Below are 123808 nucleotides of genomic sequence, written 5' to 3'. Positions count from 1 at the left end.
GAACAAGTCCTGCTTGTTCGATTTTTTTTCTAATTGTACTGTCTCTGGATCTCCGTTGGTCTCGGGCATCCAGTTACTGGAAGGTTGAGGAGCGTGAGGTTTCCCCTCATGATGATTAATCTGCTTTGCTGCAGAGTGATGGATTTCGATACATTTGGAAATAGCTTTAGAGCCCCAAGATTTATGATGAGCAACAATTGCTTCTGAAAAATCCTTTGCTGACGTATTTCCTTCTTGGCATTGTGTTAGCATATATTAAAGGGTCTGCAACCTGAGGCTCTGGAATTGCAAGTGGCTCTTTATAACTTTGACAGAAAATGTTAAAGAACAGCCTAATGTCTTAAAGGGGACTTATCATACTTTTAAATCCTTGTTTTTCACATTTAAATAATTCAGTTTCGGTCCATATAAAGTGGAACTGCAATGCTTTGGTCTGAATTCCTCATTAATTTACCCCCACAAGCCACCATTTTTACCCCTGTTCTAAGGCGTGCCTGAGAACAACTCGTTTTGGCGCTGTCTCTTTAAATCTAAAGGAGGCACTTCAGACCCCGCCCCCCTCTTTAGGTCGTAGGGCACTCCACTCCACCTCGTTTGGCCATTTTTGAAGAATGCTGGTGGGTGGTGTAATGAACAACAAATGTCTTATCCACTTTAGCACTAGCTTTGCCATCTTTCAGCTTGGAGTACAAAATTGTTGAGAGAAATAAAAAGACTGGTAAGCTGGAAGCCCACGAAGTTGTTTAGCAGCTCCGCAACAAACACTGTGACATAATTGTTACAAAAAAAGTCAAAGAAAACAGAGAAAAATGTCCCAAACAGAATATAAAGATAGCTATGCATTACCTGGACAGTCCACATTAAACTTTTCTAAACAAGTGGAGACTCCAACTACACCACAAAATGCATTTAAGGGCTGAAAAAGGGGAGTTTTGCATGATGTATCCCCTTTGAATAAAGATATATCAATAAATGCAGGTTTTTATCTTCACCTATTTTAACTATAAAGCACTATGGCTCAGTACTGGTTGTATCAAAGTGCTTTTATAAATAAATATTGATTAGATTAAGCTTGCAAACCTAGAGCATAGTACTTCCTGACTGCCAGGGAATAAAATTGCTTGCAGCTCTGCAGGTTTTTCTCTTGCTGAAAGTTGAGCATTAAAGTATAACTCCGGCCAAAAAACAAAGCACTGCACAGCAGAAAAAGTGACTAATGCCGCTCCAAAGCTACTACATCCACCGAAAACGGACCACAGTCAGTACTTTTGATGAAAGATGAACCATGCAGCGCAAGAAGCATTTAGGCAAAGCTGCTATATATATTGATGGCCGCCTCTTCAATCACTCCTCAGACCACCATTTTACTGCATTTTGGGATGAATAGCGATTGAAGTCTTTGCAACACCTTGAGAAGACCCTGCTGTCTGCACAGCTCAGTCCCTCATCACTCACCGCTGACAGCACCCCGGCAGCGGTCCTGGAGGTGTTGTAGATGGCGTAGGTTAGAGCGGCAAACAGGGAGAGTCAAATATGACTTGAGCGACTTTTGACATTTGCACTGAATGTCAATCCTGTCCAGCAAGACAAGCGATTTATTTTTCAGCAAAAAAATGGGTAGATGGGGGGGGTGTTCTGGCCTTTGCAAAATGCTGAGGGGAAAGAGAACGGCAGAGACCCACAAATCTGCGGTCGTTAAAAACTGCGAACTAGACCGGCATGAGTGCAGCTAAGGCTGCGCTCCGATCGGGTTATTGATATGTGGAGGCCCTTCAGGGTGCGCCTTCTGTCACACATCTGCTCCATCGGAGTTTTCGGACTTTGCACATATTTTAAGTTAGCTTGTTTGTTCCAGCTCTTCCCCCGTGCTGCCCTGAAATGCGTGCCTAGCCCCGGGTGCAGATATGTATGGCAGCGGTCTGAACACACGGCCCCGGAGCACTTGTTACAATCTGTGGCCCTTGTGCTAAATATAGACCGGAGCAGGCTGTGGTACAGGGCCTGCTTAGGGCAACTTCCTCCCTTTCCTTTGCAGCCTTCTCCCAAGCACCTCATCTGTCACCTTTCGCCGCAGTGTATTTGCATTTCTTGCGTTCTGCTCCATCTCTCTGTAACTATGGACCGCGGTGGCTCTGCCGCGTGTCGGTGACTCAGTCACACTTGTCTCTTCCTGCTAACATCATGAACAAATCTTTTCCTGTGGAATCTCCGGCGGCAGGCGAGCTCGGCGCGGCTAGGTTGCATGTAACCTAGCCGTGGTGAAAACACGGCCACAAATCATTGATAGATCTGAGGGTTTAGAGGAGACGATTAACGTTTAGTCATCTGACAAACACTGTTATGACTACGCCCACTGCGGAGGAATGGAAGGATTTACAGAGTCTGAAATGACCACAGCGCAAATTAAATGCAAGAACTGAGACGATTTTTAAGTTGGTTTGCTTTTCTTGCCACTTTTAAACCTGCTCCTTTGTGAAGCCTTCGGGTTCCTGGGTGCTGATTTCCCACAATTCAGTGCAAGAAGTGGCAGGAACAGTGCAGTGAAAAGAGAGTTTACATGCTTAAAGATTTCATGTTTGTTACGTTTCATATTGTCTCGGTCAGACATAAACTTCGTATCTCCATCTTTCTTACAAAAATCAACTCTCCTCTTTCTGGGGTTTCACGGATAAACGTTCTATTGGAGCGTATCAGAACCTTTGATTAAACAGTGTACATTTGATTTTTGAAGAAAGTTTTAGTTTCCTAAAAAGTTTTTTTTCTTTTCCTTATTAACAAAAGTTAATATCAAACATGACCTGAGTGAAAACAGAATGCAGTTCTTAAATGATGTTTTTATTTATTTAGGGGAACACTAAAGCCACCTGACCTTACATGAAAGAGTAATTGTCTCTCTTGATAAATAATGAATTCATTTTTGGTTCAATTTTACGAGCCAAACTCAGGCCTGATTCTTGACCAAAATATAGATTTGAGAAATCCCTTAAATGGGACCAGTCTGACAACAGGCACTTCAATTTGTTTAGACCAGACCATGATCTGAACACATGAACACCAACGACACTGACATCTATTAGTCTGGAAAGGCTTGCAGAGCTATTTCTAAACTTTAGGACTCCAACAGAGATCCATTATCCACAGAGTGGTGAACCTTTTTAGGAGTGGCCATATAGTCTTTTCTTGGAACACGTTTGGAGGCCATGAAAAAAACCCAGAACAACATCCAAAGTACTGCAGGCCTCACTTGCCTCAGTTAAGGCCAAAGTTCATGATTCAACAATAATGATAATAACAAATTGGGAAAAATGTGCATCCATGGTAGCTTTGCAAGGCCAAAAGTCCTGCTGAGTTCAAATCTGTCTCACATTTGCCATAAAACACAAGTTTTGGGAAAGAATTCTGTCAAGTGATGAGGCAGGAGTGGGAGTTGATGGACGTCTTGTTACATCTAGTGGAAACTAACACAGTATTTGGAGAAAAATGGCTAATGCTGCAGGACAGTGATCTGCAGCGTAGGAGCAAATCTGGCTCTGAACGGTTCGAAAAGAAATGAATAAATTAGTAAATTACTAAACAAAAATTTGGTTCTTGGATATCACAAATAGCTGATGGCAGCTGTTATCACCAGGGATGTTAAGCAGTGTTTAGGTTGCACTGCTTTTGGTATTTCCTTTGATTATCTTTTGAGTTTAAAAGTGACATTTAAACTTGACAAAAACCCAAGGGAAATCTGTAGGAGAGCATATGCAGTGGGTACGGAAAGTATTCAGACCCCTTTAAATTTTTCACTCTTTGTTTCATTGCAGCCATTTGCAGAAATCAAAAAGGTTCATTTTATTTCTCATTAATGTACACTCAGCACCCCATCTTGACAGAAAAAAACAGAAATATAGAACTTTTTGCAAATTTATTAAAAAAGAAAAACTGAAATATCACATAAGTAGGCGGACCCTTTGATGTGACACTCATATTTAACTCACATGCTGTCCATTTCTTCTGATCCTCCTTGAGATGGTTCTACTTCTTCATTGGAGTCCAGCTGTGTTCAATTACACTGACTGGATTTCATTAGGAAAGGCACACATCTGTCTATATAAGACCTAGACCTTACAGCTCACAGAGCATATCAGAGCAAATGAGAATCATGAGGTCGAAGGAACTGCCTGAAGATTGGACTTTTTGGCATTAATTCTAAGCGGTATGTGTGGAGAACACCAGGCACTGCTCATCACCTGCCCAATACAATCCCAACAGTGAAACATGGTGGTGGCAGCATCATGCTATGGGGTGTTTTTCAGCTGCAGGGACAGGACGACTGGTTGCAAATGAATGAATGATGAATTACAAGTACAGAGATATCCTGGAAGAAAACCTCGTCCAAAGTGCTCAGGACCTCAGACTGGGCTGAAGGTTCACTTTCCAACAAGACAATGGCCCTAAGCACACAGCTAAAGTAACAAAGGGGTGGCTTCGGAACAACTCTGTGACGATTATTGACTGGCCAAGCTAGATCCCTGACCTAAACCCAATTGTGCATCTCTGGAGAGACCTGAAAATGGCTGTTCACCAACATTCACCATCCAACCTGACGGAACCGGAGAGGATCTGCAAGGGGGAAAGGCAGAGGATCCCCAAATCCAGGTGTGGAAAAACTTGTTGTATCACTCCCAAGAAAACTCGTGGCTGTACTAGCTCAAAAGGGTGCTTCTACTCAATACTGAGCAAAGGGTCTGAACACTTATGACCATGTGATATTTCAGTTTTACTTTTTTAATAAATTTGCAAAAATTTCTACATATCTGTTTTTTTCTGTCAAGATGGGGTGCTGAGTGTACATTAATGAGAAATAAAATGAACTTTTTTGATTTCAGCAAATAGCTGCAATGAAACAAAGAGTGAAAAATGTAAAGGGGTCTGAATACTTTCCGTACCCACTGCATATATTCCCAATTATCTCTTTTGTGTGAACAAATGTTCATTTTGCACTAAAAGCTGTCTTTTGCCTTTTCACTGACACGGAACAAGTGCTGTAAAATGTTTCACGTGGTCCCAAAACTGCCTTTTGGAATCGTCCTTTAATCTTGACCCCGACCTGTACCCGGACCTTCCCTTAGTGCATCCTTGCGTTCTCAGACTAAATCCTTGCGTAACATTTTGCTATCTCCCTTCCAGAAGGTCTGTCGCAACTTGGGATCGGGCAAGGTCGAGGTTTGTGTGCAGCCAATTTCAGCTGCACACATGCTCACCAAGAAATTGCACAACCATATGACTCTGTGACTTTTTCCCACTTGGTCACCCGAAGGAACTGCAACACTGAATCATATCGTTTGCTATTATATAAGAGGACCCAGAATTAAGTTCTTCTCACAATGTAGCCTGGAAACTGAGTTAGGAATGTAGTGCAGGGGGATATGGGGGGGCGGGGGAGTCGGATGAACTTGTGCTTTAAAACGATCAAGCCGCAAACTCAAAACAACCAGCGGTTTCAATTTGCCAAATGAGCCATATGGGTCCCGCCGCTCGAGGCCTTCGATGTCAGCACATTTAGACCGTATGAAGGCCCTCGCTCAGACTGAGCTGCTTAAGCACCTTGGAATGATCTCAGTCCTTCAACTAGTTTCTCGGCAGGAGATGTTTTTGCTCGTTTCCTGAAGGTCCCCGCTTGCCTCAGGCGTCTAAGAAGAAGAAATCCTGTAATGGATCATTTTCTATCAAACATACCGAGTCAGTGCCTATGAAATGCACCCCACTGTGAGTCATGATTACAGAAATAACATTCAATTTAAAAGTCATTGCTAATGATACATTTCTGGAACATGGGAGACAAAAGTGAAAGTAACAGGCTTATAATCCATGTTTGTCGGCCTCAGCTAGCGATAGTTGGAGTCTATTCTCTGTCACTTATCAAATCGGCTCTCTATCCAGGTTCACCGTCCCCAAAAGCCCAAAAGGATGCATCTTTATAGAGGTCTTTGTGGAACAAACTAAATCAAATCATCATTGTGCTTTGGAGATTTACTTTATTTTTTTCCTGTTTAGACTTAAATTAGTATTTTTGGTCCTAGGTGTTGAAAAGGCTACTATAAGACCACAATAGTCTTGCTTTTGCTGCAGTTACTGCAGCAGGTCGTTTACGGGATGTCTCTACCAAATTTGCACTTGTAAAGATTGAAGTTCTTTGCTTATTCTTTTTTACAGACCTGCATAAGGTCAGGCAGGTTTGTGTTTGTGAACAGCCATTTTCAAGCATTGCCACAGACTCTCAGTTAAATTTAATTTTGAATGTTGCCTGGGCCGTTCTAACACATGGATTTGCTTTGGTCTAAAACCATGGGTGGTTGTCCTGCCTGGAACGTAAACCTCCAGCTCAGTCTCAAATTAGTTGTGACCTCTAACGTTCGTTGTGGCTCAATTCACACTCCCTAACCAGCTTCCCTGTCAGTGCTGATTAAAACCATCCTCACAGTATGATACTGCCAACACCCTGTTTCACAACTGGTACGAAGTGATATATTGGTATATTTCCCCCTCTCCTTGCAAATTGCATTTAGGTCAGACACTACAACCATGATCTTGGCTGGAGGCAAACTTTAAATGGGACTTGTGGATTTATTTCAACAAAGGCTTTCTTATTTAGACGTAATTGTGGGTTGTTCTGTCCACAGAATCTTCCACCTGAGCTGTGGATCTCCGGAGCTCCTCCAGTTAACAAGGGCCTCTTAGCTACTTCTCGGCTTAGTGCTCTGGTAAACAGACATTCCTTGGCAGGTTTGCTGTTGTGAAATATATTTTCCACATTCAGACGACTCGTTGAACACTGCTCAAGTGTTATTTTGTAACCAAACCCCGCACCAGTGGTGGTTTTTGATATGACTCACTGCCCATGGCCTAGGATTGAAATGGGAACGAGACTACATCAATTGCCAGTTGTGTTATCTATGTCTGTTTATATCTTTATTTTAGTTCTTAATGTTTTGTATAGGTTATATATATATATATATATATATATATATATGTGTATATATATATATATGTGTATATATATATATATATATATATATATAATATATATATATATATATATATATATATATATATATATATAGTGATCTTTACAGTATGGGTTAGTCTTGGGAGCTGGAGGAACCGAAGGAGGACCTGCCCAGGACCCCCATTTATGCCATAACCGCCACTTCCCAAATCATCCTGCCGTGTTTTTATTCTTTCTGATAATGTTAATTTACTAATATTCTCTTTAAAAAAAGCTCTCGCAGACCTTAACGGAATACTTGTACGTATAGTAAAGGATAAATTACAAACTGGGTTTAATTAAGAGGAATCAGAGCAGAGAGCGCTCACAACTAATGCCACACTTTTCAGATTTCCTTTTTTTTAACAAAAAAAATTAATTAAAAAAATCAATCGAAATTTGTAGTTTTAAAGTGAAGAAAGTGCAAACGTCCAGGCTACAGCTGCCAGGCGATTCAATTATAAATGCAATTACAGCCAATATGATTTTAATGGAGAAACGACTAAAGCGTCCTCGTGTAAAAAACACATTTTATTATGAAACAGTGTTAATGGGGCTGTTTGTGAAACACCCCGCAGGCTGCAGCTTTCTTTAACACTGGCCCCTATTGAAGCAGATGTTTATGGACCCGAGATGAGTGACCTGTCGGGTGCGCGCACTGCCGAACACGCGTGCGCGCAACATCTCCCCCCCCTTCTTTTTTCCCCACCGCTCCCTGCAAACCAAGGGTCGACGGGCTTCCACTGAGCGGATCCAGCTGTCACTCACGGCGCTCCCCGATCAGCCGTAAAAGGTTCGGGCGACGCGGAAGGTTGCTGTGCGGCCCGGATAAACGCGCTGGTTGCGGGCGGACCTTCCAGGTGATCAACAGATCCGCAACTGTTCGCCACTCCTGCGAGGGAAGAGCAAGATGAGGGACCCGAAAGGCAGCGCCGGAGCCAACAGGCATGGGAGCCACTGACATATTTATCGCCGAATTCCCGAGCAAGGCAGCCACAGAGATGTGAAGAGAGGGGCGCCCGAGATTCGCTTCCAAAATCGGCCGATTCAGCTGGAGGAGGTTCGATCCGTGGCGAAAATGACCAGACTATTGTCTCGCATCCTCGTAACGCAACGGGCCCGCAGGAATCTTGGCACCGCTTTTACGCAGCAGACCACATAGCTTCGTCGACGTTCAGCCCGACTGAAGAGCGACCACATGGACAAAGGCTGCCTGCGCACCTCTCGTAGTGATGCTGCGAAGTGAACGCTGAAAAGCCACCAGAGAAACGTCCTGCTGGTTCCTCCCGAGAGGGGAAAAAACACACACAGACACACACACACACATACGCGAGGAAAGAATCAACGGCGGGACCTCGGCAAGTCCAAAACGACCTTCCCTCCGTCCCCAAACAAAGAATCGTCTTGTACCTTAAGGCATCTTCACAGACTCGCATAGCGGTAAGAATCCATCTGTTTATCCACATTATCACTGAAACATCATTTCTATCCTAATTGGGTGCTAATCTAATCCGGTGGAGGATGAGGGGAAATGTCAGGGTCACAGGCGCGCCACATGGCACCGGTGCGCACGAACTACGGTCTCATTAAAACAAAACGAACGTTTCCTTTCTGTTTATTGATCTGTTTGAACAAGGTAAAGGCCAAACTGCTAAAAAAAAAATTACATCTCTGCTGATACATTTTTGGGAATATAAATACTCAAGGGAGCTTCTGGTTTACATGCATCTAACAGGAGGCAGTTGTCGTTCATCACCTTTGAGAGTCACTAAAAAAGACAAACTTCTCACCCATCTCAGAAGAAGAACCATGGAGTAGATGGATGCAGGGATTTAGTTCGCTCACATAGATGTCAAGCAGAATTCCTAGTGACTTTACATGTAAATTCATGCTCTTACTGAATCATTGATGCTCTAACAAGTAGGAAAAAAAGCGTACCCTGACAAAACACAGTAAGTCAGTCCTGGGCATTCTGGTGAGAATATTGATGAATATTGAATGAAACTTGTAGACCCCTCTTAAAATACATGTCCCCTGGGAATTAAGGAGCAATCATAAAACTGTCTGGCAACTTTTTAATCATACTTTTGTAATTTAACAAACCATTTGATCTAATGGTTGGATTTAGATGGAAAATACAGTTTTCTCTGACGTCTGACCTGCAAACTCCGGTTTAAACGTTTTGTTTGTGTTAAAGGAATTTGATCCATGGGAGAAACGACATATGCTGCAGGTTCTTTGACAGTGGTAGTGTTGGATCCAACCGATTACAAGACTGTGACCATTTTTGTGTCAAAGCATCCGTCCCTAACCTCTGTTTGACTTTTATTGAACAGTGCATCAAGACACATAGCTACTGTTCGTTAATGCTTATTTTAAATCCAAAAAATTGTGGAAATTTTTCTTTTTGAGCATTTAATGTGTAAGGGTCTTAAAAACAAGATTTTATTCACAATTTGATCTGCGAGTCAGGATTCCCAGCACTAGCCAATTGACCGGTGCATCTCCGAAGCTAGCCTTTATTTGTGGTCAAATTCGGCACATTTTAAAGATGGATTGAAGTTCTCTTAGTGGTAAACGTGCCTTGTCCATTTAAAATGAACAAATAAAGTAAAAGTAGATTGGGAAAAATACCAAATTGTGTTTTCATTGAAAAACGCGCCAACACGATGTATCTCCTTCCACTTGGTCTCATTAACAGGAAAATATTCACTTTTCACCGCTACGTAGCCGACACCCAGCTCTACCTCCCCACTAAGAGGGAGAACGCCACATTTCTGCCATTTTCCATGCTTCCCTTCTGACTGCCTCACTCAAATCAAAGCACAGTTTAGTTAAAACCTCCTTGAACGAACACCAAGAAAACTGTATGTCTTGTTGTTGGCACCGGTTCCACTTCAGTCAAATGACTCCCAGTTACATTCGATGGTCCTTCGGTTTCTCCTTCCTTCCCCTCAAGTCAAGCCTTTATCGTCATTTTTCGAATCAACATCAACCGGTCTGCTTAGTTCCACCTTGGAAACATCCACCGTCTCCATCCATCTGTTACACCCACCGGCGCAGCTGTCCTCGTCAACGCACCTGTCACTTCTCAATTAGATTACTGTCACTCCCTTCTTTCAGGTCTCCTTCACAAAATCCTTCACAAACCTGTACAGAACGCGGCTGCCTGGGTCACCACCAGAACCTCCTACTAATGGCATTCTAACACATCTTCACTGGCTACCCGGCAAATATGGCGTTGGTTTCAAGATGCTCCTTCTCACTTTCTCATCTCTCCATAGCTGGGTACCTCCTTATCTGATTTCTCTGCTTTGCTGCTGCCTTCCTTCTTGTCACACCTCTTTTGACATCCATGGGGTCCAGAGCTTTCCCGCGCATAGCTCTGGACCTCACTTCCACAACACGTCTGTGATTCTGACTTTCTGTCCTCGTTTAAATCTTAGCACGTGTTAACGTGCTTATTCTGTGTAATCTCTGGTATCATCATTGCTGTTGCTGGGTCAGTCCAGGATTTGGTTTTATTGTTTATAGTTCTACTGTTCTTATAATATTTTTTGTTAAGGGTCCATGAGGGACTTGAAAGGCACATTTAAAGAAAATCTATTATTATTATTATTATTATTATTATTATTATTATTATTATTATTATTATTATTATTATTATTATTATTAATTAAAACTTATTTATATAGTAGCAATTCACATCATCTCTAGGCACTTTACAAAGTGATTATTATTATTATTAATAGTAATAATAATAATTAAAATTTATTTATATAGTAGCAATTCACGCCATCTCTAGGCTCTTTGCAAAGTGATTATTATTATTATTATTATTATTATTATTATTATTATTAATAATAATAATAATAATAATAATAATAATAATAATAATAATAATAATAATAATAATAATAATAACATTTTATTTATGTAGTGCCAATTCACAACACGTCATCTCAAGGCACTTTACAAAGTGCTTATTATTATTATTATTATTATTATTATTATTATTATTATTATTATTATTATTATTATTAGTAGTAGTAGTAGTAGTAGTAGTAGTAGCACTAGTAGTAGTAGTAGTAGTTGTAGTAGTAGTAGTAGTATAACCAACATGTAAATAAGCATTTATGAAACAAAAAGACTATAAAGTGATTTATTCAGCCTAAATAGCTGCACCTTTAGGCTCATCTGTTATGTAATCTTTGCCGCCGACATCTTTACTGCACTGTGGCCCTTTTACTCCGTTTTGCTTCTCTGTTGCATTTACCAAATAAGGCTTTGGCCGTCCTTGGATCTGCACGCGTCTCCTGCTCCAGTCGTTGTCTCAGCGCATCGGCAGAGAGGCTCTCCGCCACTCGCAGCCTTTCCTGCTGAGGAGCAGCCAGCACCTGGAGACGTTCACCATAATGAGGAACGGCCTCTTTGAAATTTGCCACACCGGTTCCAGCGTGGAGCGATTTGTCAGTGCCACAGCGAGCAACAGCTCACCGTAATGAGTTTCTCCCTCTGCGCTTGAGAAAATCCCCGCTACATGTGAAGTCATTGTGATGGATTTTGGCGCCTTGCCGGCGAAAGCTCTTAGTGCTGCTGAGTGATTCTCACTTTAAACGTACCAAGCTTTGTGTTTAAATTTATTATTTTTTATGTATTTTTTGGTAAGCTGCCACCTCTGTTTGCCCTCTCTATTTTTGTTTCCATCAAGAGGAAACAGTGTTGGCATTTCATCGCCTCACGTTCCTCATTAACATTTTCAGTATTTAGCGAGGCTGTCCATTTCTCCGTTTCTCCTCCCTCCTTGTTATCCCGGCACCCTCGCCACAGACCATTATCTCTCTCCCTGCGATAGAAGACAAGAGGAGAAGTCAACCCCTTTGCTCTGCAGCACTCAGGGAGAGAGATGAGGAGCATATTCTGTTTGACAGCTGAGAAATGCCCCTAAACGTCTAACCATGGTCTTCTTCTCTTTTAATTTAACATATAGCACTTTTTTTTTTTTTTTGGTTGCTATTTTTTCCTCCCATCCCTTAAGCTGAAACTGTTAAATAGAAATCCTGACCTTGCAGATATGATTGATAAATTGTGCATGGATGTTTATTAAATGATCAAAGGATGTCCTAGAAAAGTCCAAGAAATGATACATAGCGTCTTGGCTGCCTGCTCTGCTGATTTATATCCAATGCTTCTGTGAAAAAGCGAGAATAATCTTTTTTTTTTTTTTTTTTGTGCTCTCCAGAAATTGAACTGCATAGATCAGTCGAAGGAACGATAACTGATAGAAAAGTGAAGGATTGCAGCGCGGACAGCGGTTCTTAACTTGCTGTTAGGGATTGGTGCATAACGTTCCAGATTGCGTACATGTGAGCAGGTAATTTACATATGAACATTTAACAAGAAGAAAATATTTAGATGAGCTGTACTTTTTTTATGAAAATGTGCTCCTGTCGTAAAGAATCAATAACTTGGGACTAAACTCTTAATTTTTGAAATTTATTATTATTTTTTTTTACTATGATTGCAAATATTGGGTTGGAAGGCGGTGCCAAATGTAAAAGTCAGTTGCTGCAAAACTCAATCTAGATCTTGAGACTATCTTAATTGCCTTACTCTGAAATCCCAACAACCGGTTTCATATGGGAAATCAATAATATAATATATATTGTACAGTACATTAGCCTGCTGCGCATTTAATTTGCAGTTAAAAGCTAGAATCACTGTGGGGGTTGTGATTAGTCACCGCCCATTAAACTGAAGATGCATTAGGTCTCCTTTAAGGACTTTTGAAAAAGCGCATCAGATAAAGAGCTTTGTAATTAAATTTAACACAAAGCAGCGTGGAGCATACTACCATGTACATGTCCGGCCAGAAGTTTACATCCAATCATCAGGACATGGACATGAATGTCATACTAATACGGGCCTCATGTTGACTTTGAGACATTCTTTTTTCAGTGTACACAGATAATGCAGCATGCAATTGCAATAGTAAAAAAAAAACATTTGCATACCCCTGCACTTTTATTTGGTTATGTAGCTTCCTTTTCTGGCAGAGTTAATAGACTTAATTTAAGCTGTTTGGAACTGTTTTTAAGCGTACTTGGTCAGACGTACATATTCAAAAGGGTTGATGTCAGAGCTTTGGGACGTCTGTTCCAAAAAGCTTATGGTTTCCCCTTCATCCATCCCAAAAACCAGTTCTGAGCTTTGCTTAAGGTCAGCTGAAGGAACGCCCAGTTGTGTCCAAGTTTCAAAAAATCAAACACTGATTTGAGGGGAGAAGAAATAGTTTAGAGGCGGTCCTACTTCTTCATAGTTCCATTCACTTTGTGCAAACCATCAACCCCACAGCATGATGCTGCCACCACCGTGCTCAACAGTCGGTTCATCGTTGGGGTGCTCAACTGCGCCTTGAGTCGCCCGACTATGCTTCCTGTCATCGTAACCAAGTAGCTCTATCTCGGGTGTCACTGGACTTTAAGCCGGAAACTGCAGTCTCAGTTGAGCGGGAGGGTTTTGATTTTGGAGCACGGGGGCTTCTTTCTTGCTCGGCACCGTCTCAGTCTCTTGCGGTGTAAAGCTAGCTTCTCTGTAGTGTCCAGGTCATGGCAGTGCTGATTCTCTCCATTGACTCTTTGAGCCTTTACATTGCCGGTCAGATGAGAGATACTCTGGCACAACGGGGAGACTTTTAACCAAATATTAGCTGGAAGCATGCACATAATTGAACTTATATATAACTTTGACCCTGCGTTGTTTCTAAGTTCAAGCTTGTGCACAAAATTTGTCATTTTTTAAAATCATTGCAGTTGATCTGTTTGCCGTATAATAATTTTGCCCTCCAAAATGTTGCTTGCATGAATAATTTAAAAGCCTAAAATATAAATGACCTTCATGCCTATTATGTCTGAGTCTAAACTTTGTCTAAATATAGTTTTAATGTGTCACATGTTGCAACATTTATTTTCTATCGCCAGAAAATCCTGAGAGCTTATAGTAAGATATAAAATGCAATTGATATGTTATTGAATCCTAGCAATAAAAGACACCATTACTCTCTAACAATCTATAGAATGTGTGCAATGATCTGCTTTTTTGCATTTATGGCAAGGCTTTGTGGAAATCACTCACAGTTATCTACAATTTTCCTACTTGCTGAAGAAAATGCCTGCAGGATGCATCTAAATCAATTTCATGCTCACAGGCAGCAAAATCTGATAAATGGAGTAATTTAGTTGCTGGTTTTTCCAGTTTGTCTCATACAATGTGGGATGTGGAGCCAGTTCTGGAAGAGGTGAGCGCTTTAGGCGATGAACGTAAAGAAACAGGGTATACAGAGTGAACAATCAGCTTGGTGGGAGGCCTGGATGCCAAAGGCAGAGAAATTAGGAAAAATTTAGGGACCTAGGCGATTTGGGAAGCATGTGGACTGGAAGCGAGATCCTCCTTTGCTCCTCAAACATCTCTTCGCTGGCTTTGCTTAACAGGAAACATCAAGGTATTATGCCTATATCTTGCTCAGCAGACGGGAGCACGAAGCCAGGCTTAATCCTCGGAGTGTCGCTTTCTGAGGGAAAACCGCGTATTTATCCCCGCCAACCAGTCTGGATTCCCTCCGCTTGCCGCCCAGCGCTTTGCTCTGCGTTTTTCTGCTTGCCAGTTCTTGTAAGCCACTTTAAAGCAGCAGCGGCAGCAGCAGAGGGAAGGTGCTTTGCTCTCTTTCCATGTAATTACCAAGTGATTAAGGTTGTTGGAGGTCATCGGCTGTAAATGGGAGTCGCAGCGGTGTGTGTGCGTCGGCGCGCACGCCGGTGTTGTGCAAAGTTTCAGCTGCACCGACAGAGCCACTTAAATGATGGATTCACGTGACGTTATTGAACTATTGCTTGAGTCAGCAAATGGCAATTTTCTGCTATTGTGATTAAATTAATAAAAATTTGTTCTGGATGGCTGATGTGAAAATAATTGGCTAGTGAGATGTCTGTGGGAAGAAAAAAAAAAAGCGGGGATTAAAACACTTAATCAATTTTGAATTTGTGAACTTTAAAAGTGTGAAGCGTAAACTTCGGCAAATTCTGACCTTCTCATGTTTCTCTAATTGCAGCTGAGTGTCTAATCCTCCTGATACTTTAGCGCCAACCAACTAAAAATATTAGGAGACGGCAAGACGAGGGACAGTGCTCTGTGAGTCAGGATGACTCCCCGGGAAAACGAGCCCCGCAGTCGACCCTGACCCTTCACAAACGTTGCTTTTGGTGTGTGGGCGCGCGTGTCGCCGCGACGCCACATCAGATCTCAGAGTCTTTCGCTGTAAAACATATAGAGGGGGGCAGAGTGTGATTTTATCGGACAAAGGGAATCCTGTGATTCATGGCGTCTGTGTGGTATTTCCGCAGCTCGTGGTGGTTGTGCAACAAACGTAAAAGCAAAGCAGCACTGCTTTATATATAAATTTTGCATGTACTCCCCCCCCTGTCATGTCCAGCTTCATGACAATAATTGTTGTGCTCTGGCTGCCGGAGTTATGCCAAACATATTTGCTTTACCATGGCAGACCTTATACGTATAAATCCAAACTTGATGCCCAACCCTTGATGATTTCTTTCATTGATGTTACGGTACCACGTACAAACTGATGCCAAACATGACAGGGGGTATTTTGCACACGCTTTAGAACTATCTAAGGTGAACTTTTGCATTTTGCATGAAAATCATCCACGAGAATTGTTGCATTAGCTTGAAAAAGCATGAAAATGTGCTTGATATATACAACTAATGTACAAAATAAAGCATAAATCCTGGCTGTAATTCTTGTCTAAATCGAAACACTTGTAAATATAAATATTTATATGCATCTGAACAGAAGGAAGCTGTAAACCGTTCCGTACAGACCGAGCGAGGAGAGAGGGCATACCTCCATGGAGTGTGGCTGAAGTCAGACCTTTCTGTCTCCTGGCTTGTGCTCATGAAGAGATACGGACAGTCTAACAAATGAAAACGGTCGTGAGACTCCTTCCCATCGGGAATGTCACTGTTACACGCCCAAATCGGCTCAGGCTGTGTGCATGGGAACACACGCGCACACATGCGCGGCGAGTCCAGCGTGCGCGCACAGACATGTTTACGCTGCAGCCAGTGCCTCACATGCATATTCAAACCGATATGTCAGGCTCATGAGTCTGCGTGCGCTGACACATTTACATATGAGCACGGCTGTCGTGGTCCGGGGCCTGATTTGGGGTGACAGGTCTTATGCCACCGCCCCTGGGTCAGCGTGGGGGGGCGGAGCCACAACGTGACAGAGATCAGGGCAGAGAGATGCCTTTCATTCACCGTCAACCTTCTGTGACATGGCCTTTTTCCCCTTGTCTCCGGTTTACTGGGGTCAGCAGCTATGAAGTAACATTTGACTTTATGCTCAGCTGACTAGTTCTCTTTTTGCTGGAACTTGTCTCTAGTTCTTCTGGCCACAAATACTGGCCTATCAACGTTTGTTAGGTGGTTAAGATTAATTATTAGGGTTCAAAATAGGAATTTTGTTAATCTTGGCAAAAAAAGAAGAAGATATTTACGCATCACCTCGAAAGGTCTACTTTCTACTTTAAAGCATATGTAAAACAAAAGTCTTTTTTCTGATCAAACACCTGCAGAGTCACAATTGAAAATATTCTGTTGGCATGTTTTAAAGCAACAAAAAAGAAGAGAGAGAAGAAAAAATCCCTTTCAGTTATGAACGTTCACTATAAATACCAACTTCTTTCTTTCTACAGTGACAACAATAAATGCAGCTTTAGATTTTCCCCCTCTTGCTTTAAAGCTGACTTGAAGTGAATTTAAGGATCACTCCTGGTTAATGAAGTGATGGAGCTGCATTTGATTTTCTCCTCCAACTGGATCAGCCCTCTTTATACTGCCAGTGTTAGCAACACTGCTACATCTAATGGAAATACACAGAGCCACTTAATGGCTGTGATGGGTGAATGAAAAACACATTCTGAAACAGTTTGTCGAACATGAATGAGCTGTAGGCTATGGGTTGCATTATAATGCCATTGAATAATAATAAAAAAAAGCTTTTTCTTGAAATAGACAAAATCATTTCTGGGGGTAAGCAACAGTGCACCATACGTTTCAGTTTGAACGTTGATTTTATAAACAGGAATAATCTGTATTTAATGATTTCAACAAGTAAATGTTGAAATCATGTAATGTAAACAAAATGTAAACATTTTCTGATTCCCGCTCGTGTTCTTCTCCCGGATCCGTAGCAATTCTCTCGTCTGTTGCCTCCGATTCCTCTCTCTCTTCCTCTCCTCCTTCATCACTAACTTTGAACTTAGATGTCTCACCTGACAATTTCACAAATTTCAGCCAATCGAGCATATTTGCCAGAATGATTGTAGTAGAGGCCACAGGTTAGGTGCGCATATACAGCACAATGCGTAGAAGAAGAAAACTTCTTCTATGTTTCATCTTAAAATGAAGTGTACTAGAAGACTGTGCGACTTTGGCTTGATGGGTTGAACAATTGTCTGGCAATCCAAAGACTGTGGGTTCAATTCCAGCTTCCCCTTGCCACATGTCGATGTGCCCCTGGGCAAGGCACTTATCCCTAAGTTTCCTACCGAGCTGCGTCTCAGTGTATAAATGTGTGCGTGTTATTGAGAGCGATTGGGTGAATGTGGCTTTAGTGTACAGCGCTTTGGGCGGTCAGCTGGAAAAGCGCTATGTAAGTTCAGTCCATTTTCTTGTTCTAAATAAATAAATTTTCGTGTGAATACATTTTTATTGAATTATTAAATTTACAGTTTTTGATTTCAGTTTTTTCAAAGGAAATGTTTATTTACACGTCTTTAAGGTTGTGGGGGGGGGGAAGTCAGGTTGCCGTTACATTTTTCCTCTCACACACCCCTAGCGGCAGCTCGCGCACACTTTGGCAATCCCTGCAGTTTTTTAAAAAAAAAACTGACAGGTATCCTTGAGTTGGTTTAGTGAAAGACTTATTCCACCATAATGCACCACTGATCACCTTGGGAACCATTCCTAGCTGTGGCCTTCAAACTCTACAACTCCTCCTTATTATCTCCACCCCAACTGTTGGAAAGGACTGAAGAGAGCTTAAATCATTTATTACTGTGTTGTAATGGCTTCTATCTCTTAATCTAATTGAAGCACCTATTACTTATTTTTTTTGTGTACGTCTGTGCTTATTCTTCACCGATTGGTTTGAATTTTGTATTCATGTTTTTCAGATGCACATCTAAACTGAGCAGCTATAAATCTACGTCCTTTCCCGAAGCCAAGGATGTATTAAGTATTCTGATTTTGATTTTATCCACCGATTGTCCATTTTCCTCGTTTATGAAGAGCACATGATGTACCTGCTGTCACAGTCAGGTACATGTACAACTGGACACTAAATGAGTGAAATATTAAAGGAACATTTTGACAGACTTACAGAAATTCTGGAGAACATTTGATCAAGACATCTTTAAATGATTAGAATAACGTTTTTCTTGCTCTTTGGAAGCAAAGCATCAATAAAGTTGTGGTAGTTTCAGTCATTTACAGGGTGTGAAAGCATTATTTTGGTTCTAATTTAATACATTAATGTCATCCTATTGTTACCACACATTTTGGTTATTTATTTGCATTGACAGCTTATTAGGAACTTAATAAAATAGCCTGACGATTAAACCGTAATTGCGGCAATATCATTGTTTTCCTTTCGCATCTCCTTGATAGCTTTTGTTTGAAATTGTTTCATTGCACATGTCTAATATCCTGTAGCGAATTAGGGGTTATACCTGCAGTTTTTGTGCAGACTACTTCAGATGTACATTTCACAAAAATAGCATTCCTTTTTTTTCCATTGAGCGCTTAAACAGAAACCCAAATGACTTGCAATTTGCCGCAGACGCTGTTGAGAGCAGATGAGTCTCCATAAGGAGATCTGTGCCACGGGGCTGCACATGGCGGAGCGCACGCGCCGACACGACCACGAGCGCTCACGCCTGATTGGTCCAGCTGGGGCGGCTACGGCCGGGTGATGTCCCTCTCGCTCTCTGTCACAGGCCGAGCCGAGCCGAGCAGCCAGGTTCACAGGCTGGGGCCGACACCCTGTCATCGCCTCACCCGGCGCACTCCGCCATGCACAAAAGGGCGAACACACACAGAAAGACACTCAGCGTGATATGAGATATGAAGAAAGCTCCGCTATCGAGGAGAATACATTTCAGGGAAGGTTGTTTTGTGCAGTGCTGTTGTCTGCATATAGTAATGACTTTAGGTCATGCCGTCTTTCAGCTCCACTCACAAAGGCCTCATCCTCCACTTCTGGGTTGCTTAGATCTTTGCTGTAGCTCACCATGCATGCTTGGTTATGTGACCAAATACTAGTGATTCAGCTCAACGTGGAAATCCCCTGCAGCACGAGCCTCTTTGCTTGAATGTGTAATGTTTTGAACCAAACAGAAAGCTCTTCTGCACTCTCAACAATCATTTTATCCATGTGAACAATTAAGAGAGCTACAAGATTCGGGGGTTTCCCGCAGGCGATAAAAACGTCAATTATGAAACCGCTGTTGAAAAAGAATGATCTTCTAGACAAGTTGCTTTTGCAAATCTACAGGCCCGTTTCAAATCTTCCATTTGTTAAACTACAGACCTGTTCTCGGTCCCCCCTGGTTCTTTTATCTGGTAATGTGGTGTTTCTATTGTAGACTTCTGTAGTAATAAAAAGACTCTTTGAACCGTAACTATATTTTACCAGATTTAATCTAAAAGACAGAGGAATGTTTACAGATTCAGTACTGGGTTATGATAACAACATAACACAACCCAACCGGTACCTGAGAACCCTGTTTTTCCTTTCACACAGATATTTTATAGGAAGCCTGTGTCCACCCATTCAGGGGCGAGCACAGTATATTATCAGCATTCCGTTCATCACATTGGTGGAGAAGATCATGCAGTAATGCAGACGTCCTTGTTGACACATAACACCCATAACAGTCATTCTGTCCGGTCTAAGTACGTCAGACACTTTGCCTTCAGAGTCTGTTTATTTGTAATTTCCATGGCAACCAACTTTGCAGTCCAGTTTCTGTAATTTCATAATCTCCAACACATTAAAAGCTGTTTCGACAGTTAAATAGCTCCTTAAGAATGACCAGCTGGCGTCATGTCGTCCAGTCAGGTTTCCAGGCTCACTACAGTACGGAGATTGGCATTGTCAGTGAGTTCTATGAGATCCGTATAAATGCAGACAGTGGAAGAACCACAGTGCTGGTATTGATGGACCTCAGCATTCAGCACTCTTGACCAAGGTATATTACTAGAGCGGCTGCAGAACTGGGTCAGCCTTCCAGGCACAGTACTTGACTGGTTTGAGTCTTACCTGAAGGATGGGGACTTCTTTGTGTCAACTGGTAACTTTACATCCGAGGTAACAAAAATCGTTTGTTGGGTTTCCCATCGTTCCATATTGAAGACCCTCCTTTTTAATATCTACGCCCCCTCCCCCACCTCAGATCATAATAAATAACAAATAAGTTACCACAACAACGCAGATGATACAGCTCTGCGTTATAACGTCACCAGGGGAATGTGGACCCATTTAAGCGTTGAATAGATGCATAGAGCAAATCAATGCGTGGATAAGCCATAATTGTCTTTAGTTGAATAAAAACAAAACTAAAGTTATTATTTTTGCACCAAAGGAGGAGCGATCAAGAGACGGCACAAATTACAGTTAGAAATGAGTGATCAGGTCTGAGATCTGGGTGTAGTGATGAACTCAGACCTGAACGCTCACATTCACATAAAATCAGCTACTAAATCGGCCCTCTGGCACCTGAAGAACATTTCCTGCTGGACTAATGTCCCAGCAGGATCTCGAAAAACTCATCAATACATTTGTCTTTAACTGAATTGATTACTGCGATGGTGTCTTCACAGGTTTTCTTAAAAAGTCTTTCAAGTACGTCTGTTAATTTGTAAATCCTTGCATTGCTTAGCACCAAAATACGTTAGAGATTTGTTGTCGTATCAGCTTCCCATCCGGTGTCCACTTTGAATTGCCCTGTTGCTGTAATGTGCTATACAAACTCGCCTTGCCTTGCTTTGCCTTACATTACAGCAAAGCAACAATGAGACAAGCCAACAGGGGTTATTTTTAGCCACTGTTCCATATACAACGTGTTCTCCAGACACAAAGATGCTCCAGGGTCAAGAATGGTGTTTACACAGCCTCTTATGGTGACTTCATATGACTTTCTACCACAGAATGCATTTCCTCAGAGCTTTCCTGGAACCTCAGAAATAACTGGGTTTATTTTTGGAAACGTTAGTCTGGATCAAGGTTAGATTCCCCAAATTCCACAAACGTTTCATGTTCGATGTTATTTTAAAGGGAGCACATCAACATTTTTACAACACTTTTCAGTGTGTTCAGGCTTGTTGATCAACTTTGTTTTAGTTTTATCAGTTTCCATGTTGGAAATCCATAACATATAACAGTAAAGGAATAAAAAGCTGTCTCAAGTCATCCTATGGAAGCATCTGAAAAGCTTACCATATAGTGATGGTGATGTTAGGTTTGGAAAGCTGGGCTTGAACATCAATGCATGAAACACGCACAACGTTCAACCAAAACAGAAGCAGTGAAAGTAAAGTCTCCAGCTGAAATTTGAGTTAATTGAATGAAGACTTATCCAGTGTGGAGGAGAAAGTCAGAAGCTTGAGATCATCAGGTTGGAGACCTAAGATCTAATGGGGGGATTTAAAAGCTCTTTGGTGAATGATCACATTGTGACAAGTATTGTAGATGGAAATTCTGGAATCAGGTAGCTGTCGCAATTTTTGCTCCAGTTCTGACCAGTATTATCACTGTATGACACTCATTTTGATGTCACTCCCAACAAAATGTAACAAAGATTTGTAACAGCCAGCCATACCATGATTTTTCCCCACTTTTGTCCTCATGATCAGCGTGAAGTCTGTCAGGCCACTCAAACAGCCGTTGCTTTCCCCACATCATTATGTTGTTTGGTGCTTAACACTCTCTTTAAACTAACTTTACACATGCGGGTGGTGGACTGAGGGCGGATTAACTTAGTTATAGAAAACCGTAAATCAGCTGCTGTCAACTGCTCTCTCCTGTTGGCACAGAGAAAGAAATCGTTGTAGGCTTAAGCTAACGATTGTAGCTAATTATGGCAGAAGAGAGGTTATTTATGATCTGAGGATATCAGCAGATGTTTTAACATGTAAATACATGTAAAATGTTGTCTTACCTGATAAAATGTATACTTGCAAACAACAGTTGTAGGCTGTGCTCTCTTTGCTCAGGTTTGTGTTGTTCCCTAAGATCCAAATCTGGGGATAATCATTAATAGTTTCCAATAGACAGACAGTTTTTTTTGTTGGTGAAGAGAAATCCATCCACTTTATTTGTTAATTTCCATCCTGCTCACCCATGTTTCCTGCCCTGATAATCTCTGTAGTAGTTCTTTCTACATATTTGTTCTGTGCTGCCGGTGAGCGTTCACACAGCCACCCGACACGTTCCCACTAAAAAGATTCTTGCTGAAATCAAGAAAACAGTTCATGTCTTATGTGCAACTGCTGCACATATACATACATATATGGTACACACTTCCTGTTTTTATAAGAGGTGTGGCTTTTAAAATGGCAGATTTTGATTTATAAACATTTCATACGTTTAATATCTATGGGTCTTATAGCTCTCAAACTGCATTTTAATGTTTCATATTGTTTTATAGGCTAAATCGACTGTTATTCAGACATTTTAAGGGGTTATATGAACACAGTTCATGCAAAAACAACCTTTTAGGAAGAAAAAAAGGAAAAAGTTACTACATTGTTGTGCCAGTGACCACATAGTGCTACATTACGACAGTCATATTCATTGTATTTAAATATCATTGAAAAGTTTATTTCTGTAACTCAACTCACTGAGTGAAACACATTTTGGAGATTAATTACAGCTAATGATAACACAATATTTAAGATTGTAATCTAACATCAGAGCACTAAAAAACCTTTTTGAATCAGAAATGTGAGCACAATAAATAGTATTTTTAATACCTGCTGGAAGGTTGTCCATTAACGGCACTTTTTATCTGACAAACTAGCATCCTCAGAAAGCAGATTCTAATTTATCAAGAATGGCTGCACCAGGCTGAGGAAAGCCCTAACTTTTGAGCTTCCTCTCGGCGCTGTAACATTCATACACCTAAACACGGAAAGGTCTGGTGCACTTTTTTCTTCCCTGGTACGTCACAGACACGTGACGTGTCTCCCAGGACAGCCCTGACCTGTACTGTCCTTCCCTCTCAGTCTCTGCTCCTGGAGTCGTGCTTAAGCCGAATAACATTCATACATGAGTGGGTTTCCATGACCACATGGCCTCGGGATGATCTGAGCCCCAGACCACCACGGCGCGATGGGCAGGAGAAGCCCAGAGGCGAGCACATATGCACTCCAGTTTAGCCCCGGATGATAGCCTCACGGGCTGACGTTCTGAGACTCTATGTCTGAAACAAAAAAAAAAAGAAAGAAAGAAAAGAACAGATTCACTTGACAGAAGCGCTTAAGGCCTAACTTTAAATAGCTCTGTGCTGTTTCTGTTTTTCCCCCCCTGTTCTGTGGGTTTTTTGGTTCGGGCTTCTGCCGCACGTAATTGTCTTGAATCAAACGAGGAGTCGGGGGAACGGAGCCTTCCTAAAAGCCTAAGGACAGACCGTTTACATAAAGATTTACTGAAATGAGCAGCGTGCTTGTTCAGAGAACGATAATGGTGACTGTATGTGGGGACCGCAGGGGGGGCGAAAACAGAACTTTGGGACAGATTGTCTTTTTTTTTTTTTACAGGATTTTCCTTCACCTTGATTTGAGCTTAATCCTTTAGCTTTGCATGCCAACACCTCTTTGTTCTCTAACTTTAATTTTAGGATTGTTTTAAGCGTTTCATATAAGTAAGAACATAAATGTTATAAATGCTTTATTTGTTAGCCTGACTTAAAAAAATAAAGCTGCATACGCTGTCATTAAGGCCTTTTTAAAGAGACTAAGATTGTAATATTTTAGAGCAGATATCACAAGGTTCTTATATTTGTCTTCTTATGCATTTCATTTATTTTACGTCATTTATATTTTATATTTACATTTTCTCTTTATATTTTTACATTTTATAATGTTAGGATACAATTTTATTCAGTGTTTATTGACTGTCTGTGAAAAGTGTTGCAGTTTGGTTCTTGCTAGCATAAAATCCAAGTACAACATTTTTAACAACCATGTTTCTACTATTTCCTCTCCTGCACAAAGACTTTTTTTTTTTGCTGTTTTCTGGCGATAGCTGGGACCTTGATGTCATTGAAAAAGAATGCGTGGACCTTACTCAGCTCACTGCTGGTTGAACATGTATTTTTAGGCTTTTTTCTGTCCTGTGCTGTGATGCAGCAGAAGTTATAAATAAACATTTGTGTTTGAAGAGTTAATGAGCAGATGACCAGCAGCATAATACTGCAGAAGGTGTGCTGTATATGAAAAACAAAAAAAAAAGGTTTTTGGTGATTGCAGTCATGCTGATTGGCCGTGTCCAACTAAAAGGTTTCCAGCTTTGACACGCTTAACCTGACTGAATGCGACTCAATAGCTCTGGGTTTGGTTTAAAACCTCACTCTGTTTGCATGTTGCTGGCAGATGTAAACATGCTGCTGTGTGGTCCCTGATGGGATGTAGAACTCAAAAGGTTGTTGTTGTATGCTGGATGCCGTGCCTCCGAGCCGGCGCGACAGATTCAACAGATTTGCCTCAAGGCAACAATATATTTTGGACCCAAAACTTGTCTCAACAAATCCTTTATGTAGGGTTTTCTTTTCAACATATAAATATACCCTAGATGATGCTACCGTTGCCTAAATGGGCTCCTTCTCTGTTTTTCCTGTTTTGTTTCTTCTCATTTTGCTCGTTTGCACGCTGTGGTTGGGCGGCATCCAGACTGCTCTGATGACTTAGTGATTTTGGTTTCTTTTCATCTTGGGGTTTAAATCCATCACAAGTACGAGCAGAAAATATTTCTGTGCAATCAGACCTGTCGGTGGACTTGGCAAGCCTGATTGGATGATTAAAGTTGCACAGGAACAAGCGTGACCGCAGGGAAGAACATATTGCAGCTTTACGGCTTTTCATGCGCATTCTTTCAGTCGCCCGGCCTCCTCCCTCCCTGCATCCTTAAAGAGTTTTGTTGGAAATGTGATGGCTCGCTTCCGTTTACATTCAATCACCATCTGCTGGATTTGGCTGCTGCTCGGAATCAATTCTTAATGTACTTGGCAGATTTGCATTCGTTTGCTCTCTCTCTCTCTCTCTCTCTCTCTCTCTCTCTCTCTCTCTCTGTCTCCATTTCCACTCTTTCTGTTTTGTCATATGTTTCACTCGACAACCAAACATAAACTTTGGTTCAGTTCAGCATTCTCTAAGAGAAACCGGATGTTTTCCAATGCGACATTATTAACTGTGTTTACAGGAGTAGTATTTTGTTTCAGTTAAATTATATGTCTGCTAAAACACATTAAGGTGATTAATTCATTATGTAATGTAAAGATAAAAGTTTGAATTTGTTTATAAAGCACCATTCTAAGATATAAATCACAATCTTAACCCTTGGGGTCCCTTCATTTTGTGCTCCACCTGTTTGCCTTGTACACAAAAACCTTTTCTATATTAACATCACAAACGAGGGTATGTGGAGTCTGCTTAACCGCTCTGAGATTTCATCTGGAACTGATTGTTTTAGTCAGATTAAAGTAAGTTTGAGCCTTTTGGTTAAACGACAGCAGATTGGTACTCCATAAAAAAGGGATGAATATGTGAAAATGAATGTCCTGTGTGAAGAATGGTAGACGAACGGTGATGCTGTGGGCTTGTTTCTCTTCTTAAGAAGCTTTTTAGAGCTCCAGGCATCACAGACCCCTTTAAAATACCAGCACATTTAAGATTAAAACTTCATGGCCTCTGCCAGAAAACGGAAAATGGATCATCATGGGGTCGTTCAGCAGGATAATGATCCAAAGCATATGGCCAAATCAGAGCCACAATGGCTCCTCAGACAAAATTTCAAATTCAACCTTTTTGGTTAAAAAAAGGTTGGGGCATTACATGAAAAATTCAGGAAAATATAATGATATGATAATTTAGCTTTCTTAATTTTGAAGCATCTCTTATTTTGTATAAAAAGTTCACTGCAACAGTTTGTAAGGAGACACAGAATTGTTTCTTAAAGAGGACATATGATGAAAAATCCATTTTTTTAGACCTTGAACGCACTGTGTTGGGTACTTGGAGTTTCTTGCAATCCAGAAAATCTGAATGTAGGTGATGTCTGCCCAGGGGCTGCGTAGATATATTTATTTTCTTTTTGTGTCATATTTTTCAATCCGTTCAGTTTTCTCTATTTTCTATTACATGTTTTGAACAATGACTTCACAGTATTTGCTGCAGAGCTGCTAAACAAGATCACATGGACTTCAGACTGACCAATTTCTCGAATCTGCCATTCTTATTTCTCCGAGCGATATGTTAGTTCAAGCTCAAGGCTGCTGAAGCTACAGGGGGATAAGTAAATCTTACAAAAATGGCCGAATGGGGTGGAGTGGAACATCCTGGTGTAAAATGCCTCCTTTAGATTTAAAGAGACAGCACAAAAACGAGTTGCTCTCAGACAAACCTCAGAACAGGAGTAAAATAGGGAGAACGTGGTAAATTAACGAAGAATTCAGACAAAAACATTGCAGTTTCACTTTATATAGACCACAACCGAATGGTTTCAATGTAAAAAGGAAAAACTGAAAAGCATGATATGTCCCCTTTAAAGTAACTTAACGGCTGACAAGTTTTCACATTATCTAAGGGATCGTGCTCTTCTTTTTGGACTTCAACTGATGGTAGTTTTTCTCATAAACCACCTCCTCTCAGAAACTGAACATTTCTTTCAAATGTACAAATTGTTACAACCGGGACTCACATATAAGCCATAGTGAGGATGTTAAATTAAAACGGATCTTTTGAGTAATTTATGAATATTTCTTGTAAATTGTTCACCAATCAATCCAAGGAGGTTCTGGAAATAGTACAGTCCTTGACAACATGACTGTCATCCCTTGACAAAAATGAAAGTTAGATTTATGTCCACCTGCTGTCATCCCTTTATCTAGTCGCTGTCACCTGTAAACCTGATATTTATAGCAAACTGAAGCAACATGAGGCCCATTTTTTTTCCCAAACTGAGCTCTGTTTCAGCTTTGCTGCCTGTGACAAAGCTTGGCCTCTCTTCCAGTCAGGACGTTCACTCAGCCCGCTTTGCTCCTTTAAGGCAGAAACAGCCACAGTGAAGGGGATGGTGTCCATGGGGCTGTCAGATGAAAGTGAACCATCGCTGATGGATGGGGTGTGCTGACACAGATCTATTACCCAGATATTAAACTATAATTGCTTGGGAGATCCTTGTCCCGTGGCTTTAATGTCATGGCTCTCATATAAATATGAACAATGTACCGTGGATTTGTCAGAAGAAGAGGGTCAGGGTCTCTGTCTGCCATCACATTTATGTGTTTTTGAGCTTGAGAGTCACTCAAATAGAAGGATCCTTTGAGTTATCCTTAAGCAAGTTATTTAACCTCTGATGTTTTTATGCAAGGTGAATTTTCTCCTCAAGTCAACCCTGAAATTTGCTTTTAAAGGAAGGAAACAGAAAACTCAGAGGACTTGTGCGTTTTGGTTTACATATAAAAACACTCTAGAACTAAGGATCACTAATCATGGTCCAATCAAGGATTTAAGTGGTCAAATTTAACAGACCAGCATCAACTCCCTCTGTTTGAGTCGTAGTTAATGCGTTAACAACATAAGAGACACTTCGCCGCATCCACACCTCTAATAGCCAGCTCACCCATGTAGCTTAATTTGTCTTATTCTTGGACCCCACCCTCCACTTCTCATCCATTTACCTACATTTTCAGCCCAGTCCTCCCTCTTTACATCACCCTTTCATTCTCTTTATCCCTCCTCACAAATTCTTCTCATCACACTCACCTCATTTCATCTCCTCTTTCACCCTTAAAAGTCCCTTTCATGCCTCTCGTTCCTCTTACCAACCCATTATTAAACACTCATCCCTTTTCAACATCCGTCCATCCATCTATCCTTGCGTCCGTCTGTCCAAATGTGTTTCGCCCCTCTCCCCTTGTCCTTTGCAACTCCTTTTCATCCCCACTTATTCCTCTGTAGGGCCTGTTTTCTACCTCCTTAGCTCTCTTTGTGACTTCTTTTCATGCCTCTTTTTCTCTTCAGCAATTTTCATAATTAGAAAAAAAAAAAAATCCCGTCACCACTTATCTGCAGCAAGTGACCTAAACTGTGTCTGGCAGCGGCCTTGGCCTATGCGTGTGCTCCCTTTTCGAAGCCGCGTGTGTTCACGCGGACCAACAGAAGATGCTGGAGTTCGCACTCGCTCCTCTGACATGTCTGGTTTTAAACCGCAGCGCGCCGCAGGCCCGAAAGACACATTTCATTATGTAATGCTAATTAATTTCTGCAGTAAGTCACGCTTGTTTTTAAGTGATTGACTCATAGTCACGCCCTGGATAGATAAAGCGGTGTGACTTGACGAATCGTGATGTCCTAAGTGCCAATTTCACGCTAGCTGCGGCTTAATGGGAAATATCAGGTGTCGAGAAGGAGGCGGCTTTAACGGGACAGCTGTTAATCAATAGGTCATTAGTGTTGTTGCATTCTATTACATCCTCAGGGACCTGTTTGTGATTTATGTCGGATTGAAACCGAACGCAGCATCTGTCGGCCGCGACTGTGGTAGGTGTTAGTCCCAGCAATGCAGAGAGGCTGGATCCAGTTGAGTCCAGACAATAGGTTTTCATGATGAATCCAGGCTTCTGCACAGAAGCAGTTCAATTCCCTCTCATGTTTGCTTTCATCTCCCACTTTTCCCTCCTTAACCCACTCATCTTACTGGCGTGCATCCCCCAGTGTCTCTTCTCTGAGGTCAGTCCAGCTGGACTCTTCCCATCCATGGTTTGTCATGAATCACAACTATAATCAGCTCCTCTTCGCATCAGCCGGCAGGGAATTTCCCCCGAGCAAAACAAATCAGTCTCATCGATATGTGAAAGAACCGTGCGTTCCTGCGATCACGCGTCGCCACGGACCCTTAAGTTGAAGTCAGTTAATCTTTTTTTGCTCTGTGGAGGGTTTGTTCCCGCCTTCTGCTGCTTGTTAGCGGCTTGTTTCACATCAGCGCCGTGACTCACTGAAAGCATGACAAAATGCCGGGTTTAGACCACGCCGCTGGAGTTCATCAACTACAGCGCCAAAGATAAAAAAAACAAAACATTGTACATGACTGTGAAGATGACCATTTCAGCTTATTTCAGAAGAGGAGGGTTTTGTTCCAGAGAAACTTAAAACCACCCCATGGTTTTAAGTTTGTTTTTAACATCGACTTGAGAAAAAGGTTGAATCCTATCCTCTTGATTTGGGGTTTGTTTGGGTGTCATTCGGAGGTCTTTGCGTATCTTGGTGCCTCGTTTACGAGGAGTGGCAGCTTCATAAGCACAAATAGGTCAGCATTTCATCAGAAGTAATAAGGGTGGTCCCTGAAGTATGACGTGAGCCCAAAAAATTAAGTTTTCAGTTTCCTGGTCCCATTCCAGCCCAGACTTTATTAATGCTCTTTGCGCCTTGACTGAAACAAATGAGATGCTGACTACAAGCAGATGAAAGCAGCTTCTTTCAGGCTTATTTGTGACGATAGGACAAGGAGCTCGGACAAGAGATGGTGCTTTTTTTGCGTTGAAGACAGTATGTTGAGGAGGTTCTGGAAGTTGTTCAACATGCTGACTGGACTGGAGGTTTTCTGAGCATGTAGCAAGAGGAGGAGACTTCTTGGCAGATACAGAACTTACTGACTGACTCGTTGATATGACTCCAATTTCATCTGGGAAAATAATGCAGAAGGATCTGGAGAGAATCACAGGGGGAGGGGGATGTCTGTGTTTTCTTGTTGGACCTCCTATCATCATTATCCAACTTTAGGTAAGTTGATAGGAAATGGGCACAAGGGTTGATTGGTATTATTTGTGGCTTATTTTGAAATCTGTAAGGAACCAAGGGCTTTGTTATGTCTGCAGGAATGACAAAGGTAATATTGGAGAAGCACTGATGCATTAAACACCTTTGAGCAAAAGATGCTGATTGAGATTTAGTATTATTGTGGGTTTACTTTCTAAAGTTTTTTTTTTTTTTTTTTTTTAGCACTTTTTGACAATTAGTTTTGCATGGGTTTTTTCTCTCTGGGTCCCTGGCTATGATCAGTTCAACAGGAAATTTAGAGGGCCACCTTCGTCATTTCCTTGGCATGGTTGGGCTGAAGCTACCATGTTCTTTGGACTCCTGCTGGTGGAGGGATTAGCTCTCAACAACAGTTTCTGGTGTTCACTTTTTATGACCTTATTTGATTTTTATTATCTTCGTCACATGCACTGAGAAAAGATCTATTCCAAGTCTGGAGGATTTCCCTTTGGATCATCTTCATCTTTTCCTTTAGCCGATGATGTGGACTTATTGGTTTGATCTACTGAAGACTTCATGCTCTGAAGCTGTTTACAGTCAAGTAGGCAGGATAAATGACAATTAGATGAATGTTGGCTCTTTTTGAATTAATGGAGAAAGGAGAGGAACTTAACTCAGAGTAGAGTCATAGTAACCCAAACTAAAACAGCACGTAGTAAAGCTTAAAATCCCAGGTTATGCGTTTTGACATTGACCCACAGGAGCAATAATATCCAAAGACTGTCTTCAGAGCTGTATCTGTGTCCTGATTCTGTGTGCAGTTTCAGATAAGAGCAATAAGATTGATAAGTATTCTGTTCTTTCTAGCGATGAGGTGCGTCAGTCTCAGGTGAATGAGGCTGGAATTTGATAATGCTACTTTCCCCTCTGACAGCTAAAGCAAAATAACACAAAAAAACAGGTTCTCACATTTTATCTGCGCCCAAAGATCTGGTTCCCTTCTTAACTTAAACATTATGTCACAAGTCAAACAATCTGAGCTGTTCAGTCTTGGGTTACCTTTCTATTTTTTTCGACGGCTGTTTATCTGCTTTCTGTTTATGCCCATATGGTTTTCCACGGACATCTATTACACAATCAGGTAGGTTAGCTAAGCTGCATTGCAAAGTTGCACCTTCCAGTCAGAGACACAATGCAAAAAGGCCCTTAAGTCTGGGGTGGGCAATGCGGGTCCTTGAGGGTTGCAGCATGGTCATTAGCAGGCTCCTGCAGAACTTGGCAACAGGGTGAGGAGATACACAAAACAAGGACTTTAGGTATGAGTACACACAGCTTCAGGGGTCATCTGGATCTAACTCATATGGTCTTAAGACTTTATAGCAAATTTCCTAAAAGTAAAGAAACAAAACAATCATTTAATCAATCAGTCAGAGCTTATTTGTCTGGTGTCTTTTATGTAGCTTCAGAAGATTAGTAACAGATACGTCTTATAACAGTTACAAACAACAAAGAGGTTAAACGGCCCAAACAATGTTTTATTGTGTCAATGTAGACCAGACATTAGCTGGATCGTTGCGACAGAAACCACAGTAAACTGTTTAACAACTAAATATTATTTAAAATTAATACAAAAAATACATAAAAATGATCCATCCATTTTCTGACTCGCTTATCCTTCATGGGGTCACGAGGGGTGCTGGTGCCTATCTCCAGTATTACATAAAAATTATATATTAACTATATATAACTAATAAAAGAAACATCAGTGAAAACAGATACTGATACACAGTATCAGTATTTGTACGTTTGGAAAGCAGACAAAAAGCAGAAGGGAAATTCTAAAGTCAAGCCATGAATGTTTTTACGGCTTTACAATTTTCAGGAAATTGTAATGTGTCCCCCCTAGTGATGTGTGCGATGTAAGCAGAGCAAGAAAATATTGCTGTTAGCCAACTTGCTAACACAGTTGGTGTATGATTTGAAGCTTATAATTCTGTTTAGAGGGCCTAGAGGGTCTCTATTTGATAATCTTCAGCACGAAATCCATCCATCCATCTATCTGTCTATCGGTAGCAATTAATAACTGATAAATGATTCTGATAAGGTATATTTTTCTTTTTCTTCTGCAGTTTTTTAGGGAACTGTGTTTAGTGCTGCCTGTGCCTGAGGTGGTGGTAGGAAGAACTCGCCCAGGGCGCCAATCATGCGAGAGCTGCCACTGCTCATAAAAATGCTGAGAGGAAAAAAAAAAAGGTGTCTTCAATTTGTTTGTTGATTAAAACATTTAATGGGACCCTCTTATTAATGTTGAGAACAAAATGGCCGCAGTAGTTACTGGAAAACATTTAAACTGAGATGTTTATTTAAAGAAGAAATCTGTTAATTTTTTCCCCCCCTCTGAATTGCAGTCATAAGCCAAATTAGCCCGCAGCTCCATGGTGAGTCTGCCTTTTTCACTGAGCGAAGGAGTGTGTAGTGCTGAGAGTGATGGGTGTGTGTTACTCCGTTTCACCTTGTCGGATCACAGTGAGACATTGTAGAGAACCCCCCAGGGGGTAATCCTGACTAGACTTTGGCATATTCCCTCGCTGTTCAATTAACAGACTACACAGTTTTATTTGGTTATTTGTACAGAGCAGGAGAAAAAAAAAATCCTTGTGGTTGTTGATGGCGAAGAGGAAGTGGAGGTTTTCGGAGCGGGGGATGGGAGAGGAGAACAGTGGTGGCAGCAGACAGGGGGAAGGGTAGGAGTGTGTGGGGATTTGAGGGACCGTCAGGGATAAAGATGGGAGGAGGGGGGGTGGGGGGGGGGGGGGGGGGGGTGAAGGATGGGGTCTCCTCCCTGATATTATAACACTGTTATGTTGTGTTCTGGCTTCATGAATCTGGCCTCATGTTCCCAGTCTATGAATGGGAAGTTGCATGAGTGCTTTGTCTCCGCTCGGTTCCACGGGCGGAAACAGCGAGCTTCATTCATGCACTCTCTAATATTGCCACATTACTCTGTGGGTGTCATGCTGAACTCTCTTTCTGTTTTTATCCTCGCTGTTTACTTTTTAAATTATTAATTCCTCACAGCTCTGCTGGCAGGACTCTCCTCTGCGACTAATGTGTGCATTATCAGCATACCTAAATGATGTTTATTGTGCGATGCATATTTATTTTTTTCATTTAGCTTGTTCTTTTGTTGTTGTCCTTTTGTGTTGCTGTGTGGAAGCGCGAGGGTTGCGGCTAATCAAAGAAGAAAAGAACAGTGTACTTTCTTTTCAAATTTGGTCAGGAAGTTTTCTTCCCTCCGGTCAGGAGTTGTAAAACTCCGGCACACTTTCATGAATGCACTACCCTGGTGATCTCTTCATCCCGCTCAGGCCTTTAGGGTTCTTACTTTAGAGGCCGGTCCCAATCCTTGACCCAGAAGCGTGGCTTTTGTTTTCCCTTCTTTACTAATGCTGAAGCGCAACAGAAGAAGAACAAGTGAGTTTAAAAGATACCAAACGAGCTGTCCTCTCAGTCGTCTCGCATCCCGTTTCTGCTTTTTCTGTCCGTCATTCTTTCAGAAAGCAGAATGGCCCCTACAGTGTGGACGGAGGCTGCAAGCTGCAGCTGCTGCGCACACTGAGCATAAGCATGGAGCATCACTCCCTGTGTTACCACACACACACACACACACACACACACACACACACACACACACACACACACACACACACACACACACACACACAGAAAGGGAGCGTGCCGCTTCTCCCTGTTTTGTCTGACGTTTTTGCTTTGCTTTAATACCAGGACTGATGCCATTTAAATCTTTCGCATCGATGCACTCAATGCAAATCCAGCTGCATAAGTGGGCTACAGAAGTCCTGTACTGACACACAGCCGAGGAGAGTAAATGCAGTGGGACCTACACATTTCAGCTCAGCCTCATTTATCCTCATGTCAACATTTCTAACAGATAAATTAAAGCAGCTGTCAGGAATGCAGCCACATGAAGACTGCTGTTATTGTATTTTCCTTTTTTTTTTTTGCATGCAACCACTGATTATCATATCAATATGCATGCGCCTCCATAATTCTCCCATGGTGTGTACCTCATGAAAAAGTCTGCCTTAAAGTGGACACCAATTTGTGCTTTTACTGATACATTTCACATTGAGTTTAACATGTTATGCATTCATCAATTATCTAGTTGCATTTGATATATAACAATATGAATTGTATTGATCTAATGAAGGCAATGGTATGCTTGAGTTTGACAGAATGACATGAATCACATAATGTTACCTGGACGCAATTAGCGAGGCACCTCTTCTGGATACCTGTGGTTAGGAGTTTACTGGCTATTGCAAAACGTCTCTGATATAATAAGGGACAAGGCTCTATTTCAAAGGGTAGAATAAAGATTTTAGAGTAACTTCACTAAAAAATGTAAACAGAGAGCCGTTGCATTGAGATTAACACAGGAATCCGTAGTTGACAAAAATGTGAGCGTAAAAGAAAGAACTGGACAATATCTTTAACTTTAGGCATTGAAATTATTTTTTTGAATAAAATTTGTCTGTGAGAAACTATTACTAGATGGATTGTATAGACAGAGTAAAATAAGACTGCTAATTTACCAGAAAGAAAAGAATGACATCCTAGTCATCATTGGTAAGCTTAAACACATTCTTGCCCATCAAAGTCCTGATGTCAAAAAGATAAACCTCAAGAGTGGAAACTCTCCTTGAATCCATGGGTTTTATAGGATGAGATTTATCTATTTAGAAATTGTAATGCATTTTCAAGTTGCTGTATGAGCTGTCCAGGTTAAAACATTTGATTTAAGAATAGATTGGGGACTGAAGACTAATCCCTGGGGTACACCACAGTTTAGCCATTAATACCTGAAAATGTTCTGTTTGAAATGTAAGCTGAGCCCTAACTTGTCACTTGAGAGTTTAACGACGAAAAAGGTCAGTTTGTCTATTAATTTGTGTCTAAAGAAAGTGTCTAAACAAGTTTCAAATTTCCAGATGAAGAAACATGTATTTAAAACCTGCCAAGTAAAGACAGGTAGCTGAATTGCTGTAAAGATTTGGATAACAGTAATGACTTTACAGAAAAAAATCATTAAGCTAGTTCATAGGATAAAGACATTCCACACCTTATTTTTAAGGGAAGGTTTATATTTTAATGGTCTACAAAAAATAGTGTAAAAATACACAGACAAGAGAGAGATGATATTTTTTCATTTTTAAATCCAGAAACAAATGCATGCCATTTAACGTACCTCATGATCCATCTTTCATCTAATAGCTTTGGAGTGAGCTAGGTCACTTGGAGGTTCCCCAAACAGGCATCCTTCTACTGATAATGTTTGTCTATAACTTTTCAGAATAAGCTTTATTGTCAATGATTGTGTGCTTAATCAAGGAATTTGACTTTGGTTACAAGTGTTTTAATGGTGGTTGAAAATCTCAAGAATGATCAAGAGGCTAAGCTTTTAATGTAAATGAAAAATGGCTCTTACCTCATGCCTGTAGCTCTTGTTTGAGACTGCTTAGATTCTAAAGAAACACTTTCCACTGGGTTTTAAGCATTTAAACATACGTTCAAATACAAGTATCACCAGAGCTGTCTTGCATGCTGCCTTAACCTTTTAGCCTCTTTAGGTATTTCTCTAAGAACTGTAAACCATGCAGGACCTGCAGATTGACCCTCCTGGTGGGTAAGAGCTACTTTTTGACCAAGTCCTCTGAAATCACCAAGTGGTTCATAACATAATTGCTTTGTATTTTGGGCTGGGATGACAAGTTTTAGGATGCAATGAGACCTAAGCAGGCAGTGAATAAAATGATCTCTCTGAGGAGGAAACAGCAGGGCATAAATTAATGAAATAAACACATTTGTGTGTGGGTTTAGCATCTCTACAGCCTTTTTGTGTGTCCCTCTGTTGTTTGCGTGAATATGAGATTTTTTTCTGCGGTATGTTTTGGTTTTACGTAATTTTAAAAATTCTATCTCCTCTTGTGTTCGTTATGTTGTTTTATTTTCCCACATTAAAAGGACTTAATGTGTCTAAATTCTCCAAGCAACAGAAACAAATTTGCTTCATTTTTACATTTTTAGTAATTGTTTCTTCATTTCTTTTTTAATTGTTTTACATGTTATTTTACTTAATGCTAGTTTTCCCATTTGTTTGCTTTTGTAATCTAATGACAGATTTTGCATATCCTGGTTATTTAATTTCACCCCTTTATGCAATAAAGGTATTCATTTTTTAAAATAATTTTCACAATGAAATTTTTATTTTATTTTAAAATATGCTTCAGCAATAATAATCAGAATGGAAAGAAACAAAAATGCTGCACTGGTCACGGAGCGATATTCATGAATAAGTACTTAGTTTAAATATTTCCCAATGAATAAATAAATAAATAAATAAATATTTTCATCATCCAACTTCTTTGATTGAAGAGATTTGGATGTTTTTTTGCTGATGTAAATAAATGATTGTCTTACAGGTTTTTATACCAAAAAATACTTTTTCTTTTCAAAATAGCTTTGGGCCTCATCATTAATTTCTGAGCGGAATTAAGACAGAAATGCACACAGAATTCATTCTTTCTTATTCATACAAACAAACATAATAAAAACCCAACCAATCTCATTTTATGTCCAATTTCTCAGAAAAAAAAAGTTTTTTGCAAGCCACCCTTGTCACTCTGTAACATACTTGGAGCGTGATTTAAAGAGGCAACACAATCCTTCATCCGGCGTCCTTATACGCAGCTTTTCTGCTCCTGATGCGTTAAGCGTGTGCTGCAGTAAACGCAGTCGTCCCCAATCCAGCCACTGCGACGAAGGCTCATCAAGGTGCAAGTGTTGTATGATTTGTTGGATATTATTAGCGAGGTAATGGGGTCTCGGAAGACGGCGGATGAGAGACAGGCGGCGGGCGTTGCTCATCCAGGTGTGTGATATTTAGCAGCAGCCGTCGCCTCAGGAACAGATCCGTCAAACAGGGGAACACGCGCTGTAATGAAAGACTGGCCACTTCCCTGGAGAATGTGAATAAGTGGAGGAGAAAAACACACATGTACAGTAGTCTGAGCGCATTCAGGGGGCTGCACACGCACACACACACATGCATTCCCTCAGCTTTCTAAACCTGTCACCAACAGCAAAGGTGCTCAGCAGACACACACACACACATACACACTATGCCTGAGGAAACAAGAAGAAACATCTAATTCTGACTCACTTAGTCTGACTCACACAAAGGCACGCACAGATATGCAAATACGCGCACATTTACAGCACAACAATAAAGTTATGTTCGCTGGCAGCTTTAGGTTCAACTCGGTTAACGGGACGTGAATTGTATTTCCTGCTAATTTGATAGATCAGACATACTCGTCTTCATTCGTGCAGAACGTTCCTTTTGTTTTACCTCTTCATCCTTCGGCTCCTTCGCCCTCCTCTTCTCCCTCCATCCTGCTCTAATGAGTCTGAGCTTGCAGGTGAGAGACAGCCTGAGGAGATTTCTTTCACGTGTGTGTGTGTGTTTCCATGTGTGAGCTCAGACACATGCCCCGCGCAGGGAGTTGCGCGCGTCTCCTTCGTACTAATTGCAGATGAGAATCTAATCTAAAGCTTAAATGAGACCTTTTTTATGGGAAAATGTGGCAGGAAGCGTGCCTCATAATGATCATATGTGATGGAGAGGCAAAAAATGAAAACCCATCCGGCGAGCCGCAAGCTTTATCTATAATGTGACCCAAACAGATTGCCTGAGTGATGAAAGCAACCTTCCTCTGAACCACAAATATTTAACAGCCCAAATGTTTGCTCACTCATGAGCCTCTGCATGCCCACGCCACATGTTTGAGTATGATAATGAACATGTGAATGTAGTATCCACTCACCCGCTGTTTATTAAATGGCTCCATGCTGCAAACAAACATCATCAAGGACTGCCTACTTCCAGTTTCTTTGGAAATAAAGGATTTAATCATTTCCACATGCGTGGCATGGGAATATTTTCATCAGCCACTGAACTCTCATAAAACGGGCATTATTTTTCATCTAATTAAAGTCCCAAAGCTAATATATAAACTGAGTAACAGCAAATATTTAATCATCGGACTCACTATAGGTTTTAGGGTAATAAAGACAGAAATTAAACCTGATAAGTGACATAAACAGATTTGAGAAATACTCTCATGAGGTACTTTCTTTAGCCTCTATTTCCATTTTTCAAACAAGCTCCAATTTATTTACTCAGCTGTTTATCTCAAAGGGATAATCATGTGACAAAACTGGATCTGCTTTTTTGAAATCAACAAATCGTTTTATCTGTGGAACAGAGACAGAATAGCAGAAGGCCATTCAGTGATTTCAATGAAAACAGTAACTTATAGCGGTAAACATTTGGCCATTGGCCGTTTAATTAAGTGTGCTGTGCTAGTACCAGCCTGCCCTGATTATTTATGGCATAGATTTAACAAGATGTCAGAAACATTCCTCAGAGATTTTGGTCCATATTGACATGATCGCATTGCGCAGTTGCTGCAAATTTCTTGGCTGCACATCCACAATGCGAACAGTCCTTTCCATCACATCCTAAAACGCTCTAATGGATTCAGATCTGGTGACTGTGGAGACCATTGGAGTACAGTGAACCCATTGTCAAGAAACCAGTGTGAGATGATTCCAGCTTTGTGACAAGTTGCATTATCATGCTGGAAGCAGCCATTAGAGGATGGGTACACTGCGGTCATAAAAAGAGATGAACATGGTCATTGACAGTGCTGAGGTAGCTTGTTCGGTTTGACTGATAATCAGCTAGTACTAATGGGGCTAACGTATGCCAAAAATATCCCCCTCGCCATTACACCACCAGCAGCTAGCCTGAAGCGTTGATACAAGGCAGGATGGATAACTGGTTCCGTGGTGTTTATACCAAATTCTGATCCAGCCATCTGAATGTCACCGCTGAAATTAAGACTCATTGGAGTCTCTGCAGCGTTTTGCTAATCTCTTATTGCCCTAATTGGGTGACCTATGTGGAGCGCAGCCTCCGTTTTTCTCTGCTGGCAGGACCGGCACCAGGTGTGGCCTTTTGCTTCGGTAGCTCCTCTGCTTCAGGGTTAGACATGTTCACAGATCGTATTCTGCATATTTTGGTTGTGGTTTTTAGCTACTGTTACCTTTCTATCGTGGCCAATCACTTTGCCCATTTTTCTTAGGCATTAACAAGGAATTTCGGTCCACACAACAACCCCTGAATAGATATTTTCCTTTGTTGGGATCATTTTCTGTAAACCTCACTGATGGAAGAACATCCCAGCAGCTCTGCATTTTCTCAAATACTCAGACCAGCCTGTATAGCACCAGAGACACTGGCATGGTCAAAGTCATTTAAATCCCCTTTAGTGCCCATTCTGATGCTTGATTTGATTTCAGGATGGGATTTTCTTCACTGTCACACAAAATTCCCTCAGCTGCCGCCTTGTGATCGGCTAATTTACTTTGTTTGCAAGCAATTTTTATTTTTATTTTATTTCCCCCCCCCCCCCCCCCCCCCCCGTTAATGGGTGGTTTTTCTTCCCACTGTCGCTTCATGCTTGCTCAGTATGAGGGATTGCAGCAAAGCCATGTACAATGCAGATGACTCTTCCTGTGGCTCTACGGTTCCCCAGGAGTGAATGCTGCTTGTCGGGACTTTGATGCAATCAACTGGTTTCCTTATATAGGACATTTTTGACCAATCTGTATAATCTGACCCAATCTGTATAATATGATTGAACTTGACTTTGTAAAGTGCCTTGAGATGACATGTTTCATGATTTGGCGCTATATAAATAAAATTGAATTGAATTGAATTGAATTGAATTGAAAATTAATCAGGTATACCTAATAAAGTGGCCAGCGGGTGTGTTCACACAGTTTAAAGGTTGAGTTTGTGTTGATTGCGCATGTTAGGATTTGTGGCTTGTGGTTGATTTTTGTTATCCGCTAAATGGAATAAAATGACCTATAGTTATGGAGTCTCCTACATTTGCAGTTTCTGTTCCTTTTCAGAGCCATGTGGCTCCTCATATAAAAGCAGTTCAGAGCTTAGGAAGTTTTGAGGCTCTTTAAAAGATTAACTTTCACTCTAGGTTTTGACTCAAGTGGAGCTTGATATCTTGATTTTTTGAAAAAACATTTTTTGAAAAAACATCAAGACATTTCTTAAAAAAACAAACATTTTAAATCTTGATTATTATCCAATTATATTTCCAACACTCAGCAAACACCTGAAACATGAGCAGCCTTCAAAAAAACATTCTAACAATATTTTCATGATTTTGTGTCAAACATTTCCGTTATATAGGGAAAATGAAAAAGTGAAAACCATACAGAGCGTTAAGCATCTGCACATCAAAAACTTGACCATAAAGCATGAAAATTGTGTTGGCAGCGATGTGAAAATACAGGGCCCCCTACTGCTCTTGTTGAAGTGCGCTTCTCTTTTCAAGCAATTCTTAAATGCAAACAATAAAGATCCTTTTTTACTTGCAGTAAATAAATCAAACTAATCCAAAGTGCTGGATTTAGGAACCAGTTTTGATAGAAGAGGACCAGACCTTGGCTCGAGTAAATGTTCTGGGGCTAATAACTCACTGGTAGAGCAGTTTATTGCAGATTGAGAGGAGTTTAAATGCAGGTGCCCTCTGTTTTTATGTTTCTTTCACCAGAACTCTAGATGATGGCGCTTTTCAGTCCAAATGTCCTGAACAAAAGGTCTCATCTTAAACACAGAGATTTGGATAAAACACTTTAAAATAGCGAACATCTGGAAACATTTCAGTTACAAGTGGGTATGAATCACTGCTGGTTTCTAATTGCAGAAATTCAAGGCAACTGGGCTTCTCCGTTGTGTTGAAGACACCTGGGTGGGCAGTATCATTTGTGAATTTAACAGGGCCATTAAGTTCAGCAATAAGGCTGTTTAGGTCACACAAGTCTGCGGTTCTACCCACTAATTGGTTCGACAATTGGCTCCGGGTCATGCAGCATGTCAAAAACGAGCAAAACAAATAAAATGTCATTTATGTGGGAAACTCAGTTCTAAAATGTGTCCCTACACATTGTGCAGATTCATATATAATCACATTCAGTCATATTCAATACATCTGAATATGACTCAAACACGTTATACAAGTTAATTACAAACATACTAATGTTTTCAAGCCTTAATTTCTTATAATTATGAGGATATTCCATTGTAGCAAATGAAAACCTGACATATAAAATTATAATATTATATTACATCAGATCAATTAAATTTTTTTTTTTTTATAGAAACATGGGCTTAATGCAAAGTATGTTTAATACTTGCTTAAAGGTTGTTATTTTCAAAAGTTACTTTCAAAAGTGTGAAAGGAAAATAAATGCACAAACACCAGAGAAGGAAGAGAAGACAGGCTGAGTTGTTGCTCAGTTGTCTGAAGTGATGCTTTCAGATGAAAGTTATCTCAACATTTCATTTTGGATTCAAGCTTCCAGAGTTTTTGTGGAGAGTAGAGACACACAGAATCCAAGTTGCTTGAGGTCCAGTGTGAGATTCCCTCACTCAGGGATGATTTGGAGAGCCATGTCATCTGCTGGTGCTGGTCCACCGGGTTTTATTAAATCAAACATCACCACCAGTCTATCAGGAAGTTTAGAGCACTTCAGGTGCTGATTTTAGTTTTCAGCAGAATTTATCACCTGTCAATGCTCCGAAAGTAGGAATAGCTGCTTTAAAGGCTGTGGTGTACCCGGGCTTGATTGGGCGGCCAGCTGACCTGACCTGAACCCCAAACAGAAACCATGGAGGGTTGTAAGGAGGAAGATGAGAGACACCAGAGGCAACAATAGAGACGAGCTGAATGGCACTATTAAAGCAGCAACTCGGTCGAGCCGCAGGCTGATCACCTCTAATTTAATATCATATTAAGTTTAAATAAAGCATTTTTAGTTATGTTTAATAGCATTTTATAAAATGTAGCAGGAGATTGACAGGCGGATTGGTGCAGCGTCTGCTGTGAAGCGGGCGCTGTACCGATCCGTTGTGGTGAAGAGAGAGCTGAGCCAAAAGGCGAAGCTCTCGATTTACCGGTCGATCTACGTTCCTACCCTCATCTATGGTCACGAGCTTTGGGTCGTGACCGAAAGAAGGAGATCCCGGATACAAGCAGCTGAAATGAGTTTTCTCCGTAGTGTGTCTGGGCTCTCCCTTAGAGATAGGGTGAGGAGCTCAGTCATCCGGGGAGGACTCAGAGTAGAGCCGCTGCTCCTCCACGTCGAGAGGAGCCAGTTGAGGTGGCTCGGGCATCTGGTCAGGATGCCTCCTGGACGCCTCCCTGGTGAGGTGTTCCGGGCACGTCCCACCGGGAGGAGACCCAGGGGAAGACCCAGGACACGCTGGAGGGACTATGTCTCCCGGCTGGCCTGGTAACGCCTTGGGATTCCTCCTGAGGAGCTGGCCCAAGTGGCCGGGGAGAGGGACGTCTGGGCCTCCCTACTGAAGCTGCTACCCCCGCGACCCGACCCCGGATAAGCGGAAGTGGATGGATGGATGGCATTTTTAGTTATATTCTAATATATTCCAAATTATTAAGATGCATCTGTGTGTTATTTCTCTAAGATGCTTTAGATATTTACCAGGTCTTCCTGTCAGAGGACAGATGGCATTTCAATGGGACATTCCTGATTAAACAAAATAAAGGAACAAACTGGGTTTTTTGTTTTTAGTAAACTTTTGTGCTATTAAAATGTATTCATGGCTGTAAAGCATGAAATGATTTCTGACTACGAAGATATAATTAAAAATTTCCAGCTAAAGGAATCTTAATTACCCTCCATAGCTATAGAGCCTCATTTAATTAATGATGTGTAGAATGTGTCCATTATGTTTAATTAGCTCACGGATAAAGCATAGTTTTACTTATGCCTGAGATAATATTTAAAGTAGAGCTTCTAATCTTTTGAATAAACAGGCATTGAAGTCGCTCTGTGTTATTTCCCCGATCTGCTCTCAAAAAACACAGACAAATCTGTCATATGCTGGTATTTTATGGTAAAACTGAAGATTTTAAAGACTGTCTCACTGTAAAAAACTTGATGTCGAGTTGGGATTAATTTGTTTAGGAGTTAAAATCTTGCATCAGACTAACGATTGATTGTTCCACTTAGTGAGAGTTTCTTTCTTCTAAGATTTTGTCAAATAAATTCAGATTTCACACGCTGACAAGCCCAAAAAATCACACTGTCATCTCCCTAAAAGATGCACTTTGTCCCAGTAAATTAGCCCTCAGCTGTCTCAGGCCGAGTTCAAATCAATAGCCACTTGTCAGTCTAAAACTCTGTCATACAGCAATTTATTTAATGGCCTGAGCTGAAGCATTTTGGATGACTAATTTGTCACTCCAGCCTCCATTTTAAGTGCTTTGATGTTTACATGGACAATGCTGTGTGAAACAAGTTTGGCTTCCCAGGCAGACTGCAAAGGATTAGGAGAGTTTAGCAGTGTCAGTCTTCCCAATTCATCTATCTGCTGTCAGTTATAGCTTACTCATAAACACCAAACATATTTTTTTCTGAAGGCTTATTAAATGAGCTGAGGATTTAAAATGCAGGAACTCCGCTGCTTTCAGCACCAAGCGCTCGTGCTGTTGCGCCGCTGCTGTGGATAAAACAACATTTTCAACAGAAAAATCCTTTACATGTCATCATATTGTTGCTGCACCGTTAGCAGGACAAATGTGGCTCAGATTTAACCACTAGTTGGTACGTGAGTTATTTAAATTTCAGGTTGCTATTCGGTTAGAAGATCTTCCTTTGTTGAAGATATTGATGACATTACTAATTGTTCCCTCTTCTGTTTATGATTTCATTCTATGGTTGGCATAATGCACTGCTAAAAAAATAATTAAAGGAATACATTTTAGGTTGTAAAATGTTGGTATCAAGTCAGTTAGACTTCTGGAGTATTGACCTGATCAGTTCTGAACAGCAGTCAGCTGTTCTGGTGTTTATGAAAATAACAACAGGTGCATTAACGGGACACATGTTGGGTCCATCTGAATACCCTTATTGAGTAAAGACTCTTTAGCCAATGCGGAACTGCGTCAGCGGCCGCCATGATTAGTTTTGTCCGAATAGTGCAGTCAGTAAGGAAGGAGGTAGGAAAAGGGTTCTGTATGATTCCTCCTGCAGCTAATTTAGCATAGGAGCCTCTCAATGTCCCTTATTGGCGCTAAGGAGCTATTAAGAATCCCACCATCCTTTGCACAAAATGACGTATAAGCACAGCCTACCTGATGGAAATGAACAAAAATGACTGGAGAGCAGAGAGCATGTACTTTGTAGTTCGGTTTCGGAATGCTGTAGGCTTGCATCATCGGAGTTAAACATCATCATGTCGGAGTTAAAGGAGCTATAAGTAATACTGACACCTTGTGGCTTAAATCGGTACAACAGCTTGCCAATCACAACAATCTAGTATGCCGTTTTTAAACTGTGTGTTGCTGTTGTGAATTTTCCCTTACATTGGACAGGTATATGATGTTGTATTCTGTTCTGTTTCTGGTCCGCTTCTCTTGCTGGCTTCCATGTTTGCAGGCTGCTGCTCTATTGCCAAGATAAAATACCAAACGATGCGCTCTGTGTTGGGAACCCTGGGAACTCTCATATAATTGGCTCAGGAATCAGGAAGTAAACACTGGCTACACACTGGACCGAAGTTGTTCCAGAGAGTACTTCTAGGTTTGAAAGGACAAAATCGTGACTTGGACATTGTTCATGGAGAAGACCGATTGTTTATAGGGAATGTTACTTCCATCCCAGGTGAAAAAAGGAGAATAACTTAGGTTGATTTTACAGTAAATGTCTTACTTATAGCTTCTTTAAAGGCTGTCCAAAATTGGCACAGCAGTCCAAAGCTCATTTCCTCCCCAGAATAGTGTTCTCACTGTTGACCCCATGAAAGGTTAAGGAGCAGTAGCTAGGAGCTATTACTGAAGGTGTTCGAATCAAGCTGTTTTTTTGCCAGAACAAATTCTGTGTCTCAGCACAGTCTGAAGAGTATGGAGGAGATTCCTGGAGACAGGCAGTTACTCTAGGAGAACTGGACAGGACGAATTCTGCCAGAGCCCTACATAGTGACCTCTGGCAGGCCACCGGCATGAAACCAACCTCATGAGGGAGGCCTAAGGAACACCAGAACTAAATCCATAGGACACACTGTGTCCCACACAAGCACAACGAGCTGTTACTGCTCCTGAAAATGTAATATCAAACAGGTTGCTTTCATGAGTTAGTGAAAGAAATTAGATTCCTACTCCAAGGCCACCAAGTGCTGATGTTGTACAATAACCCTCTCTTTTGAGCATCTTCTAAACTGGTCGCACATATTTAAAGTAAGACCCCTTTGATCAGCCGCTAAGTCCTCTGCTATAACCTTACATACGTCTAGGTAAGGAGAAGTGACAGTAACAGGAGCCTCTCTCACATTATGTCAGCAAAAGATTAAGGAAATAAATCATCTCTCCCACTTTGCTGGCTGAGTCTGCAAAGACATCACCGCCTGCCATGATTTATAGTTTATTACTTGCAAGTAAATTTGAGTATTGGAAATACCATGAAGTGGGACGTCAGACACCCTGAGTCACATAAAGCAGCACTTAGTCCTGCAGAGGCATCACAAAGTTCACCAACGTGCAGCCGGTGATTTGGGAGCTAATTAATATCCTCTCTGCCAACACTAAGAACAGAACTCATTTGAGAAATCTTTGTCAAACTGTTTGTGAAATAGAATTGGAGGGTGTCAAATTTCTTCACAGTGGAAGACATAATTCATGACTTCTGCGCTTCACATTAATGCCGCTGCAAAATGAAAACTACATATATTTAAAAGAAGCCATGGACCTTATGTGGCACGGTGTGACTCTCAAAAGTTTTTACATTGGCTGAATTATTGCCGTTCACTCCTCTCAGGGGAGAAAGAATGGAGGCTGAGATAAGGAGCTGTCCTAATTTGGATCTGGTGAGTGTATTTGGCCAACGATGGACATCTTTTACTGTTGGTAGCTTTGTATAATTATTACTCTGTACTGTGAGACGTTGCAAGGAGAGGAGAGGGCAATGGGAAGCTGAAAGTCATGGACTAAGTGGTTCTTTTGTTGCAGGCACATTCTACTAAATTTGACTGGAAGTGGTATTTTATTTGTAATTAACATTTTCTCGTAGTTGTTGGTGTTAGCACCTGGTGTGTTTTTCTAATTCTCTTTTTATTTTGAATATTAATTATGTAAATGAATAAATATACAGCATTTATGGTTTATTTCGATTAGATTTAAACATTACTTAATTAACAGTGCAGTCATAAACAATTCGACAAACAAAGCAATATTTTAAAAAAAAACCATACACAATAGATTGAATTTACATATTTGAAAATGGTTGGAATGAAGTGTAGACTTACTGTATCTATCCCCACACTGTCTACAAAGCTATTTGTATACATAAATATTTTAGTTACAAAAATATATCAAAAAGCCTTAGCCCAGTGCATTGTAAATATTTATTTCAAATATTAGTTTTGAACTTTATGTTCTTTTTTTTTTATCTCTGTTGTGCTGTGCGGCTAAATTGCTAGACGCCTTACTCCACATACAGTTGTGCAAACACTTGAATCATTGAAGCACTAATACAAACCCCTCTTTTCTTTTTCTTTTTATTGACAACAGCGTTGGAATATTTTCTGGTTGAAGGTTGTTTTTGGCATCAGTTTATTTATTTATTTAGTTTTTTTTGCTTCCTAAAATCCAATGAGATCTTTAAGTTTTAGTCATTTTGGTTGTATACAAGTGAGGGTGGGATTTCTATTACTTGTCTTGGGAATTAACTGGATCACTTATTTTGCTAAATGAAAAAGTGAACACTGCAGAAAACCCCTTTCCATTACAGTATAATCTTGAAGCAAAAAATAGAAAATTGACTTTACAACACTCCAAAACATGCAGTATATTGGGAACAAACGTACTGACAATCCAACCAAATGCATTTCAAACTATTATGAAATTCAGCTTTTGGCTATGTTTAGTACCAACATACATAGATAAAAAATATAAAGCCTTTGCAAAGTGTCATATATATGTTTATTTTTAATATCAGTGAAACAGTAAATAGGGAATATACAAAAAAGTTTCAATTAGCAAAGCTCCAGATTTACAGCTAAGATTGACTGTTTACAGGTCAGAAATATGATTGGACATACAAACATTCAAAAGCAGCACAGGAAACAGAAATCAGTGGAAATTCCTCTCTAACAGAATAAATACATTTATTAGGTGACATTATGAAACATTTCTGGTATAAATATCATTTAAAAAGCATTATTTACAACACATTTTGCCAGTAAAACATTGTACATTGCTGAATTAAAAGTGAGCAATTACGTGCCAAGATTTTCAGACCCTGAGGTAAAACAGCTGAAAAATAAAAAATATTTTGTCTTGTAAATCTAAGCAAGGGCCTAAATGAAATACATCGTTAATGGTATTTCATACTACTGCCAAACAAAGGCCTTGTAATGGCTTAGATAACATGCAAACACAACAGAAACAGGTTCACAGTAGTAGTATAAAGCTTGTTACTCCACATTACTCCAGACTTTTTGAATTGAGAAAGCTTACTGGAGAGGAAGCGAAACGTCTTCAACTACGGAAAACAAGTCCAGTTGCTTTGTTTTTTACTTTTTTTGAAAAGTCTTCAGAGATAAAGCAACTAGTCTGCTCTGAAAAATATGGCTAGAAGAAGAGATGACGCAACATAGATGTAAGCATCTTAATTTTTCCGTCGTTTTTGGGACATCTTGCTCACACTGTTCAGTTTAAGATCCTATTTTTTACAGAACAGTTAATAATTTGGTAGCTGTACAGTTTCATGAGTGTTAAATGATTTCCACAGTGTTTAGTCATTGTGTACTTTTTGCACCAGATCTCACTCCTAAAATACATACAAAAGTTCTTGTCTTCTTTCTATCTCCCTTTTCAGTGATCATGGCTATAGTTACAGCTCTGACTTTATGCTGTTTTATTTTCACAAGTCTTCTCTGCAATGGCCTTGCTTTACAAACACAACCGAGCTCCTTTTCTCCGAGTTTCTTTTTAAGTAGAAAAGCTTCCCTAAGGCACCTTTTGCGGCCGGCATCTGAGATCTGCTCAAGTAGTGATTTTAAAAGTACAAACTTCTAATTACATCCCGACCCGTCCTGAAATCTTTGTCCCTTGTTTTGGCCTCGGGTAGCCCCGGGGTCTCACAGAGTGTGAGCTGAGTCGTATTTACCTTCAGATGAAACGGATCCTTCCTCTCCCGTGTTCCCGCTGTCTGTTATTCCCGGGCTCTCCCCCGCTTTACCCCTCCGAGGGGGTCTTAAAAACCCCACCACCTCCTCTTCATCCCCATCACCACCCCCAACCATGACCCAGTTTGCCGGGGATGAGGGGTGTAAGTGAGGACCATTGTGAGTACCACAGGGAGGGAGGCAAGACGCTCTGCCTCCCTCACTCCTCTCCCTTTCAAAAGAAAAAAAGCTCACACTTGGATAAGCACACACTGAGGCTTTCCGTAAGAGAATCCACGCTGAGCTGGGAGCATTTTGTTGTGAGTTTTTCCTTTGACATCAAGATGCAGATGTTGGTTTTAGGTCAGAGCTAATAGATGTCAGCCGAGGTTACAAGTATGTAAGAAGGACCGAGTGAGCCGAGGAGACAGAGATGGGGGGGGTCTCGCGCTGAGGAAGGATACAGGCTCTGGCACCTGGGAGACAGGACAATAGTGAGTACGCTGCTTTGTGACTTTTTACTTCGTCTTTCTTCATCCAACAGCAGGCTTTTGGATATAAACAGTGCAATTTCTTCCCGAACGTGCAATCGTTAGGCTATCTCACGCCGATCGTTACCAAGATAATTCTGAGGTACTTTTTCTTTGCATGAAACTGAATCAAAAGACTCCTCCGGTGACATATGGAACCTGTTTACAGTTGTAATTCTTCCCTTCGGACACCATTAATGAGGGATTCTTTTTTTTTCTGTTTCCTCGTGAATACAGAGAAAGGACACGGTCATCTAGAACGAGACAAAATTTCTTTGTGAAGATTTACTCTCTGTCAAGCTTTATGTGTTTTGCGTGACTTCTTTTATATTTTCTGCAGCATGTTTCACGGGTTAGAGGCTCAGCCCTCTCAGCGCTTTGGAATTTATTTACATCTACAAATCTAAACTCTACGTTTCAGTGTCCAGCAAAAATGAACATCTTTGATAACCTTTTTTGTGGTGCAAAGCTCCTCTTTTGGCGTGCGTGGTTTTAATCACTTCAAGAACTCTTGTGAACAAAGTCGCTCCTCAGCAAGAAAAGAGACAACCAGAAATAGCCGATAAGAATCCCATTTTTAGATAAGCTGGGAGTTTTTCCGCTTTTGATGATTTGAATATCTCTGCATGCCGAACAAAAGAGCTTATGCAGTCCCTCTGTTGTAACAGAGGACTCCTCTTTGCTTCCTAAACCGGGGATCGGTGCACAGCGCTGTTATAACAGCTATGTCTGCACACATCCATTTCTAAGCACCAAAATCGTTGGATTTAACCCACTAATTGTGATCCAGGGGCTTATATTGGACAGATGTTTGGTCAGCTCCTGTGTGAGCACATTAGTTTGGTGTGTGCAGTCTGCAGAAAACAAGGTGGGAGCTCAGAGAGGCGCCACTGGAGCCTGAGGAAGCCGGCGGCAGAACCGAGGGACAGGGCGCTGTGGCAGTGACCCTCAAACAGTCCCAGTTATCGCTTCTGCAACTTTTGGCTGAACTTTTATTCAGTGAAGGGGAACACACTGAGTTATTGTTTCTTAATTATTTGAAAAGTTATTGTTTCTTTATTATTTAAGAAGCTGCTTTTTTCCTTTTTTCCATTTTGCTAAAACCGTTTTTCCACACTCAGTTACTCAGCATCAAAATGATATCTTACTCCTATCGGTTCAGTTCATTCATTTATTTTTATCTTCCTACTCATCATTCTTAGGCTGATTTTACTAGATTTCTGCTGAATATCATTGCTTTAGTGAATCCTTTCACTGCTCTTATGCGAGAAGTTTGTTCACTGAACGGGAGAAACACAACCAGCTTGGCTCCATCAAGCCCGACGCTCCTTGCTTTGAAGTGCAGAGCTGCATTTTTCCTCTTGACTGTAATTTTCTAATCTCAGACAACAATTACTGTATGCAAGGTTTTCTCTCCTTTGCAGATTTGCTGACACAAACCACAACAACAAACAACAGGAGATTGCTACATCGGCTCCTTGGATCACAATTTATGTCCTTTTTTTTTAAAGGGTTCAGAGCGTCGTTAATTTTTTTTGGCAACGGGACGTAGTTTAATGACCGCTATCCATAACTGTTTGTTGTGGTGAAGTTATTAAAAGTTAGTTAAAAGTTTTGATTAAACAAAGGAAACATTCAGTTGAACTCTGCACTTTTGTATAATCTGCTGCTGGGAATAAGATCCCCTCTATAGTTGGGCCTCAACATTTCTGTGGTGCCACCGGCTCACTTTAAAGCTATTTTGTCCAGAATTGTGATTATTTATTCGAAACAAAACAAAACATGACGTTATAACACATTTTCTCGTTTGTGACATAGCGAAACTAAAAAAAAAAAGGCTGCTAACTAAAACAGTCAGTGCAATAAAACTGTTCAAAGAAAATGAGAAGAGTTTTAAAAGGTAGCAGTCTGACAGCAAATCGCTGGAAGGAGACAAATGGATCCTGGCTGAAGACGGGATTGACCGGCTCTTTTACCGGATCCATTGTACGATCCTGCGGCCACTTTCAAAATGCTAAGAGAGATTTAACTGGTAATTGTCCGGACGGTGAAGCTGATTACAGAGTCGTTCACCCAAAGATTTTCCGATTTTATCTTAAAAAGGAAACAGCGAAGGAAAACAAAACGACAAGTGTTTGTAGTTAAACATATTTATAGGAAAAAATAATAGTTTCAATTAATCTAAAAATAGTTCTTGGAGTCGCATACAATAACATCGATGTAGGGTACTTAAATCTGATTAGTACAACACTAAATATACAAATACAAATTAGCATGGTTGGCTTAGTTACAGTCAAAGCAGAGGCTAATCAACCCATTAGCCGTATCGACAGTCATTAGAGCTATTTTCCTGACATTCCAGCGCATTTAGTCTCCAAATTGCCCTTGACCTCCACTTATTAATATTAATAAGGCCGTGAGTGCGCTTGTGTATGTGCTATATTAATAGAAAATCCATGTCAAAGAAAAGCATGTTTGTGTTTTAAATGAACAACAACAATTTGCAGTTTAACTAACTAATCACCCTTTCTGATATTTCTCTAAAGATTTCTTAAGACATATACTCCATTACCTCTCAAAGTTGGTGTTTCATAGAGCACCTCTACAAATCTTTTAAATGTATTTTAGATTTTGGATCATATTTTTTGGATCATATTTTTCATACTTTGAATATTTATGTAATGATGTTCTATTTATGATTAGTTATTTTTATGGATGGGCGATATGGAAAAAAAATATTACCTCAATATTATTAGGCTGAATTATGATATATATGATATTTTTCATAAAGTAATTGTAAAAATTAATCAAAGCTTTATCCCAGGCAATTTTTTTTAACAAAGCTGTAGAAATATATAAGAAATGACTTAAAAATAACATACTGGAATACATGAAAGTATAATTCTAACACAACATAGACCATCTCAATATAAATGATCTAGTTTCATCTTACATCTCTCTTTTTTTAAATATTTTTTTTTAAATCTTGATACATTGCCCAGCTGTACATATTCTTAAAGTAACTTCTCACACATGATCTGTAATATGACCCTAACTTTTAATCTTCTGGTATTTACATTATTTGGATAGTTATGACATGAAAGATAAATTATGCAGGTAAATTATATAATGCAGAAGTTCTATGGATATTCGAGACTGAATATGCATGATGGCTATAATGTAGAAGTCAAATGGGAGTAGGACTTAAGAACTGACTTCTTCCTGATCCTTTTAATATTTGTTTATTTATTTATTTTTTATTTATTGTTTATAAATTCAAAATAAAGATTACATCGAGTCATTCATTCATTCATTCGCTGAAAAAAGGGAACTAAAAGTAAATGCAAATTATCTTGAAATGAGTGTATTTGTTGTTGATTTGAGCAGGTAAATAAGAATATCTTCCAATGGAATGAGTATGTTGACCCCTTAAATAAGATCATTAGATACACTGCACTTGAAATAAGATGATGGAGATGACTTGTTCCTATTTTAAGTGCAAAAATCTTATTCCATTGGCAGATCATTTAAACTCGCCTGCTTAATTCAGTGATAATACACTACTTTGAAGAAAATTTAGATTACTTTTAGCTCCCTTTTTGCAGTGTTAGCATCAATAAATCTTTATATGAATCACAAAATAGGTTTTTTGCTTATCGGCCCCCAGGCCAACAGGGACCCCTAAGGAGTAGCTTGACTTCTCACAGAGAATAAAATTTCATATTAATAGTCTCGTTAGTGAGAATGAGGCTACTTTTACATTTGCTCCAAAGGTTTCTAAATATCAAATTTACAGAGAATTGATTTATTTGAGATTCAAAAATGAAGATTTGTCTCAGGATTTAAAAGATGTACATGCGTTATAGCGTGAATCACACATGCAGTTTACCCTAACACCCCTAAATAAAATCCAACCGTAAACTCTACCCACCTGTGTGTAATTTAATCTCCGTATAAGTCCAAGTGTTCTGTGAAGGTCTCTGAGATTTGTTGGAGGACACTAACAAACGAGCAACACAATAAAGACCTAGAAACTCAGTAGACAGGTCAGCCATAAATTTGTGGAGAACTTTATAGAAGCTTTAGCTTAGAAAATAACACCACTAGCTTTAAATGAGTCACAAAGCACTGTTCAGTCCATCATCTGACAATGGATAGAGTTTGACACTATTACAAACCCGCCAAAACATCGCAGTCCAACTAATCTGACAGGCCAGAGTTAATCAGAGAAGCAGCCAAGGGATCCATGGTAACTCTGGAGGAGCTGCAGAGATTCACCGCTCACATGAGGGAATCTGTTGACTTGAGAATTATTAGTCGTGCACCCCACAAATCTGGCCTTTATCTAGAGTGGCAAGAATTAAGGCACTATTGAACAAATATGTATGGGATCCTGTTTGCAGTTTGCTACGAGCCATGCAGGGAACACAGAAAGCACGTGGAAGAAGGTGCTTTGCTCAGATGAGACCGAAGCTGAACTTGGCCGTCGTATAAAATGTTATGTATGGTAGAAACCTAACGCTGCACATCAACCTGAACACCCCATCCCCAGTGTGAGGCCGGGTGGGGGTGGCATCACGCTGGACAGATGCTATTCCTCGTGTGTCACATAGAGTTTCAATGAAATGCTATGAAGCTTGTGGTTCCAATAAGACCAAATGTGAGGAAATTCGAGGAGTGTGAGTACTTTGCAAGGCTCTGTGTAATTTAATCTGTTTGCATCCAAGTTCTTTACCCTGGGGGGTAATATATCATACACATTTACATGGTTGCAGGTAAGAAATATATTAACATGGTGTGCATTGGATGATATAGTAGCAAAAATAATTTATCAAATCATCATCCCCATGAAGTTTCCCAAAGAACATCCAGCTAAGATGTTATTATTTATATTTTAAAGGCGCTGCTTGCATTTTATTAACCCACAGTGAGGAAACTGATGGTGGTACTGAACTTCGATATGAAGAATTCATTACCAGACACGTTGTTAAGCTCTTCTGTTGGAGCACAGAAGCCATCCAGATGATGCACTAACAACACATGTCCAGGTTCATCTTCACAAACCCTCACCCTGAAGGCGCGCCGCCCATCTCTGCTTCCCTTGGGCTGATTCTCTCGGTGTCCATCGGCTCGCCTGTGGGGCCCTGCAGCTGGAGCCCCATGTCTTCAGGTCGAGTCACTGCGGCGAATACGGAACACCTCGACCAACCTCAGCGCAGCGCTCTGTGCAGTCATGCAGCTCGTACATGCAGGGACCTTGTGACTTTACTCCTCATGGCGTCGGAGGCTCCTGCACGTGCGAGTGTGAGTTTGTAAATGTGTCGGCCCATCTGGGAGTCTGTCTGTAAACTACATCTGGCAGAACATCTCTCTGGGTCCTGAGGGACGGGCGCCAGGAACTGAGGGGATTCCCGTAGTCATGCTGACTGCGACTAGAGTACTGTCCACTAAAATTAATGCGTTTGATGCTGATGTGAAGATGTCATCCCTCAGGTTCACCTTGTTCAGTTCTGCTTGGGCTGTAAGCCTTATGAGTTTAGAGATATTGGCTATAACATTGTCTGTGACTCGCTTTCGAAGCTCGTTAGTTTAAAAAAAAAACTACCACGTTTAACCTGAAGGAGTTAAATGTGTTAAAACTTGTTTTTAAACGTTTTCTATTGTCGCTTTCACAACGCCATTTTAAAGTAATTAAAAAAAAATCAAAGTAAGACAGTAGGTCTGCCTCTTGCCTCTGAGTGGGCTCTTCAGGAGGCTGACTCACGCTGGTAACTTAATGCGCGGAGTCAGCTTCTTACCCCCAACTGCCCCACTAGCTCCTGCAGATATAAATTAGATGAGAAGGCAAAAGGCTTTGCCAAAATGTGTCTGAGGTATTTGGAGTAATAAACGCAGTCAGATGTGAGACAGAGTGCGATCATTTCTCATGGTCAGGGTGGACTCAGACAATTTCTTGTGCATGCCAGAACTGTAAAAGAGAGTTTTTTTTTTATGACTTTTGCTAAGGTTGTTCTCAGGAAAGCGTGGATATAGACTCCATAACCCAGCAAATTGTTATTTTAAATGGCAAGTTTCTGCAAATTGGGAATTATCCAAATGTTTGAGAAGTAGGGAGCAATTACTTTTGCTAATGAGCAAGTATTTCCCTCATAAAAAACAAATCCACAATTAGTTAGTTGCAGGTTATCTAACAGAATAAATCACATGAAGAGTTATTTTTTAGTGAGGTTTTATTGAACAATTAATGTGGTTGGCTATATTTTTGTAGCCTATACTTTATACATATAACATATACAGTCATATTCAATAACTAAGAATTTTAATGGAAAGTTGATTTATTTCAGTAACTCAATTCACTAAGAAAAACACATTATATAGATTATATAGGATCAGAATATTACATAAAACCAATAAAAGAATATTACATAAAACCATTTCTACATTTTTCATGTAGAAATGGGCGCTTAATGAAAAGTATGTTTGATACCGGCTTAAAGGTTGCTTTCTTCAAAAAGTACTTAGAAATACATATTGTAACTTATTGAATATCTCTGTGCATATGCATAGGCTATCGTGGAAAGTAGATATTTACTTATACTGTAAAGAAAACAATCTTTTTTTAATCAATGTATGGCATTAAATCAGACTTAAAGTGATGCTCACATCAACTTTCTAATATGCATGTCAAGGTTTTAATGCTGAAGCAAAGGAGCGTTAAAAATACTACAAATACTAGTCTAGTAGTCACATCACTTGTCTGAATAATACATGAAAATATAAATTTTTAAAATAATTCAGGATGTAAAATGCATTAGACAAATGGCAGGCAATAAAATTTGAGAAATGCTTCATAGGAGGGATATGTCGTTTTATTCATGCACATTCATTACTCAGTTCATTGTGATTCAACAAATTCAAAAGGAATCTGTGTCCCTGCTAAATATATCACTCAGTTTATGAAGAATCCATTATTATCCATTATTAGGACAAAGATCTGTCACTGTCAAAAGACCACTTTAAGATACTGCATGAGTAAAAAAAACAACGCTGTTGGATCCCGGATATTGGATTGTACCGGCAAATATAAGGTATAATGAGGAATGCAAGGCAAAATATAAAATGTAAAAGAGAAAAATAGATGAATTGGTTTAACCTTTTCGGCTGCCTGTTTGTCTGTGAGTAAGTCTGGATTCCTAACCTGAAGGTCCACAGGAGGAGTCAGAGAGAAATGCAGTGATGTAATGCAGGAAAGTCAGACGGAGAGATCCCAGCCATGGGAGGACATTTCATTTCATTGTGTTTTGGTCTCTTCGCTGTTTACCGGATCGCAGATGCTCAGAGTTTACACTGCGACGGATACCTCTGACTGCCAAATCCCTGTTGTTTTTGGCTGTTTCCAGCTCACATTTTCGCTGCGCTCGCCTAAAAGGGCTCCTGACATCTATCTCGTGTGTCTCAGGCATGTCCGTATATGGTCACTGTGCTCATTACTTGATTCATATTTTATCGCAAGCGCTCTTCAGAGCACTCCAACCTTCTTAGCCCCGGTGACACAAAGCAGAGCGCTGGGAGCTCTGTCTTCTCTGCTTCAGTGAGGTTTCACAGTTTTCCTGCAGCTCTGAGCTCACAACCAGCTTGGTAAAAGGATCCTGTCCCTGGAAGGCCTTTAAACCCTAACCTAAGCTAGTATTCATGGTTGGATTTTCTTTTCAGTCAAGCTGACAATAAGCCGTGTATTATTGAGCCTTTTCGCGAGGAGAAAAGTTCTCTGGAGGTGTCATTTCCATCCCCAAAGCGGCCCTGAGGGACAGCCGCGTTTGGTTTCAGCTCCACTGCCCGAGCTAATGTGGGTCTGCTGTCTGAACTGCCGCTCCGCTGGTTTGTGGCCGTCCACCTGCTGATTCTGCTGGTGTGCCCAGGGCGGATCTGCACAGGCAACGTGTGCCTCCTTCAGAGACTGCAAACGCACACTGTAGGAACAATGCCAGTTACGTCCCAACTAGAACAAACCCGTCAAGTCAACTCTGGGAAGTTGGCACAATCCTGAAAACTGCACCTCACACAGAAGACGGCTCACTAAGAGGATTTATTTCTTCTGAAAGAGATAGCCCGTGAAGTGAAATGATGTGTATGGGTTCGCACGTATCTGTGCGTGTACTTGATGATAGCAAATTCCCTATTTGGATTATTTTCCCCTCCTTCTCAGTGCTGCTTGATGGTATTTTTTTTTAACACCGATATCCTCTTTCCAGTCTGTTTGGGCTTCTAATTCCCTAAAAAAAGTCCACACTTGTCAAGCTACCGCTCTGTGACAGAGAGCTGCGTGTATCTGAGTTGCGAGGAGCAATGGGGAAAATTAAGGATGCATTGATTTTCTGAGCTCAGAGAGGAACGTTAATTTTAATTAATGCAATTATTGTGTCACTCTCTTTCACATCCTCCTGCTGAACTTGCACAACTAATACTATTTCCACTAGGATTAAAGTCTTACTGGAGATAGTTTGCCAAATCTTTGCTTTTACTTTGAACTCACCCAATATAACCTTGTTTCTCTCTCTCTCTCTCTGTCCCCTGTCCTTCTTCTTTTACGTTTTACAGAGTCTGTGAGCAAGTGAGAGAGGGACACTGTCTGCCCCACTGTCCAGTGACACCATGAGCTGGAGCTTCCTCACACGGCTGCTGGAGGAGATCCACAACCACTCCACCTTCGTGGGGAAGCTGTGGCTCACCGTGCTCATCGTCTTCCGCATTGTTCTCACTGCCGTTGGGGGAGAGTCCATCTACTACGACGAGCAGAGCAAGTTCGTGTGCAACTCGGGCCAGCCGGGCTGCGAGAACGTGTGCTACGACGCCTTTGCTCCGTTATCTCACGTCCGCTTCTGGGTGTTCCAGATCATTTTGGTGGCGATGCCATCCCTTATGTACATGGGCTACGCTGTCAATAAGATTGCACGATTGGACGAAGCAAAAGGAACCATTGGTTCTGCTGCCGTCAGAGGAGGAGGAGGAGGCGGAGGCGGCGGCTACACCCACAGAAAACCTAGGAAAATCTGCTTTGGAGCCCGGCAGCACAGGGGCATAGAGGAGACCGAGGAGGACCAAGAGGATGATCCTATGATCTACGAGGTGCCAGAGATCGAACCGCCGAAAAGGCCCCGAGATCCGCTGCAGCCCACACCCAGACCTAAAATCCGCCACGACGGGCGTAAGCGTATTCGGGACGAGGGTCTGATGCGGGTCTACGTTTTGCAGCTAGTGACCCGAACAGTGCTAGAGGCCAGCTTCCTCGCGGGCCAGTATTTACTGTACGGCTTTCGCGTGAAGCCGATTTTTGTGTGCTCGGGAAAGCCTTGCCCCCACAGCGTTGACTGCTTCGTGTCGCGGCCGACGGAGAAAACCATCTTCCTGCGCATCATGTACGGTGTCACCGTCCTCTGCCTCACTCTCAATGTCTGGGAGATACTCCATTTGGGCATCGGCTCTATCTGTGACATTCTGCGGCGCCGGCGAAGCCCACCTCAGGATGACGAGTACCAGCTGGGCTTGCTGGGCCCCAGCGGTGGCGGAGAGGGCTCCGTGGGAGGGACAGCTCCCGAGGCAGGCTCCGAGGGCGGGGTAGGTGGAGACGGTGCTGCAGACTACGTCGGGTACCCATTCTCATGGAACACCCCTTCAGCTCCTCCGGGGTACAACATTGTCGTAAAGCCAGAACAGATGCCCTACACGGACCTTAGCAATGCTAAGATGGCATGCAAGCAGAACCGGGCCAACATTGCCCAAGAGGAACAGCAGCAGTTTGGCAGCAACGAGGACAATTTCCCTACTGGAGGAGAAGCCCGCGTGGCTCTTAACAAGGACATGATCCAGCAGGCTCACGAGCAACTGGAAGCCGCCATCCAAGCCTACAGTCAGCAGCACCGGGCCGAGGAGCAGCTCGGAGACAACCAGGACGACAAGCCTCAGAGTAACATTATCCAAGCCCAGCCGCAGCCCCAGCTTCAGCCTCAGAAAGAGCGCAAACACAGAGTGAAGCACAGCAAGGGGGGCAGCAGCGGAGGAGGCAGCAGCAGCAACAGCAGCAGCAGCAAATCGGGAGAGGGCAAGCCCTCAGTATGGATTTAAGCCCACACACATTGTCAGCATGTATATAACACTGAATGGATGGGCAACTGTTGCAACCTGTGTTGGATATTACACCACACATGCCTTAGAGAATCCTGCAAGCTGGAGATTAATGTGTTTCTATGGAGCTGGGTTAAAAAATATAAAATAAAAAAAAGTGCGATGTTGCCGCTGACAGTTTGTTTAGTCCACGCTGTCTCTGTCTTACCAGAACAATCACACAAACTGTGTTATGTTCTCCATGTCTTTTGCCAGTCACATCTGAAAACGATAAATGCCGTCTTCCTGCTTCCCTGTCCGTAGGAAATCCAGCTTCATAAACCTTTGATTCTTCAAAGTTGTTTTGAGATTAGATTGTTCCTGGATTTTGACTTACACACCCTAACTCTAGTGGCATCAAAACACGAAATGAGGCACCATCACAATGTCTTGTTATGTACAATATCTAGCAGACCAAAGCTTTGACCTAAGGTTATGATAATTAAGGTAAATTATAAAAAAAAAATGTACATAAAATATGATTAAGGGGCATCACCCGAAGCAGTGACTGTTTACTACAGCAAGAGCATGACCTACCTAAAGGCTATGTCCTGTCACTTGTCGTCTTCTTCTCTGTTCTCCGTAGCGTCCGTTCACTATGTTTTTGCTGTACCTTTGCATTCGACTGTGTGTTTATTTCATGTGAATTTTAAATCAAAGTGCTACACCGAGCTGCTGCTCAGGTTCTGCTGAGTACAGCCGGTGGATCTCACATCTCCTGAAAGTTTTTATTATTATTATTATTATTATTATTATTATTTAAAACAAGATGCAGATGCAATCCAGCTTTTATATCTTAAATCTTCAAGTTCCTTGGTTGCATCCTTGGCCGTTCTGGGAGGAGACAGTGCTTGTCTGCTGCTCCATTTGCCTTGTAGCTGACTGCCCCCTGGTGGCGATTTTCTACCGGGCACTTCCGCTCGTCTATTTACTATGAAGTAGATGGAAATACTACCTATCTCCAGCAACACCTTAACCAGCTGTGGTGGTCCTTTTCTACTGACAAGACTTGTGTCACTTATGTCTTCCCAGTGCTTCATTTTCAGTGTTGAACGCACAAGTCTTCACGTCGTAATGGAAAGAGTTCAAAGCCATTACTTTAATATATAGTGAGACCAAACACTGTCTGTGTGATGCAAGCGTCAGTGCCAAGATTTTACACTAGGCTGCTATTGAGCTTGGTTGTTTGTAGCTTTGGAATACTTTGGCCATGCTACGCCAGCCGTGGAACTACTTCTGTGTCAGACCAACCCTTTTATAAACACACCCCCTTTTTTTAAATTACCGTTTGTTTATTGCTCTTTTAAAATGGGACTTGACATGAAAAACTCCAAAATGGAGTCAGTTTTAATGATAAAGCCAGTGTTTTGTATGAAAACATTTTGCTTTTGGAATGAAGCTCTTTTTTTTGTTTTGTATGATTAAAGACAAAAGATCAATGATTACCTTTGTGGATATTTATGGTTATTGTGATTTGATTGATTGCCTACCAACTGTAAAAATGTGAAATATGACATAGTATATTTTTATAACATGTCAACTGCAATGGCTGAAGTAAAAGAGTCATTTGTTTTCTTGTGTGGTGCAGTATCAGTATTTAATGTATTTAGCAACCCTCTGAACTGACTTTTAATAAACAGTGTTACTCCTTTTTCAACATTGTACTGAGATTTGTCCCATAGTTTTTTTTTCAGACACAGATTTGATGGGGAAAGATGAAAAAGTCCCAGATTTTCTCCTACAGTAGCTGTTTCCCAATTCATGAAGATAAAATGATAAAGTTGATTTCATTTCAATAATTAAAGATTTCCCTGGCTGGAAAAAAATAAAATAAGCAGGTTAAGAGCAGGTGTAAGGTTAAACCATGTGATAAAAGTAAAATGGCTCCTCAGCCCTCGTTCCCACCCGTGGTGCAAATTTGGAAAAACGTTAACATTGCAGCGGGTAAACAAAGTATTGCAGAAGTCAACGTCATTCTGAATAATTTTATATTTTTTATTGATATAAAATCAACACCAGATCTTGGTAACAACCCAAGTGAGCGAAACACCCTTAGCAAAAAGTAGTTTATTCAAGTGGACGACGAGTATACTTATTTCATACTTAAAACGAGGTAGTCTACTGGAAGGTTTGTTTTCATAAACGATATTTCAAGTGCTTAAGTATAGTGAAGTATACTTGACTTATACTGAAAAGTATAAACAGATGTTTAAGACTAAGTACATTAATACTTTGACTTAAGCTTATATTTATACCTTACTATACTTAGTAAAATTAACTTCAAGTATACTACTTTTTGCTAAGGGCAATTACGTAAATAAAAGAAATGAATCAATGGATTAGATTTATAATGAAGTCGAATGGTACAGGGAGTAAGTGTTGCAAAACAGCTGAGATAGAAACCAGGTAAAAGAGTCTGTCAGTCTGTCAATCTGCTGCCCTGTGCACATCACTGTTAGGCTGATGGCCTATGAAAATGTTTCCCATTACAGTGCTGTACAACGCTCTGATGGTTTTCTCTGTGAAAGGCACTTAATAAATAAACTTACTAAACAGATCAAACAAGAAAAATTCAAATATAATTCATTTTACATTCAATAAAGGAAAAAAAATGGTAAATTGCTTTTATAAAATACACACAAAATCCAAGTTTTTAATAACTACTGCAGTCTTTTTTTTGTTTGCTTCTTTAAGAAAAGCATTTCTGTGTAGTGATTTCTGGCATCATCAGGTGGAGAAGAATCAGATAAATCTGAAGCATTTTAGTCAGCAGTTCATGAAACGGTTCACAGAACACAGCTCTAACGTCAGTAAGCAGCAGGTGATTTAATCACAGCTTCTCCTCTTTCATAAAGTCTTTTTATTCCTGTGATGTTCGTCCACCCTCATTAAGGTCTTCAGCCTAACTATTCACTGCAGACTGATACACAGTTGATTGATTGAAGGCAGCTGTTGACTCTGGGCTGTTAGATCCAGCTGCTCCTTCAAAAAGCGAACTTCCTGTCAATGCAGGGGACTTTTCAGAAAGCAAAGAAAGGGCAAACTGGAGGGATGCCATGCGGGTATTCATAAAGCCCATCTGCTCAGTTCTGCATGACTGGCAGCTTAGCCTCACGTCTACAAAACTATTCTTGGTTTTTCTGCCTTGACTCTGTTTGCATGAGGAATTTCTCACAGCAGATATATCCCATAGCAAATGGATTTTCCATGACTGTGTCTTTCACCTCTCTGTTATGCATGGATGCATTCTCACTGTCCTTTGAAAACCATTTCCCCCCCAAACAGTGTAAATACTTTTCCAAAACAAACACACAAACAAACAAAAACAACAACAGGAATGCATTACAAAACTTTATTTGTTTCAAATGTTATCGCAATCATATTACAAGGTTTACAAGCGTTATGCTTTTCCTCAACCTGCAACATGTTCCTTATCCTTAACATTTGTCCATGTTCCTCATCTGGATATGTGTTCTGTTTAAGAAAACTAAAAGTTGAAAACTTCAAGTGGCAAAATAAAAGATTTCTGATATTTGGTTGGCACACTATTTTCTTTTCTTTAGCTGTTTAAGGTTCAAACTATCAAATGTTTTCACAAACTTTAAGACAGTTCACTTTTTTAACAGAAAACACATTTAATTTTGCTCCTAGTAGGCTACATATATGAGTTAGCGACAAATACGATGCATTGTCAAAATTATTTGCTCACCTGCCTTCATACAGATACGAACTTGAGTAAAAACCCTAGTCTTATATCCACAGGGTTTAACATCCTTTAAAATGTTAACAGCTTCAACTATGCAAGGAATATTTTCCACAATTTGAACATAGGAGTATGTTTATGGGAATATTCTTCCATTTATCTAGAAGTTCAATTAAATAAAATTTTATTTACATAGTGGCAATTCACAACATGTCATCTCAAGGGACTTTCCAAAGTCAATTCAGTCAAATCATCCAGACAGATTGGTCAGAATGTTTCCTCTCTAAGGAAACCCAGCAGGTTGCATCAAGTCTCTGACAAGCAGCATTCACTCTTCCTGAAAGAGCGTAGAGCCACAGTGGACAGTCGTCTGCATTGTCGGCGGCTTTGCAACAATCCCTCATACTGAGCATGCATAAATCGACAGTGGAAAGAAAAACTCCCCTTTAACAGGAAGGCAAACCTCCAGCAGAACCAGAACCAGGCTCAGTGTGAACGCTCATCTTGTAACATAACCACTATGTTCTTTCTTTTTTTGTATAAAAACATTAAAGTAGAAAGGTGACAAACTGTTTGATAGAACAGTTGTTGTTATTTCCTTATTAAAATTATTTCTAATCTCCACTGCTTAAAACTGATGTTGGGCAGTATCATGCTGGTTTTTAGGTGTGAATGTAATTTTTTTTTTGGTGTGAATGTAATTAGTGGATAAAAAGGGGCGTGTGCGGGGGCGCGGGGCGGCTCGACAGGTGAGAAAAGACGCTCACGGTCAGATCTGTGCAGCGGGAGATTTTGCTTTGATTGAATGTTTAAAATGAGTTAAAAGTCAAAGGAAATAGATAAAACAGAACCCAAAGTTTGTCCCAGCGCCACAGAAACGTGAATGTGGAAACCTGATCGGAGTTTGGAGCCAGAAGACGCCATCCGGTGCAAAAGGACGCCGCCCGATGCCAAAAGACGATACCGGTGAGATATGGACTTTATTTTTCCTTTTGGGGATTTTTGGTGGTACCAATCTTTTTTGGATGGGGGTTTGACGTTTGGATTTGTCCATTTTGAAACGGGAGTTTGAACGTAAATGGGAAAACATTTCCAGGTCTTTGTTTTGGTTTGGGAGTATATGGAACTCCGTTACGGACATTATTCTTAAATAAAAAGAAACGGACAATGTTGGATTCATTTATGTAGGTTATTTGCTGATTCAAATAAGTGTTTTGGATTAAACATAATTACTTTTGGAAGGATTTTTCGGTTACTGAGCTATTTATCCAAATAACTATTGTTATTTTGTAATATTACGACTTTTTTTTTTTTAAATAAATCATTGTTGTTAAAAATCAGCTAATTTCTTAATGAGTGGCTGGATAGTTAATCTCTTTTCAAATTAATTGGTGTAGCGTATTTTACCTGATTGCTGTGACAGATCCCCCTTGAGTATATTGTGAGTTCTGCTTTTAATCAAGCTGAATGTTGCAATCTGCCTCCACCCAGCATAACTGCAGATTTAGCTCAGGATAACCTAAGCCACTCTAACTATAGACTTTGTCAAAATAGAAAGCTTTAAGCCTGGTCTTAAAAGTAGACAGGGTGTCTGCCTCACGGACCAAAGTTCCACTGGAGAGGAGCCTGATAACTAAAAGATCTGCCTCACATTCTCCTTTTAGAGACTTTAGGAACCACCAGTAGACCTGGGCTCTCTCTGAATACCTTTATAGAGCAAGGACTCTTTAGCCAAAGCAGAAGTGCGTCAGCGGTCTCCATGATCAGTGCTGTCCAAACAGTACAGTCAGTAAGGAAGGAGGTAGGAAAAGGAGCCTGTATGCTTCCTCTTGTGGCTAGTTTTGCCTAGGAACCCTGCAATGTCCCTCATGGCTTGGAGGCTAAGAAGCCTTAAGGTATCCCATAATCCTTTGCGTAACACATCAGCACAGCCCCCTCACGGAAAACAACGAAAATATCTGGACAAAAGAGATTGCTCACTTTGTATTTCATTTCCAGAAGGCGGTAGGCCTGGATTTGACTCAAATCATCCACATACATTTCCGTCACATAATGACATCAGAGTTAAAGGCTGTCTGAAAAGCGGCACACCAGTCCGAAGTTCCTTTAATCCACACGAGTGTTCTTACTGTCGACCTCATGAAAGGTCAAGGAACAGGAGCCAGGATCAGGAGCTAGAAGCTATTAATAAGGGTATTCGGATGGAGCCCTGCAGTTTGAGAGTAACGTGCTCTGTTTAGAACATATGAGGCAATCAGATGTCTTGCTTTGTGCTCTGGTGAGCAGTCATGATGGAACAGGAAGGGGAAATCCTTCCCAAATCATTCCCAAGAAAACTCGCAATACAAAGGTGTTCACAATGTTTTGGTATCCTTTAGAGGTACTTTCACTGGAACTAAAAGACTAAGACTAATCCTGAAAAAAGCCCCACACCATAATCCCCATCCACAAGAACAATTACTTTTAACGCGATGAAGTCAGCTAGTCACTATCTTTCGAATGCCAAATACAGACCCATCCATTGGATTGCCAGAAAAAGGTATGATTTATGTCTCTGGAGAACATCTATGGGGGTACGTTTTATGGTATAACACTGCATCCAAGTGCTTTTTGGACCTGGAAACCCAATCCACAAAGCTCTCTTCAAACTGTTCTAAAGCCCAAAAAAAATATGAAAGGTGGCAAAGTGTGCTCTATGTGTCTCAGCATCAGCTGACCCAACTCTGTGATTCCACATAGAACCACTTTGTTGCTGAGTTTTTGTCATTCTCAATCGATTCCGCTTCCTTATGACGCCACTAACAATTGACCTGGGGATCCTTTGTGTTGGGGAAAATTTCACAACTACACTTATTTGAATTTATTGAGCTTCCAAAAATGACCAGTTCTTTCACAAATACTTATAGAAGCAGTCTGCATGCCTAGGTATTTGATTTTATAACCCTGTGGCCAAAAGAGTGATTGGAACACCTTCCTTCAATGATATGGATGGTGAGTGAACACTTTTGGCAATAGAGTGTATATCCAGCAGTAGAGCATAGTAGACAGAACATTGGTATAAATGCAGTTTGCAGGTTCATGCTGTTTCCTTTTAGCTATAGCTCTGCCTTCAAAGCCTCTCCCTGCAGTTATTTTTTATAAATCTTATGAGAAGGGACAGTAAATCCATTCCAAAGTACGTCCTTGCTAAAATCTTTCTTTATAATTATGACAAACGCTGTTGATTTGCTTGGGAAAAGGTTGTGTTTTCCGACAAAAATTGATACAAACATTCCAAATTGATCCTAGTTATCAAACGATGCAGTCAGTTTATTATTCAAATTGGTAAGAAGGTGTTTTATCTAAGGAAGCCCAGCAGATGGCATCAAGTCACTGACTTAACAGCATTTACTTCTCCTGGATGAGCACATAGCAGCAGTAGACAGTAGCCTGCATTGTGTTGTCGACTTTACCGCAATCCCTCATATTGACCGTGCATAACTCTCATCATAATGCTCTTTAGCTAAAATGCTTTGGTTTTCTGCCACAAAGTAAAATGTTTGTCTCATCAGTTCATAGCAAATTTATAGGGGACATATCATGCGAAATCAACTTTTTTTTTGCCCTTGAACTTTTGTTGTGTTGTTTTGTTGTGTGCTAGGAGTCTCTAGAAAAGGAGAAAAGTTAAATGTAGTCTGTCCAGGTGGTGCGACGATATCTCCATATTTTTTTTTGGGTCATACTTTTCAAGCCGTTTAGTATTTTACTGTTCTCTATTACATTTTCTGACCAATTACATCACACTATTTGCTGCAGAGCTGCTAAATAAGGTCATGGACCTCCTTCTAACCATTTCTGCGAAGCAGTCATTTAAAAAAAATAATAATAATTTGTTGGAGCAATTTTGTAGTAAAAGCGGATTTGGGATGCCGAAGCTACAAGTGGATAAATGAAAATGGTTGTTTAAGTGTATCATTAACCCTCACAATTTATTACACAGCCCCCCAGCACACTATAAAACAGGCCGATCGGGGTAAGAGAGGAACGCTCTACTACCTTGAGGTGGGCAGGTGTTAAGTGCCTCCTTTAGATTTAAAGCGACAGCACCAAAACGAGTTGCTCTCAGACACACCCCAGAACAGGGGTAAAAAGTTAAAAATTAACGAGGAATTCAGACCAAAGCATTGCAATTCCACTTTAGATATACCACAACTGAATGTTTTCAATGAACAAAAGAAGAACTGAAAACCACATGTCCCCTTTAAAGTATGTGGTCATCAAGGGTTTTTTCAACAATTGTGTGACATGTCTGTGTTTTTTTAGTCAGTGGGAGTTTTAACTTCAGAGATCTCCCATGAATGTCAATTTGCCCTATCCCTTTTTTAATTATTGTTTAATCAAGCATCATGAGTTGAGTTATGCCTAAAATACTTTAAATGTTGTTCTTAAGTCTTTTGTAACCTCCGCAATAAAGCGTTGATGCTTTCTCAGAGTAATTCTTAAAGACCAGACATCCCTGGGAAGGTTTCCCACTCTTCCGTTATTTTATCTGTTGGCAGGTAGGCTAATAGTAGATTTCTGAATTCTTAGAAATAGCTTCATAACCCTTTCCAGACTGACGGGTGTCCTTGCCACCTCTGACCTTCTTTAACGCATTTGTCAAAAGCAAGTGGGGAAACTGTGACAGCCGGCACAGCTATGAGCTTTTAGAAATGACGCGTGAGAGCATATGGGGTGTTGTAAGGTTCTTCATACCATTCTTTTCAAAACAAAAATGACAGGTGAATTGTGTGTAGCGATCTTGTTGTTAGAATCCCACATTCTTACATTTCTTCTCCGAAATGATTTCAGAGTCTTGTTTACTCTGTTGAATCCTACTGATGGCTTGTCAAAAAAAAAAAACCCAAGTGTCATAACTATATCACTCCCCAGACTTGAAAAGCTGCATTGCCCACATATGAGTCAGCCAATGCGGGTCTCACGATTTCACTTAGTGAGTCAGTAGCGTGAAAAGCAAATCGACATAAACCCCCACACACATTTCTTTCGTTACGTCATAAAATATATATATATATATATATATATATATATATATATATATATATATATATATATATATATATATATATATTATATATATATATATATATATATATATATTGCAGGTTTCAAACCCCCATCTGTCTCAGTTGTTGTGTCCTTGGGCAAAACACTTTACCCGCTTTGTCTGCTGCCGGTGGTCACAGGGCCCAGCGGAGATCTTCATCAGCGTATCAATGACTGTTACGTAAAGCGCTTTGAGTCCTCGGACTTGATTCAGCGCCATACAAGTAGCTACAGGCCATTTACCTTCTTTTTCCTTTATTAAAAAAGAATCAAGAGAAAAAACTTTTTGCGTTATTAAAATTTGTTTGATGATCTGAAACATTTAAATGTGACATACAAAAGAAATATGAAAAGGGGCAAATATGTTTTTTAAGCACTGTGCATTTTAACAAGCTTTCTCATCCTTGCAATGTCTTGATTTTAAAGGGTGTTTTTTTTTTCTGTACACGTTTTGTACCACACAGAATAAAAAACATCGATCTTACTTTTATTTTAAACTTAGCTGTTCAAAAATTCCCTAAATATCACATTTTCTGTTTTATGTGTTAAGTGTCAGGACCATTTCCCTGTGGGATTTGGTGGAGCACCCCGGAAACCCGTCGTTGAGTATTTCCATCTCTCCTTCGTTCACCGCAACTGGTTGTGCCCACAAATCAAAGCCGCCTTTTCTGGACCAAAAAGCGTGTCTACTTTCTTCTTTTTCTTTTCACGAACACATTAAATTTAAAACGTAGTTCAATAAATTATCAGGTAGTTAACAGCACATGTAATTTACTCACTGGAATGCAGTACATAGCTTGATCGCTGTGAATTCCAGCCGTTAAAGTGTTAGTACTTGGGGCTGCAGGTTGTTGGAGCTGTTGCAGCTGTTAACAGCAGTTAATGTCTAGTTAATAACGCCATTAACGTAGAGAACAAAGAGATGCCACTTTAGTTTATGTCAGTCATGCGTTGGCAGATGAACTTCAGCTTGTAGAGAACGTCTGTGAGGCTGTAAATTACAATCATTCAATGCAAGGTCTGCTTAGCATTTGATTTTAAGAACTGATTTCTTTTTCGCAGTGTTTTTTAAAACATTAAGAAGGACGTCAACATTTAGTCTATTGGTTCTTGTGTAGATTCCCATCAGTCACCTCATAACTTTGCATGCTGAAGAATGTAGAAATAGACAATTGAATAGTGAAAGCCACAAAATAAACTTGCCAGCGAGAATAACTAAGGTCACTGGCACAATAGGCACAATCTAAATTGGCCTCCTCTGAGAACAGGGTGTGTTATTTAAAAAAAACTAACAAGCAGTCCTTTGAAGCATGACTTAATTGGCAGAATGCATTGACTTCATGTTTTTATGCCAGCTCCACGGTCTTCTATTAAAAGAAAAAAGGGTAATAAAAACTGCTCAAGTATTTATTTTTTTTGTTACTTTTTATAGGCGGTGAACGTTCACTCTAGAAGTTTAGATATCTAGTCAAAATAGTTATTGTGGAATACTTTTTGATAAAACAGCAAATTTTTGCAGCCGTAATTTCACAATTTATATTATTTGGATCTCGTTTGATAAACCAAACCAAACCAAAGTGGTGGATGACATGAAGTGAAAAGAAAATGGTAAGTGGTCTTCAAAAAATTTTTTATAAGTAAAAACCTTAAAATTGTGACATGCATCTTTGTTGGCATTGCGCTTCCATACACAGACACTTTTTGGCCAGATTTCTTTATAAAGTAGCTCAAGCTCATTCAGATTTACAGAGAGAATCTGTAAGCATTAACTTTAGTGCATCTCAAATTCTTTCCAAACAGATTTAGGTTTGTGTTACAAGGCTTGTCAAACTGGTCTGAAGAATGAATGACAAATGCATCAGGAAATATCTATATTAGGGTTGCTACAAATGAATATGGAAAATACAACAACGATATTGAAATTAAAGGAGTGGTAAACAATCCGATACATTATTTATAAACCATAAACTATGTTTTCTATGGGTCAAATAATTGTGCTCCTGTCTCATCAACATAAATAACCTTTTTTTTTTTTTTTTTTTTTTTTTTTTTATTCTACGCTGTTGTCAGTGTTTCACTCATGAGGCTCTGTGCCTGTAATTTGTAAAAAAAAAAAAAAAAAAACGGAAAGTGGTATAAATTGGATTTTCTTAAACCTTAGTCAAATGGTAAGATCTTAAAAACACATTTAATTATTTTAATTACGCTGAGAGCATTCCAAAAACTTTTGATTAAATTGACTCTCAACATGTTTCTTCTGTCATGGACCTGTTCTGTTTTACTGCATTCCAGGCCTTCACTTATGAAGAAACTATTTGAATTTGTCCTGTCACACATATTAAATGTTGTAAACTGGTTCCAGTAACGAACAGCCTAGCTGACAGCCCTGGGCTGCCAGTCCCTTCCTGCCTGCGGTGTGCATATTTGCGCCGAACATCGCGGTCCCACGTTTGTGCATATAACCATTTTTTTTCTCTGTCTTCTTTTTCTTTTGACTCCCTGTAAGATTGCGCTGGAGTGGTCAGGAATTATATGTAAAACAGTATAAACAAATTTGGTAGTTTTAAAAACCAATATTACATATGATGTCATTTTGGGGCTTAATGCATCTTTTAAAAAGACATCGAAATCTAATTTTTCTCAGATCCGATGCTGTTCAGCAAACATCCACGGAAGTCCAACTCTAACAACATATCTGGCTTTGATACTACTGTAGGAGCATAACAATATTATTCAAAAGACTCATGGCCTCTAGTTGTTTCCACTTAAAAAGTGCAATCAAACAATGACAATGTCCATGAAAACCCGCCTTCACTTTCTTTACAGGGGTCCAATCAGAAACTGACAATTAAGGTTCACCTCTGCTTCTATCAAACTCTCACATTCATCTATTCTTATTCTCTAATTCACCATCGAGTGCCCTCTTGTATTTACTAGCATTCTCATTTTGCCTTTCATTTGCATTTGTCAAATTAATGGCGCTACATTTATGGAGTTTCATGGCATATGTAAGAGAGTTTAATTGTATATGTGAGAGTTTGGTGGCGTTTGTGTGAGGCATTGTTTACATGTACAGAATTTCACAATCGGATTAAAATGTATTTGGATTAAATAATCAGATTGTACCGTTTAAATGGGCACACAATCAATTAATCTGATCATAATGTGTGTGTATATGCACCTGGCTTTAATCAGAATAAACCACTCTGAGTTATCAAAGTTATCACGCAGTTATAAAAATTCCCCTTAAAGAAACACAGAAGTACTTCCATCTTTGCTGAACAACAAAAAAATTGCAAACAAAGCAATATTATGAGTTTGTTTTTCTTCCAAGCTCCCTGGTCGGACTTGCACGAGGTTCTAATTACGGTTGAAACGTTACTGAGAAAGCAACAATTTTGAGCTCTTATTTTCTGCGAATAGAAAGGTTGTATCTGGAGCCCCGACAGTTTTGCTTCCCGATGCATTTCCACCACTCGCCAACGCAGAAATGCGTCACGTTTACGTCGGACACACATGCGCACTCGGGTCAGTTTGCTACATTCGTAATAACTTCAGCCAGACGAGCGTTTATATGCACGTTGATCGGATTATCAAATCAGATTTCGATTGGCTTGTTTACATGACGCATTTTTATTCCGATCAACCATTTCTTTTGATTACTTTTGTCCATGTAATCGTAGCTATTGAGATTATAGTGAGAGGGTTTAGTTGTCTTTATGCAAGTGAATAGTTGTGTTTGTGTGAAGGTGTATGCAGGAATGTGAGAGAAATTGTAAGTTTTGTCTCATGGGGCCTCTCAGCTGGATGCGCTTTTTCTATTCCCACAAGACAGACTGAACAGAGCTCTCTGTCCAAAGCTTGGGATATTGTTTTTAAACCTAATCCTGTCATGGTCTAAGAGGTTGTACGTAGCTCAGTGGTGTCCAAAGTCAGCCCTCAGGGGCCGATGTCCTGCATGTTTTAGGCGTTTTTGTTCAACACAGCTTAACCTGATGAGTGCTTAATTAGCAGGCCTCTGCAGACCTTTATGACAGACAGAGAAGGTAAATCTCTCATTTGAATCAGCCGTGTTGGAGCAGACAGATCGGAAACATGCAGGAGCTGACCTCGGAGGATTGGAGTTGGACACGCCTGTTGTAGCTAGACCAAAGTACAGATATGCGGGCAGCACGGTGGATAGAAATAGTTAATGAAAAGATAAACAAACATACAGAGAAAGCATGAGGAGCATGAGGCAGAACGAGGGGGAAGAAAACGAGACATAACGAGCTGGAACAAGTGAAACTCATGAAATGGATTGCAAGGTGACAGGGTGTGGGAAACAGGAGGAGAAATGTCTCTAAACATGAATGGAACTGCCAGAAAAAATGCAAGAGAAGCCAAATATACAAAGAACACATGAACTGGGAACCTAAAAAGAAAACTTCTCACAGAAAGGCAAGAACATAAAAACCCAAAGTACTATACATCATGACAAATCCTGCGTTAGACTTTTTCACAGCTTCCCCCCTGACACAGCCTGCTGTGTTCCTTGGTCTTCGTACGGCTGTTTGTTCATTAAGGTTCTGTTTCAAACCTCTGCAGCCTTCACAAAACAGCCGAGAAAAAATGACATTAAGGCGGAGTCTCTTGTACTTAGATGAATACAGATACACACATTTGTTATGTTTTTATTTGGAAAGGCATTTAAAATCCAGGTATGAGTTTTACTTCACAATTATGCACCACTTTGTGGTATTGTAAATTCCAGCAGATACACTTAGGTTTGTGGATACAAAGGTACAAAATGTCAAAGGGAATGAATACTTTTGAGAAATAAGAAACAGTTTTAAAAAGTGTATTTAAAAGACAAAAATAGGAGCTTTTGTAAAACCATTCCAGTAAATGGATCTATTCCTACCAAACTGTGTCCACAAACACATTACAAATCTTTAACTTGCACGAACAAAGCTCTTGCATTAAAGCTAAGCGACTTTTGCGCACTTACATGTTTCAGGACAAAACAAAAAATTAGAAATTAAAAATAAGAAAACAAGATGTCTGTGAAAAAAAACTATTTGCATCCTTGACAAACAAGTTAAATTCTATTCTGATCTACCAGCAGAAACTTATTGAATTCATGATAAATATTCAATCATTTTTACTTCTTTCATATTTCCACTTCCATTGTGCTTTCGCATGAGCCTACCTTTGACTCTCAATTGCTTAGTCATCTACGACTTCAAGACTATTATATTCATCACAGAAGACGATATTACAACTTCATTGATCAGTGACAGCAGTGGTCACAGTAATACTAGCATTCAAGAGTTTCTTCAGGATGGACTGTTACTAATGTTAACGTTTTGAACAGCAACATTCACACTGTGCACAATTCACAATTGTTCACATTATATGCAGTCAAATCTTCACTTGATTTCAACTTCAACTTGTTTCTTTGTTCTAAATAAGCTGTGCTGAGCAGGCACAGGCAGTCATGGTAAAAAGAAAGTACACCCTTGTTATATCGTGCTTTTTGTTTTTGTAACATTAACGGTAACACTGTTGTAAAATTAGTCAAATCTAGCATCGAGTGTACAACACTGCAAACCACAGACGCCACCATATACTAGTTATTTGTCAAAGAATGGTGAAGATAAAACAAGAGAATTCGTGACAACCGTCTTACACACCAAAACAATAAATTAATACAAACTACAAAATGCCATCCGAGTTAAAGAGTGGACATTATTTTACCATGACTAGAGTCTATTTTTTTTTATATTTCTTTTTATTTAATATGTTAACGACTTGTTTGACCAACAGTGGCTGTTTTTTGACATGGGCCATACCGGCAGTTCCCCAGGTCAGGAATAAAAAACGGATTAGGGTGGTGTTCCATGTGCAATTGATGGGCAATTGGTGAATTGGACTTTATCCCACACCAGAATTCAAATAATTTCCTGCATATTGATTCTTTGGGGTTGGCAGAGGGAAGGGCTTGCCCAGACCCCCATTCATTTCAAAACTACAGCTGTTCGTGAGGAACACCCACCCAGAGAAGGCACCATGCTTTTTTCCCCCTCAGTTAGACTACTCTTCACTGGGTGGACAGTCTCCAATGTGCAGCTTGAGTACACCCTGGTTGTGCAGGTGTAACAAGAGCTTAAACTCTTCCGGCATGGCATGGAAGCCCCCCTTTGGTCTTAAGTCATCGTAATAGTGGTTGGTCAGCTCCTTGAAGGTCTCTGGGTGAAGTTCGAAGGGCCAGAAGCCGTACAGGTGGAGTTCATCACAGAGTTCCAGCGCCATGCTAGTCAGGATCATGCCAGTGCTGAGCCGTACGGCGTTCCATCCTTGAGAGCGCCAGAAGGTGTCAAGATCTTTCAAGTACTGTGGACTGAAGTAGATAGGTTCCATGGGGCTTCCAAAATCTTTAACCGTGTGGGAAGCCCGCATACAGACAGCAATGTTTCCAGAATAAGAGAAGGCGGGAAGGAGAAGCATGGAGTCTCCATACTGGCACAGTTTCTCCATAAACGCTCGTCGAGAATCTAAAAGAGAGCCATACCTACAAACACAAAGCTGGTGTGAATAAAAAGATCAAAGATAATATTGCTTGAGCTTAGAACAATGCATTAATTTTCTCACTTCTGGTGGAGGATGCTCGGGTTTGCTGACACAAGGTTTGTCTTGACGCCAACATCTTCCCTATACTCATTTGTCAAAGGAGGTAAGTTGCATCTGACAAAAGTAACGTTAACACTTTTTTAATTAAATGGGATTTGCAAAAATATATTTTAACTTCTAATATTCACATAACTTTCTCACCTGATAACAAAATCTGATGAATCGATCGTCTTTCCACAGGTGCTGTTTGTCAGGATCCCAGCGTTCCCAACAACAGAACAACGTTCGTACGTTTTATTTGCAAAAGGATTCGTCTGAAATTACCAACAGAGATTATAAAACACTGTACGATGAACAATGGATTTTTCATTCACACAACAACTAAAAAAGTATTAAGGACTCATCTCAAAGGGTAGGAATATATTTAAAGGAATCTTTGATGTGATTTGTTCTTTTCAAAATTATTTCAGGTATTGGTAATCAATCTGTAATTTTAGGCTGGAGTAAACTCTTCATAGTTCAAGGCTAGTTACAATTTCTCTAGTCATAATTTATTATAATTTCTTTAAGGCTGTCCTATTCAATTTAAATCCCCACGTAAAACTAGATTTAAATTAGAATTTTGCTATTTGAGGCCTTGATTTTTTAAATTTTTATTTCTTACAGTGTTTAACACAATCCACTTTTGTAGACTTCATGCAATATCTAAAAAATTATGCATTTTCGCCAGCAAATTCTTATATCCTGAAAATAACTTATTCACAAATGTTCCCTTTGAAAGCCCAACTTCTCTAAAAAACAAACAAAAATCAACAACAAAACAAAACAAAATGAAACAGCTGATATGATTTTCCAGGTCATGTTTTTTCCAGCGAATACTCATGAAAAACTTGGAGCTGGCTAAGGGAAAATATTAAATATCGGATTATTATTATTTGCCTGTAATATTCATAAAGTAATGTCATATTCACTTATGTGCAGCAAGGGCAATGGTGATCTGAAAGAAAGGGTGCCCTCCTGTATTGTTAATGCAAAACTAAGTACAAAAAGTAAGGACATTTTCATGTGATTTGTTTGTTTTTTCTTTTTTTTCTCTTTGTAAAATTAATTCTGGGCAATACATTTCATAGTTGTAATTTTAATCTTAAATAGTAACCACATTACAAGGAAAATGCATTTGTCGTTAGAACAGCTGAGGTGAGTATTTGAAGAACATGCTAAATCTGCCAATGCCAACAAATTGTTCTTCTACTGAATCGTTTGGTGCCTTTGATCGGATGGTATAACTCTACATATACTGATGATATAACAGTTTATCCATTTAACAGACAGGGGGCTATGGAGCCAAACAACATGTCACTCATTCCTGGTCGACAGCTTGTTCACATACGGCTGGGTTCTGTTCTTCATCGAGATCAGGACGTTGGTTTAAACCTCTCCACTCCCAAATTCTGGATGTCCTCTCTGACAAAGCTCACTCTATGGGTGGAGAGTGTTGACATATTGGAGGACAGTGCGTTCCCTCAAAAGGGGAAATATAGTACTGCCACTAGTTGCAAGATCTCATCTAGATATCTCTCTGCACTGAAAACCTCTCCAGCACATAAGATGCTGCCCAATATCATCACACCGTCTAGACCAAAAGCTGCCTGGTACTGGCAGAGAAGATTTTTGGCAAGTTTTTCATGGATGCAAACCACACACCAAACTCTGCTATTCTCCCACCCAAAATGCATTTCCGATGTGTAGCACAATTTTTTTTTTTTTTAGGAGAAATTAACAGTTTTTTAAAATAATTTAAGAATTATTGCAAAGCCTTGTTAGATACCAAAAACAAACAGCTAAAGAAAAAAATGTATTTGAGCTAAGCATATTTATTTTTTAAATGAGATGTTGAGATGGAGAAGATTAAGAACACATGATTTCTACATTTTTAACTAAAAGGTAAGTGAAGAACCATCTTAGCAAATCAGAATCTATTATTCTCAAGTCTAAAACAAATCTGTTTGTTGGTGACAAAATAAGTGTTGTCACCAACAAATGATTTCATTGGAAGTGGTGCAACAAAAAACAACCTACCTTCAAAAATGTGTTAAAATGCCCTTCTTTCACCTCGGCAGTTCTCTTTTTCTGGCCATCCATTTCGAGCGTCGTTCCCACTGGAGTGTTTTCCTGAGTAATGATGGCCTTCTCATAACCACTGACCTTCAAGTTCAGCTGAGACCTGGGGAACCATAAGAAAATGTATTTACAAGTGCTGAGCAGCTGGCAATGGTACAAAACGGTGAGCTATGTCATAGCCCATCTATCAACCAATAAATGAAAGATGCTCTTTTTGTTAAATGAAGACGTTGAGCATTTGTTTCAAATTTGGGTAAACGTTTTAAGGTTTCTTGGACTGAACAAACTGGCAGCTAGCCATAGCTGAATATCTGAACTGGCTCCTCTGCTAATGAGTAGTTAAGTAAACTGGTACAACGAGCTCTAACAGCAACTTAGTTTCATTTCTTTGCTTCTTTCTTTGAGCTGGCGGCACCAGTCTTAAGTGTCAGAGCTCCACATAAAAAGTCGCCTCATGCTTGCTCAGTGTGAGGGATTGCTGCAAAGCCATGAACAATGCAGAGGACTGTCCACTGTGGCTCTACGCTTCATCAGGAGGAGTGAATGCTGCTTGTCGGGACTTTAATGCAATCAACTGGGTTCCCTTTTATATAGGACATTTTTGACCAATCTGCATAATCTGACCCAATCTGTATAATCTGATTGGATTTGACTTTGTAAAGTGCCTTGAGATGACATGCTTCATGAATTGGCGCTATATAAATAAAATTTTATTGAATTGAATAAAAAGTTAATTTGATTCTTTTGACAGATTTTTAGACAGAGAGCCACAGTATCAAATAACAAAGCAAATAGGAGTTAGAAACACTTTTGTATGTGGAGTTTGCCTGTGCTCCCAATTTCCTCCAAGTATCTCTAATACCTCGACCCAGTCCACAAGGGTCCACAAGAGTAAATAAACAGTAGATTATCTCTATGTTGACCCAGGTGACCTCTTGCTCATTGGCTTTCAATCACAACCCAGAGTAGTACATTGCAAGGGTAAAATTATATTAACTAAAACCAGTTTAAATACTTACAAAAAAATAAACAACTATGTAGAAAATTAAATATTTCAAGTATGCAAAGAAACAAATTTCCTTAAAGGCAAGGCAAGGATAGGCAATATTATTTATAAGAGGATCCAAAGTGCTTTACAGTGTATTAATGGAAAGATAAAAAGAAACTAAGAAAGCTTGAAAAAAAGAAGTATAAAAATTAGAGGCCCTAAAAAAACATTCCTTTGTAATTTCTATTTTAGCTGACTAAACTTACAGTAAAATCAGTCGACTAAAATGTACACAAATATACTAAGGTTTAGTCTGAAACTAGACTAAGACTAAAATGATGCCGATTGACTAAAATACAACTGAATCTGTTACATTCTACCCCAAAATTTTGTGACTTTTACTAAATTAAAATATGCTGTTAAATTATCGCTGACTGACAGCTGTGTAGGATGGGATAAAACATGTTCTCCTAACAAACACAACTGTTTAAATTTTTTTTGAATGCTCTTTAGCAGGAAGGAAGCTGGGGGGAATGAGATTAATATCAGGCTGCAGCAGGTTTTGAGAGTGATATACTTACCTTATTTCGTGGTGCTTTTCCCCGTGTTTCTTCCAGTCTTTAGAGTAAGGCTTTAGCATTTCGGTTATTTTCTTTCTGCAGCACATTTGCAAAAGCAGAAACATAAAAATGTCTGTAAATGGTGGAGTCCTGACATGATTTTGTTGTGAGATAAGCAACAATGTCAGTAAAACAGTAATTCTCAGAATCTCTGCACTAACGCAAAACCTGCAACGGTTTGTTCTCACCTGCAGTCTTTGCATGGGACAGATGACTTAGAGTCTTGTGGCTTCTCAGGCTCTTTCGCAGATTGGTCTATACTGGGACTGCAGAAGAAAAAGAAGGTTACAAGATCTGTAAACCTAAATAACAAAGGTGTCTTTTTGGCAGCTTTGTCACTGCTGGTCTGTTATTTACAGGAGCATGCATGCATTTACAACACATAGCCACTTCTGAAAAGGGATCCTCTTTAAGGAAAGACATAACACATACTTAAAAAAAATTATTCAGCTTCCTTGTTTTATTTAACCTCTTCTATATCTGTGTGATAAGTTACACACCAGTAACTGTGTGAAACATGTTTGAATTAGAATCCCAGAGTACCACAGCGTCATGCACAAACAGCCGTAAACGAGCCAATAATGAGTGGCACCAATATTTTCTATTAAATTGTTTTTAAAACAAAATGTTCAACCTGACAAACATGAACTGTGTGCAGCCCACAGTGCCACCTTTGATGGGACGATGACATGGTGCGATGGTGGCGCAGGCGTCGTGCAAACAACCCTGTTTCCTGTCAGTCTACTTTCCAATAAAGGCCTCTTGTGCCACGAAAATAAAAAAGTAAAACATGGGATGAACAAAAGTAGAACTCAGTTCATCCTTGAAATGAAGCAACTCACAGAAACAGTAATGCTAAAAATCTAGAACTATAGTAATTGACAAACGCAGATAAAGGAAACTAGTTTGTCACCCTAACAAGCTCTTCTTCTGTTTTTTTTTCCAGGCTATGAAAGTCTGGGTGAGCCTTTTCTTTCTGAGAGAAGGAGGGGGATTAGTTCATAGACTTCATGGATGGGGAAGCTCTTCACCAGGTAGCAATTAAAAACAAGTCAGCAGATCGGTACTGAGGAAGATACACTTCAAAAGAGAGGGAGCGCAAGTTTTCCTACTCTAGAGCACCAACATCTCTTTTATCCAGACCAGCTCCTCTACCGCCCTGTTATACATAGACTCCAAATTGTTTGAAACCAAAGAAACAATCAGTCTCATCGGCAAACCTTTACATATAACTAAAAGTAAAGCTTATTAATGATTGTTTTAGGGTCCGAACTGAAATGCAGAAAGAGCAGTTCGACATGCAACATCTGGACCATGAGCTGTGAAACAGCAGGATGTTTCACAGCTTCTTCCTGCATCCATGTTGCAAAAGCTTCACCCCGACCTCACGGCATGTCCTGACAACTAGAGTGAGAGCTACCAATATCATAGGCGTTCACTTCCTTCCTGGCAAAATTACAGAGAACTGGCACAGTTCTACACTGTGCCAAAAAAAACCCAGACATGCCTCAGAGCTAGAAGACGGCACACTTTCAACGTTTCTCATACAGGAACAATTCATTTGAACTCTAGCCAGGAATGTTGCCGTTACCAGCTGTCTTAAGTTAATCCCCTTCATTATCATTTGTCTTAGCACCTTGAATGAAACTTGGTGCAGTGGGAGGAATTTCATGACTCAGTGTGTGGGTAGAAGTTATTCAGAAAGGGGGATTAGTGTTTGAGAGGTGTTGCTTTGTCTGGCCGTGCGTTCTTATTGCGTTAACGATGGATGCATTGAGTTTCCAATATCTAAACTGTGCCCAATTGAAAAATCACACCATTCCATTCAACCATGTCCTCACTGACAACGTACAGTTAAGCCCCAAACTATTCCTGCCGCTGGCAGATTTGCTGTAAAACAGGTTTATGGCTTTATGTCATCTCAGCTAAACCTAAAGGAACTTCTCAGTTCGATCTATGTTTAACATCTTTGCTCTCCTCTCCACAACCGGTTTGACTTCTTCCCCACCGAACATAACCCAGGGTGCTGTGCTGCTGCCACAAGCCCGTTGAATGCTCTTTCAGAGATGCAAAAGTCCTTATAGCCATTCAACAGTTTTAATGTGGTCTTTAAATATTTCTTTATAGGAGAACCTGGCTCTTATGTTACCTTTCAAATGTGTTTTAATTGTGTGTTTATGCTAATGTTTGTTTTTGTTTTCAAAATGTAAAGTGAGTAACAAATAAAATGCATTATATTATATGCTGTCTGACAACAAAAAAAAGGAACACGTGAATAAGAGCAGATTTTTTTGGGGATTTTGGCTTTATTACATTACATGAGAACAAAGAATAGGAGATATGCAAATACGCTACCAGAGAGGAGATAATTGTGATTTGGTACATGATGACAAAGCTAATATGCTGTGGATTTACCCAGGCAAGAGACGTTTATTTGTGTGTTACATATTAACAACAAGACAGTTCGAAGTGCTTTACATGATAACATAAAATAAATCACTTAATAAAGTACCATGCAGTGGCATGATAAAGGGAATTAAAGAAAAGCATGACTGCAGACAGAAATTAATAATGTTTCAGCTAATAGTTTAAATAGAGCAGTCGAGGGCAGCTTTAAATAAATGGGGTTTGAACTTCTAAAGGTAGGATTTAAAGGAACTCAGGGTTTCAATATTTTTTTGGCAGCATTATGCGAGTTTGTTCCAGGTAAGTGGCACATAAGAACTTAATTCAGCTTGCCCATCTTTGGTTCGGGGGTGCCTGTGTAATTGACTTTGTGCATTGAAGATTCAGGTCCATCCCTACATCCAGATTTCAGACTTGATAACTAATTTCTAACTGTAATTGCTGAAACTGTGAGCTGACTCTTGGCCGCTCCTCATTTGGTCCATCAATCATAACTTAGTAACAAACGGAAGAAAATGATGGGACTGCATGCACTTACTTGTTCTATGCATCTAGTCAGTGCTTGAATGAGTCCATAGTCTCCAGGTGACATTGTAATATTTGTCAGTTGCGTAGTTATGGTAACTTATCTTGTTGTTTGTTATAATCTAAGCCAGCATGTTGATATGAAATATGAGAGGCTCCAATATGGAACCCTGTGTAACCCTGCATGTGCTTTTTAGTCAACTACAGATGCTACAGACACAGGAGAATTTGTTAACCTGTAGACTGTGGCAAACAAGGCACCAACATTATTCATATTTTTGCTGATGATTTCATAAAGAAATCATCCGTTGTCAAAGATTTTTTCCCCCACATGCTTTATGTTATAAAAATCTTTTAAACAAACTTGTTCACAAGGGTTAAGTGAATCGTTCTCATTTACATAACTGTACACTACAGCCAAATCTGTCATTCTGTGTTAGCTAAATTCTGGAGTGCTAATGAAGTGAAGAACAGCTGAACACCGCAATCACTTTTTATTGTTTTATTTATTTGATCTTTATTTATCAAGGCCGGTTAGTTGAGAAGTAATTCTTATTTATATTGACGACCTGGCCAAGAAGCAGCATACACGGTAGATGTAAACCGAGAACAAAAGAATATAAGACAGAAATAACTAAAAGAGTGAAATATTAAATATATGCATTCAGATCAGCTAAGAGAGCAAGACCTAAGCGGAGAAACCTTCCTTTTGCGGGAAATATCCTCCATCAACGCTTTTAACCATAGAGGGAACATATCTTTATGCAACCAGAAAGTTTATGGAGCGGCTGGCTAGAATGTTACAGGGAAGTTGACAGACGGGTTTGTGGATGTACACTTGACAAGATTTAGCTGATATGTAGGTGCAACAATCCTCAGTGACTCTGGTTATCATATTATATAATGTGACTGAATATATACTGATTTGTTACTAAAGTAGAATATGCATCTCTAAGAGGCTTATTTGTCAGAACAAGCCTCTTAGAAGGCTTGTCAGAACAGTGTGTTCTGACAAGCCTCTTTGTCAGAACACACTGTTTAATATATTCTAATTTATTGACTATGACTGGATTTTACTGCAATTTATTTAGCTGCCAATCATTCAATGCTAAATTAAAGTATATTTCTTGTACTCATTAAATTTTATGACATTTTGCCACACCTTCATTTCAGGGCTACTCCCTCAGAAAAGAAAATAGTTTTTTCTTTATTTAGTTCAGTTAGAAATAAATTAATCCTTACCTCGATGTTTCCTCTGTCTTTGAAGCTTGAGAGCAAAAATCTATGTACTGATTTTTCCTTTCCCTGAAACACATAAACACATCTAGATGCAGACCAGACTCTAGAAATGAGTATTGCTGATGTAGCTATATTCTAAAAGGAGAATGCTAAGCAATTACCAATTGAAAGAAATTAATTAAGTTGAAGCTGCAGTCTCTTTTTAGAGTGTAGATTGGATTGGATGAACAAACAAAGTAAACGAAAAAGCAGCGACAGCTTGTTCTTACCTGCAGAGGCTACATGTATCCATTAGAGTACGGCGAGGTTTGTCCAACCTGTGACACCAATGAGAGAAAATAGTAAAAAGATTATTAAATCATCCTCAAACTTGCTTTGAACAGGTACAAATATCTACATCTTCCTGCATAAACACTGACGCACAATATATAGTACCATTCTGCAGACTCCAGAACTACTAGTCACTGTCTAAGGGGGAATAATTATTGCAATAACTGTTTCTTGATTGTTCCCTTTTTCATCACATTGTGATCAAGTATTCATTATCTGATGGTGACCTCCAGAAATATGCTGTTTTCTGTAACGCTAAAAGCTCAAATCATGATAAGAACAACTTCCCAGCACAGTCACCAAAGCGTAACCCTGTATTTGGAATGTGGTAAAGCAGGAGATTTTGCGTCAAGCACATCCAACAAAGCTACAGCAAGAATCACAGCAGTCCTGGAGGCCAATGTGGGTCAAACCCAGTTCTAGCAAGGTCTAGTTCTTTAGATGGCCAGTGAGTGTATATTATTCAATAAAATACCTAATGAATGCAGACTGTATGGAGCTTTAAAATAAAAAAGCTGCTGTTCTGCGATCGTAAGAGCTTATCTTTCTGATAATGCTTGTGATTGATATCATAGATGTGTGGGTTCAGAGGAACAAAACTTAAATTATGATTAAAAAAGGCATAAAAAAACAGAACCAGAAATACATATCTGCAGTAAACACAGTTTGGCACAGTTAGAAATTAACCAATTAACATTTGTAAACTTGACCTTGTAAACTACAACGTTATTGTAATGTTTAAGTTAAAAACATGTTTTTAGTCTACCTCATTGATGAAGGCAACATGTTGGACAGTCGAAAATAGGAATAACATGAAAATGTGTTTCATACAACGAAAACCTGCACAGAAAGTGTCTTGTGTTTTATTTGCTCGAAGCAGAGATACTCATCTGACCTGTTTTGTTACAGCTGTCTTAGTGTACTGTGGGCTGTAGAGCTGATAATTTAATTTTTGTGATAGCTCCATTTTGGCTATCTTTTTTTTTTATGTTTTATTTGAGTGAATACCGACTGATCCAATCCAAAGATAAAAAGAGAAGGAGTGTCATTAGTCTACAAGACTCATCCATCATGATAGAAACTGTCAGAATATCTGTTTTCCCATCACTGACAGAAATGTAGAGACACATAGGAGAAATAGGTGAAAGGTTGAGTCGATGGTTGTAAAGCCGTTTCCTCTTTGTACTCGGCTCTTTGGCTCAAGACGGGGGCAGTAGTCTTTCACAGTTCAAATGTGCTGTACGCAGTAGTTCAGAGCTTGGGAGTATGTTGTTAATAAAGATTTTTTCAGAGGGCTCCAGTGATGCACTTAGTCCGCAGAGGTGTGACCGAGTCATTCTTGCTCAAATTAGGTGATCCTCAGATATTTCTACTCAAGTCTTGAATCAAGATACGAAAGTCTCAAGTTGAGACCAAAGTCAAGAAATAGAAGTCCAGAGTGGAGTCCCAAATCCATCATCAATAACCACCTGTTCTTGAAGGGTCTTTGGAGTGCAGGGGCACTGGTGTCTGTCTCCAGTGGTCATTGGGCAAACGGTGAGATACACCCTGGACAGGTAGCCAGGCCTTCACAGGGCAGCACAGACACACAATCATGCATATCTAAGAGCAATTTAAAAAGCTCTATTAACTTAACAATCACGTTTTCATGTTTTTAGACTGTGAGAGGAAATCAGGGTACATGAAGAGAACCCATGGAAGGACCCACAGGGAGAACATGCAGAAAGATTTCTGGATTTAGACCCTGGACCTTCTTGGTTCTTCTTCTTGCAGCCCCAAATCCTAAACTTTAAATTTCATGTCTTAAGTAGTTTGACGTACTATGTAATTTAGTCACAGACTAATAATTAGTATTTCCTAGAAAGCTTTTAAAAAATTTTGGGCCAACAAGAGGAATTTGTATTGTCCCTTTAACTGGATCTAACTTTTATTTTCATTGAAATGATGCTCCTGAAAATAAACACTGGGTTTGTGTTTGACCCTTCACTCTGTTACTTTAAAGCAACCGTGTTCAAACCTTCTGCCGTACAGGACAGAATTGGAATTGCAGCATTAGAAGCAGACTCAACGATTTTACTTTTTATAAATTTAATATAAATCTTTGGATGTAGAGCTAGACAAAGTCAGCAAATATGTCACTGTAAAAATGACACAAGTGTTTATTTAAATATTGTTCACACTGCCCACACCCTTGTACAGTTCAAAGGAGTCGTGTTTCTGTTTAGAGTAATCTCCACAGACTTAGTGACTCATGAATTCACAGTGGAACAAGACAGCATCCAGCAAATCTGGGAATTTCAGGAGGAAGCAACAAAATACATTTGTAATCTGGAGATATGAGCAATAAATTGCAAACAATGCAATTTTTAAACAATTAAAAAAATATTTTAAAATTAAAAAAAACAAATAAAACGTTTAATTTTTTTTTTAAGCATAACAATTTCCACAGTTTTTCTCTCTCAAATGTAACAGTAACGTAAGTGTATCTCACACGCAATAAAAATAAGATTTTGCTATGTTGGGCAAGTTTTTTAGTCAACTAAAGAATTATTTCTCTTTAGTTATTATTTCTCTATAACTCTTTTTTTTTTTACTTAGAAAGTGTCACAATTAGAGACAAACACGATTGCAAATATTACCAAAAAGAAAGGAAGAAAGAAAAAAAAACATTAATTAATTGTTTCTTCTGCTACAGTATCAGCATTATTAACTACTTTAATCAAACCCCAGAATCAGGATTCCTTCCTCCATTTGCACATGATATTTGAAGATTCAAACAGGTCAAAATGTGTGTTTGTATCCCTTAGATGGAAATTTTACTTACACTTTCTCCATGGTCATCCAAATGGGAAGGATCAAAAGGCCCCCCATAAAAAAGAGGTTCAAAAAGAGCAGCAGTTTCACGGTCCGACCCTTCATATCTGTTTCTTACTGTTAACCTCAGTCTCTTGTCGCCTCTCTTGCCATCTGTCTCTCCATCTCACCTGACTGTCACTCATTATGTATTCTCTGTTACACAAACTATCTCCTCCCTCATGGAATACCTTCAGCTAATCTCTTTTGCTCCAGTGTTGAACTTTGACAGATTTGTCAAAGCATCAAGTGACACACCTTTGGCAGATTTAAAGTGTTAAAATGTGATTTATTTTTCCGGTTGTGATGGTAATATTAATACTTAGGGGTTGCCCCATCAGTGTCCTGACTTGAATCCTGCAGAGAACCTGTGGATGGAGCTACAAATTAGGGTTATAGCAAGGACCTCAAAGATTTGGGGCTCATTCCCAAAGAAAAAAATCTTCAAAATATGAATATAAATATCAAACATATTTTTTGACACTGGTTAATTTAAAGGAAACGGCTCATTTCATAATGTTTTACAGATGAGTCAGAAATATGTTTTGAATGGAAACTGTTTTAGGCCTATATTTGTCAGGAGTGAGAATAATGTTGGTTTTAACTATAAGTACTATGAATCTCACCAATTTATCTGACTTCATTGTTACTAAAAATTGTACTACTTAATTGCAACAGATTAATATGGGTACTTTTACACTCTTCTTCAGTGTGGGAGACTTCAGTTCATACTTTCATCTAAAAGAGACAGCTTAAGACCAGATAGGAACTTAAACAATTTAGAATGTTTTAATGAGAATTGGATGCCAATAACGACAAAAAAAGCGACGTGATGCTTTTAACGTTTCGCCTTTTAACTGACAGAGAAATGTACAAGGCAAAAAGGCACACATGTCAGCCGGAGGTGTATGCCGCTGGGGCAGAATGCTGAGGTATGTGGGACATTTTGTTCTTTGAAAAGGTTATTTGGTTTCAAAAGATGGACTTGATTTTCATTCAGTATTATATACTCATTGTGAAAAGACACAATGAACAAGCATTGTTTGTTTGAGTTTTATAGAAAGAAAAAGTTGTCAAACGCGTGTATAGGGCATTGAAGATAAATGGCAAAAGATTTGGCCATTTGGATGATCTCGCTGTTTTATGTTTAAAAAGCAATGAGACAGATCTGTTAGCAGGCCTAGTGGGTTTCACAAATTTCCATTTTACATTTATGCCTCACCATTTCCTCTACCTCCCTTTCCTGTGTGTTCTTGCCAGAGGGTAAAATTTTTCAAATACATATTGAAAAAAATGGAGAGGGTGAGGCAGTAGTTGCATTGTATGCGACTTCTCAGGAAAAAAAAAAACTTTCAATGTCGCACATCAGAGAAATATTAATAAACTGTACTTAGCCTTTTTTTTTATTGTCATTCAACTACACATTCACAGTGTACATGCCAAGGTTCCAAGTAAAAACATAAGACAAAAGAGAAACATTATAAAAAAAGTTTTTGTAATTTTTCAGGAATTTAGTAGCAAACCAAAAAATACATTTTATATGTACATAAAAGCCTCCCTACTTAGGGTGCTACCCCAGCGACCTGATCCCAGGTAGGCAAAAGAAAAAGAAGACAAAAGTTACATGCAAGAGAATATAAATGATATTAATTAAAATTACTTGCATCAGAAATACGTAAAACGTGTTTCATTATCTCAAAAGTCTTTAAAAGTCTTTCAATGTCCTTTTATAGTGCAGTTTATTTCTGCCAAAAACAGTTAATTAGCAAAAATGTTAAGTCTCATGCAATGTTTATTCCTTATTTACACAGCAGTAAGACTGTGCTAAGGTCCCTAGAGACACCCTGGTGGGTTGAGGGTTCCTGGATTCATGAACCTCTACGTAAACCCATGAAGAATAATTTTCATACTCTAAACTCCAGTTATAGAAGTTCTTGTCAGACGTCAAATTATCTAACAAAGAATATCTGGAAAGTTTGCCGGAGGACCTGAGCCTGTGAACAAACTGGTATTTCAAGTTAAATGTTACATTCAGTGTTTTTTTTTAAAAGAATGTACAGCTGTACCAGAGGATAGTTCACTGTCAACTTTTCCCTTGTCATGCTGCCTAAACAGCCTGTCATCACTTATTTTGTGCGCAAAACTAAGATTGAAAGACTTGTTTCCCGGAGAGTCGTGGGACTGGTAAAAGCAGAAAAACAGCAGAACAGAATCATGGAGTTTCATACCAGCATCCATGTGACTAAACAACAATGTGCAACTAATGTTAGAGTCATGACACGGAAAATTTAAGACGTAATTAAATTCCATGGTTACACTTCAACTTGAATTAGTTTATGGCTGTAGTATTTACCAAACTTTTAAATTTTTCAGCTTTAAATACAAATCTGTTGTGTGCAGAGACTGGTGAAGACCAGGGGTCCGTTCTTCGTACGTTGCTTAAAACATCCAAGATCAAATGAGACATCCAAGATGATTTCATCCGGCTAATCATGATCCGGCTAATTGGGTTCTTTGAACACATCTGTTGTTTACGATTAGTATCACTGGATTGAGTTATCTGAGATAACTGCGCGTTCATGCGTTTGTTTAAAAGGGGAAATGTATCGATAGTAGAAACAATGATCAGCAGCGCTGCTATTGGCTGTTCAGCAAAGAACGCCCACAGTTTTTCTCCCAAGCAGAACAAGAGCTTGGAAGGTTATGCCGAATTTGAGTCATTAATTAAAACACCTCAAAATCTGTTAAAGCCAGGAGAGAGGGCCGGCAAAAAGCAGCAGACAAATTAATGAGTAAATACTGTCCATGGTAGATGTTTCTATCACATTCTACAGCATGAATTTTTGCATTTTAATAATTTTATATTATTTGTTATTTTATATCAGAGCCTCCACGGGACCCACTAGAACATGGGGACAAGTAAAAGGGAAATACAAGAATATTCTACAAAATGGTAGCCTTTAATTATTATACTTTATTTTAAAAATGCACTTGTTATGTCAAGAGATCCAAATTTCAGTGTCATTCCTTAGACACAGGAAGTAAAGGACACGTGTAAACTGGGAATTTTAACAAACAAAAAATCTTTATCCATAAAAAATGAAAATCTTCCTTTTCCAAGTCATCCACAGTTTACACGGTAAAACTGTATTGCTCCGTGTCTAGATAATCCACCCATAGTTTTTTCTAATACAATATACGGCTCGACAGGAAGCAAGCCTTTCAAAGTAAACTAAACTTCACAATAAAATGGCCCGAACAACTCTTCTTACTGAATATGATAAAAATAAAAAGCAAACTATCATACAAATAACTTAAATATTTTAGATTTATGGCTCCAACATCACGTTTTCCTCTTTAAAAGCCACTGTTAAATGATGTGTTTGTCTGTTTATAACAGCCACCAAGAAAAATCTCTCTACAATTACACCGTTGCGCTGCGCTAAAGGATCCTGTCTATTGCGCAATACGCGATTAATTCGAAAAAACTCTGCAAATTATTCTTGCACCTTCCGCAACAGGTTGCTGTCGTAAAAATGGACATGGCTACCACAGACTTCCCATCTCCTCCGCTTATACAGCCGTGATCTAATCTTGTTTACATGAAATAAGCCTGCTCTGGAGCAGGTTTAAGCTGGCGCACATGTTGCTATGACAACAAGTGCAGGATGTCTTTCGAAGAACCAAACGATCCAAGATCATGCCAAATCGTCAACAATGAAATCCTGCTAAGTGAGTTAGCGACGTACGAAGAACGGACCCCAGGTCATCTATACATCCTAGAGTGTACAAAGGCTGTATTTCCCCCCTTACATAACTTTAAAAAAAAAATGTCAAAGTAAATAAATATGGCAAAACTAACCAGTACAATAAAGAGGAAGGATACTCATCCAGTTTCCAAAAAATAGAGTAAATAAAAATTGAACTTCAAACCCAATTAGACAAACTTTCTAATATTTTTTTATTACCAACAAGACACATTGGATTCATAAATAATATATCCTCCACGAGAGGGACTACTGACATAGGCTAGGTGACATGATTTCAAACTTTTGTAAAATGTGGTACCTATTCATGAATTTTTATATATGAACATTTCATTTATCATTTTATATTAGCTGGCCATCACACGGTGCTAATCCAGGCATTTCTACATTCAAAACACCTAATGGCTTAAAGGTTAAGATTACCAAAAACAAACTATTACTTCCGATTTGTAACACTTTAGGAGCTTGCACAATATGGTCACCTAATAAGACTGCCCTCCAATATTACAAATCAACGTGTCCGTGTTTAAAGCAGCAGCATGTAACTTTTAGCCACATAAAAAGACCTTCAAATGAAAATTTCTCTTAATTAAAAAAAGCTTATCATTTATTGAACAGTGTCTAATAATTTTATATTTAAAGTACTTTGAGCAGTTTGAATTCTGATTTTGACCGGACTTCTCCTTTAAAGGGAATAGTAGTTCGGTCCCATGGGGACAAATGAGAATGATTTTGATGAATTTTACAGTAATTTTTTACTTACCTTTAAATAAAACATTTTACAACATTGTCACCAAACATGTGAGCCATTAGTGCAGTGCTTACTATTTCTTACACTCCCTGTAGACAAAATAATGATAACCTTTAGAGTTTAGAATATAACAGAGCCTCACCCTGGAGCTTTCTTGGAGCCTCATATTTTGTCCTGTTACCAGTATTAATTATTCAATAAATAGAAACTGTATAAATAAAATGGTATGGATATTTTACTTAGAGAAAAATCATATCCTTGTTTAATTAGTTCAGATTCTATAATATTACATATTAGCATACAAAAATTATTTTAAAAAACAGAACACTTAACTAATAAATGGCACATTTGGAAGTCATTGCTGTCATTTATTTCTTTTTAATATTTCATTTTTAAACAAACCAGAGCTGAATGTTTTGAATCAGAACAGAAAATGTGGCAAAGACCGAGGCTTGCTTTTGTGCTTGCTGTGTATTTGTGTTACATTTTCCTGGTTCATTGAGCGACACTTTTTCTGTCTACATGTAGAAATGGACTTGCTGCAGCAATAAGAAGCAATGTGTCGATCATTGTATTTAACTACTTTTGGAATGAAAGCTGTGATTTTCACTGATCCAAGCACTAGGTATATTTCACATATTAATGCAAATCCAGCTATGGAGCTCTCAGAGAGGCTTCCTCCTGGTGTCTATCATTGTCAGACCTTTAAAGTTTAACCGTAGCTAATGTGAAAGTCCCTCTGCTTTCTGTCCCTCATGAGGACCTTGGTGATGCTCATTAGAGTAAAGATCCACTTCATGTCTCACAGCCAGTCAGCACCAGATTGTTTCCTTGCCTTGAGTGAGTTGAAGTCCAGTGTTCTTCTCTGCATTGCCTGTTTATGGCCCTGTCTTCATGTTTTTCCTATCTTTCCTGCCTTGACCTCACTTGGACTTATTCGACTCTCTGACCATGGACACAACCTGGACTGTTTGTTGATTTGATCCCTGCCTAGCTCCGTGGACTGTTTTGCCTCTAGCTGCTGGAAAAGAGGAAAGAAAAGTATGAGGAAATGTTGAAGCAACATCTCAAGACATCAATGAGGAAGTTAAGGCTTGAGCACAAATGGGTCTTCCAAGTTGGACTCTAATCATGCCACCCTGATAATTACCCCAATTATGCCACCAAATTAGTTGCAAAATTGCTTCACAACAATGTTTTTAATTGTTCATCAATTATGTCTGGATCAGGGGTCACCAACATGGTGCCCAGGTAGCCCCCAAGGACCATATGTAGTGCCCTAAAGCCTGTTCAAAAAATTTGCGAAACCCTGAAGTAAGCTTAATTTAAAATGCCATTTTCAGTTGGTCTTCTATTATTATTATTATTATTATTATTATTATTATTATTATTATTATTATTATTATTATTATTATTATTAATAATAATAATAATAATAATAATAATAATAATAATAATAATAATAATAATAATAATAAATACTTTGGTCCCTACTTTCTGACTGGCTCATGCAGAATGCCATCACCTTCGTCAACCCTCAGCTGCTCGGGTAAAAGGAAAAGTTCGACTCATCTTTAGCCCATTGTCTATGCAGCAACACATTAGCAAACAAAGCTATCTTTTGTTCAGTTTTTTGAACAACTGCTTCCTGCTCATTTTTGCATGTTATGTTTGCATCTATCCAAAGTAGGGTTGCTTTCTTTTAGGTAGAATGTGTACTAGCTTTGTAAATAGGTAGGTAATGTAAATAGGTTTTCCTTTTTCAGGCCTTTAATGGCCCAAGGTGGATATTTGGTGAAGGCAAATGTTCTGTGAAAGCCTTATCTCCAAGTTTCAGTTAGATAAGATATCAGAGCTTGTTGACCAAAAATTACTTTTCACGTGTTTTATCATACGGCTCAAGATTGTTAACTAAGACTGATCACGTGTGTTGTGTGTCACACAGACGGTACGTTTAAAAACTACCACGAGTCTGAATTTGAATTGCAAAATATTATGTGTCTTGGCAAGACTCTTCCAACATACCATGAAAACGTCTGTGCTATGGAAAACTGAATGTCAAATAAACTTTTGTGTGCTGATTTGTTTACTGAAGTGTGTCATGTAAATAAAAGATGACCGTTCTTGTTTTTACCAGTTTTCAACCTATATGTGTGTTGGGCCGGAGGCAACAGTCGGGGCTTTCATTTGTCTTTGTTGGATCTTATCTGTGTTTAAGTCTCACCCGCTAACACAAGTCAAACAACATAGGCTGGCCTTACTGGCTTGACTGTGGCCTCAACAAGCACAGTACTACTTACAATGTACACCAATCATTGTATGGTGGTTTCTCTAGTTTTGGGTGTAGCTGAAGGTTAGCAACCTCCCTGAAAAATTAGATGCATGGTGTAAAAGTACGGCTTTTATTTATGAGGTAAACCTTGAAACGACCATGATTTTTAAGGCTTGCTCAAACAAACAAACAAACAAACAAACAAACAAACAAACAAACAAACAAACAAACAAACAAACACCACATTGTTTAAACTAAATAAACAAACAAACACACACCACATTGTTTAAACTAAATAAACAAACAAACAAACACCACATTGTTTAAACTAAATAAACAAACAATACCTTGCTTTCAAATTGAATAGCATGCTCCAGTAAACACCCTTGTCAAACCATCTAAAAGGTTTGAAATCTGTTAATTTTACATATATGGCTACAATCAGATATTTACATACAATACAATACAATACAACCTTATTTATAAAGCACTTTAAAAACAACACAGTTGACCACAGTGCTATACACTAATAAAAACAAATAAAATACAGAAAAACCCTTGCCAGATGTAGCAAGCAAAAATATAATAAAACTAGAATAAAACTATGACCAATTAATTAAACATCAAAATAATAAAACTAATAAAAACAACCTTCTCACTGCCTGACTTTAAATCAGGCTAAATTTCAGCTGTTTCAGGTCTGCAAGGACTACCAAGATTGTTTCATTTTGCTAAATAACAGAAAAAAAAATTGAAATTTATGTTTAACTTCACCCATATCAAAATGTTTACATATATTATTTCCCAAAAGGAAGTGCAGCCCTCACATTTCTATTATTTCATTATATGTTTTCTTGAGACAACGCTAAAGATATGATGCTTTGAAACAGTGTAAAGAAGTCAATGTAAAGCTTGTACAACTGTGTAAATTTGCCGTCTCCTCACAATAACTCAGCACACAGACAATAAGAAACTCCTTTATTGTCCCACAATGGGGAAATCCGGGCGTGACAGTGGCAAAAACACAGAAAGAGCTACACTGTAAATCAGTGTTGAAAAAATAAACAAACAGCTAATCTAATCTAAAGTTACTTCTAAAGCAACAAAGAATTAATTTAACAGAAAGGCCAAACGTAAAAGTAAAAAAATACAACTTGAGTAAGCATTGCACATTTATTGATATTATAATAATATGATAATATGGCATATTGTGTCATGTGAACATTGTCTTAGAATGTCTTAGGTGTGAATGGGGAGCAGGTGTGTTAAATTTACTCACACACATTTTCTAATTCGGTCACTGGAAGTTCAACATGGGACCTCATTGCAACAAATTACAAAAAAAATAATAAATAAATAAATAAAGATAGCCAAGGCTAAAGGAAGATTGCCAACACACTGATGCTGAGCTTCAGCACAGAGGTCAAGACTATATAACAGTTTAACAGGGCTGGTTCCTCTCAGAGCAGGCCGCACATTGCATCAAGTTAGTCTGCATGGCTGTGGTCCCAGAGGGAAGCCTCGTCTTAAGATGATGCACAACAAGCATAGACAAAGGACATTGATTGCTGGAACCATGTCCCGTGGTCTGATGAGACAAAGATAAATGTGTATCTTGCTTGCAGTCAGGCATGATGGTGGCAGTGTGTTGGCTAAAAACACACACCCTCTACAGGCTTCTCAAAATAGTTTGTCTTCTACTGACTTTGAAACTAACAGCAGCCTTTCAGAACTTGTTTCTCTGTGTTGTTTTAATGACATTCTTATCAGTGTCAGCCAGCATCTTGCCAAGGTCCTATACTTTTTTTTGTACAGGCTTAGTATCCACATTTCACACCATAACACAATCATCTGTAGAACACAGACCTGTCTCCTACCTGATAATAGATGTACTGGTCATCTATTATCTTCGTCACATTGTAACATTTTTCTATTATGTCAAAGAGGCTAGAAGTGTGTTTGATATGTCGCTTTCAAATAGATAGTTTCAATTAGCCAAATGTTAAGAAGGAACCTTTATGGCATAGCTGGCTGTCGGGCGGGCCCACGGGCTCATCACCGCAGGCCCCGGGGGCTTCTGTACTGTGGCTGCTGGGGGATTTCCTGGGACTCTCCTCTGCTCTTCTCTGGGATGGGGGAGGCAACTATTCCTGTGTTAGTCCTTCTTGCTCCTGTGCTCTGGGGGCCCTTTTGGACGTCTGTAGTTCTGGTGTCCCTGGTGTCTGTCTTGGCTCTCTGGGGCGTGAGTCTTTGGCTCCTCACAAACACTATTGAGCATTTTTCTAATGGATAACCCTTACATATACAGGCACACTCACAAACACCCACAGGTGCTTGGATCCAGGTGCTTACAGATATACTTCTATACAGATAAACCCTATAATTAGCTTTGGCTGTTACTAAATACATCTTGTATTAAACAATACTGCGTATGTTTCAGTGATGGTATCAAAGGCATGGGTTGTTTGTACCTGTGATACTTTTTGTTTGGTTTTGCTGTTCTTTCTATATCTCTTTCTGCAGGACTACGAGGATCTTATATTATACCCTCTTTTTCCTCTGCTCTGTTTTTGTCACCTTTTCTCCCTTTCAGTGTTTTGCCTCATCTTTTTCTCTTCCTTTCTTTTTCTTTCACCTTTCCATTTTTGTGTCCATACTTGAAATGATCCCAAAATAACACCCAATGAAGTTTTTTTTGCCTTATAAGAAGCTTACAATGCTGTGACTTCATCCTCTATGCTTTCCCAAATTGTCTAAATTCAACCCATCCCAAGGGAGCAGTGGGTTGTCACTGTGCGGCACAATCCAACACAATCCCAAAGAAATGCAGGTGTAAACATTGTTGTTCTTCCTCTGCTAATAGTTAGATTATTTTATCTTTCTATTATTCTTATGAAATTTGCATTTTTTTGTTTATTCCATCTTATATTTTTCTACATTTAATCATGTCAACCTTATGTTTGTATTAGTGCACCACTTTATCACCAAAGCAAATCTGTTGTTCGTGTTAACTACTACTTGGCAATAAAGCTCATTCTGATTCTGATTCTGAAAAAATCTGGTGGTAAATTAAGTACCACCCAAAAACTGTAGAGTCATACACAATACCCATAACCCCTTCTTATAAGTAACATAATCTTGACCTTGACTTTGTTTGTTCCAAAACTCAGTCCATCCAATAATCTAACTAAGTATCTTTTGGATTGGCTTCACGGTGAAGCCAAAGAGAGGGCAAATTATTCTTTGCCAAATGAAACTACTATTAATTTGGTCCACACTCGCCCAGGTGAAGCTTAAGTACACCTTGGTTGTGCAATTGCAACAAAAACTTGAACTCAGCCGACATGGAGTGGAATCCTGCTTTCACCTTAATGTCATCATAATAATGGTTGGGAAGGTCTTGGAAGCTGTGTGGGTGAACACCGAAGGGCCAGAATCCATACAGATGCACATTGTCACAAAGCTCCAGTGCCAGGCTTGTCATTATAATGCCCGTGCTAAGACGATTTTCCTTTAGTCCTTGAGAACGCCAGAAACCAGCCAGAGTTTTAAGGTACTGTGGGTTGAAGAAAACAGGCCTCATAGGGCTTCCAAAATCCTCAATGGTGTAAACAGCCCGTAGAGATATGGCTGTGTTTGCAGAATAGGAGAAGGCAGGAATGAGCAGCATGGAGTTGCCATATTGGCACAGACTTTCAACAAACATACGTCGACGTCCTAAAAGAGAGCCATACCTGCAATTATAAAACAACAGTGAGGAAATTAGTTTAAAAGAAGCATTGCTCAAAGTAAGAAAGATTTATTTACCCACTTTATTACGAATATACTCGGGTTTGCAGTTACAAGGTCTGTTTTCATGCCAACATGTTTTTCATCTTCCTTTGTCAGAGGAGGTAAATTACACCTGAAAAAGTAGTATAAACACAGGTTCTGTTATACTGAGTTTAGAAAAGGCGTGTTCTACACTTGAAAAGGTTGTTACCTGATAACAAATTGAGCTGAATCAATCGTTTTTCCACAGCTGCTGTTTCCCAGGATCCCACCATTTCCAACAACAGCACATGTATGCCGTGTTTTATTCAAGAAAGGATGCCCCTGCAGTTATTAATACAGTAATAACATCAAAGTAAACTGTTTGCAAGAGGTTGGCTGGGTGTTGAATTCCCTGGGGACTATATTGTCAGACCCTGGGTCAGAACAACCCCTGAGAGAAGTTGCCCCTCACATTAACCAAATCAAACAAAAACAACATTCATTCATTCATTCATTCATACAATCATCATTGCAGTGGAATAATAGCAGCAGGTCAAAATAAGTTGGACTACAAATTTAATATTGTGATGTTTCACTTAACTACAACTGTTTAAATATAAAATTAACATTCAAAGGCAACTCTAAATACACAGGTTTTAACCTTGATTTAAAGGAACTTGGGGTTTCAGCACTTTTACAGTCTTCTGGGAGTTTGTTTCATATAAGTGGAGCATAGGAACTAAATGCTTCTTCTCCATGATTGGTTCTGGGTATGAAGAGTTGACTTGACTCAGAGGATAGTTGATACACTGACCACAAGTTTGTGATGTAATTTTGTGGTAAGCCATTAAGTGATTCATAGACTAACAGAAATGTTTTAAAGTATATTCTTTGAATCTTTGAATTGCTCTTTGACTAACCCCTCCTCTGAAACAGAATTCTGTCAGGAGGCAAACCCCTGGATAACTCAATCTCTGGGATAATAAGGGGACTCCATTGCCTCTACCATGTTAATGTGGTGATTTTGCAGAGGGGAAGAATAATCAAACACATACAAAAAAACAACAGTAGTATCAAACACAAAAAGGTTTAACATTTATGTAATAAACTTGATAAATAAAAATAATGAAGTGAAAATAAAAACGTGATCTGTTAGTACTACTTATTACTAATATAACATGACTTACTTGAAGAAAAGTGCTGAAATGATCTTCATTAACCGTGAGGGTTTTCTTCTTTTCCCCATCATAAACAAGCTTGGAACCCAATGGAGTGTTTGTCTGGGTTATGATGGCATTGTCAAAACCATTGCACTTGAGGCTCAACCGAGTCCTGGGAACACAAACAGCAGAGCAGTTTTCAATAGCTAAAAATATTTTATTTTTTGGGCAGGTTGTGGAGGAGGCAGCGCCTCCCGGTTCGTGGCGCAGGCTCTGGTTGGCTGGCCCGTTTGGTTCATGTTGGCCCCATCTCTGGGTGGATGGGCTCATGGATTGTCTGGGCTGGGAGGTTGTGGGGACTGTTCAGTTTGGATGGTGCCCCACATCCTTCCCCATCCTGATGATGGGATTCACATCCCTGGTCTGGAGGCTGGGGTGCCAATACCTGGACCTGGGAGTATGGGATGTGTGAGGTGAGTTTGTCTATGGGTAAATAGTGTTATGTGGGGGCACTGGGGTGGGAACGTGTGAATGTGACTGTGTACCTGGTTTTCTGTTTGTCTCCCTGTTGTCTGCCTCGGTGCTCTGTGGGGCGAGTCTTTGGCTCCTCACAACCACTATTGAGCATTTTCCTAATGGATAAACCTTAAATACACAAGTGCACTCTCGCAAACACCCACAGGTGCTTGGATCCAGGTACTTACAGATGCACTTCTTTTCAGAAAACCCTATAGTAAGCTTTAGCTGTTAATTTATATATTTCTTATTAAATAATACAATACTACATATATTTCAGTGACGTTATCAAGGCGTTGTTTGTTTGTACCTGTAATATTTTATCGGTTGATTTTGCTGTTCTTTTTATATATCTCTCTGCAGGTGTAGAAGCAGACTCTGAGGATGTTATCTTGTTCTCTCACCTTTTCTCCCTTTTGGGATTTTGTCTCATCTTTTTCTCTTGTACCGTCCCGTTTTGGTGTTCATTGACAGTTTTATAACCCCAGAATAAAATCTAATAAAGCTTTTTGCATCTATAAGTCATGTGGAGCACTATGGCGAAAGCAGTAATGCTCCACTCGTCAGGCTCTCTTTGTCATTAAGACAGCAATTCTTAATGCTGCTCTGCCAGACATGTAACACGAAACAGTGTGCAAGTGATGTTAAAAGTATTTAACATCACTTGCACACTGTTGAGCGCTGCTGCTGGGGACCAAGCATGCCAGCAACTAGTGTAACTCACTCCCTACATATTAACCCAATACACTGAAGGTGCATCCAAAGACACTAAGAATTTGGAGTAATAAAAGTACCTAAGGTTGTCATTCATAGCCTTTGGCACTACAGAGGAGGTTGTAGCAGGATTCATCGGCGTTCTTTAAGTAAGTCAAAGTTTATGGGATTTTAATTCTAAGGTGGTGACAGTTGCACCACATAGCTACCTGTTGTTTCAGAAAAGCCAGTTTCCCTGGAAAACTAGTTTAAAATGTTCAGTTTTTAGTCTTTCTCTTTCTTGCACTGTGTGAATGTGTCTCTACTTCTACTTCTATCTCAATAATGTTGTAAAATTTCGCTGTCAGGCCACATAGAAGCAGTGAGCAGTTGCAATGATGAGTTCTGCTAGGAAGGTGAAGCAGCAGACATTCGGCAATAGCCAGAATTCTTAATTTCCTTCAAATATGAAAATAAACTGCATGTCAATGGATGTTTAACCCTGTATATTTCCCCAGAACCTCTCCTGTTTCCAAATGCACTGGGCTTATAAAAGTTTTCTTCATGATATCTCTGTTATTTTAGGCTTCAGGTAGTATTTTGCCACTTAATCTGAAGGTGCAAGAGGTAAGCCATTCAACACATCCTATTGAGTGACCATAAAACTCCAAATGTGAATCTGAACCCAGATTTTTGTCACCTTCTGCAATGGTTGGTGAGTGAAGTGCCATCAAATACCTTATTCAATCTATTTCAATGGCACAGTGTTAAAATGTGAGCATTGCACCATAGTTTTCCCTTAGTTCTGCACTGAAATCTCAAATAATCTTTTCTCAGCAAGCGACTAACATGTAGGTCTCACAAAAAGGAACAAACAAGGATGAGAAATTCCTTTATTGTCCCACAATGGAAAATTCGGGCATTGAGTGTATAAAATGTTGTATATATCAAAATAAAAAAATTAAATGGCAAAAGATAAAAAAGGACATCTTTACCTAAATTTGAGGTGATTTTCTTCGTTTTTCTCCCATGCTTGAGAGTAAGATTCCAACAATTTATTTGTTTTCTCTCTGTGGGACATCAACACATGCAGATACACGATAAGGCCTGTGAATTCTGTAGTTCTGACAAAACTTGATTTGATAAGGCAGAAACAACCTCTGATGAAAAAGCTGAAGGAGTTTGCTCTTACCTGCGCTCTTTATATGAATCAGAGGATTCAGGTAGATTTTTCTTTTCAGGCTTTGAGAGAAGTTGTTTATTACTGTGATAGCAAAAAGAAGAAAACACTTAAAAGATGTAACATAAGTGATATCTTATTTTGTGGAGCTGAATCTCTGCTAATTTCTTGTTAATATGAGCTTAGAAGAAACTCATTGCTAAATTAGAGTATCTTTTACTGCAGTTTACTGGCCTTGAGGAAAGAAACACATTTTCTAAGAATCATCTATGATGATAAGACAGTTGTGGTGGCATTAAGGGGTGATACTATGACTATTGCTGTCAAACTCCTGTCTTCTCACATTATACACTTGTTTTTTTTGTTTTTTTGTTGTTGTTGTTGTTGCCACTGTCACACCCAAATTTTCCAGTTGTGAGACAAAAAGGTATTTCATATGCTTATCTATTCTTTATGATCAGCCAGGCACTTTACAAGACTCATCTGTAACCACAATGGGTGTGTTTCTTTTCAGTTTTTTTCAGTACTCATTCTAGTTAACATTGTATAAAGACATTTTAACTTGTTTAGTTTTACTAATGGGACTTAAGTTAGACAACCACTAAAGACTGGGGCTGCTAACATGTGAGGGGAACTTGGAATGATATTTTGGCCAGCTGACAAATTGCTGTTCCCTCAGAGATGGGAGGGCTTGGGGGTTGGAGGTATTTATACATACATAGATACATTTATAGATACATATAGCTACATTTTAGAGATATAGATACATTTTGTCTTGGAAACCGCACAACAAGCTGTGTTGTCAGTGGTCAGTTTATTTTATTGCTCCACAAGAAGGGAAAGCCTAAAAGAGTCTTAAGGTGCTCCCTGTAGCTCAGAGATTAGTCTTTAATATACTTCTGTTAGTTTATAAATCACTGAACGGCTTAGCACCAAAATGCAATAAAGCCCCGTTGTTGCTGTATGAACCTTCCAGAACACTCAGATCTTCTTTTTCGGGTTTACTCAGAACCAGAACCAAATATGGAGAAGCAGCACTGAGCTACTGTGCTCCTCAAACCTGGAACAAACTTCCAGAAAACTGCAAAACAGCCGAAACACTGAGTTCCTTTAAATCAAGACTGAAATCCCACCTGTTTAGGGTTGCTTTTGACCCATAATAACAGCAACACTGACCAACATATTTGATGTGTATTGGTGTTTGATACAATTTAATATTTGTTACTGGTCTCACAACCGTGATGTGTTTATGGTGTGTTTTTGTTTTCATGATGTAAAGCACTTTGAACCACCGTGCTGCAGAAATGTGCTACACAAATAAACTTGACTTGACTTGGAGGACAGTGTTGGGGAACTGACCCCACCACATTGAGAACAAGGTCTAAAACACTGAATCCCAGAGTGCATAGCAATATCCCATTTTCATGGGAGCACTCAGGAAAGAGGAGCCCCACAGCAGGACTCCCCGGAAGAATTAAAGGCATGAGCAGAGAAATGTAATGCAGACAGACAGCTGTTCACTGATTGGCCATGAGACGAGGAAAAAGGAGAACTTTTTTGCTGAGAAAGTGCAGAGAAAAGTTAAACTGAAGAGCAACAACATCAATATTAAGGAGCACTGGAAACAGTGTTCCTTAATATTAATTTGGGATTGTGCTGCTTCAATAAATATTACTTTTTATCTAAAGGCTTTATATACAATTTTGTCAGGGTGCCAATTAATGTAAAGGGTACTGTTTATTGACAATTGTTTGAAACAATGATTTCTAGAAATATAAGAAAATGAAAAAAAATATTAATATAAATATGACTTTCTTACCTGGATTTTGGATTTTCTCTCGTCCATGATGCAGAGCAAAGCTCTATTATGTGTTTGATCTCCCTGTGATACAAAGTTTATCTGGTTTGGCAATATAAAAATCTGATACTGAAATGACTTTTGATCTTAACAGGAAGAAAGGTGTCATGAAACAATTACCTGCATTCTTTACACGAGTCAGTGCTTTGAGGTTCTACTCTGCAATGGTACCAGCTGTAAAAAAAAAAAGAAGGGAAAAAGCAATAAAATGTAGATAAAGTCAATAGATTTTCACATTCTGAACAGTGTCATCACTGATGATCTGTTAGTATTATATCCTAAGAATGAAATTGCAGCAGGTTTGATGTATCCTTTTAATTTAACTACTAAGTTTAGCAATACTTTTTGTTGGTCTATGTATCACATAAAATACACCCACAATAAACACGTTTAAATTTTGTTTTTTTTTATTTGAAACAACAAGACTTTTGCAGCTACAGTCATCTCATGGTACCGCTGTGGGGTATTTAGGGGAAGCCGGGGAGGAAACAGGCAGACGCAGACTGCAGTGGGACTGTGGGGTGTGATTACTTTCCATGGGATCTCTGCTCTGTTTCTCAATAAAAGTGTTGGAACTTCATCACTCCATCGTTTTCTTATTCAATACCTCTAGGAAGTCAGTTATTGTTTAGAATTCCTTCCACAATGCTTCAGCCTGCACCCACTTTCTGGATTCCCGTTTATTTCTGCGCTACTCCCTTTCACCAAGATGCAAGTTCAGTTCCGCTCACTGTGAAATCACCTGCGTCGCTATCAGGACCAAGATGGAGTCCCAGGAACAACTTGTGCATTCCTGGCTGTTTCCTGTCTCCCACCAGAACATTATTTTCATAAATCTTTTAAAGTGCTCCTTGTGTTTGGCTGAATTTCGGGGTTGTCTGTGTTTGGCATTACAGTTGCGCAGAAATCCCAATCCAGGGTGTCTACTGGCTTTTAAAGTGGTAGTTATGCATGCATGCATTCAACAGATTGAATACAGATGTCTTACTGTTTTTTTACTTTAGTCAACGGAGAACAAAGAAAGTAAATTGTTCCAATGAGTTTGTTTACTGTGAGTAACAATATACATATTTATTAATATTGTGATGTTTATCTGTTTCAGGATTTCTAAAAGCAACCATTGTAAAAGCAACAGATTTTCTCAATTATTAAAGGATAAGCGGATATTGTTAATGGATCGACAGCACAACAAAACCACTTTAAAATGATCAGTGACACCTACACCCACAAACACCTACAGGTGCTTGGATTCAGGTACTTACAGACTCACTTTCATACAAAAAAAACTATTATTATCTTCAGCTGTCACTTTATACATATTGTATTGATTAATACTGTATATTCTTCAGTGATGGTATCAAGGCTTTGGTTGATTGTATCTTTAATACTTTATCAGCTGGTTGTGCTGTTCTTTCTATATCTCTTTGCAGGTGAAGAAGCAGACTGAGGAGGTTGTATCGTTCTCTCCCTTTTTGTCCTCTTTCTTTCACCTTTTCTCTTTTTTTTTCTACCTTCTTGTTTTAGTGTCCATATAACAAGAAATATTCCCTGCATAAATTATAATAAAGCTGCTTGCATGTATAAATCAAGCGGAGCACTAAGGCGAAAGCAGTAAGGCTCCGCTTGTGAAAATAAAATCTGTCGAGCTCTTTTGGCATTAAGACAACAATTCTTATTGCCACATTGCCAGACAGGATGCTAGAAAAAATATATCTAAAATGAAAAAAATAAAAATATCAGTGACATTGTTCAGGAATTGAATAATAAAGCCTGTGTAAATGATTGCAGCTGAACACTAACGTAAGCCTTTAATTCAGTCCACCTTTATTTCCCCATCTGTGCTGCAGCTGAAAAAAAACCTTCATATTCTCAAATATTAGGCTTTAGTTAAATCTCTGCATTGTCTCAACTTTATTTAGGTACCTTAAACTTGCATAATATGCGAATTGCCATTCTGCATGTACTCAGGTTTCTAACAATGATGTATTTTCTTTCAAATAGAGGTAGTGATGAACAGAAAGGGCTGGCGAAAATATTTTTGGTGTTAATATATCTTAAAGGAACTATACCAGATACAAATTTATTATAAATCTCCACTGTTACTACCATTTGTTTTTTTTGTTTTTTTTAGTGGGAGTAAATAATTTTTTAACGTTTACTTTGACTTTATAACGGTAACACTGAATTAAACTGATTTTTATTACTTACAAGGTGTGTCCAAAGGGCAGCCCAGCGGCTGTTTTTGGTGCTTGGAATAAAACAATAAAATCTTCTTTGAATGCAAAATGTTAGGTACATTACAAGGATTAATGTTTTGCCAACCACATAAGATGACCAAAAGCTATCAACACTTTTACTCAAAAGCAGACCTAGGTGCATTTATTCATCAAACGTGTTTAAATACAGCAGGAGTGACCCATACTCTGTTCTTGTTGCTGAGCATAAACAAAAGGAAAAAAAATTCTACAACAGCAAAGTAGAAGACAATTCGATATCTAAAAATTAACAATGAGTTGCTTCAGAAAACTAAAGCCATGGCTCTCTTGTATCCTCTTCTTACTCCATCTTTAGCATACCTTTTGTGTCTACAGTATATCACCCAACTGAGCCTTAACACCAAACTCCGATGTCCCTGTTGCCTGTTACGTTGTTTAGATCAAAAATAAACTTACTTGTCGCTTAATGTATACCAGAGGAAAGTGGTCAGCAGGCTCCCCAGAATGAGGAGGTTCAAATATAGTGAGAGCTGTCCCTTCATACTCTTCTTGGCTGGCTAACCTCACTTTTCACTGTTTGCTGTTTTTCTTTTTACAACCTTCACGCCTTATCTGCTGTCAGAGTCCTCTGTTCCTCCTGTGATTTCTCTCTGAACAAACGTAGGTCTGCATGTGCTTAACGTTAATCATTGTCTGCCCTTTTCACACTTCTAATAAAGTTACTACAACCCTCTATAAGCCACTTTAGTTCTTTATAACCATTTTCTTAGCATTGTAAAAGCTTTAAGCAGCATCTACAATGGACAAATAAAACGGTTAGTTATGAAATATCCATTGCATTATTAACAGTGTTGAGCTACTGACTTTATGTTAGTGTCTTTTCTGAATTTGTTGTGAAAAGGCTATTTGCTTTATTGCATTAAATAATGGATTTTGGTGACATCACCTCACATTTTCAGTGACTCATCGTCTTTACTAAAGTTCTGGTAACCAATGTGCAAAGGATTAATATGCATATCAAGCAGGTATTAGCTTGTTTTTTTCCTTCAAAATTTGTCTGCAACTCTACAACCTGAGAAAATCTGAATCTCCAACAAAAGAGCTTTTTTAGCTGGCTTTTTAAAATTGGATCTGGCTTGTTTTGCATGTGTTGTTAGCAGCAAAGTTGTTGATCTTTGTTCCTGCTTTTTGATTTATTGATTTCAGTCTTTCCAACACAGAAGAGCATTGTTTGTAACAATTAAAAGTGCATCACTCAGTGCTCTTTATGTGGCTTTTTCTACCTTTACAACCCATCTTGCCCACTTATCATTTTCTTTGAACAATACACTGTTAGTGAAGGCCTGTGGTTTTACTGCAGTGCCTCTGGATGCAGAACAAAGTAGCCTATCACAAGAACAGACTAACATGGACATTAATCAAGGGATGCTTATTGAACAAAACACAGAATGAACTAGAACCAGAAACTGTTCAAGGCAAGGCAAGGCAAGGCAAATTTATTTGTATAGTAAATTTCAGTGCAAAGACAACGCAAAGTGCTTTACGTGATTAAACTATAGTAAAATAAAAACAGATCAAAAGCAAGTTGAAATAAAATGTAGAAAATTTTAAACAAAATAAAACATGGGAAAATGAAAACTAAACGCAAATATTAAAAACAGTTAAAAACTACAAACTTGAACTAATGATGTTTCAGTAAAACATTTTAACCAGAACAGTCAAAGGCAATCCTAAACAAATGTGTTTTTAATCTTGATTTAAAAAAAAACTCAGGCTTTCAGCACTTTTACAGTTTTCTGGAAGTTTGTTCCAAATAAGTGAAGCATAAAAACTAAATGCTGCTTCTCCATGTTTGGTTCTGGTTTCTTGCAGAAATGTAAAGGTTTTGAAAAGGACCAACTAATTACCCATATGCTACTAACCTGTGATTTCAACTAGTGTGTTGAAGATAGATAATTCCTACAATCAGTTCCTTATCACTCAAGACTAATGTGGGTGAATAATCAAAATTCAAAGCAACCACAAAAAGCCCCACTGCTGTGAGTAAACTCATTAATTTAATCTAAAAAACCCTTAAGAAATCCTCACCCCACTCCAAGAGAGGTTGGGCAACGTCTGATTGCAAAAGAGGGCTAACGGCACACCTGAGAGCAGATCATGTATGATTTTAGGTTTAAGAACTCGTGAGTAACCAAATTATAGCCTTCTATTGTCAGTAATGATTTATTAGTGCATGACATCCCACTTAAAAACTCAAATAGACCACCAATGGTTTCTGAATCACTTTAAAATGCAGAAAATGGTAAATCACTAACGATTTCAAATAGATTTTTTTCACGTCTGTTTTTCCGACATTCCCCCAAATTTCAATAGATGAAGGGACTAATATGATGACAGATGTATAAGATGCAAAAATGTATACTCCCAAATGTTCTTACCTGTATTTGCTTACATAATTCACACAATGTTCAGTATCACAGGATTTAGGGCTAAGATGGGTGTGTTGAAAAATGTGAGTTTTGCAGAAGCACAGAGTGTTCATTCATAACATAGTGGAGGTTAAATCAGTAAAATGGGAGTGTTTTAAAGAATGCTGTTACTACAGAGACACTCAGTTTTCATGTAGGTTGAGATAGCTAAAACGAACAAAGAGGGAAAGACCCAGATGTAAATCATTAAGAAAGAAGCAGATGCAGAGCAGATAAGATGACCCTTACCACAGATGAGATGAGAGGGAGACCAACACTGCATGATGTGGGCAGGCTCCGGTGCTGCACACATCCCTCCTTCAGGGCGTAGATAATTCCACAGAAATATTATTTAACATTGTGTAAAAAATAGGTCAGAATCTTCTTTGACTGAGGCCCCAGCTGCTGGTGGAAGTGAGGGAGAGCCATGTATCGATACATGTTTTCTGCTATTCAACTCCTTTAATACATTTTGATTAACTTTGAATTCTGTCTTTGTAGGCAAGGCAAGGCAAATTTATTTATATAGCACATTTCATTACAGAGACAATGCAAAGTGCTTTACATGATAAAATATAGGAAAATAAAACAAAATAAAAGCAAGCAGGAATAAAATGCAGAAACAAAATAGAACATGGGAAAATAAAAATTAAAAGCAAACAAGTAAAAACAGTTGAAATACAAAGTAAACTAATTATATTTCAGTAATACAGTTCAATTAGAACAGTCGAAGGCAATCCTAAACAAATGTGCTTTTAATCTTGGTTTAAAAGAACTCAGGCTTTCAGTACTTTTACAGTTTTCTGGAAGTTTGTTCAAGATAAGTGGAGCATAGGAACTAAATGCTGCTTCTCCGTGTTTAATTCTGGTTCTAGGTATGCAGAGTAGGCTGGAGCCAGAAGACCTGAGTCGTCTGGAGGGTTGATACACTGATAACAAGTCTGTGATGTATTTAAGTGCTAAGCCATTCAGGGATTTATAGACTAACAGAAGTATTTTAAAGTCTATTCTCTGAGATACAGGGAGCCAGTGTAAGGACTTTAGAACTAGGGTGATGTGCTTTACTTTCTTAGTCTTAGCGAGGACGCAGGCAGCGTTCTGAGCAGCGTTCTGGATCAGTCATTTGTAATTTATTAATGTCAGTGAGTGTCCCTAATTTCCAGAATAAACAAACATGCAGTTAGATGGTAGGATTTCCTAACAGGTGGATGTAAAATAGTCATCTAGGTTTTTAAGATATTACATGGTAAAATGATAAATAGCTTGTACTTGTATAGTACTTTAACTTGTGCGACGACCCCAAAGCTCTTTACACCCATTCACCCATTCACACCCTGACGGTGGTGAGCTATGTTAGTAACCACAGCTGCCCTGGGACAGACTGACGGAGGCGAGGCTGCCACACATTGGTACATTGGTGCCACCGGGCCCTCTGACCACCGCCAGCAGGCAATTCAGGTGAACTGACTTGCCTAAGGACGCAACGACGGAGGTGGGCGGGGGCTAAAGCTCAACTCTTTTCAGGTTCTTAAATTATTAAATCTAACCTCAAGTGTACAAAACTAGTCACCAGAGATTCAGTGCTTGAATAAAAAAATGATAAAGTAAAATTAGACAAGTTGTACAAAAGTAAGTACAAAACAGGTTAAAGTTGCAGTACGTTCCGTTTTGGTGAACTTGCAGTCACTGAACCTTCCTGAGGTTTCAGTGTTGTTGCTTTTCCTGTCTTACCACACTAAAATCACAGAGCATGTCAGTGTGGTGACAGCCTGTGGTTGTGCTTGTCAACATGTGATCCGTTGCACAAGGTTAAATGTTTTAAGAGACAAGATGTCACATTTTACAATATTCTAAACCAGTTTTTGGCAGGCTTGAGCTCTCTTCCAGTAAAAATGTTTATTCTTGTGTCCGTGTTACAGTGCTCTCTTGTAAATGAGCTCACCGGTCTTTGTGAAATCACCTGTCTAAATAAAACTAAATACAATGAAAACATTGTTAGACAAATTATCTTTCTGGTGTTTGACAAAAACAACAAAAAAAGACTTCAAAACCTGAATCAGTTTAAATGTTGAAATTTAAATTATTTTGCACTGCTTTTTAATCTAACAGACTTCCACTGAATTGGAGTACAAGCAAGAGGTAACTCTTGTAGCGTTCATAACCTGATTATAAGAAGAGTTGGCATTTTGTTGAGTTAATATTTATTTATTCTTTGTGATGTCTATGTTATATAGAATTTCAGAAAAATGTATGTGTTGGTTATTGTTTTTATGGTTTTTTTTTTTAATGCTGAGCAACTTGATCAGTGGACGTTTTCTTCTATTTTACCAAACAGTAGATGCCAGTCCTGCCAGCTAAGAGAGGCTAACTGAGGTAAAGTTCCTCCAGGCTAACCAAAATTGGACAATCATAGATTGAAAAGACATATTCTGATTAATGTCGGCGATGCCAGTCATGGAGTAGAGTTGCTGGGGTTTGATTATATTAAGCAAACACAGACACCATACAGACTCATGAAAACTGTTCAGTCTTCTGGGATTTTATTCTGTCAGCAAGCAGTCTTTCAGAGGAAATAAATTGTTAACTAAGCGTGTAAACTTTTTTGAGTGTTCTGCAGCACGAAGGTCAAATCTTGTTTCTTCATTTTAAAATATACTGTATGAAATGTATGATCTCATCTGAGTTGACAGCACTGTTTATTGTGCTTTTTTAGCTATACTTGTAACCCAAAAAGAAATCTTACTTTCAGTATCTGGTATTGCTGATTGACCAAAAAAAAGCAGTCTGTGGAAAAAAACTGTCAAGCATCTTAAGGCCCAACAACATTTTTAAGGTAACAAATGTCACGCTTGTCGTGCTGTTATCACACTCTTTTATCACACTGGTCTACCATTGGCCTCCATGTTTCTGTTTCACGTGGGCCCCTTATCAGCGAGCAAACCAGAAGGAGTGACGCTTTGGTGCTATTTCTTAGCTAAATGGAGTGCAAAATCATTTTACTTACTTTCATGATCTTGTCATGTAGATGGTTTAGCAACGATAAAAACCCGTTTTTAAACTTGAATATTGAGACATTTGCTGTCAGTGATATGTAAAAGACCACGTGAAACAGGTTGGGACCACAAGTTTTGTTGGCAAACCTACTTTTGACATGTATACTACCATAAAGTGAGAACAGAAGTTGGCCCAAAAACAAATAATTTTAGGAATATACCCATCAACACCCCCCCCCTTTTTTTTTTTTGAAGAGGCAACTTTCACAGGCTTTGAGGATATGGAAAAAGAAGACTGCTGACATCACAAAAGAGCCCCACATTTGTTGCTACTCTACCTAGACAGTATGTGTGCACTACTGATGGGGTATTTTGTGTATGGTCTGAATCTGCTAATAAGGTGAATCTTTTGGTATATTTTGTATGTTTTAATAACTTATTCCTCTTGAGAACATTGAAAGGCTCAATTATGACTTGCCTTTTTTTGGTCAATCTGGATCTGGGACTTCAAAGCTTTAATGTGTCCCCCATATTCAAAAACAAACAAATTGCTCAATATTACAGTTTGCTGATATGATAGCACTATAGCAGTCCCATTTATTTCCCTAAAAAAATAAATAAATAAAAAGCACTGGCGGATTTCAGGAACCTTGAGCACCCAGTCCTTTAGTGCACCACAGGTGAGAGCCATAAAAAGTCTAGATTTGGCTTACTCGTTCTTTGTTATGCCTGCCCATTACAGGTGTGCTTAAATAATATAAAGATAATAACTTTATTGAAATGTATATGGGTAAATTTATTTGCTGAAAAAAAACACACAAAAAGATAGATCATAGTAACTCCAAGATCAAAAGGCTTATTCAGCATTGTAAATTGTGCACAAAGTACAGCTTTGTTTGGTTAAGTGTGAATGTGTACACTTAACTTAATTATTTACTGTGTAAATAATTTCTGAACTTTTTACCTCTTCAAAATGACCTGTAACCGGAAATCATTGCTAATATATCACTTTTCCAGTAAAAAGAAACACCAAAAGTGCTTTACACCAGAATCACGTTCACCGAATAGCACTCACAAACCACGGCAAATTAATTTAATGCCATGCCATGTAGATGGACTGTAAATGATAGCTAAGATTCACTTCAACAACAACAAGGCAGTCTGACCTACCTGATTCTTCATTCAGCTAATGGTTATTTGACCACCTGGGGCACTCATATAATTAGCTAATTCGTTTTGTTAGCCATTAGGTAAGAGCAAGAAGAGACGAGTGATGTCACTGCAAGAGGAACTTACTCTGTGCTGGCTGTACATTTTGTCCCCACCCTTTATCTTACTATGGGATTTTGCCATTGTTTGGTCCCAAAAGGCCTCCCTATCTGGTGTAACTCTTTAGTTCTCTTTGTCTTCACTGAGTTCCTTAGATTTTCCAATTTTTCTGAGTATTGGCAGTTATTGGAAGTCATTAGGCCTTGGACTTAAATTGTTAAAATACATTCTGGTGATCAAGCATTCCCATGGCTAAGGCAAAAGATCTCATATAAAGGTGTCAATATTAATGCCTTGCTCACATTGAATGCGATGCGGGTTGCAGTCCTAATCCAGTTCCTGTTTTCCGCAAAACCCCCGACTCACATTGCTCTCAGGCTGGTTGCGGAAATGGCACTGGCGAGAACTGAAGTTGCAATTCCTCATAAATGATTAAAAACCAGCCATGACTTTCATTTTTAGGGCAAAACTTTATCTGTGCGTTTAAATGTCCTATTTCATCCTCCAAAATCCCTTCTGATTCTTCGTATCCTCACGTTGCCGTTTTGTTTATACTGGTGATTTTATTCTGGAATTCGCCCGGACTTTATATTGTATAGCGGCCAACTTTTTCTGTTTAGCTCATGAAATTTGATTAATTTCAGGAGCTGTATCCGGTAACCGCTGTGGCGTCTGATCATATTTTCTTCTTGCGGAATTTTTTGCAGCGCCTCACGGCCTCGGTAACCGGACCCGCAACCGCATGCAACTGATGTGAGTTGACACTTTGATCTTTAATTAGTTGTGTTCCTTGCGGCACCGCAACCAGATCTGCACAGCATTCAATATGAGCCCGAGGGAAACTCTGTCAGTGACGACAGCCAGAAGAAGGAGCGGTTTGCCCCAGGCACCGGCAGCTCTCTCTCTTTCCCCATCTCAAGCACACAGTTTCAAAGCAGAGTTCAGACAGGCTCTGCCTTATTTTATCATCGGATGTGTGATCCAGATATTTCAATTCAATTTTATTTACATGGCGCCAATTCACAACATGTCATCTCAAGGCACTTTACAAAGTCAAATCAATCAAATCCTGCGGATTGGTCAAAAGGTTTCCTCTCTAAGGAAACCCAGCAGGTTGCATCAAATCTTGACAAGCAGCATTCACTCTTCCTGAAAGAGCGTGGAGCCACAGGGACAGTTGTCTGCATTGTTGATGGCTTTGCAGCAATCCCTCATACTGAGCATGCATGAAGCGACAGTGGAGAGGAAAACTCTCCTTTAACAGGGAGGAAAACCTCCAGCAGAACCAGAACCAGGCTCAGCGTGAACGGCCATCTTCCTCGACCCACTGGTGGTTAGAGAGTCCCGGTGTATTACTCCTTAAAAATACCCAAGACAATCTTGCATGTAAAGTTATAGAAACATGTTATCTTTTATTTATGTGTCATTTATAATGCTGCATTTTTTAAATAATTTCTCACAGATTTCTTTAAAGTATCAACAGGGGGTGGAGGACGGGGGCTAAAGCAATGCTCAGGAGGCGATTACTGCTTCCAGGCCTTTCTAGGCCGGCCACATTGCTAAACTGGGAGAATATAGTCCGAGAAGGGAGGAGCCGTTTCAGGCGGGCGATAACGTGCAGGCCAGTGGAATTGCACCTTTACTCTCATCGTCTGCAACAAGCAAGTGGCTCCACAGGAGTTGGGATGGAAGAAATAGGCCTAAGTGGGACAGTAAGAGGGTCATGTGGCTGAGGAACAGCTGATCCCTGTACATTCCACAGCTGCTTAGCATGAGGCCTGCAAGCTTGTGCCTGTTTGACCTATTGATGCCCTGTGAAGCAGTCACAGTGAAAACTCAAACGCTGTGAAAGGTTACGGAACAGGAGCTAGGAGAATAAAGAAATTCCTTTATTCTGCCACAATGGGGAAATATGTCACGCAGTGGTTATAATAGCCATGGGAAGCTTCGATCTGAAAGTCTCACAAATTAATCTTGAATTTTTTGGATGAAGCAAATTAAGGTTGAATAAGCAGGGAACATTTAAAGGCAGGCACAAATGTCAAAAGTTTAGATATGGCAAAAACCTTTTAGATGAACATTTAGCTCCACACTTTCAAACACTTTGTTTTTAATCATAATATACATTTCAAAATCATAATTATTCACCTGTCAGCCTTCTAAACCTCACATTTTTAATGTGTCATGTGTTCTCATACAAGCTTTAACCACAAGGTGACAGCAAACCCTGGAATACACGTCATCCTTTTGACTACTCTCACCCACCTGTCAGTTTTTACTTTTTAGTTTAAAATACAGCACAGAACAATGGTACAAAGTTAACAAATTGTTTCTTATCAAACATGAAAAATGACTGATTTAAGAACAAGCATGCTGGAAAGAACCCAAAGAGCTTCCTGAAGCTGCAGAAGCCACTGGCCTATTTTATTTTCTATTTAGTCAGTGTGTGTGTGTGTGTGTGTGTGTGTGTGTGTGTGTGTGTGTGTGTGTGTGTGTGTGTGTGTGTGTGTGTGTGTCAAAAGAAATCTGAAAGACTGATCACCGAGTGAACCATGAGCATATTCCTCTAAAAATATTAACAGTGTTTTGTGTGTTTCTAAGATTTTATTACTGTATGTCACAACTGGTCTGCTATGGGAAGCCGACAAATTGAAACATGGTCCATGAACCTTTGAATTCTTGTATTCTCTTTCCACCTCTGAGACTCTAATTATCTTAAATTCTAAATGCTTAATCTCCTCTTCATAAATTGTACATTCTTAGTAGTAGTAGTAGTAGTAGTAGTAGTAGTAGTAGTAGAACAGTTAGAAAAGTTGGGTCATAATTCATAATTACAGGCACATTCAAGTAAAAGAGCTTTTCAACATCAAAAGAAATTACACAACACTTTTCAAATTTACCGACAGAAGTAATTCTTGAATAATGTGATCATTTGTCAAAGTGACACCTGCTTCAGGGATCGACTCAGAAGAAAGATATGAGTAGAAGCAGGAAAACCACAAAAATATCCTGCTAATACTGGGGTTACAGTCTCTTCAGCTGTCACTAAATACTGCTTCGGAATATTTAGGTATGTGAACAAGAAATAATAATCTGCCAGATAAAAACTGCACCTAAATTGCACAATAGAAGCCATACTTGGTGTCACAAAAAACCTTAAAGACACTCTTCTGGCAAGAATATGAGTAAAACAATAGATCCTTGTCAAAAGCATGACAGTTTGTTTAGATTCATGCTCAATTTATTGGAATACGCATTCTGATGAGGCTCGTTTGTTTGAGTATCTTTAAAAAAAAAAATAAGTTGGTATTACATGTTTTGTTAAACTCACTTCTATTTTGAACATGTTACATATTGTGTTTTCAATAGTTGTAAGTAGAAACTCATCATAATTAAGAGAAATAAAGGATTAAGACATAGTTTATGTAATTATATAATGTGTTTCATGTAATAAATTGAGTTATTAAAAAAAAAATACTCTCAATAATAGACAATTTTTTTTAAAGGGCCTGTACATTTTAGTACTGTTCTTGATGCATGGATGCTTAAAAACATACAGTTTGGAAATAATTCATGAAAAACAGGTCATGACATCTGTCAGGTGATCCCTTTTCGAGCAGCTTACTGGCAACATATCTGTTAAGTGACCCAACAACAACCCAAAAGCCTCTTCATTACATAACACAGTTGTTTGACCAGCTTGTCTTGTAACAGCATCGTCAAAATTCCCAAAAACAGTACAAAGGAAGAATCTTCACCAGGAAACAGATTCACTCTCATGTGTGTTTCATGGTTTGTGGAATTATGTTCATGTTTGAAAGAACAAATTCTTTCCTGATATATTCTTGGAGCTTGGATGTTTCATCTTCAATGGTGGCTCTGATACTCGCTAGGCCTCTGCCTCCTTTTTTGCGCTTAGGCTCAGTAGTGTGTGTGGCCTCCACCTGCCTGTATGACCTCCCTACAACACCTGGGATGCTCCTGATGAGGTGGAGGATGGTCTCCTGAGGGATCTCCTCCCAGACCTGGACTAACACATCCACCAACTCCTGGACAGTCTGGTGCAACGTGGCGTTGGTGGATGGAGCGAGACATGATGTCCCAGATGTGCTCAGTGGTGTTCAGGTTTCGGGAACAGGCGGGCCGGTCCATAGCATCAATGCCTTCGTCTTGCAGGAACTGCTGACACACTCCAGCCACATGAAGTCTAACATTGTCTTGCATTAGGAGGAACCCAGGGCCAACCGCACCAGCATATGGTCTCATAATGAGTCTTAGGATCTCATCGCTGCATCTAATGGCAGTCAGACTATACTGGCGAGCACATAGAGGACTGTCCGGCCACCCAAAGAAATGCCTCCCACACCATTACTGACCCACAGCCAAAACGGTCCTGCTGGAGGATGTTTCAGGCCGCAGCACGTTCTCCACGGCGTCTCCAGACTCTTTCACATCTGTCCCGTGTGTCAGTGTGAACCTGCTTTAATCTGTGAAGAACACAGGGCGCCAATGACGAATTTGCCAATCTTGGTGTTCTCTGGCCAATGCCAAACGTCCTGCACCGTGTTGGGCTGTAAGCATAACCCCCACCTATAGACATCAGGCCCTTATACCACCCTCATGGAGTCTGTTTCTGATCCTTTGAGCAGACACATGCACATCTGTGGCCTGCTGGAGGTCATTTTGCAGAGCTCTGGCAGTGCTCCTCCTGTTCCTCGTTGCACAAAGGCAGGAAGAGGTAGCAGTCGTGCTGCAGGGTTGTTGCCCTCCTACGGCCTCCTCCTGATGTACTGGTCCGTCTCCTGGTAGCGTCTCCATGCTCGTGACACTATGCTGACAGACACAGCAAACCTTCTTGCCACAGCTGGCACTGATGTGCCATCCTGGATAAGCTGCACTACCTGAGTCTCTTGGGTGGGTTGTAGACTCCGTCTCATGCTACCACCAGAGTAAAAGCACCACCAGCATTCAGAAGTATAATTTTATTTCGCTAAATTCACAAAGTTTTGTTTGAAAAATTATAGCACGGGTAGTCTTGTGCACAGTACAAACTGTTTTAAAAGATTTTTTTTTTCCGTCAGGCTGGAACGACCGGTGGTCTGCTTTGTATCTTCTTTCTTACTCCATAAACCTCAGCCGCGTAATTGCATGTGCAGCAGACAACATCAGACTGGGTCAAGCTGATATTTTCTGTACTGTTACTTTCAGCACCAGGATAGATCTATTATTGTCTATAACAAAAAGGCACAATCTGGAACAAGTGATGACAATCTTTTTGGTTATGAAAAGACAGTTTTTTTTGCCAGCTTTACTTGTATTCACATGTTGTAAGTAACAAAACATGTCCAAGATGAGTTAGACACCAATTAAAAAGATTGGAAAAGGTGAGCTTCAGTTTTTCCCCCTGCAAAATCTTCACAAACAGATGAGCTTCAGAATCAATTCAATTAGATCAGATTTACAAATTGCACAAAATTACTATACAGTTTTGCCAACATCTCGTAGCTGCACTGTAGCATTTGCATGGTCTATATTTTAGGCAGTAGAAAGTGTTTGATACACAGAGCCTGGAAACCTATTTGCCCTCTTATAGATTTTTTGTTTTTGGTCCTACTTGCATGTTTCAGAAAGTTCAATATCAGACTGCCTGAGTAAATACAACACGCAATTTTAAAACAATGACTTTATTTATTAAGAGAAAAAGCTTTTTAAACCAACCTTACCCTATGTGAAAAAGTAATCGCCCCTGAAACCTAATAAAGGGGTTGTCCATGGCACAACACTGTAGAAAGTGAGGTTGGAAGTGTTTTATCTGTTGCTCTGGGTTTATGAACTCCTGGATGAGTCATTGATTTTTTTCTTGGAGTAATTTTGGTTGCTCAGCCACAAAGGTTTACCGTTTGCTCCATCTGTGTGTGAATGTTGGCTTTCAAAAGGGCAGGTATGGAAATATTATTATAGCATTTTTTCTGTGCACACTGTAACTTTTTAAGGCAGGAAGTTAAGCAGGCAGTATTTATTTCTCATTGTTCTAAAATCTAAATATGTAAGAACGAACCAAGGTTTTATCCATCTGCAAGAGAGTACACAGTGTCAGGTCAGTGTAATTCCAAGCACATTGCAGAAAGCGAATATTTACATAGGGTATACACCGTCTCTCATCAAGAAGATGTTTCATTTAGAAGAAGATTATGTGTCTTAGTTGGATCTATTCCCCGCGTGACTAATTATAATAATCTGGTTCACACTCCCCCAAGTGTAGCTGTAGTACACCCTGGTTGTGCAGTTCCAGCAACTTGTTGAACTCAGTTGGCATGGCATGGACATTCTTTTTAGCTGGTTTATTGTCATAATAGTGGTTAGTGAGGTCATTGAAGCTGTGTGGGTGACTACTGAACGGCCAGAATCCATACACCTGCACATTGTCACAAAGTTCCAGCGCCAGGCTGACCATCATGATGCCAGTGCTGAGCCGTACCGCCTTCACGCCCCGAGAGCGCCAGAAGACGGCCAGGTTCTCAAGGTACTGAGGGTTAAGGAAGACAGGTCGGATTGGGCTTTCAAAGTCCTCAACAGTGTAGAGAGTCCGCAGAGACACAGGGGTGCTCGTACCGTAGGAGAAAGCGGGAAGGAGCAGCAGGGAGTCACCATAGCTACGCAGCTTCTCCATAAATGGACGCCGACGTTCCATTAGAGACCCATACCTAAAGATATAAAGCACATATGAAGAGACATGGTAATGTCTATAATCTTAAGGTTACGAATCTTGGATTAATTTTCTTGCTCACTTTTCAAAGAGGATGCTCGGGTTTACGGTCACAAGGCTCGTCTTACTACCCACATGTTTCTCATATCCGTCTGAAACAGGAGGTAGGTTGCACCTTAGATGCAAAATAAACACAAATACTGTTAAATGGATTTTTTTTTTTTTTTTGCAGAGTCTTATCATCTTTACTGGGAAGCTTTCTCACCTAAAGACAAACTCAGCTGAATCAATCATTTTCCCACATGTGCTGTTTGCCAGGATCCCACCGTTCCCGACAACAGCACAGGTTTGCCTTGTTTTATTTGAAAAGGGATGCCCCTAAAATTAAGATGTGAAGAATAAATCATGATATAGGAATATACATCGTTGTATAGAAAGAAGTGCTGAAAGATCACCAAAGAAAGATAAATCACATGTACATTTGCTCAGCTCTTCTACTACTCATCGACAGCAGTGCGACAAGGAAAAACGGCTCTTACTGCGTTCAACTTTTTTTTGCTTAATCATGTAACGCTGGAATCAGGAACAGCTTTTGCTGGGGCCAGGTTGTCCAAAACTGGGCTGTCCCTGGAAATACGAAATACGATCCTCATTGTGTTGTGTACGATCGTCATTGTGTTGTGTATGTTGTGTATGTTTTTTTTAAAAACAGCGAACTAAATGCTCGTCTCCTTCTGCAGCATTTGGGGTGATTAAACAGTGTTTTAGGTCATTTGGTTTATGTTGATTAGCTTTAAAGTGATAGTGTGTAACTAATTAGACTTTTTACTAGCAAATATCAAGTGTTGCTTTTATAAATACATACTCTGCCAAAGTTTAATAACAATCACATCAAAAGTGAAAGCGTTACATACGTGGCGGTGCACCCAGTGAGTCACACAAGAAAAACGGCCAAACTATGAACTCGTTTTCACTCAAAGTCAAAAATACATGCCAGACACACAAGGTTCAGAAGTCCTTAAACAATAACTTTACGCAACAGTTTAATAACGTATTTCTAATAAGCTTTAAAAAAAGTGTTGATCTTTAGAAGCTAGTAGCATTTTTTTCTAATAAACTTAGAACTTAATATTCCACCCATCCATCCATACGTGTTCTATCTATTAATCTATCAGAGATAGATTAAGGTAATGTGCGATCTGTACGCATCCCAAACAGCAGGGCCTCACATTTGAAGTTTGCACAGGGCCTAACACCATATCTGTGACAGTCCTGCCCGCAGCCGACATCTTCACAAGGCTTTTCACTGTTCCTCTGGGCTGGATGCACACATTTTGCACCAAAACAAACTGCACCCCAAACTTATACCCTTTCCTGAATGGTAAAATGGCTAGACATTCAGATGTTGTTCACGCTTGCTTGTAGTAGTTTGAAAACGTCTACGTGGCATCTGTAAAGTGCGTTCAAGGATGAATCTGACTAGTGGGGGCCTAGAATTCTCTTTCAGACAAATAGACCTTTCTATGATATCACTCAAGCAAGCAAGTGTGTTAGAGGCAGGGGTGGGTAAATCTGGCTTCAGAAAGTAAAATTCCTGTCTATGTTTCCTTCATCTTGTTCAGTTAACCAGGTGATTTTAAAGCAGTTGTCTCAAACTCAAGTCTTCGAGAGCAGGTGTCCTGCAACTTTTAGATGTGTCCTTGCACTACACACCTAAATCACCCCACCTATAATACATTAACTGATGGATGGATGGTTGGATGGATGGTAGAAAAGGAAAAGTATGTTTGGAAATACAGATTGATGTGGGTTTTAAAAATTCTAAACAGGTTTATATCAGCATATACAGTATGTATTTCAAAGCATCACAGAAACAGGAATACAATAACTAACTTTTGGGAAGGTGCTGAAGATCTCTGGCTTCACTATGAGGGTCCTCTTCTTTTCCCCATCATAGACAATCTTCGATCCCACCGGAGTGTTCGTCTGTGTAATAATGGCCTTATCAAAGCCACGGCAGTTGTTCCTCAGCTGAAACCTGTGGAAATGGAAAATGTCTGCAGTATTTGTAAAAATTGCATCCTTTGCTACAGTGTACTCAATTCATTTAAAGTTTGGTAAACCAACTGGAAGAAAAGCAATGTGATTTTCCTGATATCACAGTTCTAGGGAAACCTGTCAGGCGTAAATTCTGAAGGTACCGGTGCTAAATTAGTGCCTCCCTCTCCTGTAATGTTTGTGATTGCATCGTTCCCCCTAGTCCTCCCCTCTTTCTTTTTTTGAAAAACTTTTTTGAAAAACTTTGAAATTGACATTTGTTTTGCCATTTCCACATTGTCTTAATCCCTGCTGGTCACAGCTTCATTATCAAAACAAGCACACAGTTAAACTAGCCTGACAACAGAGAACACAAGTAATGCTAATAGAAATAGACAATGACAAATGGAATTATTACCTCCAATCACCACCATTTAGAATGTTAACTTAAAATAATTATATTGTTTAATTTTATTTTATGACATTATGACTTTTGGTGACACCCTTCTAAAAATTATATAATTTATTTTCATTTTTTTTTTTTTTACATAAATCCATTTCAGTGGGTGGGCCTATGCCCACTGAGGCCCACCCATAGCTACGCCCCTGCTCCCATCAGAGACTGGGCGGAGGGCAGTAATCCAACATGGTAACCACACCCAAACACACCTAAAAGACGACCACTGCATTCCTAGAGTAACTGAGAGAAAATGTCCTGAACTGGTCAAGCATGTCTCCAGACCCAAAACCCTATTGAACATTTTCATGCTCATATGGAAGGTGGAGGAGCACAAGGTCTTTACCAGCTCCATGATGTTGTCATGGAGAAGTGTAAGAGGAGTCCAGAGGCAACCTGTCTTTCAGAAGAAGAAATTCTGGATTTTGACAAAACAGATGTGATAGCAGCACCTACACGTATGTCTTTCTGCGCTGCCATGTTTAATTTGGTACAGTTGTGGGCTCGGCCTTAAACCATAATACTGCAACGTGACTGGCCCAAACTGATTTTGGATCAGGTTTAAACAGCTGAGACGGGAACAGGACAGGATGGATTCTCATGTGTGTGTGAATGCACAAATACAACAAGAATTCAGCTTGCAGACAAAGTTAATCTTTAGTACCATGAAAATATATAATAAACGGTTTCTAAAAATGGGGTGTACTTTCTTTTGTGAGATACTGTAGGCATCCATTTTCAGCCCATTGGACTTTGTGTTGGTCTATTGTATTTGATCCATTTGAATCACAGTGACGTTTATTGTTCTAATGTGAAAACACTGTTACAAAGTGTGAAAAACCTCCAATTAAAAAAATAAAACTATAGATCATACATATTTGCTTTATTTGTCTTTTTCTAGAAGTTTGATATCGTAGATTTGCCATCTTTAATGATATCAGCTGCTTCTGGAGACACATTCAAGCAGTGAGACCAATCGTTAAAACTCACTCCAGATTCACATACTTGCACATTTGACTCAGATTCATCTTGATAAGACTGGACATAGAATCAAAATAAAGGAAATGTCTCAAACCAATAACTCCAACAAAAAGCTCAACAAAAGAGACCAATACCTAAAGTTTTGAAAATTGTCCTCGTGTTTGTTCCAGGGTGTAAATGAGATGTTTAATACCTTCTTTATGTTCTCTCTGCAACAAATTAACAAATTCGATCATGTAAATATACAGAGGCCATCAAACGGACATAAAACAAAATAAAACAAGACTCCAACAGTTTATTCTCACCCGCAGTTCTTACAGGAATCAGAGGATCGAGGCGCAATTTTCATCTTGGGCAGGTGTCCGTAAATATTCAGACTTCTGAGATACGAGAGAAACAAAGAAAGAAAAAAAACAACAACTTCCGATTGATCAACAAAGTCTTCAAAGAATGACCTCTCCTCCCTTATGTTGTTCTATCAGCGCTGGTCTGTTGTTTAGAGAAGAAAATCTACCTTAAAACATCGAGCGAGAGAACGGTTTGCGGTTTGCGTTGTGACTATAGACAGCAACTCTATATTGTGTTAAATAAAGTCATAAAAGAGTTACGCCGTCTCCTCCCAGATGAGCTGACTATCACGCAGGTCTTCCCTGCATCAGTAGGTTATTACAGAATGAGGAAAATGAACCCCATCCACCTCCTCTCCACTTATTTTACGGGTAAGACATGCTCGTGATGAGCTCAATCAGTCATGTTGGCCGACAGCCACAGTCAGAAGCCACTGAAAGGTAGAGAGACAGGTTAGATTCCTGTATATACTGTAAAGGCGAAGAAAAGATGGAGCTGAAGAGCTTGATTGCGCTGGCGCCAAGTGCATCAGATACTTGTCGATGTCTGTGGAGTTGGAGGAACATGTAAGCATGCAGACTGACAGGCTAAAATCATACCAGCAACGCTGTGTTTGGCTGGAATGTCGTGTTCCCAGTCTGTTGGTTCCTGTCACACAGGCTTCGAAGTGCTGAGCTTTTTAGTGGATGGAAAGCATGTCATCTCATAATATTCTGAGAATTGTTGGACAAAGTATAGATGTTCAACACATTTATTAAATTCTGATTAAATGCTGTGTTCATTCTCACAATGTGAATTAACAGTTTTCTTAAAAAAAAAATAAAACATTCTAAGGCCATGGGATTTTCATAAAGTACTTTTCCTCTAACAACATTTTGAGAATTTAAGAGCAAACTTTACATTTTTCATGGATTTATGTTTAATTTTTCAACCTTTAATGTTTTCTTTTCAATATTATCTTTTTTTTTATGTCGGCTTACTTAGCGTGATCTTGTCTCTAGGGTATGTGGTTCTGGTGGTTACACTGGATCTCTCTGTCTTTTCAACTTCTATAAACCACTGTGTTACAGTTGATTGTGTAAAAACTGCTTGATTAATAGAGTTTGATTGAATATGCGATAAACTGGTGACCTGTCCAGGGTGTAACCCGCCTCTCGCCCATTGACAGCTGGAGATAGGCACCAGCCCTCCTCGCGACTCCACAAGGGATAGATGTGTTAGAAAATGGATGGATGGATAGATGGATGAACATGAAAAAATTATACTATGTATAAATTAGAAAATGTACAAGCATAGCAAAATATTTTTTAATAGAAAGACTCAAATTAAAGTGTTTCTCAAGGAAGACCTTTATTATGCTCTATTTTAGATCACAGAAAGAAAAACTTTATTAGCAAAAATGAATGCTGACAAAGTAAAAAAAAAAATCATTATGGCCAAATTATGATAATTTTCTCCTACGTTCTTTGTAAGCACCTTTCATCACTTTTGTCAAACTGCAGCAGCATTCACAGCAAAAAAAGACAACTTACTTATTGTCCAGGGTGTTCCACATGAGAGTGGTCAGCAGGCTCCCCAGAAAGAGGAGAGTGATCATCAGAGAGAATAACTGCCTCCTCATGACTTTCTTCTTCTGCTGACCTCACCCTTCTGTGCCCTTTATGATCTGCTTCTTTCTCTGACGGTTTAACAAGTATCATTCATTCTCAGCTTCTTGCCAGGCCTGCTGTAATTTCCATAATGTACTCCACCCTCCCCCTTGGAATACTCGCTACTGGTATGAACCCATGTACTAATAATTTTGCTTGTGTGTTGCTTCTTTCAGTTTTTTTTATTTTTATTTTACTATAAAAATATTCTCTTTCCAGTTAGGTAATTCTCCTGAGCCTAACTTTCCTTCAGGTCTACCACCTCTCTCTGAGATAAATACCGACACTTGAGGAAACCAACGCTAACAGAAAACGATCATCTGTCACTTAGCCAGTGTCACAGTGTTACACATCTTTAGACAAAAGGTGCTGCACGTACACACATGACATGTGACTTAGCTGTTTTAATTTTGAATAATAAATGACTTTTAAACTAACTTTTACATGGCTGTGGAAGCTTATGAGAACAATTATTATTTGAGCTATCCCTATGTACCCAGGCAGAGGCATCTTGAAAAAAATGCTGTGTGTGCGGGCTGCAAGCAAGTGTTGCCTGTTCTAGAGAGAGAAACAAGCATTCAGCTCTGTTGCCTCAACCTTGTAAACAGTAAAACTGATCAAGCACAAAGTGGCTGATAATAAAAGGACATGGCAACATTGCTGTAAGCCTGAAGCACAGTGGGGGAGTTAACATCACACAGCGGCATGTTGATTACGGGAAAAAATGGATACCGGCATTTCTGGTTTTGAGCATGACAAGAAGAAAAAAGGTTTGAAGAAATCAGCACAGCTGTTAACAAGGTTTTTTTTGTGGAGCTATGATTCCTACTGTTGTGGAGAAGTCTGTGTGGATGTGAAGAGAGAGCCAGGACAGTGACGTAAACAGCGGATGAATGTCTTGTTATGAACGTTATTATATTTACAGTTATCATATTTACAAAGAGTTTCTTAACTTAGCATGATCAGTAATGTGATGAAAAAGTTAGCTTCACAATGATTTATTTTCGGATTAATGGTAAATAGCTTGTACTTGTATAGCGCTTTAACTAGACCCTGAG

At 39.4% G+C, this 123808-nt stretch overlaps 4 protein-coding genes across 7 annotated transcripts in view; 1 reads left to right on the top strand and 3 right to left on the bottom strand.

Moving 5' to 3' along the window:
* Nucleotides 1–7914: 7914 nt before the first annotated feature.
* Nucleotides 7915–60851, top strand: LOC105932779 (gap junction gamma-1 protein). Of its 2 annotated transcripts, none has more exons than XM_012872049.3 (2): nucleotides 7915–8470; nucleotides 57632–60851. In XM_012872049.3, exon 2 carries the CDS (start codon nucleotides 57686–57688, stop codon nucleotides 59153–59155), a length of 1470 nt encoding a protein of 489 aa, XP_012727503.2. In that variant the 5' UTR covers nucleotides 7915–8470; nucleotides 57632–57685; the 3' UTR covers nucleotides 59156–60851. The 2 variants fall into 2 exon arrangements, with proteins under 2 accessions (XP_012727503.2, XP_021176941.2); XM_021321266.2 differs by lacking the exon at nucleotides 7915–8470 and adding an exon at nucleotides 48724–48997.
* A 13186-nt stretch (nucleotides 60852–74037) lies between these two features.
* On the bottom strand, nucleotides 74038–85808 carry LOC105932721 (alpha-2,8-sialyltransferase 8F). Its single transcript, XM_036148718.1, has 9 exons — nucleotides 85648–85808; nucleotides 82763–82810; nucleotides 82497–82559; nucleotides 78512–78589; nucleotides 78285–78359; nucleotides 76674–76818; nucleotides 74796–74908; nucleotides 74616–74708; nucleotides 74038–74535 (listed from the first exon to the last, which is right to left on the bottom strand). The coding sequence occupies exons 1-9, from the start codon at nucleotides 85740–85742 to the stop codon at nucleotides 74058–74060; spliced, it is 1188 nt and encodes a 395-aa protein (XP_036004611.1). The 5' UTR covers nucleotides 85743–85808; the 3' UTR covers nucleotides 74038–74057.
* Nucleotides 85809–95546: 9738 nt separating this feature from the next.
* LOC105932720 (alpha-2,8-sialyltransferase 8F) lies at nucleotides 95547–104465 on the bottom strand. Its single transcript, XM_036148750.1, has 9 exons — nucleotides 104299–104465; nucleotides 101747–101800; nucleotides 101588–101650; nucleotides 99781–99852; nucleotides 99584–99658; nucleotides 97407–97551; nucleotides 96449–96561; nucleotides 96278–96370; nucleotides 95547–96200 (listed from the first exon to the last, which is right to left on the bottom strand). The coding sequence occupies exons 1-9, from the start codon at nucleotides 104382–104384 to the stop codon at nucleotides 95729–95731; spliced, it is 1173 nt and encodes a 390-aa protein (XP_036004643.1). The 5' UTR covers nucleotides 104385–104465; the 3' UTR covers nucleotides 95547–95728.
* An 11775-nt stretch (nucleotides 104466–116240) lies between these two features.
* Nucleotides 116241–123808, bottom strand: part of LOC118566275 (alpha-2,8-sialyltransferase 8F-like) — a 7690-nt gene continuing 122 nt past the window's right edge. The window contains exons 1-7 of one of the 3 annotated variants that reach the window (XM_036147790.1): nucleotides 122634–123808; nucleotides 121059–121133; nucleotides 120888–120962; nucleotides 119172–119316; nucleotides 117544–117656; nucleotides 117361–117453; nucleotides 116241–117276 (exon numbers count right to left, since the gene is read on the bottom strand). The exon at nucleotides 122634–123808 is cut by the window's right edge and continues 122 nt beyond it. In XM_036147790.1, coding sequence (XP_036003683.1) covers nucleotides 116796–117276; nucleotides 117361–117453; nucleotides 117544–117656; nucleotides 119172–119316; nucleotides 120888–120962; nucleotides 121059–121133; nucleotides 122634–122722 — 1071 coding nt within the window. In that variant the 5' untranslated portion in view covers nucleotides 122723–123808 and the 3' untranslated portion in view covers nucleotides 116241–116795. Of the gene's footprint in view, nucleotides 117277–117360; nucleotides 117454–117543; nucleotides 117657–119171; nucleotides 119317–120887; nucleotides 120963–121058; nucleotides 121815–122633 lie in introns of all 3 variants that reach the window. The other 2 variants (XM_036147791.1, XM_036147792.1) reach the window with 2 other exon arrangements.

Source organism: Fundulus heteroclitus, chromosome 16 (genome assembly GCF_011125445.2).
Source record: "Fundulus heteroclitus isolate FHET01 chromosome 16, MU-UCD_Fhet_4.1, whole genome shotgun sequence".
NCBI lineage: Eukaryota > Metazoa > Chordata > Actinopteri > Cyprinodontiformes > Fundulidae > Fundulus > Fundulus heteroclitus.
This window is presented reverse-complemented; position numbering and strand designations above follow the sequence as displayed.

Bases quoted from the DNA above. Each gene is read 5' to 3' on its own strand.
- LOC105932779 (XM_012872049.3), top strand. From the start codon at position 57,686: ATGAGCTGGAGCTTCCTCACACGGCTGCTGGAGGAGATCCACAACCAC.
- LOC105932721 (XM_036148718.1), bottom strand. From the start codon at position 85,742: ATGAAGGGTCGGACCGTGAAACTGCTGCTCTTTTTGAACCTCTTTTTT. The intron at 74,909-76,673 runs GTAGGTTGTTTT...TGGTAATTTCAG, and splicing joins ATTTTAACACATTTTTGAAG to ACGAATCCTTTTGCAAATAA. The intron at 74,536-74,615 runs GTGAGAAAATTA...TTGTGTTTGTAG, and splicing joins CCGAGCATCCTCCACCAGAA to GTATGGCTCTCTTTTAGATT.
- LOC105932720 (XM_036148750.1), bottom strand. From the start codon at position 104,384: ATGAAGGGACAGCTCTCACTATATTTGAACCTCCTCATTCTGGGGAGC. The intron at 99,659-99,780 runs GTAAGAGCAAAC...GATGTCCCACAG, and splicing joins GATTCATATAAAGAGCGCAG to AGAGAAAACAAATAAATTGT. The intron at 96,562-97,406 runs GTAAGTCATGTT...TAATAACTGCAG, and splicing joins ATTTCAGCACTTTTCTTCAA to GGGCATCCTTTCTTGAATAA.